Source organism: Tamandua tetradactyla, chromosome 18 (assembly GCF_023851605.1).
Source record: "Tamandua tetradactyla isolate mTamTet1 chromosome 18, mTamTet1.pri, whole genome shotgun sequence".
Classification (NCBI taxonomy): domain Eukaryota; kingdom Metazoa; phylum Chordata; class Mammalia; order Pilosa; family Myrmecophagidae; genus Tamandua; species Tamandua tetradactyla.
In genome coordinates this window covers 11256313-11400491 of record NC_135344.1, presented here as the reverse complement: position 1 = coordinate 11400491, position 144179 = coordinate 11256313, and the positions used below count along the sequence as shown (strand labels likewise).

The 144179-nt window shown below is 37.4% G+C and overlaps 1 long non-coding RNA gene and 1 other non-coding gene across 2 annotated transcripts; both read left to right on the top strand.

The window, feature by feature from the left end:
- Positions 1–31975: 31975 nt before the first annotated feature.
- On the top strand, positions 31976–118054 carry LOC143662720 (uncharacterized). Its single transcript, XR_013165567.1, has 3 exons — positions 31976–32071; positions 108951–109046; positions 117997–118054. It is a non-coding gene; the product is annotated as an uncharacterized LOC143662720 (long non-coding RNA).
- TRNAR-UCU (transfer RNA arginine (anticodon UCU)) lies at positions 76331–76401 on the top strand. Its single transcript has one exon. It is a non-coding gene; the product is annotated as a tRNA-Arg (tRNA).
- Positions 118055–144179: the final 26125 nt, after the last annotated feature.

Sequence of the window (144179 nt, the reverse complement as noted above, 5' to 3'; positions counted from 1 at the left end):
ATTTAAATAAATTTTTCCTGGGCTAAATGCAGTTAGGAGTTAATTGCTAAAATCTAAATAAAATCATAATTATAATCAGATACAATTTTTATTTTCTAAGAATAGTTGAACATTAAGCTGAGGCAAACAGCCCTTTTTTTGTGGAGGTAAGTGTTACTCATTAATTTTCTTTGGACATTTAGAGTAGATTACACATAATATACTGTGACCTGAAAAAGTGAATACATTTATCCGAATTCAGTTCTTATCTTTGTATAGCAAATGGCTCCAGGGATCTTCTGAGAGTTCATAACACTGAGAACACTCCTCCACAAGCAAATGCACACATGGGACTCTGTAGAAATGAACTAATGTGGAAAACTCTGCCACTTGAAATTTTAACTACAGCTTATTCAGTGCATTTAATCTTAAAGACTGCCAGCTTAACACAGCGCTGTAACTAGGCAGCATGCACAGCGCTCCAGAATGACCCTTGCTGCCAAGAGCTGCCCTACTGTGTCTCCCAGTGCACATGAGCTGAGCCCCACTTCTTAAGCCTCTTACATACTGTCCCATTTTGTGTGCTTGTGCTTTGCATGTCCAATTACCTATGAGGAGAGCAACCAAATAAAGTAGAGGGCTGTGAAAAGATATACAGGGATATGTACTTATGCCATACTGGGTTTGAATGAGGTTTTTGTCTCAAAAGACAAAAAAAAGGGGGGGGGGGAAATACTTCCCTTTAAGTATTTCTCTAATTATGGGTGTCGGTTTCTCACCTCTCAGCCAAATCCAAGCAAATGGGTAAGTTTTCTTTGGTAACTTTCTATGTCTTAACTTTTTTTTTACAATTTTGACGTATTATTACTTAATCAAGATGCAGAACTTTCATGATGATATTATTTTCCGCTCTGTTTATGCTTATTCTTACAAAGTAGGGTACAGGATTGATGACTAAAAAAGAGATAATTGATTTTCTTAAGCAAAAACAGTGATACTTAAGAATGGGATAGAATGTGCCATGAATTTTGAGAAAAGTTCTGAGAGTCCGTCAGAGAGAGAACATCCTCTGCCTCCAGGAAGGCAGGAAAATGAGGTTGTGAAACGTGAGATCACATGTACAAACAACTTGAAACTGTTTGATATATAGTAGACCTTTCATGCATACTAGTTTTGTTTTTCTCCCTTGACATATGGGCAAAATTGCTCTCCCTCTAAAACAAAAGTAGCAGTAACATCTAGACACTTTTTTGCAAGTTATAAATTGGATTCTATGCCCTTATTCACCACTATACACGTATAATCTACTACTGATGACAGCAGTAACCTCAATCGAAACAGGGAAGTTTACGCAGAATTTCAGTCCTTCAAAAACTGGTCTTTAAACTTTCCATCCTGCTTTTTTCCACTTTTCATATAGTTTCTGAATTCCAATACTCGCAGACAATTCCATGTTCAAATATACATATAAAATTTATTGCAAAGCTAAATATTTTGCGTAAGATAGTCTACAGATAAATTCAGTTCTTTTTAATTTTTTTTGCCTAATGCCACCTCTATTATTGCCAAGTGGTGAATGCTTTAATTTTTTATGAAACAGAGAAATCCTTAATAAATGACCCAAACAAGGTCATTTTTTTTATTTGTGTGTTTCTATTTCACATTGACTAATACAAAGTTTTGAATTATAGAATCTTGAGGTATACTGCTAGTGAAAAAAAAAAAGAATAAGCAAAACATTGTTACTCAAATGTTACTAACTTCAGAATGTTTGATATCCAAGTCACAAAGTCACAGGTGATATGACTAAACTTGGCTTTTCCTATAGATTCTGCTTTTCAAACTCTCTCAAGAGAGAATAAGCTATAATTTTAATAAAGAGGAAATTTCAAACTCTTTCAACAGAGAGGCAGCTATCCAAAAAGTGCTGAAGTCAAAGCTGCATAGGACAGTGTTATTTTTGTCTTGATAAAGTTGGCTCTGAATATTTAACTGAAAATTGTCTCACATGATTTTGACAATTTTAATTTCTGGAAGCTTTCTGCCCTCATGAAACCAGGAGAAAGTTTTTGGTGAAATGATATTTGACATTTTAGAAATGTGAAAGAACCAGTTATTACAGATGGTTGGAAGGAATAAAGCAGAAAAATACTATGTTCAGAATTCTTTAGGCTTTACGTAAGACTATTTGAAAAGATAAAATTGCCTCTGGCTGCGTTCCCTGGGAAGGATGTAGAGTAACTGAAAAGGACTTTGGAATCGTGAATTAATCGGTGCTCACTTTTCTGAATTATTCTGTGTGAGGTTATTTTCTCATTTCGCAGATGAAACATAGTCTGAGAGAGAGAAGGATGCCTGTCTTGTTCAGATAATGGGTCAGTGGGAGAATCACAGTGAGGTTCACCGGTGGCAGAACCTTTCCAACTGAAAATCACTGGAGGGCATCTGCAAACATGATGTTTCTTGATTGAGGTTAATTTAGAGTTTGGATGATTTTAAAAGTCATGTCTGGACAACAAAGATACGGCATCTGCGGCCATATCTTTTGTTTGTCTTGATAACAAAACCTCCACGATTGTGTTAGCTTTCTCTAAACATTGAATAATGTGTTCAGTTTTTGTAAAGGAAACCATTTGTTTATGTCATTTTAAAAATCTCAACATGCTGCTTTGGGGTCAAAAATGCAGTCTGAAAAAACTATTTCTTTTTCATTTCACACTTTTTTTCAATGATTTCTTTTTAAATATTTTCTCACTTTTTCCTACACAGTGTCAATATAGCATACTTTTAAGAGCTTATTCAATGAACTGGAATTGTTAATATTTTGCAAAAGGAACTTGTGTGTGGAGATGCAGACAAAAAGGTTCACACTGAATATAAATGGGTAAAATCTATTGAAAAATGTTACTGCATTTGCTTTCAGTCAAACAAAATATGAAGAATGATTATTCTCAGAAATAGATATTACTGTGGTATTATTTTATCCATCTGTAAAATATTGGACATATAGTCCTGTGGCCAGTTATCTGTTTCCAAGAATATGTTTAAAAGTACATAGAAAGAACTAGGAGAACAATCCTAGACTGATTAATATATTACTCCAAGTTTCATTTATTAACATTAATTTAGTGTTAGTAGTTTGTCAGCAACTTTATTACAAGTAATAAACTGATTCCCATTTTAACTTATTAGAAAGATATATTTGCATCTTGGCATTTTGGTGGAAGTATAATATACTCTAGCCTTATTCATTTTATTTATATTGTCATTAACAGCTCAATGAAATAGAGCCTTTTAGCATCATGCATTGAAATTCATACTTATTTGTATGTTTTATGTTCTTACATTTTAACAGATATTAATGTTCAATAAATCGAAACCAAGAGAAGCATTGTTTGAAATCCATGAATATGCATAGGTTGTCCTGATTTATTCTTTGGGATATAATGTAATATTTGAGGAAATCAAATTTCATTCTTCTAAATATTTATATTTGAATTATAGTGAAATATGGAAGATTGCTTATATTGAGAGTATGTGAGCTTATAAAAAATGAAAGGCAAGCTCTTGAACTGAGGGTGTCATATTATGACTATATATGTGGATTTCCATAATTACCTCCAAGGCCTTTCTGCTATAAAATGAGAGTGGCACATGGTTTGGGCCAGGTTCTGCAATATTGCTGTTGATTGAGGGCTGGACCAAAATGAACTCAAGCAGAAACTTTTGCCTTGATTCGATGATCCGAGAATTGATTGCCGATTCCTAAGGAATGTGTTCATGTCTGCTGTCTATAGGGCACGTGTTAGAATGCAAAAATAGCCTCTTTTTATTTTTTTGCAAGATCTTAATTAATAATAATGTAGAAACAAGGAGCTAGGTCATGTTTAATATATAATTTCCAACAGAAGCCAGAAACTTAATAGAGGTATATTATTAATCAGACTCTGTAAATGTAATGCAGTAGGATCCATAACTCACTGTTAACTTGAATTCCAATGTAGGAAAGGTTTATGGATGCCTTTCTCCATCTCCTCTAAATATGTCAGCATACACTATAAAATCCCACGGTGCATAATTAGCTATAAGGTGATGGCATTCAAGAAAATAATTTAAAAGTGGATGAAATCATTTTTCTGTGAAGAGAAAATCAGCTTATTTCCTTAAAGCGACATTTTTAAAGTCATGAATTTTTCTTTTTTTTTTTTTCCTAGCAATTGTAACCAGGGTTTTTATTCCAGGTAATTTTTTAAAAATTATTATTATTTTTTTAACATGGAAAGGCACCAGGAATCGAACCCGGGTCCTCTGGCATGGCAGGCAAGCATTCTTGCCTGCTGAGCCACCGTGGCCCACCCCCAGGTTGTTTTATGTGTCTGAAGGAGATAATGTAATGAATAAACACAAATAGTCCTACAAAGTTAAAAGAAAAAGAAAATGACTTCTGAAATTTAATTGTGAAGGGGCAAATAGAAATCAGCTTTCGTGAATTCTGAATTTGACAGGTTCTCATCATAGATACAGAAGAAACTTTAAATGTCATCTCCACAGTCTAGTGTCACAAGGGAGGAGAGTGAGCCCAGAAAGCTCCTGTGGTTACACGGGGCGGGGGGAGGTGTAGCTGTGGACTAGATTCGGATGCATTACACCCGATTCTCCATTCTTCACACCAGCACTGGTGCATTCACATCATGCAGTTCCATTTCCAGCTAAAGCATTGTTCCACTTGATTGTTTCCAATAATAGATCATATAGCTAAAGACCAGGCGTTAATTGAGAAATTAATTTTAGGTCTACGTTTTCTTCCTAGAGTACAATGAAGTGGATATTGCATGTACCTTTAACCAATCTCCTTACTGGACAGAAGGCAGAACCTAATTTTTAGGTCATCCTTAATAATTGTTGTAATATATTTTAGTAATTTAATATGATGGGGAGGAAATTAAATACAAAGCCCTTTTTAAGATGCAACTCTGGTAATTTAAATAACAGAGACTGTATAAATTATTACCCTGTAGACACTGGCATTTCAGCTCTGTTGTTATTTTAAATTCTCCTAGGAATTGGAAAATGTGGGTATTTGTTTGCATGTAAATATTACAGTGAAAGGTTGTGCAGGGCTTCATTTGGTTCTGTGTTAGCTAGGAATTAAACTAAATACAGAAATGTGAAGAGCCTCTTTGGAAATTTCCAGAGTTAAAGATCAACACCAAATAACCTATTAAATTACATGTCATCGATTAATTCAAGTTAGATTAATCTTTTTATAGGATGCCTCTTTTACTTTTTCAAATTGAAAATTCAAATGTATTCTGCCAGCATAAAAAGATTTGTTAGAAGATAAACCACTCTGGAATTCATTCAACCTGTCTCTGTGGAATGTAAAGTCTAATAAGTGAGGGACACATATACTGAGAGAGCCAGATAAATGTGCTTTACCTTTAAAGCTTGAAATCCTTCAACTTTCTCAGCTGTTTTCTAGGCATCTTCATTGAATTGACTCAGCTTCAAGCTATTGTATTTCCTTGTTACCACTAGGTGTCATTATATGGTTTTGACTTTTTCAGTCTGCAGGTGGCTTTTACAGATCGTGCAATTTTTGAAGATTTTATCAATGGTATTAAGAGTTCAGAATAGAAGACAACAATGGGGAAGGAAGGGGCTCTGATAATAAGAAAGGGCAAATAATATCCTGGAAAAAAAAAGAGAGAGACAACGCCATTAATATAAGATGGTAAAATAAATGTCGGGACGATTTGCACCTTTCCTTTAGTAAGGTATAAATGCCTTAGTTCGTATTATGTAATAATATGAAAAATATCATTATATAGTGACTTTAAACTATGTTAAATTGTTTAGATAAAAATAAAAATACTATACGTTTTGCTTGAAAAGTAAAGATCTTTTTAATGTCATTGGAATTATTTACATTTTTAGCATTTTTAAATACTTCCTGCTAGAAGAGGCAAACATTGGATACTGCACTGATATGATATAAAATTGAAAGGAAAAAGTTATAGCCTTTTCCCTCGATGGAGTTGACAATTCATTTGGAGGGAGAGTATTTAAAGAAAAATACTTAATAGAAAAATATAGTGTATATAAAATTTATATAGGATATAAATATATTATATATAGAAATGAATGTATACACTATATGTATATTATACCAAATAAGGACATAGTAAACTGGAGTAATGGTGGCTGGCCTTTCGCTTTGGAGTGAGGATCATTCTGAAGCTAAGGAGGAGATGACAAATGGTTCTGAAACAAGACAAGATGTGTGAAAAGTCACATCAGACTTCCTACACACCCACATGGTACCCCGGGACAGCGTCGTGGGTATGTATGAAATATTGGGGACTGATCTTTCGGACACTGCCCCTGTAGGGCCATGCAGCCACCCCTGGTCCTTCATGAGCTCGAGCCAGTGCAGCTGGGGAAGGGACAGGAGCAGGCTGTCCGGACAGTCAGGGCTCTTCAGTCTTGGTTCTGCCACCGACTTGCACTGTGACCTTAGCAAATCATATACATCCTTTACATTCACATTTCCTCCCCTGGGAACCATGGGAATATTGACATGACTGTGTTATGAGAATAGAGATGCTATCAGTGAGGATTGTGGCAGAAAACCAAGTGGTCCATTCACCTTGGGCAGTTACAGGAGTGTTTACTTAGGTTACCATTTAAACAGGTGCAGGCAGGCTGTGAGGAAATCTCAGGGAGAATGCAGTATCCCAGCACGACTGATGGGGTGTGTGGCGGGTAGAGGAGCCGCCTGCAGGGCCCCAGCTGTGGTTGAGGGATGCACCTAGCCAGACACAATCTGGCAAGAAGACAGAAGGACCAATTCATTGACCTGTCTTTCCTCCCTGTTCCCTTCTTTTGTTGGGGTTCCCCATTGGTGAAATGCACCAGGTAGTCAGATTCTGTGCTGGTTTAAAAGGATGTGTGCCCCCTAGAAAAGCCATGTTTTAATCAAAATCCCATTTCATAAAGGTAGAATAATCCCTATTCAATACTGTATGTTTGAAACTGTAATCAGATCATCTCCCTGGATGATGTGATTTAATCAAAAGTGGTTGTTAAACTGGATTAGGTGACGACATGTCTCCACCCTTTTGGGTGGGTCTTGTTTGGTTTATTGGAGTCCTATAAAAGAGGAAACGTTTTGGAGAATAGGAGATTCAGAAAGAGCAGCACTACAAAGCGGAGAGTCCACGAGCCAGCGACCTTTGGAGATGAAGAAGGAAAACACCTCTCGGGGAGCTTCATGAAACCAGAAGCCAGGAGCGAAAGCTAGCAGATGATTCCGTGTCCGCCATGTGCCCTTCCAGCTGAGAGAGAAACTCTGACTGTGTTCACCATGTGCCCTTCCACTTGAGAAAGAAACTGTGAACTTCATTGGCCTCCTTGAACCAAGGTATCTTTCCTTGGATGCCTTTGATTAGACATTTCTATAGACTTGTTTTCAATGGGACATTTTCTTGGCCTTAGAACTGTAAACTAGCAATTTATTAAATTCCCCATTTTAAAAGCCATTCTGATTCTGGTATATTGCATTCCAGCAGCTAACAAACTAGAACAGATTCCCTGGGACCCTTTGGAATAGTCCATACAGATGAGCCCTCAGGGACTCAGCATAGGCTGGAGAGGGCCACACACAGCACCTGGTGGGGCAAGTGACTCACCCTCCCCACTGGCGCCAGAGACATCCTAGCATAAATTGGATGATGCCAGCATCCTGCTTCCAATCTTTCAGTGACTCCCAGTAGCTCTCAGGATAAATCTCATAATTCTTAATTTAGAACAACCTGTAAGGTACTGCCTCCCTGAAGTTCTCTTATGTCTAGCTGCTATCCTTGACTGCCCACTATGCCAAGCCAAGTCAGTCCTTTTCCTCAAATGAGCTTCATCTGCTCTTTCCTCTTTCTAGTATGCCCTTTTCCTGTTTCCTTGTTTAGTGAACTCCTTGTCTTTCGTAACTCAACTCCCCCAGAAGGAATCCCCTCATTCAGAGTTTGGTATTCATTTTCTAATGTGTGCCTAGAACATACCCCATTTCCCTTTATCACAACATTAATTATTTTGTAGGTTACTTCTAAGTCTCCTCAATAAATCTTAGTGGAGGAAAGATAGGGTGTGTTCTGTTATTGTTTCCTTAGCAACATGTATGAAATGTTCCCATAAGGATTCCATGGATGTTTGTTGAATGCATAAGTAAATAGGTACACAGTCAAGCTCAGTGCCATGCAATAACTGGTACACTGTACACACTATGTTTTTGGTCGTGCATTTGGTTCCTTTCTGATCAAAGAGGCTCGTGTGATACAAGCTGGCATGCAGTGGAAAGGTGTCTAGTTTGCTATTGCCTGAATGCATCACCCCAGAGATGGATTGGCTTTTAATAAAAGGGGATTTATTTCATTAGTTCTTCAGAGGAAAGGCAGCTAACTTTCATCTGAGGTTCTTTCTTACGTGGGAAGGCATAGGGTGATCTCTGCTGGCCTTCTCTCCAGGCCTCTGGGTTTTGAAAACTTTTCCCGGGGTGATTCCTTTCTGCATCTCCAAAGGCCTGGGCTGAGCTGAAGTGCTGAGATGAGGTATGCTGAGCTGCTTGGGCTGTGCTACGTTGAGCTCTCTCATTTAAGCACCAGCCAATTAAATCAAACATCATTCATAGCAGCAGGCATGCCTCCTAGCCGACTGTGGATGTAATCAGCAACAGATGAGGTTCATGTACCATTGGCTCATGTCCACAGCAATAGAACTAGGCATGTTCACCTGGCCAAGTTGACACCTGAACCTGACTACCACAAAAGAATAAAAAGGAAGTGCCTCAAGGGTCCGTCTTTCAAACTGAGACACCTGCTAAAAATGAGACACCATGTTGGAATTTGCTCTGTTCTCTCTTCCCAATCTACCTTAAAATCACAAAAAGTAATTGAAAATTATTTCAGAATATCTGTCTCAAGATGTGAAGATGGCTTGAAACTCCCAAAGTTTATAATTCTCTGTAGACAGATGGCAATCATGGTTTATGAAGGAATCTGAGAAAGCCATCAATTACAACTTTACAGTGTTTCATTAATTTACACTATCAAGAGAATTACATTACTCAACCTCAATAATAAAGGAATTAGGAATCTGCAAACAAAAGTAAACTTATAACCCCGGATCTCATCAGTACAGTAATTATGAATTCCTGCAAGCTACTTAAATACTAAACATTTCAACCCAAGTACATATATTTCATTACACCAGCTTTCTTTTTCCTTAGACACACACATACACACACACTCACACACACACACACACACACACAGGAATTTGGAGCTCAGATAATCTACATTGCAGTTCCAAGCCAAAATGAATAAGGAAGCATGAGAATCGGCTCAACTATTTATTTAATTTGAAATGCCAATATGGACCTTTTAAATGCAAACTCTTATTCTTCTCAATAGTACAGTAATTTTCTGTTATCCAAATTCCTCTTACTCTACACTAAGATGAAATATTTTACAGTGTTTTCCATTACCTGTGTTATTTTTAGTATCACTTCACAGAAATTTTGGATCCATATCTAAGTAGCATAATTCTCCACAATACAAAAATATGTACAAGACTGGCATATGAAAAGGGTGTCAGTGAAATTCCAAAAGAGTATTAAAAGGCTGCACAAATTTTGATATATGCTTGAATTTGTCCATTGTATCTGTGGTAGGCTAAATAATGCCCCCCAACCCCCCCCCCCCCAAAGAGATCTACATCCTAATCCGTGAAATCTGTGAATGTATTCTGTGGAAAAAGGAGCTTGGCAGGTGTGAATAATTAAGGCTCTTGAGCTGGAGAGATCATCTTGATGATATGGGTGGAATCCTTATGAAAGGGAGGCAGGGATTTCAGAATCTGAGAGAGATGTAAGGATGAAAGTGAAGTCAGAGCAGAGAGAAGATGCTATGCTGCTGGTTTTGAAGATGAAGGAGGGGACCATGAGCCAAGGAATGTGGGTCACTTCTAGAAGCTCGAGAAGACCAGGATACAGATTTTCCTCTAGAATCTCCAGAAAGGGATCAGCCCTTCTAGCCCCCTGACTTCAACCCAGCAAAGCTGAATTCAGACATCTGAGCCCCAGAGTATAAGAGAGTACACTTGTGGTAATTTGTTACAGTAGCAATTGGAAATTGAAAGGAGGATTGACAGCCCAATTAGCTACTGGAGTGTACTTCTATGTATCATAGCTTTGGCATGCTTTCTTTCTATGTCTCTCTCTTCCAATGAGATTGTAACAATCTTGAGGCCAGGCACTCCCTCTTACTCATTTGCCTTTAGTGTTTCTGTCACCCAGGAGCACTCAAGATATCTTTATTGAATTAATGGCTGGCCTCATTGAAGAGCTGAGTAAGTGGGTTGCTTCTCTATGCTTTACATTTGCTTGAGAAATGCAAGTAACATATATGTGATAGGGCTTCTAATGGATTGTTTCCAAACTTAATATTTATCCAGGGACTAAAAGAAAAATTATTCAAGAAAAATAAATATTCAGCAGGTATATGAGCAGATTCATGGTTTTGCTTTTCTATGTTTCATTTCCTCCCCTGCTTTTAACCAGAATTTGGAATTCAACAAAATTCTTGAAAATATTTTGAAAGGGCAGATTTTAATCTGAGAACTAGATATGATTATTGTCTATAATTATTGCCATATTGTAATCCTGTATTTGGAAGCAATGTTTTGATGTCAGGTCAGCTCCCCATGTATAATATATATGTATAATAATCTCTTTAACATCGCCTCTGGCAGGTAATGTTATTGCAAAATGTTTGGAAACCCAGATATCTGGGTTTTTGGTAGTGTCCCCTCAGACAAAGTAATTCAGCATATGTTCCTTATCTTTTCTTTCCAATTCTATAAAATTACGGGGGATGGTATGAGCTGTAATATCGTTTCCATTTCCTAAATCCCAAAGTTTACGCAAAGCCATTCTTATATAGGGGAAGTTTAAAAAGTAATGTGGCGTTACTTCCTTCAAATGACCCATGTACTTTAGGTCACATTGTTATGGTACAATATTTCAGAGATGTTTTTAAATGGAGAGGAAAATAGCTGAGATAAAATTTCGTAATAATAATAACATTGATCATGTTATCATTTGAGACTTTAATGCACAATGTAATCATTAGGTGGTATTTTTTTTTTTTTATTGTTGTTGCTGTTTTAAGGGGTATAAATCTTTTGTACTCCAGGTGTGAAAAACTCAGAAGGTGACATTTCACTAATGACTCCTCTAAGAAATTGACAAAGATCGATTCAGTGCCTTCAATGATGGCCCCTGAGAAAATGGCACTTTCCAAATGGCATTATAACTATGAAAAGAAGCTGTGTTTGCTTTTATTTAGAGAAGAATGTTACATCTCATGCTTACGTAATGTGTGCTTTATCTTAGTCTATAAGTTCTCATTTGTCTCCTGTTTAAACATAGATGGTTAATTATGCTATTTGCTAAGATCTAATAACTTCAACATTATGACTTAATATAATGCAACACCTTACCTGAGAGAACCTTAATAAAACTTACACATATTTTACTAATGAAATCTCACCATTCCCTTGCAGATGGAGTTCATGTGCAAGGCTTTGTGTTTAAATAATATGCAAAGAAATTCGGCTAAAATCTGAACTTCAGTCATGACCTTGAGGAATCTTAAATTTCAAATGCAATTTGATGACCATTGCTAATATACTGGCATTTTCATAATGTAAAATGTTTTTTTTTAATGGGAAACAGTTCATAATCTCAGGACTTCACGATTCCCATAGAGAGGCTGGATTGTTAAATGCCTGAAATTTAACCAGTATTTGTCCCTGTGGTTGCTTGGGGCAGATCCAGTTCCCTGTTTCTAGATACATCTCCTCACTTTATCTTTTCTAATATTCATTCTGAAAACAATGGTGACTCCAGGGCTATTGAGCCTTTGCAGATTTTCATTTTGGGCTCAGTTCCCTGGGAAAGAGGAAAAATAAATTCCTCTGCTTAATCTCCTCCCAGTTGGGATTCTAAGACATTGGGGACTGATAAAAAAGTCCATTCCACCAATGAAGTTCTGAGGCTTCCAGCTTTGAACTCCTATGAGAAAAGTACCCTGGTAAAGAAAACCTAATAGGTATTAGATTTAAACAGCTGCCTTCTCATTAAGGGTTGGGTTTATCATCCTTGTGGTTCACAAAATATTAGGAAATGTTTACCAAAGAAGCTAACATCATTTTAAGAAAGAATGTGGTGTTATCTGTGTATTTCCAAAATCAAAATTATATGGCTTGTGTACCTTATCACACATAGGCATGTCAACCCCCAGATTTGATTTCCTTTCTGAACTAAAAGATGGCATAGGAATAAACTCCTGGTTTTTCAACTGTTAATAGAGGAATATATAAGTGTGTGTGTATTATTTATGTAAAAGTATTTTAGTACCCTATATATTAAAATAGATCATTGCTAAATTTTCTACAGCAAATAAAGGGGAAAACAGTGTACATAAAAATTAATAATTAGTTAAAAATTATATTTTATATGGAGCTTTTCATTCTCACTAAATCATATCAGAAGGTTTCTTTGCACAGCTAGTTAGGTTCAAGTGTCTCTTCTAGGGTATTGACATTGCTTTGTGGTGGATAGAAATCAATTCTTATATGGTGTTACTTAATTTTCACTCTGGAAAACTGATTCTTATATTAGGTTTTGATACCATTTGACTGGAAATCTGTATAACTTTAGACTCAACAATGCATGTTGTATTAAATAGGATATTAGCTTTAAGGGCTGGTAGATAGAAGATTTGGTATTCAGCAGCACAAAAGAATTAAGTCTAAAAAATCCATCATTACTTCAGAAGAAATTCACTTCAGAATAAATTCACTTCAAATACTGAAATAATGAAAAAGGAGGCATTTTGTTCTTGCATGATTTAATGGCTTTTAAGACTGTTTATCTAGTCTGCTTATGTCTTGCCTCATTTTTTTATTGAGGAAAACTGAAGCAGTTTACTGAAATAGATAGACAATTATAACTTAATAATAGACCCCTGTATTCTTTACCTTGAACTTGAAGAAATTAAAGCCTAAAACAGCAGTAAGTCAACGGGAGAGTTCTACCTGTTTGCATCTAGAGTTATACAGGTTGTACACATTAACTGTTCATACAACTCATTTTATTTTAACTTAAATCTGTGAAAGAGACCTGGCTAATGGAGAGGATAGGCAGTTAATCACCTCAGCTGCCCACAAGCTTTTACATTAAGGTCTTATCAAATAGGATACGGATGAAAAATAAAACAAAACAAAATGCGATATCCTCCTCTCTGTGGAGTATCAATGCAGTAATCTCATCTGGATGAGAAGCATTGGTTGGATCAATATGATATTTTCCCACATTTCCCTGCTGGCCTCAAAGCTGCCAAATTGCCACTTTAGCCATTAATTGATTCAAATTATATTGGATTCTACTGTATTGTAAGAAAGTCAACCCATTACTTTTGCTGTTTCTTTCCATCACTTTACTGCTTTAGGTACTTTCTATTCTTTAGAACAAATTTCAGATCTATGCTTATGTCATCCTTCTCTTTTGTTTCTCCATCATAAAAGCACCAAGACACTCCATGATTATTCAGGAGGCTTGTTATTGTTTTACTTGAAAATTGTTTTTTAATCTTATAATAGATGTTGTATTCAAGATAAAACACATTTTTTCTCATCTTTTTATATAAATAGTAAGTACCATCTAGCCTACTGTTGTTACCTAGACCCCTGGTAGACTACGTCTCAATAAGCAAGCAATTAGTTGAAGTGAGTTCTGTTCTTTACCTACAGCCTTCAGTATCTTCTTTCCTTACTTCTTAGAAGGACTCTTAGCAGGTCCTTTGGAGTGGATCTTCTGGGTAGAAAATATAAGATGCCAACGCTGAGTTTTGAAAATGTGAATCTGAGAGTTTCATATTTAAGCCACATCCAGCCAATCCATTCTGTCATTTCCTAGTGTAATTCATGTACAAGTCCATACTTGTCTACTGACTTGTGGGAAACTCTGAGGGCTCTGAGCCTTTAGCCAGTTCCTAGCTCATTCCTTTGGTGATTGTAGATGTGAAATTAATGTTATTTAATTGAATTTAAATGGCTATGTATGGGTATGTTTTTTTTTCCATCTTCAACAATTATGGGTTATATGAAATCATAGTTTATTGCTGTTTTGAGACATATATTTTGAACTGTGAACTGGAAAATTGTACACTTTGATGATTTATTTTGCAATTCTAAGTTACATAGTGAGGTTAGAAAGAAAGTCACCCCCTCACACACACACACACATCTAGTATAATATTTGTTGAGGCAATACCATTATTAAAAATTGACCTTCTATGAAGATAGGGTGATAATAGTTTCTTAGCTTTTTAATGCATTTGTGAGTCTGAGAGAGTTGCTTTCCATACTTTCCTTTTTCTGCTTGTGGAAATTGAATCATTTCCCCTGCAAAGGACATGTTCAAATCCCAATCCCCAGTCCTGTGGGTGAACATGCATTTGCAATCAGGATTTTTGAAAATATTTTTTTAGTTAGGGTTAGTCAAGATATGGATGTGAACTCAATTGTAAATAGGATCTTTGAATATGTTATTAGTTAAGGTGAGGCCAAATTAAATCAAGGTAGACCTTAATCTGATGTGGCTAATGTCCTTAGAAACAGAGGGAATTCAGACAAGTTAGTTGGTAGAGGTAGAAGCTGGAAGAGGTGAGAGATTACCATGCATCAGAGGCAGAGATGGAGCTATCACCAGAGCACAGTAGCCTTCAAGAAAACATGACCTGCCAGTCAGTACCTTGATTTTAGATTCTTTTTCTCTTTTGCAGGGTGGGGGTGTGAGTAGCAGTGGTGCATGGTTTGGGAATTTAACCCAGGTTTCTTGCACGGAAGGTGAGTATTCTACCACTGCACTACACATGCACCCTTGATTTTGGATTTCCAGCCTCCAAAATTGTGAGACAATAAATTCCTATAGTTAACTCAACCAGGGTTTGGTATTAGTCATAGCAGCTCTGGCAAACTAAGACACTGTCTAAATCTGAATTTCTTTAGACTTTCTTGGATCTCGCGTAAGAGATTGGACTGAACGGTTGGCGATGGTGAGTAATCACCTTAATCCTATCAGTATTTGACATCCGTACGGCTCTGTGACAGTATGGCTGGCTATCATTTTTACATTTAGTGCTCATTTCTCCTTGTCATTTAGATTTTATGATGACATATCCACAATCTCTAGCTGTCATGCCTCATTGCTTTCACTTGGAGCCCTTTGGGTTTTCTCCTTGAACATACTTTCAGATCTTTTAGAACTGTAAATTGTCTTTGACCTCCAAATAAGCCACTCTCGTTATATCTTTATTTTTGCTAGGATTACTTAAGACAAATACTCTATTTCTTTAGTACTAAAAGATTTGATAAGTAGTTTAGATAAATGTGATTGTTTTTAAGTTTGTGGAATGTCCTTTCATGAGGTCACACATAATTTGAACTGCAGAAGATCTAATTTCCAACTGGAGGAAATGCTGATTGAAAAAATAAAGGCAAAGCCTCCTTACTTTATGACAAAATCTACCGGGTAATGGTAATCATGATACTACTCATCAGCTCCACTAAATAAATATGTTTTAGGTGGATTATAATGCTGGTTTTATTTTTTTTTTAATTTGGTGTCTTGGAAAGTTTATTAAGTAGCACAAAACCTTACACTGTGCCTGATACCTATGTGAGTGCCATGAACAATTTTCATTTTACTACATTTCTTCCTTTAATTAGATGATTGCCTTTCACTATGAAAAAACTTATTTTTTTACAGTTGCCCTTTGGTCCTATGTTATTCCAAATAAGCAAGTTGATGAATGTTTTAAGTTGTAAGATTTTAAAGGAACATTTTATTTTACAAGGGATTTTAGATACAAAGTAATGGAACCAGGTAGATTATACATACAACTGCAAGGGTAATTATATTGTTTGAGTAAGAATTTATAGAAGCATCTGAGTAATTTCAACTTTTCTTACTTATTCTTTAGAAACCTCTTATCATGGCAATGGAACAGGGTAGGGCAATTATCATTTTAGCAAAAAACCTGCTATTCTCCTTTGCTTCTTATTCTTTTTTATTCTTGAGAAATGCGGTAGAGTATCTGGCTGACAATAGTATTTGGAGGTTCTTATTGGATATGGTATTTGCAAACTTGGATATCTTCAACATTGTGTGTCCAAGGAATACCTTTGAGAGAAATTGTATCAGGAGTTTGGGAGTTCTCAAGTGTTTAAGTAGTAAGCAGTTGTCTATGAAATGTGATTTCGTTGGTACCTAAAGTTTTATATTTTTTAAACAAAATATCTCTTCCAAGACCTTTCATAGGACTGAATTTTGCTACTGTTCAGTTATAATGTGCCATTGCCATCTCATTTAAGAATCCTCAATTGTACTGTAAATAAAGAGAAAATACATGGGATGGATGAAACAACAAAGAGACTATTATTTATATTCAACATTTAACTGGAAACTCACTCTATATCCAACACTGTAAAGCTGGGTTGGATATAGATAATGAATATGTAAGCAGGCTGTAAGATAATAACAATTCATAAGATGCCTTAACTAGCTTAGTAAGTTAGTTATCCATGTGACATGTTAAATAATAGATCCAGAGTATAGTTGCTGAGCAAAGAGGAAGGAGATGGAAGAGCCATGAGACACCTAATGTTGATCACATCTGAGTATATATGATGCCCCTAAAGCACTCAATAGTCATGAGATTTTAAATTGACCACCCATTGGTAACAGTCATTCTGATCCCATCCTGCCTCCATCTGTCTTATGTCCAAGCGACTCATATAAGATCCATGGCTGTTTTTTTCAGGCTACATATGGAACTTGACTTCTTTCCTCTGCATTGTCCAATAGAGAAAGCATATATTGGCTCCAGGCCCTTCCATACTTGTTCAAAACTCCTTGTTCAAATCTCGACCCTGATCCTCATAACCACACCATCATAGGGAAAGCTGAGGTGTCAGAGCAGTGCCACAGCATGTGAAAATATTGGGGTATCCCAGGTGTGCTGGTGTGAATCTATTTTGTACCCCAGACAAGCCAAGTCCTCTAATCCTCATTCAGTATTGCTGGATGGTATCTCTTTTCTTGTTTCCGTGAAGATGTGACCTACCCAATTGTGGATGGTAACTCTGTTTAGGTGGTTTCCATGGAAATGTGTCTCTGCCCATTCAAGGTGGGGTTGCTTACTGGACCCTTTAAGGGTGAACCATTTTGGAAAAAGCTTTAGAGCCACGAGAGCCACCAGAACCAATAGAGCCAACAGAATGGACAGAGCCCTGGGGAAGCTAGCAGACGTTGCCATGTGCCTTTCCAGTTGAGAGAGAAACCCTCAACATCATCAGCCTTCTTGAACCAAGGTGTCTTTCCTTGGATGCCTTACTTGGACATTTTTATAGCCTTGCCTTAATTTGGGCATTTCACAGCCTTAGAACTTTAAACTTGCAACTTAATAAATTCTCCCTTTTAAAAGCAGCTCAGTTTCTGGTATATTGCATTCCAGAATCTTGCAAACTAGAACACCAGGATTCAGGTGGTTTTGTTTTTTTTCTTTCCTGCTTTCCCTCATTCTTCGTGTGTTAAGCTGTCCCAACTCATTTCCCTTCTTTTCACTGCCTGTGTTATAATCATATTAATTGTATCAGTGAGGCTATCCATTCCATGACCTTTGGAATGCCTTGCTAGGTAGAGCACTTGCAGACTAACATAATGTGATGGTAATTTTCCACAGAATATCAGTCATTTCTTTCAGCCAAGGGGTGGAAAGTCCTGTTAAAATGTAGAACATATATGGATTTAAACCATTATCATCCAATGATATTTTAAGTTGAGTTAATCAGAGTAGATAGCCAATTAATCAGAAGGGTTATGTAGAAAGAACATGATTGCGATGTTGGAAGCCTGGAGAAAATGTGGCCCAGAGCAAAATGGAAAGGGGGATGATAAAACGAAGTTTCAGGAAAGCTCTCTTCTGCTGTAAGTGGATACAGGCTTAGAGACGAGCATGTTAATGTTGAAGCTCATCAAAGTGATATGAATATGCTGATGTGGAGATATGATGATGATGTCAAGATTGTATAAATCATATCTTTCTCCTTTCTCCCTCTTACTCTGCAAGTTCCAATAATACTGAAAGGCTTGTAGTTCTTAAACATCATGTGAAAGCTTTATTCATCTATTAATGCTGTTCCCTCAGCTACAACCCTATTAACCCTCTTCCTTCTTCCCCATCTGCCTGGCAAATTCTATTGGCTTGAAGTCCTCTCTAAAGCTTTCATGTGTGCTCTGACAATTAATCATCTCCCATCGATGTTGCCTGCACGTTTATCGTTTTAACTTCTCACCTTGCATTGTACTCATTTCTTTTGCATTTATGGTGTTTCAGTGATCTGTTCCCTTATTGATTGTGAGGCCCTGAAGGTAAGGACTGTGCTACCTTCATCTTCGAGTGCTGAGCAGTAAGCACAATATAGAATCTCAGCATGTGCTTTAAACATTTGAACTGACGATGGTATTTGATGTTTTGTGTGACATATAAAATGCCAACTAATAGCATTTGGGCAGTTTTGGAGTATAAGTGAAATTGGTTGAAGTTTCACAAATGTAATGAACAAAATAACAGACAAAAGATGTCAGTGGAAGCTCTATAGACCCTTTGTAGGTCCACAGATATTCTTGTGCACAGCAAATATAAAAGACAATTCAGTGAGGAAATCTTCATGGTAGAAGAATCATCAGCAGATGTGATTAGCCTAGTCTGGGGGTCACCAAGCACTTTTATTTATTTATTTTTTGTATTTCTGGAATGCTCTTAAAGGAAATTTTGATACCGTTCAGATAAAATCTTATAAAGATTCTAAAAATATATATATCTACTTATGATATATATGTTCAAATGTTTAAAGCACATGCTGAGATTCTTTATTTTGCTTATTGCTCAGTATATCTCAGGCCTTACCGGGGCACTATGATCTTTTAGACACATTTGGGAAGTGCTGCCTAAAACTGAAGTTGATCAGATGATACAACTCTAAGCTCAGCTTCTCTCACCGTTCTAATGTCCAGCTCACTGTAGCATTTATATTACGCTGATGACATCATGACTTGGCTTTTAATGTTTTCAAAAAAAATGTGTATAGTGGTGAGTAAAACTGGAAGAAGGGCACTTAAAGGGAAACTTGAGTTGTTGACATCCCTGGCACTCAAGGACCAGGCAGGAGCTGGAGGCTCCTTAGGATGCGAAGAATAGAGGGAGATTCCAACTCCAATATATAATAATTCTTCTAGTCCTGTCAAGATGGTAGGTGGTATTTATAACGGAAACTGTTTTCACTCTGGTATCTAAAATGTAATCCTATTTTCTTAGCTGAATTAACCAACTTCCCTACCATACATTCCAGGTAAGTGCTTCCCTGATCTATTTTCCTCTTATGTGTTTTTTACTGACACTGCTAAACCAGTGCTTTCTGCACAGCCTGTTTTTTGTCTCCTGGTTCAGGCCCATCTTATGTCTTTTGTTGTAGGTGCCTTCTCAAATTTAGGATTGCATTAGCTCCTGCTATGCATTTTTCTGTGTTTTCTGCAGAGAAAGCATACCTGACATTACTGTGCTTGGCTCCTGTTGTCTGTTTACTTGCCTAAGGATCCCTATGTATAGTCATCAGTGCCTGGTCAGGAGACACAGATCCCTCTGTGTAGTCCAGGGGTTAAGGGCTTAATTAAGTAGAAGGGGCTTACATACATGTAAGGTACCCTGGAAGAGCAGAGGTCAAGGAGCTGCCAGTGAAGTTCAGGAAAGCCACTGTAGGGCTCTCAAGCTGGAGACCCTGAAGCAAGTACTTCTGCACTTCCTGAGAAATGGTGCTGATTCCAAGAAATCTTGGTGAAACTATCACCCGTGATCTCAGTGCACACAGGCAAAATTCATGTTTTTCAACAGCTTTGCAGGACCATTCTGGGGCATCATGTCTGCCCACCCAGCTGGCTGCAAGGGACCCCATCTTCTTGGCATCCCAAACCTCCTGCCTGTGCTTCTCATTGACAAACTGTAAGCAAGACCCATATTATAAATAGATTCTGGGAAATGTATTTGCAATTCCTTGTGATGAGAGGAGAACTTCAAAGGGTCTAGTGGTGGTACTCTTTAGTCAGTAGACAGTGTAGCCCATCACTCCTCGTCAGCTCTCTCATACTCTTCTAGATTTCCTAGCTAAGACAACACATGCTTTTGTCTATATCACAAGGGTTGAGTTCAAATCTATATGGGGGAAAAAAACAAGGAAGGAAAAGAGGAAAAGTTGAAAGCAAAAGGCTTTACTATTTTGCCCCTTCTGGGTGGCCCTCCAAAATGTGGGCACCAGAGTAACCGAGGGGGCCTTCCTGGAACTAGGTCTTTGGGACAGGGTCACAAACAGAGTGAAGAGCGCTGAAAGTTTTATTGAGAGTGCTGAAGGCATATTTACACTGCTTTAAATTTTTACATCAATCTTACCTTAAAATAGCCCCATCCAACTCTTCATCCAACCTCTCTGATATTCACCATGTGCACCCCACTGTGTGGGTTCATACTGTGTGTGTGCATGTGTGTGTGTGTGTGTGCTCATATGTGTATTTGGTAAAGCTTCTCGAGGTTGGATCTTGTTTCGTCCTTCGCTCAGTACTAGTCTCACCTAGCACAGTAACATGCCCCTAGTAGGCACTCAGTAAGTGCTTGCTGCTTGATGGATCATGCTTATTTCCTTAGTTTGGACTTCCCCACTGAATGTGTGGGTAGTAGGACACACTGAAGTGTCAGACCAAGAAAAATGGACATCATAAAGTAATCCCAAATAGCAGTGTACTGAATTGACAGTGAATGCCTTGAAAAATGTGCCATAAATTTATACTCAAAAAACATGCATCAAGTATGGCAAGTGTTTTGTGAAACTTAAAAAAGGTAAGAAGCAGTCTTCTTAAAATGCTCTTGGATTTCTGTACCTCCAAGAATGTACAGGTAATAGTGTCTAAAACTGAGAGGAAGCAAAGATAATGAGATTGCTTTTTTAAATCTCTGCCTCTAACTACAGCAACGATAACATCAAATAGGACAACAACAATCAGAGAAATACATACTAGAAATTCAGGGCTCTGGATTCTTGGTGAATCAGGGAGAGAGAAAATCTACATCGCTATAACATAGCAAAAAATCAAAAAAAAACAAAAGCAAAAAACATGATGGCTTAATTCAGGTAACAGTGGGGAGCCCACATAGGAAGTGGTGTTTCTGCTCCATGACATTATGCAAGGAGCCAGGTTCTTACCCTTTTGTTGTTCTGCCATCTCTAGATGCATGGTTGAAGCTGAGTTGCTGCTATACATGGCCTGAAGGAACTGGCAAGCAGAGTGAGCAATATTTATTATTAAGCAAATGATGCAGAAGCTGCACACCTCATGTCCAGCCACATTCCGCTGGTGAGTACTTATATATGTTTTATTGATGTAGCCAATTTATATTTAAGGCTGTGGAGACAATACAAAGTTCTAGAAGACGTTACATTCCTTCCTTCTTTTGTCTTTATTTGCTTGAATTTATTAAGCATTATTTTTAAATTCAGTGCCCAATAAACACATTATCTGGATTTCATAGGTTATTCCGTGTGATATTATACTCTGAACTTCTCAGATTTGCTGTATCTATAGAAGGAAGCCCACAAAAATGCTTTTCACCATATGCTACTTCTTATTTATCCTTCCCTTAAAGCAAATGGGAAGCAAAATTATTTTGATAATTTTGTTGCCTATTCTATTATGTCCCTTCTACCCATCTCTAAAATATTTTTGGTTATTGATTATGAATTTTACATTGAAAAATAATTTTTTATTGATTTAACATATGTACAAACTTAGTAGATTTAATATCACTAATGCTTAGTACTTGTCAAGAAATACTGATTATTTTCCTGTATTTTATTGATAATTAATGTAATTGTTTACGTGCAAAAGGGAGTAACAATAATATTTAATAGTTTAATTGTCATCTCTGTAGACATTCCCTTAATTTTGGTACCTCATATATTTTAAATAATTGAATATGGACTTTTCTTATTAATTAATTTTTATATTTGTAGCTAGAAATGAATTATATGTGTACATATACATATAAACACACAATTTGTTTTGCATCTAAAAAAATATTTAGTGAGGTAAGTCATCACACCACATCTTGAATACCATAAAAAAATACGAGCATTTATTTTAAAGTGGGGGTTTTAGTGGCACCTAAAAGGGTTCATAATGAGTCTAGAGGAATTTGTCTATTGGCTAATGTTGTAGCAGATTATTGGAAGGACTAAAAAAGGAAAGATAAGCAAAAGACTTGGCCTTCCACTTTATAAGGGGCTCATAATTGTATTTATTCTTCTTTGCTTCAGGATAAATATAAGTGCTAATGGGAAAGGTTTAAGGAACATAAACTTTGACTCACAGTAAGAAAAGTTTACTACAACTCAAAGACTGTCTTATGAGGAGGTGAGGAGTAAAGCAGACATCCAGTGATGTTTGTCCAGAAATATGGCAGAGAAGATACTTGCTTGGGAAATAACATCAGATAACCTTGGGTATCCCTTCTACCTATAGGATTCTCAGCGCACCAAGCCTAACTGGCCATCTTTAGAGAGTTTCTCTGTTGTCTTTAGTGAGGACAGATGGCCAAGAGACAAAAGCAACCTGTTTGTGAATAATAATAAAGTTAACTTGGGCAATGATGTGCCATCCCAGTTGGTGATCTCATCCTACTGCTGTTTTTGACAAGGCAGAGGCTGAAGGATGGCAAATGGGCAGGAGTGCAGATGTGAGAAAAGTTCCGCAGTATCTGAAGGAGAAATTGGAGAGAGCCTGAGTGCACCTGACGGTTTGATCAATGTCTAAACTGAGGGAGACTCCTTCATGCATGAAACTACAGGTCTATTTCGCAAAATATACCCAGAAACAGACTCTTATGTGCTAGGAAGAATACGGGCACCCTTAAGCAGAATTGTGTCTTCATGGTTAGAGGTAGTCCAGTCTCCAAGGTCTACCTCTGTTGAAGTTGCCACTGAGGTCTGGCATGGCCTTTGGCATCAGACCTAATTATAAACTTGAATCATGAGCTTGCAAGGACTATTGATTTTTTACTTTCTTTGCCATGGAAGACATAGAGTAAATGGGCTGTAAGGCTACTTATTTCTTTAAGGAGATTTTGTCTTAGACTGTCTGAATTATACAAAAAGCCTAGATAACAGAAGACAAAAAGTTTTATTAAAAAATATGGATGTCTGCAAATGAATTGCCTTATCTTTAGCACGTTTTTTTCTTGATCCATGCTTCATTGAGCTCATGTCTTCATGTATATGCCAAAGTTGATAAGTTTTAAAAGAAGTATGAACTTTCATTAGCATTTGCTGAAATGAACCTATGACCCCATGAGAGGTAGTGCAAATTATTTTGTGACCTAGAAGTGAATTGGTGAATTTAGTATTTCAGTTAAGTTTAATTCCATACAACATTAGATATGGCCTGTATTTATTAAAGCCAATTTATCTTCAGACATTAAATCTGAATATTCTCCTTTAATTGTGCCTTTTGGCATCCTGTTTCTCAGGACCTATTTCAAATTATTTCTCTTTCATTCCATGACAACCGAAATTGAATGCCAGCTCTATGCAATATTTTCAGTTCTGCTGATAATTCCAAAAAGGGATAAACACCATGATTTCTGCTCTTGTAGAAGATACTCGCTGTGCTTTGTGTGTATGAGAATGGGCCCTTCTATTTACGTGCATGGGAACCTCTTTCCTACTGCCAAGGGTTTCCTCTCCCTCCTAGGCTGTGACCCCACATGCTAGAGGCAGCAGAGATATCCTTACGTCCCAGTAACACTTTGAAAACAATGACTAGGGGAGTTGGTGGCCTGTAAATTCCTCAGGGGATAACTGGGAGAGTTTTTATATATTTTACATGACATCCCTGGGTTCCCAGAGCAATTAACCTCTATTTGCCCATAGTGGTATGTAGTTTGATAATTCAACCTTTATTGGCCTATTTATGTTCCTTTTTTACTTCCCCACTTCCCTACTGGCATTTGATGGCATCAGTTCCCCAAATTACTTCCACTTGAATTTTATTCGCTGGATCTTTCCTGGAGGAACACAAACTAAACTGGCCCAGAAGGTAGAGTGAAAAAGAGAGTGTCTCATGTTGCAGATGATTCTCCATGGGGCTTCAAATTTTAGCAAGTAGAAACACCGAGTGCCTTTGCTCGAGGCTATGATTTCAAGTATATTTGTAGAGTAGACAGCCACAGAGAGAGGGACAGTGTCTCACTCCACAGCTGAGGGCAGGTTTGCTTACTGTCAGTTGCAATACTGCCTGTTGCAAAAGATTCAGGTTCCCTAAATTCAGGGCTCCTTTCCTATAATGCAACCTACTGCATTTGTAGCATCCCCTGGCCCTCTTCATATTGCCCTGTGGAAATAGAGACTTGAGTGCTTAACACAAATGTGATACTCTGGCTTTTACTATGGCTTCAGGTAATAAAGTCCTTTTTCCTTGAGCAGGCACTCTCGTGTCTTCTGCCAGCATTCCTGAAACCATGGCAGTCTAACTTGTGAGGTTGTAAGTAGGTAAACCTCAGACCCTTCCCAGTCTTGACACACTTATTTAAATAACAGTATCACCACTCTATAAGGCAGTGAAGAAAGTGCTTTACACCTTGAAATAGAGAGAGAAACATTTTGCTAGGCATGGAAGAAGTCAAGGTTAATAAGGCTGCATGATAAGATTTGAAGTAGGCTTTGAAGAATTGTTAGATCGGTTGAGTGCAAGATTGCTATTCCTTGGGGAAACGACATGAGAAAATATAACTGCATAAGACATTTATGCAACATGGTGGAAACTAGAAATTAAATCTGAAAATCATCTGAGGCCAGATTATTACATAGGGGTTCATATGCCTCACTGAAAAAATTGGACTCCATAAATCTTTTCCTGGTCCCACAAACTTAATTTAGTATCATGTTTCTCTTGAACCCTGAAAACATATTATTCTTAACTCTATTATGTATTCTGTGTGTTATCAAAGTGCCAGATGGTCTTTCTATCATTGGAATTGCGATGTGATAAAATTGCTCACATATTTACCATACCACGGGTAGAGCTGGGTGACTATTTAATAAAGTGAAATTAATACCCCAACGTGAATTTAAAAATCTTAGGCTTTTGCCATATAAATAAAGGTAACTAAATTGTAAATTTCATTTGAAAGCAATTTTATATTAAGTCAAGCCAAATTTTATTTGTAATTCATTATTGGTAATATATATCTTATATTTAAATCCAGAAGGATTTCTTTTAATATCTTAATAGTTTTAAAAATCTTCTCTTGGGTGGGCCACGGTGGCTCAGCAGGTAAGAATGCTTGCCTGCCATGCCTGAGGGCCCGGGTTCGATTCCCGTTGCCTGCCCATGTAAAAAAAAAAAAAAATCTTCTCTTTTTATTTTTGTACTCTTCTGTCATTTAATTTTCTCTGAGAAAGAGCACAGAAAAATATTCAAATAAAGCATTCATTTCTAAGGACCTGGTGGTAAAGAATTAGCTTTGATGTAGTTCTGTGTCCTTTCCTTTCCTTAAAAATGCAAAGTTATTTATAAGAGATTGTTTTAGGAAGGCCATTGTGGTGTTTTCTCACTTTATAAGTGTCCTAGCTTCTTGGCTGCGAAGCTGACACATGAACCTAACCGTGACACCTGGCTTTTCTGCCACAGGGCCGTGTCCTTTCCTTTCCCTTCTGTGTTTCATTGACTTGTGGCTTCGGCCTCTGCCCTGTGGCCTTTTTCTCTAAGGCTCCCAGTATTTGGATCAAGGCACATCTTGATCTGGCTGGACATTCCTTAGCTCAAAATTACATCTTCAAAAGGTTCTACCTACAGTGAGTTCACCCACAGGAATGGGATTCAGCTTAAGTGCTTTTTTTTATTCCCGAAGCACATAATTCATTTTACCACCATAAGGAAAAAAACAAAGTCTTCATAAAGCTGTTGATATTCTGATAAGACTTTGTGGGGCTTTATTAGTACTCATCATAATTTTAAATAAAGAATTTGTGTTTTAAAAGTCATTCATTTAATCAGTCTATATATGACAAAAACGGAGTACACCTGTGTACTGAGTCACATGGCAGATGGTGAATGGCAAAATAAATGCTGTACAGAAGATGGGTTGGCAAACTGTGGTACCCAGGTCCTGGGTTTGCAATGAAATTTTATTGGAACATGAATAAATGGAACAATAAATTTTATTTGAACTCATTCATTAACTTATCACTGGCCACTTTAATATTACAATGACAGAATTGAGTAGTTGTGACAGATACTTCATGGCCAGAAAGCTCTAAAATTATTTTTGTCCTTTACAGGAAAAGCTCACCAAGCCCTGAAAGAGAATGTTATTTAAGTGCAGCAAAACAAATATGTGTGTGTATGTGTGTGCACACGCGTGCAAGCACATGCAAAGTAGTAACATCATCCATATGATATTTGATGAGATTAGCAGAGCTGGAAAGAGTACTTTTAAATTATCTGGATTTTAAAAAACATAAAGCTTTATTTTTACCAGTAGATGTCCAAAAGGGGGTTAAAAAAAAGCAGCAGGTAATGTAAGACTAAACTTTTACTGTTCTGAGAAATGTTCAAGTCATTCCTTTTTAATCCATGCACTCACTGCTTCCAATTAATTCAGTGGCAACAACCCAAACAGGCGCTTTTCTGTTGCATTGTCTCTAACATCTGGTGAATTCCCAGGAGGGTGATAATAAAGCAATCAGCTATGCTTGGTCCATCATCCAGGAGCAGCAGGTAATAGAAAGCGTCTGCTTTCCCTTAAAATTTCATCACTGCATTGGATTGTTATGAAAATTAAAATAAACCCCTCCTTTATGTTGCTATTTTTACTTATAAGTTTACATTTCAATTACTTTTGCCTGGCCCTTTCCCAGCATGAAGAAGGCTACGACTCATTGATGATTCCCAGGAAGACATTGAAACACCTGTGGGTTTATGTATCACTCTCTGCTGAATTGTGAGTTGAAGACACAAGCCAGGCAATAAAGTGCTGTCAGTTTCAGGATTCCATCTCAATCAGGTGCATCTCTTAGAGGAAGACATTGTAGGTCGGTGCTCTTCATAAACCTACACAGAGCAGACAGCCACAAATTCAGCATGACTTGAATGGAAACGAGAGTCCCACCTGCTTCCCCAGTTGTTTTTCCCTCTGGTTTTCCTCCTGCAGTTTCTGGAAGCCTCAGCCTGCTCATTGGTTGGGGGAGACCAGTGGACAAGTACATGATAACTGGCAGTGATAACAGAGCAAGCCTAAATAAACCATGCACACTTTGGCTCAATCAAATAATCAGATGAACTGGCAGAGTCCTGAAGTGAAAGATAAATTTCGATGATGGGAGAGATGATACACTGTCTGGATCATGAGAGTCTGGGAAGATTCAGCCTGTATGGGGTGTTTCTTTGGGGAAACTGTGAAAGTGGAATGTCCCTGCAGGTATCAGAGGCTTGGGCAGGAGTCAGGAGGCTTAGCGATGGGAGGAGAGCAGGTATGGGAGAATCAAGAGGCCTGTTTCACTGTGCTACTCAGTTTATTCATAACTGATACTGAAGAGCAACTTTAGTGGCAGGCCAAATGCTTTGGTTTGGGATATTAACAATGGGCTTTGGGAACCAAAATGATCTGCTATTATATAATGCTCTTAAATCTCCAGCATGTGCACCTATGCTTCTATGGGTTCTGGTTTCTTCTGGCATCTACTCTTTCCACTTTGCATAGTGAACTAAATCCATGTTTAATAAAGGATGGTCTAGTCTTTTATATTCAATTTATATAAAAGTATTCATTCTGAGGTGGCAGCAATCAAGGATTTATGGTAGCTAATCTCCTGGGTGAAAGACTGGGACGCTGATTTACAGCCAGACCTTGGAGCAATCACCTCTTTCTGAATCTTTCTAATACACTAACCCAGTGAACTGTGTAATTATGTGAAAGAGGGATTACTGATGGCTGGGATTAGTCACATTGTGTTCATGACCATCTTGAACAAGTCTAGGGTAGACTGAGGCACATCTTCCTGATGCAAAGTGTGAAAATCCATTTGGAGCATCAGCTCAATTAATTTCTAATAAAAATAATTTGCAGTTCTCTAAGTAAATATTATTTACCACTATTGCTATAAATATGCTTTCCTCCTTTTGTTCTTTTCTGTATGAAATTTTTCATATATTTTCTCTTCAAATATGAAACTAAATTTTCTTATTTGCTCATTTAAATAATTTCAAACTTAACATTGATTTTTTCCTTTATATTTCTATTTGAAATATGAATTCCTTTAAATTCAATTCCTTCAAATATGCTGGTTTGAAATTATTATGTACCCCAGAAAAGCCATATTTTCTTTCCTGATCCAAACTTGTAGGGGCAGGTCTATTGTTTAGGGTGGAAACTTTGGATTGTTTCCGTGGAGCTGCAACATACCCAACCAATTGTGGGAATGACTTTTCGATTAGAAGGAGATGGGGACTCCACCTATTCAAGGTGGGTCTTAATAAGTTTACTGGAGTCCTTTAATAGGGGAAACATTTTGGAGGAAGCTCAGACACTTGGAGAAAAGTTGCTTCAGAGCCGACCGAGTCGCAGACATTGGAGATGTTTGGAGTAACTACAGAGAGAACAAACACCTGGATATGACTGTTTGGGGATTCAAAGCCCAGCAGATTTCTCCATATGTTTTTCCATGAGATGCTGAGAAAGCCAGAACCCAGAGATGTGTCCTGGAGAAGGTACATGAAGGCCCGCAGATGCTTGGAGAGAAAATCAGTAGCATCAGAAGTGGGGAGAATGGAACTGGGAACTGAGCAACAGATGCTAGCCACATGCCTTCCCATGTGACAGATATCAGTCTTTCTTGAGGCAAGGTATTTTTCCCTGAATGCCTCAGTTAGGACATTTTTATGGGCTTAGAACTGTGAACTTGTAACTTCATAAATTACCTTTACAAAAGCTAACCCATTTCTGGTATATTGCTTTTCCGGCAGCATTGACAAACTAAAACACTTTCTATATGAAGATCTTTGGATCTTCTGCATTCTTGTAATTTTGGCTCCAACATGGCAGTGTAGGAGATAAAAGGGAAATCTTTTCCATTCATAGTCCTATGTACTTTAGTCATCATTTTCCTTTAAATTGTACAGGTCCTGCTCTAGCTTTGAGGATGCAATTAGAAGTTTCACAACTGCAAAAAAAAGATACTATGCTTATGAATGACAAATTAAGGAAAAATTTTGAGTTCCATTTTAGATTTACTTGCAATGTAGTATAACCAGGTTAATTTAGACCTACCTATCCTTTGTTGATTAAATGACCTTAAGGATATTTTGAAACTAAATTATCATTTGTCTGATGCCTTGGCTCTATCCTAATATTTATTCCATGAAATAAGGAGTAATATCAGTGTTATGTAAAAGTGAAAATTATTATTGCAAAGTTACATAATGTCATATAACATCCAGCATCTTTTGCTGCATAGATATCTAGAGCCAACTAGCTTCATTGAACATCTTTTAAAGTCACTTAAGGAATGATACTACTATCTTTTTAGAGTTTTTAAGCTAGGTTGGGCATTTCTTCCAACCCTCCATGTCCTCCTTTCCTTCCCTGACACATCAGAAAATCTTTCTTTGTGTGAATGAAAAAGAAATATATAGTATTGGACCACCTTCACCTTTTTATATTTCTTAATTTAAAGAACTGCATCACAAAGCATTCTTATGCTCACTAGTGCATGCCTGCTGTATGTCCACATGATGTAATTGGTATAATTGGTTCTCTCCTCTTGGGGTTTCAGCAAAGACCACAGGTTAAGGTCATATCCCTGTGAATAGAGAATTGATTCTCCCTGACCAAAATCCTGGAGCTGGTGTCTGAAAGAGGTAGGACGTCAGGCAGGCAAGCATGATTTTGAGGCTGATGGGAGGAAAAGTTGCTGCCATGCTCCAAGGCTGTCTTTCCGGAGTTTAGACACTGGGCAGCACAGATGTTGAAATTCACAGGCTTCTACCTACCTACAGTGTAGGTAGAAGCCTGAAGGGGTACTCAGATCATGGATAGGTGCCTACAGTTTAGAGAGCAAGCCAAATTTGGTTTTAAATTATTCTTGACATTTATTTCCATAGCAAAGCCTTGTTTAATGTTTTGGGTTATTTCATCTAAGATGAAATGGACTCTCAAGGAACAGCTCTTGGGTTATATATTTTTTCACCTTTTTTAAAACTATTTTTTTATTGTATAATATCACATATATAAAAAGAAAAGAAAGAAAAAAACAGTAATTTTCAAAGCACTCTCCAACAAGTAATTACAGGATGGATCCCAGAGTTTGTCTTAGGCTACCACACAATCCTCTCAGATTTTTCCTTCTAGCTCCTCCAGACCTTGGAGGCTGGAAGGAATAAATATGTTTTATCATCATAATTGACTTTTTTCTCTTTTTTGTGAAAAATAACGTATATATATAGAAAGACAATAAATTTAAAGCACAGCACCACAATTAGCTGTAGAACAGATTTCAGAGTTTGGTCTGGGTTACAATTCCACAATTTTAGGTTTTTACTTTTATCTGCTCTAAGATACCAGAGACTAAAAGAAATATCAGTATAATGATTCAGCAAGCATACTTGTTTGTTAAACCCTACCTGTTCTGTATAACTCCACCAACACCTTTGATCTTTCTATCCCTCTCTTTAGGGGTATTTGGGCTATGGCCATTCTAATTTTTTCATGTTTGAAGGGGCTATCAGTAATATAGGGTAGGGAGATGACATTATCTGATGTTCTGGAGAGGCTGGTCCTTCAGCATTTCAGGACTCATCTGGATCAGGGACCCATCTGGAGGTTGTAGGTAACTTTCTGGAAAGTTATCCTAGTGCATGGAACCATGGTAGAATCTTATATATTGCCTCAGGTATTCTTTAGAACTGGTTGGGGTTTGGCAAGCTATGATAGGTTGCAATTTCTAACTGAAATAAGAATGAACTCCAGAGCAGTCTCTTGACTTTATTTGAATCTCTCTGCAACTGATACCTTAATTGTTACACTTCTTTTCCCCACTTTTGGTGAAGATAGCATGGTTGATCCCACAGTGGCAGGGCCATAATCATCTGCATTATAGTTTTAAAGGAAGCACGTACATGAAGTTGGCAGCAGTAAAAAGTGAGCTTTCTCAGGGGGAAGGTAAATTTGTAGAGAAAAGTCATGGCTATGAGAGAGGGCATCTATTCCCTCTATCGAGATTCAGTGTTTGCTGTTGATCTTAGGAAATCTGGTTCTATTTTAGTACAGAAGGTTTTTTTCCTAACTCAGAAATTCAGATGTTTGCAAGAGAGGTAAACCTACAAAACCATGCCTTGTTCAATATAAATTAAAAAAAAATAGTATATGAGGAATTGGAAATACAAAATTAAAAACTAAGAAGTGCCTCCTGCCTTAGAGAGATTAACCTGCTAAGTTTAATGACCAAGGATGCTGCAACTTCTCCCATTGAGAGGTAAAGTCTACTTCCCTACCCTGTAAATCTGGGCCAACCTTGTGGTTGCTTTCACCTGCAGACTGCCGCAGAGCTGACGTGTGTTCTGAGCCCAGGTTGGCCTGCAGCTTCTGTCCGCACTCTTTTGGAAGCAGAAACTGCCCTGTGAAGAAGCCAGAAGTAGCCTTTTGGAGATGTGCAGCCCACACACAACCAGCCTCAGCCACCACCAATGTCAGGACATCCTTGTTCTTCCAGGCCCAGCGGAGCTGCTGGATTTCTGAAGCCACATGAGCTGTCCCAGGAGAGACCAGTGGAAGAACGGCTTTGCGGAGCCCAGGCCAGATTGTGACCCACGTTCACGGTAAGCAGATAAATGTGTTTTTTGTTTATTTGTTTGTCTTAAGTCATTACGTTTCAGGATGGTTCGTTATGATCAATACAACTAAAATAGATTATCACGTTTTTTTTTAATACTGGGCAGAATTGTGAGACAAACTGATGAATTAGAATATTGGATGAGTTGTAATGAATGCCAGGTTGCTGGTTCCAACAACGTTGGGCGTCTTTCCTATCTTTGTAGCAGCCTTGAAGATGTGGGATAACTACTCCTTAACTACAGTCTAGAGTCTGTCTTAGCATGCCCAAATTCTGTAGCCTCTTCCCAGCCTCTTCCTAAAACAACTTCAAACTTTTTGTGGACTCCCCTCACATGTTGCCTTTCTCCAAAATGGCAATGTTCAAAAACTTGAACAGGTTTTATTCTAGAAATTTCTGGAATTGTCTGTGGGTTTACTCTGTCTACTTTATGAGGAAAATTTAACCCTCTCTGCAGCTAATCCAGAATTTATCCAGTAATAGACGTTTCAATTTGATGGTCAGAGTCATGATACATTCCAGGTCCCTATAAAAATAATAGCAGCTAATGCTCATTTAGTGCTCCCTCTGTGCCCATGCAGTTTAATTAGTTTACATATCTTAATTCATTTAATCCTCATGAAATCCCTGTGAAACAGATACTGTTATTATCTCACTTCAGGGGTGCATTTCAGAGTTGCTTCACTGCTGGGTGGTGGAGCATCCTTTGGAGCCTCTGCCTCATGGATCGCCCTCATTTATGCACTTCCAAGTCAGAAAACTGGGGCTCATCCACACATCCTCACTCTTCTTAATCTACCACCACATTAGTCCGCTTCCTAAGAACCTCTTATACTTTTTCCCACTCCCATTCTCTTCCCTCATCACCCAATCTCAGGGGCTCATCTCTAGTATTCTAGATTTTCTCCATAGTCTTTGTTGTCTCTGCCTTTAGTTCCACCCTTCTGCCTTACCTTTCCAGCTACAAGAAGAGGAACCTTACAAGTTCCCATGTGATCATGCCCCTTTCCTGCAGCTCTCTCTCACCTGTGGGTCATGATTTGAATTTCTTCTTTGGCATTTGTGTCAAGGTCTTCATGAGTTTATCAGTGCCTTAGGGGAGCAGCCATCTATTTTGATTCATTAGCTATCTGGGAGTCTATTCATCTTCTCTCACTCCTCTTCTTGCCCTCTTCTGACCACACAGAACTAAATCTGTTTCTGAACACACCACTCCCTGGCTCTGTGCATTTGTACATAATTGAAACTCCTCTCCTCAGTCATTGTCACTCCTCACACGGTCACCACCACACAGTCGTAAACACTTCTGCTTAACACTTGCAAATACAAAATTTATAAAAGTGTCTCATGTGACCATGGGAACACAGAGTCCAAAATCCACAGGGCAGGCTGTGAAGCCGACAATTCCGATGCAGGGTCTGGATGAACTCCACAAGAGAGGCTCGCCGGCTGAAGCAGGAAGAGAGCCTGTCTCTTTTGAATTCTCCTTAAAAGATTTCCAGTGATTAGATTAAGCATCACTCATTGCAGAAGACACTCCCTTTGGCTGATTAAAAATGGAATCAGCTGTGGATGCAGCTGATGTGATCATGATTTAATTATATGAAATGTCCTCATCGCAACAGACAGGCCAGCACTTGCCCAACCAGACAAACAGGTACCACCACTTGGCCAAGTTGACACATGAACCTGACCATGACAGTTGTATTACTTAAGAGTTCTCTAGAGAAACAGAATCAACAGGGAACATTCGCAACCTTCTGCTTGTCCTTCACATTTCCTCTTCCCTGGAGTCTCATCTTGTCCCCAAGCGGATGGAGATGGTCCTTCTGTGTTACCACTAAGTGTGTGCTTCCACCGCTAGAAAATGCAGAGGCTGGAGCCAAACTCTCTTCTGGCCGTTGGGTTGATTTGTGTGCCGATTAAAGTATTCATTGTCTGCTCTTATGTGCTCTATATTTCTGAAGTCAGGGGCACCTCACAGTTAGCATATTGGTAGCCACAATCCAAATTACAGTGCGTGGAGCAGAGTAGGTGCTTGTTAAATAGATACAGAACGAATGCATGAGGGGGAAGTGGACAGAACCTGCTACAACCCTTAGTTGATAAAGAGCACCGAGGTCCTTTTCTGGCCCAGCTGGTCCCCGACTGAGATGGTAATTTCATTTCAAATAATTTCTGTGACGTGAGTAGGAAATGAGTGTGTGGGCATGTGCATGCGATGCTGCCAAGTGCTGTGTTTTACTGAGGAAATAACCGTAACATATATTGAAACCTAAGTGGAGCACTTCCATGGAGGACGAAAGGCACACTAGCAGCTTTCAGTGCTCCATTTCTAATAACAGGCACTGTGATCACTTCTACAGGATGATGAGGCTTCCTTCTGAGGCCTTTTTCCTTTGACCTGAGGGTTCACCACAACCAATAACAGCCAATAAAAGGGCAAACCTTGAAATAATCCCAGCTAAGGGATGTGAGGAGATGAATGGGGGGTCGTGTCCTGAACACCAGGTTAATTGCAAACATGTGTAACACCCTGCAGGAAAATACTACCCCCAGGGCCTGCCTTCCCAGGGGGTCCAAGTCGCTCTCCCTTCAGATATTCTAATTACATGCTCTGTCCAAAAATTTCTTCATCAGCAAGAATTTGCAGTCCTCTAATTAGCCTGGATTTTAAAAGCAAACAGAAAATTGAAATGTTAAAGTTCAATACAAATAAAAACAGAAAGTGCACTGAGCCTGAAATGAAGAGGAAAGAAGAATCAGACAGGATGGGGCATTCAAAAGGGCTAATTAACCAAGTCCAGTCCTTTGGATAATCACGGCAGCAATTATAAATAATAATAATGAACCTTGCCTCAGGATTGTGATGGGTTAAGAAAGCATGACTGTAATTTAGTAAGTAGTTTCACACACTTGACATTCTTACATGATAAAGAAGCTATAAAGCTTAATTATTAAATTTTTACCCATTAAAACAATTTTTGTACTTAAAAATTTGATTTAAAAATATCCCTTACTATTTATTGTTGTTTTTTTAACTATTTCACTTAGACTTATGAGAATAAGTTCTATGATGATTCTAAATCATTTTGTGATATAGTTCTAAATCATTATTTCCATTTACCAATTCCTTAATTTTCTTGGCAAGATTTATGTTTCATTTTTTCCCATTTCAATTCCTCTTCTCCGTCTGAACAGATAGGTCTGTATGGTCTCTATTATGAATGTAAATTAATCTCATCTTACTTTAGAAAGTTGTTTAATAAGGAACAAATATAAAAGGTTCAAACTGATTAGCATAAATGCCAATAATATGAACATACCATCCTCACTAAACATTCTGGTCCAGTCACATGACCCATTGTCTGCAGTATTTCATTTGGTTTCTAACTGGTCTCCCAGCTTCTGCATCTGTTGAAACATTGGAGCTCTACACAGCAGCTGGGGTCATTCTCTGCTCAGAGCCCTCTGTTGGTTTCCATCTCATGAAGATGACCGTGACCTCGTTTCTGACCTTCTGCCTTTCTTAGGCTACTAGGGCCAACTTACCCCTGAAAATGCCCAGCCCCTTGGGCCTCAGGGCTTGCACTGGCAATTCCTCAACCTTGGAAGAGCTTTTCCCAAACATCCTCATAACTTGTTCCTTTACTTTCTTCATTTTTCTGCTAGAATATTATCCTGTGAGGAAGAGCTTCCCCTGCCTCCTACATGTAACAGCAAACACCTCTCTCTTCCCAACCTGGAACTACCTCCCACCCTACTTGCTTTATTTTTTCTCTAGTGCGCTTATCACCACCTAATGTCTGTCTGTCTCTCTCTCTCTCTCTCTCTCTCTCTCTCTCTCTCTCTTTTTCCCTACCTATCTGTTGATCAGTCATACACATACACAGAAACATAGCTTTTTCCTCTCCTTCTCTAAGAGAAGGAACAATTTTTTTCTCGGTAAAGTTAGTGTTCAATAAGTGGTTGAATTCTTTGAATGAAAGAAGACACTCTTCCTTCTACACTCAACATTTTGTTACTTTCCAACCACTAGTTTCAAGTTTTCTCAGTACTATGAAAATGCATAGTTCAGAGAATGATATAATCCTGCAGATTTTAAGTCCCATGCAGGCATGGGCCATAGATGCCCCATCCCACATTGATTCTCCAGTGGTTAGCACAAGGCCTAGCAGTTTGTAGACCCTCAGTAGTTCTTGGGTAAATAACTGAATTTTGCTGAAAATATTTACGATGTACACATGACATAATGTTATGTAAAATAAGTAAGTTACAGAAGAGTATGCATGATATATGATGTACTACTTGTGCCAATTTGAGTTTGTAGACCCCAGAAAAGCCATGTCTTTTAATCCTCATTCAGTGTTGCTAGGTGGGAACTTTTTGTTTGTTCCCATGGAGATGTGACCTACCCAATTGCAGTTGGTAACTTTTGATTAGATAGGCTCCATGGAGTTGTGTCTCCACCCATTCAAGGTGGGGTTGCTTATTGGAGCCCTTTAGGAGGGAACCATTTTGGAAAGAGCTTAAGAGCCCAGGCAGCCAGAGACCTGTGGAGATAAAGAAGAAAACACCCCTGGAGGAGCTTCATGAAACAAGAAGCCTGGAGAGAAAGCTAGTAGACTTTCCTATGTTCACCATGTGCCTTTCCAGTTGAGAGAGAAACTGAACATCATCGGGCTTCTTGAACCGAGGTATCTTTCCTTGGATGCCTTAGATTGGACATTTCTATAGTCTTGCTTTTTTTTAGATGTGTGGTCCGGGAATCCATCCTGGTCTTCCTTGTGGAAGGCAAGCATTCTACCACTGAACTACTCATGCACACGATAGCCTTGCTTTAATTTGGACTTTTTCACAGCCTTAGAACATGTACACTTGCAACTTAATGAATTCCCCTTTTTAAAAGCCATTGCATTTCAGATATATTGCATTTCAGTAACTTGCAACCTAGAATACCACTTGTAGAATAAAGTTAGACATCAGAAATTACCGTATGTATTCATATTTGTTTAATATGGTTTTATGCAGAAAGTAAGGAAATATGGAAGGGGAAGTTGCTACTAGCTATCAATGGTTAACAAATGATAGTAAACTGGAGAGAGTGATGGGGAGACCATTAATTATATTTTAGACTGCTGAATTTTTATTCACTTTAACAGGTAGATATTACAGCTGAAAGGTAAATAGCTGGAAAACAATCTTGGAGTTACACCAGCAAATACAGAGCTTGAAATAACTTATAAAACCTTTTTATTTTTAACTCATTTCTTTCCATAGATATCCTAAAACAAAAAACACAAACAACACAATCCAGTGTATCCATAATAAAGGAAAATCAGTAAAGAGAAATGGCACATACAAATAAATATTTACATCTATAGAAAATCAATAAAGTGGCAAATATAAATATATCTGCTGGGCTTGAATATTGAATAAGTTTTTTCTCCTGCCGGCATAAAATGAGCAACTTGCTCAGCTACATAGAACCCACGATGCGTCTATACCTTGGTCTTGTGGCAGACTTCTGTTGTTGCTTTCAAGTCTCGGTACAAGTGATTTCCCTCTGGGAAGCTATCCCTAGCTCTGGCAGGGACAATTAAGAGTTCATTCTTATGTATTCCCTCTAGTCTCTAATATAGCACCATTATATTAAGTCTGCTGTTTCAATGTACCTCGATTATAACTGTGCCCTTTTATTGGAATTGTGTCCATCCTATTTCCGCTAGTCATTTAGCTCCTTGAGGTGCAGACCATTGCCATTTCATTTCTGTTTCCCAAAGTCTAATATGGGACCTAGCAGCAGTACGTGTTTTTTGTTTGTTTGGCTGTTTTATTTTTTAATGTTTACTTTATCTTATTATTAGAGCAATTGTAAGTTTGCAGAAAAATCATTCAGATAATACAGAGTTTCCATATACCTCTCTCTCCTATGTGGTTTTCTCTAGTGTTAACATTTTGCAGTCATGTGATTCATTTGATCCAATTAATGAACCAATATCATTATAATTATACTATTGACTATATGCCATAGTTTATATTAGGATTCATTCTGTACTCTGTGTTGTACAGTTCTGTTTCTTTTTAAATTTATTCTGGTAATATATATAAAACCTAAAATTTCCCATTTTATCCATTTTCAGTTATACAATTCAGTTGTGTTAATTGCATTCACAATGTTGTACCATCAGCAGTACCATCCATTACAAAAACTTTTCAATTACTGCAAATTGAAACTCCATACCGATTACGCATTTAGTCCCCATTCCCCACCTCTACCGGTCCCCTGGTAACCTGTATTCCAGTTTCTGAGTTTATGAATTTTCATATGCTAATATATGCTAAACTATAGGATGCTGAGTATGGTCTGTGTTAGAGTAAAGTTGAGTAATTGAATGACGTTGAGCATATTTAGTTTTTACTGCAGTGACTAGAGGAAACTTGAAATCCTCTACATATTCTAATTACAGCAGGAAATTCAGACTATGGAACAAGCGTACAGGTTGTTACCCTGCATCCTGAAACCCATGACCTTGTGTTCATATTAGAAATCAGTTCTAGGTCCTCATCTTTGGTGCTGTGGCTTTCACGGTCCCCATTCATCCTCTTCCAGCCGCTTCCCTGCCAGCATCTGCTCTCACAGAGACATGAAAACCATCAGCAGGGATTTCACAATGTCTTCGCTCACACACGTTAATTTTCTTTGTAAGAATTCCTGCACGTTACAAAAAGAAGGTGTTCTTCCCTGTTTAGTAAATTCTGAGCACAGAGAAGGAAGTGATTTTCTGGACTTTTGGGATAAATTCTACATAATCTTTAGTCCAGGTGATGGATTTCTTAGGTGTCCAAACCTAATCCTACCCTTTTAAATCCCCTGTAGAATAGCAAATAACATAATAGAATTAAATATGGAAAATGTCTTTGTCTTCTTAGGACATAAAAAGCAAAAACATTTTGCATAAACATCTCAAAACAGGGTAGAGCATTCATGATTCATTCATGCATTCAGTCAATGAATTTTTAATTAGCTGTTATTATATGCCAGGCTCTAATCTAGACCCAGATGCAACAATAAATAGAACAGATAAATTCCCTGCTCTCAGAGATTTTATATTTAAAGGGGGAGACATAAAATTAAAGAAACAGTTATAGCTCATGTGGGATAGATAGATACAGAATAAGGCAGGGTAAGGGGGTAGAGTGTGAGCAGGTGGGAGATGGGTAAGATGTTATTGTACATAATGTAGCAGCCACAGACAGTGTTCCCATGGGGCAGGGGATGGGGTTAGTTAGAAAAGCCTGGAGTACCCTCTTTTGGTTGCAGAGTCCCTGAAGTTAATGCATGCATGAATCATTTATACTAATGCTATGTTCACCTTGCAAAAGCAGGAGGGACATTCTTCCCCCCCCCCCCCCCAAAGCTGTTTGGCTGTTGAGGCCAATGACATCACATACACACACATACCAAGAGGATATGGACAAGACTTACATAACTGAGGTCCCTGGGGAGTGCAGGGCAGGTCTGAAATGTCTTGAGAGAGAAAGGAAAAGTGACTACCTGAATTTTAATGTGGTAAGTGGACTGAGCTGGATGAGAGTTCCTTCATATAGGAAGGGGTTTTTGTGCTTTGGCTTTTTTAACAGCACAAAATGAGGGAGAATCTAGGATTTCCTATGAGCTTGTCCAGTCTTGGGGCACAAAGAGAAGAGGGAGATGTGAGGATGAAGAGCTGTGAGCAAACATCACAACAATAGCTCCAAGTCTCCTCATTACAACCACCAACACTGGAAATGTATTTGTAGTATACTTTTAGGTATTAATGTATTATGCCAATTCTGTGATTTGGTTATTAGGAAATATGAGCAAGCCTTTATTTTAGGTCATGAAGAGCCAAACTCACGCTTTAAGTTGTACCATTTGTCACCTTATGTATTTTGACATTCTATTGTTAGTTGCATATATATTTAGGATTATGTCTTTTTGGAGAATTTGTTGTTATATAATGTCCTCTTTATTCTTGATTACTTTCCTTGTTCTGAAGATTGCTTTGTCTAAAATTAATATAGATATTGCATCTTTCTTTTGATCAGTGTTAGCATGGCATATCTTTCTCCATCCCTTTACTTTTTTTTTGTATACTGTATGGCAGGGATCATATTTCATTCTTTTTTCATGTGAATATTTCAGCACCATTTGTTGAATTTTTGTTCATTTGTTTTTTCTTTCTTTTATTTGCTTGTTTGTTTGTTTTTTGGGAAGTGCATGGAAATCGAACCCAGTCTCCCACATGGCAGGTGAGAATTCTACCACTGAATTACCTTTGCAACCCCTCCATTTAGTTTTTTTATTTTTTTGCATGGACAGGCACTGGGAATCAAACCGGGTCTCCGGCATGGCAGGTGATAACTCTGCCTGCTGAGCCAGCGTGGCCTGCCCCCCTCCATTTACTTTTACCTTATCCAAATTTCTATATATGAAATGGGTTATTTGTAGACAACACATAGCTGGGTCTTTTTTTTTTTAAAGTCTACTTTGACAATTTTTGTCTTTTACTTGGGGTATTTGGACCAGTCACATTTAAAGTGATTATCGACATAGTTGGTTTAATATATATACCATGCTTGTTACTGTTTTCTGTGAGCTCATTTGTTCTTTGTTTCTCTTCACCTTTATCTATTTCTCTGGCTTTCATTGAGGATTTTTTATAGTTCTATTTTATCTTCTCTTAACTTATAAATTAAATTTACTTTAGAAAAAATTTTGTGGTTGTCCTAGGGTTTATGATGTGTTAAACTAATCCATATCCACAAAAATTTAGTGATTATCCTAGAGTTTACTCTGTGCATATAAAACTAATCCATATTCACCTTCAAATATACTGCTTCATGTGTAGTGCAAGAATCTTACATCAGAGTATGCTCAATTCCTTTTCCCCATTCCTTATAACATATTATTTACTTCACTTATCCATATGCTATAATCACCCCGTACATTATCACTATTATTGCCTTAAGCAAAGAGTTATCTGTTATATCACTTACAAATAAGAAAAAAAGAAGGATTTTATTTTATTCATTTATTTCATCTCTGATGCTCTTCCTTTCTTTATGTAGAAAGGGTTTGCCTTAGAAAAAACGCAGACAATTCTTTCACTTTTACAAGAAGGAGGGGGAGTTGTACAGATGCAGGTTGGAAAGTATCTGTATTGGGATTTTATACATTGTCTTCAGAATGATTCCTTTCTCTTCTGAGTGAAAATTAAACCTAATGTCAGTTGAAGAAAGTAGAAAACAGAAAAACTTAACAAAGGGAAATTTATTTCTTTGAAAACATTAATGAAATTAATAAACTCATACAGTGCTCATTAAGAAAAGACAGTTTTCCAAGTCCTAGGGAAAATAAGGCAATATTGCTGCAGAGCCTTAAAAAAATGACAAGGGAATTTTGCAAGTTGTTTCTCATATATATATAATTTATCAAAACTGACTCGACAGGAAATAGAACACCTGAGAGTTTGCTTGTATATTTATATCATATAAAATAAATTATACAATTTTGAAAAACAACAACCATGGAACAAAATTTAGCCTACCAGATAGTGATTTCCTACCTAGTAACAGTGATTAAGGAAGCGTGGTATTAAAGCAGAGATTGACAAAAGAGTGCATGAGAAAAAAGAGCCCAGCCAGTGTATATGGACACTTATGTGACCAAAGTGGCAATAAAAATCAGTGGTGAAAGAATAAACTATTCATAAATATTCTAGGGACAGCTCATGATTTCATATTGAAAAATAAATTTAGACACAATGTTGTATTACATAAAAATTAACTCCAGGTATGTTAAAATTTTTTATTGTGATAAGCAAAAATTAAAAAAACATATATGTAAGAAAAAATAGAGAATGACATGAAGGGAAAAGATAGTTTTGGCTACATTAAAATCATTTTTATCTTTGAAATCTTACCATAAACAAAGTGGAAATTAAAGTTAGACTGGTAGAAGACATCTAATATCTATATATCATGCTACAAGGGAAAAGTAAAACTGCAATCCAGTGGAAATTGGGCCAAAGCTAAAAGCAAATAAATACTTACTAGAAGAGGAACTTCCAATAGTATATACGTGTGTGCATGTGTGTATAAAAAGGTGCTTAATGTTTCTAGTAATTAGGTGAATGCACATGAAGCTATTAAAAGTATTGTTTGACACACTATCACATGCTGGGGTTGATAGGGGGCCATGAGAATTCCTGAGCACTGAAGGTGAAGAAATGAAGCCCATCCTCTGAAGGAACAATTGGGAGATGAAAGGGACCACGGAGTCCATCTGTTCTAACCACCTCATTTGGCAGATAGGAGATATGTGCATGAATTTTCTTGAGGTTATGTACGTAGCTAGTCAGTATGACATTTAGGACCAGCTGCATCGCTTCTGTATTGCTTTTTCATTTTAATTCCCGAAAAACATTGGTTCATTGATACACTATGATAAAGTATTCAGAATATATCCCAAATGCAAATATAGACACAAATATTATTATACTGTGAATACTTTTATTATTTTATTAAGCTTGACAAATTAACCTCTTTCTAGCTTGTCTTTGTGAGTAAAGGGGCACGTGTAATGAAGTGCTAGATGAGAGCCAGAGGGTAAGTGTGCCCTCACGGAAGGAACGGTGAATAGGGATTCAAGTTGTATTTCTAACTCAAATATTTCCCATGTGCCTTAGCCTTGTCAGGCAAAATTTGACCACAAGGTCAATAAAGCGTGTTCACCCTTTTCTGGATTCTTCTACTTCCCTTTTTTGGGGTTATTGTCAGACTAACTCTTTTACTTCCTGGCTTCAACTCTCAGCTCCATTGCTTACTAACTATTCAACATTTATCAAGTAACATTACTAAACCTCAGTTTCTCATAGGCAAGGACTCTGAAGCCAGACAACTTGAGCTCAAATTCTAGGTCTGCCATTTAATAATTGCAGGATCTTGGGCACAATACTTAACCTCTTAGAGCCCCACTTTCTTCTGTTGCAAAATGGAAATAAAAATATAATCTACCTCATAGAATTCTTATGGAAATTAAAAATGTTACCTAAGTGCAGTGCTGGGTCCATGGTGAGTAATTAAAATTGTTACTGTTGTTAGTCATTTTAAAATCTATTATTACTTAAATGCCAGGCACATTGCAAATGTCATCTCATTTAATTTTCAAGTTAACTGTGAGATGTTAGGCGTGATTATTCCCGTTTTATACAAGGGGAGTTGGGGCTTATGGTCTGATGAGACACGGCTCTGGTGACAGCTCCCCCATCCTATGTCAGTCCCAGCTGTTGTTACTCGTTGTTGCCTTACACTGCCACTCCCCCCAAGGAAATGTGCCCTCCGTTAGCATCACTTAAAATTTCCCACTGTAAGTGCCCTTCTTTCCTACAGGGAATGGGATTGATGTAGTAGTGGGTGCTGGAAGAAACCAGGAAACTGACCCTCAGAATGGCATCCTGGGATTGGGTTGCTCACATATTTGAAAGGCTCATGGATAAGCCCTCACTGGAGGAGAGATGGTCAGAGTAATTGACGCCCACTTCACTGTGGCATCTCTATTCAAATTCTCACAGGTGCTGGCTCAGGCTGCCGTGCACTTGCAGCTGGGGGTCCAGGGGTTGAGGGATCCTGTAGCAGTGGTCCTTGGTCACCAAGGTGACACTATTGATAAAGTTCACAGAGTTACCTGATTTAATAGGACAGAGAGCACAGTCAGGGACAAAGAGGGAATGGAAGCTCTAATTGTCTAAAAGCCAGTAGACAGCCAGTTGGCCTTGAGGAAGCCTTGCAGAAGTTCCTTGCCTCTTGCATTCACAGGGTAAAACTACCTGAGGCTCCAACTGAAGGCATGACTGTAAGGGTGGCAGAGTTGCAGTGCCAATTCCATGATCAAATTCACAATGGTGGGGAGAGGCGGGGCACTAAGATATGCTAAGAGCAGTAGGCAGAGGCTGAGAGCTCTGGGCCTCCAAACCCTCAGACCTCCTTAATGGCAGAGCAGGTGGCCCCACCCTGCCTGTGGGAACCAGCATTTCCCTGCATAAAACCCATGCAGTGCCTGCCCCCTGGGGTAGATTTCTCCACTAACTTTTGTAGCCTGTGGGTCCATAAACAGAAATGTGTCCCAGTAGGTGGGTTTTGGACAGATGACTACAAGCCCTGCTCTGAGAAGGGATAATGTGCACAAAAAGAGAGGACATTGCCAATATGCCCTGGCATGAGTGACTCTGCACTAAGATCCTTAGTTATTGACAGAGGATATCCTCACTGGCTCTCTAACCCCTGGAGTAAGGGTTGTGAAGGCAGAAAAGGCAGGAAGTCCTTGGATATATGTCCATACTCCATCTAGAAAGTAAGAACAAAGCAATTCCATGTCCCTTAGGGAAAGGATATGATTAGTGAAATTTTCAAAGACTTGAAAGACGCAGGGGTTTTGCTTCTTACCATATCGCTGATATTTTAAGCTGCTTCCTGGGTCACAGAAAGAACCAGCAGGATAAGGGAGAATGACAGGGAATAGTTGTGAGCTTAATGAGATGGTGATATCAATTGTGGCTGTGATTTTAGATGTGCTCTCTGTGTTGTAGTCAGCACAGCCTCTGGCACCTGGAATTCAGCTCTTGTTCCAGCAAATACTTTTTCCTCCATTGTTTTCAGTAAAGAAAACAAAAACCATTTTCTTCTAAAAGAGAGAAGAGTTGTAACTTAGCTGAGCTACCACAGAGCTGTGTCAGCCCTTCTGCTCTCACCGTGATAAAGTCCAGAGGTGTCTTGGTCATTCTGAGATCTCAACATAAATTGCACTTTTTAAAATGACAGCATAAGGTAAATGGACCCGGTGAGCAGGAAATATAAGCACCTTGGATGTCTTAGAAAGACATATGCATGCCCAAAAGTGGAAGATAAATCCTGAGAAGTCTCATGGGCCTGCCATGCTGGTGAAGTTTCTAGGGGTCATTGGTTTTGGTCACATCAGTATTTCCCTCTAAGACAGGAGACAAACTATTGTCCATTCACATTCAGCATGACCATTTTCTGGGTAACCAAGGAGGCTGAGAATGAAATGGCTCTGTCGCCTGAGATGTAAACTGTTCTGACATATGCCCATACAACACCACATGCTCAAAGATGCTGGAAATGACTATGACAGAAGCAATATGGAACATGTGGCAAATCCCAGTTCTCCCAATAGAAGGACAAATGCAGAACCTTAAGGTTTTGAAGTAAGATCACACTCCCTTCTCTATTTGAAAAGTGTCCCTTGGCTACTGAGCATGGGTAGGGCTACATCCTAGGGTACTAAGTAAATCTGCCACTTACGCCAGTTCAGTTTCTCTGAGACAAAGATACCAACACAAATTAGAAATGTGAAAGATTTATTAGTGCAAACTCTGGTAAAGGCTCAGAGAAGAGAAGGAGCATAGTAGCCAGGGAGAGCTTTAAGACCGCAATGAAGGCATCATAACTCTGGAAGGAGAGAGGGAAGGTAGGAGGATTGGACAGGAAGAGCCTGGGACTGTAATGCACCTCTGAGAAGTCTTTATTCACACCTACAGGGAGGTCCAGGGCAAAGATTGTCCATTAGAGGAATCCAGCATTGAGCAGAAGTGGCTCAGCTCCAGTTTGCCTGCCCTGCTTAGTCACTTGAGTGTGAACACTGTAGCAGATTCCAAAGTATGACAGTACCTCTCAAAGCATGTGCATCCTGCTATAAACTGGAACCAGTTACTATGAGACTGACTCCCAGCCTTTGGAAGGTGCAAGTAAACTTTAACAGAAGGTGGCTCACATCATGGTACTTGTTCATCCTGTTATATTAGTCTCCCTCATTCCACCCAGGTGAACCCTGGAGGACATTCCTATAACTTGATAATGTCCAACTAAGGATTTCGAAGATTACATTGTAATGGTAAGAACTGTACAGTTGGAGATTTATAACCTTACTCAGGTTGACCCTGTAGGACATTGATGGAGGGAGTCCCTACAGGCAGAACATTGAGTAGGCTAGCTGATGGTCTACTTTGTGTGGAAAGAAAAACAGGCTGAGGCATGCATCCACATTGATTCCTGAGAAATATTAATTGTTGACTGGCTAGAGAAAGACTTGGAGAGAAGGCTAGAAGGTTGGTGACCAAGAGCTCCAACAGAAAGGCATTGCTTAGATTCCCAGGGCTGCTGTAATAATGTACCACAGACTAGTTGGCTTAATCAATAGGAATTTATCATCTCTCAGTTCTGGAGGCTAGAAGTCTGAATCAGAGAATTGCCCTGACCATACTTCCTCTGAAGGCTTTAGGGTTCTGGCAATGCCTTGCTAGCAATCCATGTTTTTTTTTTTTTTTTTTTTTTGTCTTTTTTTGACTTAGGGCATAATTCAATCTCTGCTCCATCAGATGCTGTTTCTTGCTCTCTGTGTTCTTAATGCCTGCACAAATCTCCTTCCCTATAATGACACCAGTCATACTGGATTAGAGTCCACCCTAATTGAGTTTGACTTCATCTTAACTGACATCTTCAATGAACCTATTTAAAAAACAAGCTCACATTCACAGGGCATGGGTTAGGGTTTGAACATGTCTTTTGGGAGGACATAATTCAATACATAACAGGAGTGTGTCCTGAAATGGAAACAAAGTGTAAACATATTTGCATCCCACAAACATTCCTATCAGAGAATATTGACAGCAAAAAAAAGACACACAAATAAATAAATTCCTTTCAGTTATTAGGTGGATGAGATACCTCATTAGTGCTTGCACTCAACTTCATCCCCTAACCTTCTCCTGGAAGCACTCCATGCTTCTCAGTGAGTCCTTGCACAAAGTAGCCATGTTTCAAGGGTGGTGATTTTTTTATGGGTTCATAATGTCAAATGTCTCTGGCCAATTCTGATCTGACAACTGCTGCTGCTGTTTCCAACCTGCCAAAGAAGAACCCTACACAAAATCCCTCAGGACTGACACATGATATAGAAGTCAGATTCCTATCTTCAGTGATAGGCTGTCTTTAAAATGGCTCCTAATGTTCCTTGCCTCTTGGAATCCACACCTTGGGTAATGTCCTCTTCTTGACTGTGGCTGGACCTAGTGAATTGCTCTTTGCTAATGGATTTTCACGGGAAAACTGATAGGATTAGGTTACAGAAAGACTTCAGATTCTATCTTCCTTGTCCTGCCTGTGCAAGCCCTCTGTCTGGAGGAAGTGGTCCGCAGCAGATGACATCCAGATGGAGAGCTCATGTGACATGGAACTGAAGTTTCCCACCAAAAACACCTGCTTGTGCTTGGTAGTCGGTCCTCCCTCAGTTGAGCCTTAAGAGGAGGGCAGCACCCATGGACATTTTTGCTGTACCCTTGTAAGAGACCCCGAGTGAATCCAGCCAATATACACCTGGATTCTTGCCCCATAAACTATAAGATAAGTATTTATAATTTAAGCTTCTAAGATGTAATGTAATTGGGTACAGAGAAGTAGATAAACTAGTGCATATTTTGGCACTGGACCTGGGGTGTTGCTGTGATCAATACCTAATTTTATGGGGGTGGCTTTGGAACTGGGCAGTGGACAGAGGCTGGAAGGATTTTGAGGAGAGTGCATGAAAAACCCTTAGTTACTTTAAGCTTGCTATGGATCTTCGGAGGTCAGTCATCATCCATGTTGGGATCTTAGAAGTAGCTGCTCCCTTATTTAAGCCTGACTGCAGCCTCGTCAAAAATCATCAGGCAGAGGTACCCAGATAAGGGACACCTGGATGTTTGGCACATTGAAACTGTAAAATAATGAATGTTTGTTGGTTAAGCTGTTAAATGTTGGCCCACTTTTTATGCAAGAGTGAATACTTCTTCCTCCCTCAGTGGGTGGGAGACTTCTCTGCCGTTCTCAAGACAGACACTTATCAGCCTGGGCGCTTGACTTTTCTTCCTTCAGGCTGTGCTAGTATCACCATGTGTGGGCACAAGGCTTTAGCCATCCCCATGATAACCTATAGTCTTTGTTCCCAACAGAATCACCTTTTATGTTAATGGACTTACCTCCACTTGCTTTATTGGATTCATTATGTTGCTGGTTACCCAGAAACAGCTGCCTTGATAGAAAGCTGGTTCATTTATAACATGAGCTTGGAGACAAACTGTATGATGTTGGGTACCAGCTGTATTGAGCACCTTATATATTTGAAACCACCACTGATATTTGGTGCTGTCTTTCCCGTAATCAGAATTCACAGATCTGAAGGGAAAGAAGTAGATACAAAGTAAAAGTGACCTCTCTTGCTGTTAAATAAGGAGGAAATTTTGCTCCTTGCCCTCAAAACTTTCAGGTCAGTAGCTTGAAGGTCATATTGCTCTTATGATGAGTGATTTTACTGGGGAACCTGGCCATGGTATTGCTAAATTGAAAGTCGAAACTGTCCCTTGGCCATTTGGGGCTCCTTCTTGGCTGATCCAATAGGCAGAGAAGAAGGTCACCTTACTGCCTGGGATGATTGATTCTAATTACCAGGGAGAAATTGGGCTACTGCTGTATAGTAGGGGGAAAATGAATATGTCCAGATCCCAGATGGGATTCACTATGGCATTTCTTAACATTCACTTGGCCAAAGGCCAGCTCAAGTAATAGGGTTATAAATTTAATTAGAACATATTGCTTTATAATTTAAATTTGTAAAAATGATCAGTTAAAAGTAACTCAAAGAATAATTCAGGCACTCCATGCTGGATTAGAGGGAGCCCCAAATGTCCCCCCCTACCCCCCAGGAATGCATTGATGTTGTTAGTCTTATTTATGTACATCCTATGTGTTCCCTTCAAGCCAGTGAAATTCGAGTTCTGTTAAACTCTCGAGATTGGAAGCATCTATCAGAGTAGCTAAAACCCTTTGCTTCAGAATTAGCTATGCTCTGCTGTGGTTTCACTGAAATTTAACAATGCTGGAAAAATCGTTTTCTCTTGGCATGTCTCAGCAGTGTTATGGATGGGCTTTAGTCTCCTGCTTGGTCTGGGGACTACCAAAGATGCATGGTTGTCACAGGTAAAGGAAGATGGCCATTCTATCGGCTCCTCCAAAACCCCACCCTGCTTGAGGACAATGTACAGCGCAGGGGCAGTACAAACCTGACAGCCTGGGACTGATCAAAACAGTCTCAGTGTCTGCTACTTCATATTCCCCAAACAGACTTCTCCTGCTCCTCCCCTACACAAGCCAGCCTGTTGGATCTATCACTTCTTTCTTTATGGTGACTTTTTAACGCCATTTTTTTCTTAGCCTTGGATCCTTGGCTTGTGAAACCAGGTCCATTCTTGACAGTCACTGACTTTGAACCTTAAAAATAAGAGTTCCCAAACATTTCTTCCCAGAGATCCTGGGGACCCTTACTCAAATATGCCTGTTCACCTCTCAGTGAGCTTCCATTTTTTGTCGATGTTTTCTCCTTAGAACAGACAAATTGTTTAAAAGTCACAGGACACCTCTCCAGATACTTTGTCTGACTAGTATTGATTTTTTTTTTTGCATGGACAGGCACTGGGAATCAAACCCGGGTCTCTGGCATGGCAGGCAAGAATTCTGCCACTGAACCACTGTGGCCTGCCCTGACTAGTATTGATTTTTAAGGGCTAAAATGCAGGCACTTTTTTTTTTATATATGGTGGGTCACATTTCATTTTTTTCCCATGTGAGTGTCCCATTATTGCAGCACCATTAAAATACAGGCAATTTTAAACTACCAACTTTTAAATAAAAATTGCAGTTTTCTTCTCTGTTAAGTAAGATTCTTTGATGCAATTTTTGTAAAAGACAGCTGGGGAACTTAGCAAATTTCATTACGTTCCATGAAGCAGTGGAACTAGAGCAGTTAAAACTTTAAAATAGTGCCCATTATTACTAGTGAAAATAGGGTACCATCCCCTGCTTTAATATTGATCAAACATATTTAATATACCATTAGCATTTGCAGAATGATGCATTAATGTATTAAAATGGCATTGATCGAGGGTGTTAATTAGGTGTTGAAAAATTTAAGTAGATTGTTTTGTCAAAACCAAACAGTGATTTCAGGGATGTTATAAGCTTTTAATTGTTCTGTCAGTGTTCTCTTTATGGATTCCTTATTAGGAAGATAATTTGCTGATAACACGGCCTCCTGCACGTATCACCCAGACATATTATTATTTTATATGGCTAGACCTTTACAGACAAAGAGCCAAGAATAAATCTACCCTAAGCCAAAAAACGCTTTCAGTATCAACCACTTTTAGAGCCAGATGTATATTCATGGGGTGGGGGAGGAGCACACAACTGGACTTATTTGAATCCCTGCTTTGAAAATTGATGGTGAAAGGGAAAAGAACAGGGAGCTAGAGGTGGTTTCTATTTATAGATCTTCCAGTGGGATGTTTTCAAGTGTTGCTGTTAGCTAAATGACAAACAAGTAGTAATAAATGCAAATATGCTTTAGTTTAGAATCTGCTTAGTGGAAACTGCAGTTTAGAATCTGCAAATATGTTTGAATTTAGAATCTGCTACATTTTCTCTGAACCTGATGGAAGGAGAATTCTTTAGGAAAAAACTGAAAAAAAAAGCAAAATAATGCTTGTCAGAAAATTAGGCTAAGTCTAGTTGATATGAGAGAGTGGAGTGAAAAGAATAAGTAGAGAGAATGCTAAAAATGAGTAGCTTGCTAGTTAAATTATTAACTGACTAAACCTTTAAATATGCTTAACTGGTTTGATTGGGCTTGTCACATAGCAGTCTTCCCATTTCCAGTAGCAGCTTTCCTCGTATTAGCCTATTCTAATTTTGATAAATGTCAGCCCTGGCTTATCTTATATTAGTTCAACCACCACAACAGCTATCAATTAATTACCTTTGTCTTTATGAGTATTTCCCAACCTTACTGAGAGATTATAACTTCTGGTTGTATGCAGTGTTAATTTTATACACCATAAAACTATATGTGTATGTTTAAAACATCTTTACAATATTTTTATTTTAAATGTCTTGATTTTATTATTTAAAAATAGTGTCTAATCATTATTTGACATTTCATAAAATATTCTCCATGTGAAGCATTTGACAAGTATAGATAGGTAAAGATACAGATACAGATATATAGATAGAGATAGTAGGTAAGGTCGGTCATTGTTTTCATTCTTAAAGGGGAAAAAAAGAAATGAGGAGAGTGAGATTTATCCATATGTCGTTTTGTAAAACTAAATCTCAAGTCTTTGGTATTCAATGAAGGTACTTATCTGGAGTTCCAAGTCACCTGTTTTTTTTTTTTTTTTTTTTTTTTTGCACGTGCAGGTTCTGGGAATTGAACCTGGCTCTCCGTCATGGCAGGTGAGAATTCTGCCACCGAGCCACTGTTGCACCGCCTCAAATCATCTGTTTTTATAAAGTATATATTTTTGCCTTTTGTAAGTAACAACTATGAGAAAGTTTATCAGTATTACCATTATAATTTGAAAAAAAAATTAGGGGCAGATAATACTTTCCTAAGGAGTGATTTGTAATAGAGGGAGAAGCAGAGTAAATCTTCAATGTGGTTAGAACAGTTAACTTTTTTTGCACTCCAGTTGGTTCAACTGTATGAATATCACAAATCAATTTGTAACAGATAATTCAAAGCTATTCTTTCCCCTAGGCTATGCAGTTTCCTAGCTTTCTTTGTGAGTTGCCAAATGCATGCCTTGCTATATACCTCTAACTCTTTATCTCTTTACTTTCTCTCTCTCTGCCTATCATATGTATCTATTTATCTATCTATCGATCTCTATCTGTATTTCTACGTATCTACCTATGTGTCTATCTGTCATCTCTCTATCTCTATCTTTCTATCTCTGTCTATCTATCCATCTATCTATCTAATCATCTTTCTATATTCATCTGTCATCCATCTATGTATATCATCTATCTATGCAACCAACATCTACAGCATCTGCCATCTATCAATAATCTACCCAATCATCTATCTTTTTATCTATATCCTATAACAACCACCTGAGAAAAAAAATTAGCAGTGATCCAATCAAATATAAATCAACATAATCAATTGCTACTTTCTTTTGCATTTGAAAAGGGAGTTTAGGACCAAAAGTGCAGATAGTGAAAATAGGGTTCAGGAAGTGATGCATGACTCCTATTCTTTCATTTCAATGGATTAATAAAAGAAATATTATGCTTTGAATTTATATTGATATTTCTTTAATATTTTATATATATGAATCCTTATGTTTAAGAGAAACACCAGTTTCATTTTTCAAGATCTATGGGTTTTTTTAACTATTAACATGATGCCAAAGTTTTAAGCAAACTTTTAAAATTTGGGAAAAATATACACATCCTTAACTTATTATAAACACAATGTTTAAATGGCTTGCTGTTTCTTTATCTTATTAGCTGGAGACACTGGTATCAAATAGCAACACCAAATTATATGTACGTGAGAATGTGGAAAATTAGTGGCCATGGAATAAACCATTCACACTTGATATATTTGAGTAAATTGCAGTAACTTATTAAAGACAAAAGTATTGGAGATATCTAAATCATTCAAATTTTAATTACCTTGTTCATGATTCGTCATATCTCTTTTGAAATGGAAGTAGTGGCTAAAATTCTTCCCTTTACCCTGCATACTCATTTAGACATAAGGATCTATAGTTCAACTAACATGAAATCATTTTATTTAAAGGAAAATTGGAATGAATTATTTTGGAAAATAAAGAACTTTATTTCAAATATGAAAAAATCAGAACTAAATTTATTAAAAACCTTAGAAATTTAAGATAATAGATTTCATACGTGATTATTTTGTATTTTTTAATTGCTTACCTCAAATAAGGTTTTTATGGATGATAATCCTAAGAAATATTGCAAATTAGTTATTAACTATACCCTAGCATGATCCTGTAGTTCAGAAGGTGTTGAGTGGAAGATAATTTTTTGATAGGATGTTATTTTGCTGTAATGTAGCACAGGAGGTATATATATCTCAGAAGACCCTACCCATTCTGTTAGTAATGACAATTTGGACTTGCACAGCATCTTTCCAATGGGACATTGCTAGCCAAACTTATTGTATTTTCAAGATGTGTCTGTACAGATCCTATTCCCATGATACCTATAGGACAAAATATAAAGCAAAATATAAATCTAGCTGTCTTTCTATACAATGTATATTTTATCTTATGGGCCCTAAGATTCTTTCACTGAAATGTGGATATTATGGAAAAACTGCACATTTCTAAGAGATAGGAAGTTATCATTGTTTTTCCCTTTATACAGCTGTTGAAATTATATGGTCACATCTAAGTGTAAAGGTTATGCTTATTCCAGGGTACTCACATTCAGAAAACTCATAAAGTTTTAAGAGAGCAAGATATTGGCAGGATCATGTTGCCATAGCAACCCATATCCATAAAAAAGAGCAATATAAAAACAAGCACATATTTGGAATGAACATGTACCTGGCTTATTTGGAATGAACATGCACCTGGCTTATTGGGTGAAGGTAATGGAGTAGGTGGGAACAGGAGATGAAGTTAGAACCATAGAACTACTGAATGACACTGGGTGGGACAAGTTATTAGATACTATGCTAAAATCTTTTAAGCTTTTGGCACTGAGCATTTGGTATTAGAAAGATATACTTCAAAATTTTGGAAAATATTCAACAATTTAAGAAGAAGCAATTGGTTACAAATAGGAAGACAGGCTGATAAAAAGGTGAAATTGGTCAAGTTTACTTGAGGATAGGAAAAAATGAAAAGGAAAGGGCTTTTAGAATTTACATGTAGATGAATAAAGGATAGGGAATTAAATTTGATGCTGATATCAGTAGTAGAATTCTCGCCTGCCATGCTGGAGACCCAGGTTCAATTCCCAGAGCCTGCCCATGCCAAAAAAAAGGATACTGACAAATTCACCCATCTTGTTTGGCCACTGCATATTTTGTACTGTGCAAACAATATCTATTTTGAAGACAGACGATGTCAATTATTTTAAAGTGGAACAATTTAAAATTGATATATTTGTGAAATACCGCATTTTGGTAGGCACGAGAAATCTCCATCTGGAGAAAGAGGAGATATGCTTGCTAAGGTGGAAGTGAGAGGAGATGAGACGAGTCTAGAACCACGTGGCCAAGGCCACCAGCAGCTCAGGGCAGAATGGAGAACAGTCTGCTGATGGAACGGTGTGGGAAATGGCTCAAAATCTAGAATATTGGTTTCCTTAAGTCCTAAGAAAGAGTTTTTTCGTATGCCTTTACGTTTGTTATCTGTTTGGCATAGTGATTGATAAGATTTACAATATTAATTGTACTAACAAATTATGCTATATAGATGTTGGTCAAGAAATATCTTGAATTTAAAAATTAATTAGTTAATTAAAGTACTGTGCTGGTTTAAAAGGATGTATACCCCCTAGAAAAGCCATGTTTTAATCAAAATCCCATTTCATAAAGGTAGAGTAATTCCCATTCAATACTGTATGTTTGAAACTATAATCAGATCATCTCCCTGGATGATATGATTTAGTCAAGAGTGGTTGTTAAACTGGATTAAGTGACGACATGTCTCCACCCATTTGGGTGGGTCTTGATTGGTTTATTGGAGTCCTATGAAAGAGGAAACATTTCAGAGAGAGATTCAGAGAGAGCAGAGCAGAACGACATAGCCACGAGAAGTCGAAGTCCACCAGTCAGTGACCTTTGAAGATGAAGAAGGGAAATGCCTCCTGGGGAGCTTCATGAAGCAGGAAGCCAGGAGAAGAAGCTGGCAGATGATGCTGTTTTCACCATGTGCCCTTCCAGATGAGAGAGGAACCCTGACCATGTTCACCATGTACCTTTCCAGATGAGAGAGAAACTCTGATTGTGTTCACCATGTGCCTTCTCACTTGAGAGAGAAACCTGAACTTCATCAGTCTTCTTAAACCAAGATATCTTTTACTGGATGCCTTTGATTGGACATTTCTATAGACTTGTTTTAATTGGGACATTTTTTCGGCCTTAGAATTGTAAACTAGCAACTTATTAAATTCCCCTTTTTAAAAGTCATTCTTTTTCTGGTATATTGCATTCCGGCAGCTAGCAAACTAGAACAGGTACTGTCCAGGATTTTCTAAGTTATTGAATATATATAGAAATTGTATTTTTATGTTTATCTTCTAAGCAAGTGATGGTAGTATTAAATTTTTAGGTAAAAAATGGAAATGTAAAGCATTTTGGTATTTGCTTGCCAGATGACTGTTTTGAGTTTTCCAGATGCTTAAATATGCAAACATTATAAATACACAAACTCTACCTTCACATATAATAACAGTTGGCATGCCTGATGTTCACTTTTTGAGTGACTAATTGTTATACTTTATTGAGTGTATGTATTAGTGTCACATATACTCAATTTGTTCAGCTTTAATGCAATAGACTAATATTTACAGGCCCCTTTTATGTTAATAATGCTGCCTTTATGTTTAATGACTTTTGTCAGTCTTTGGTTCTAGAAGGATAATGCCATCTTGACTTGCGAAATAACATATCACTCTGTTTGCACATACATATGTGCTGAGGAAATCTGGCATATATCATACTAGTCTTAGGAGGGATATGTAGCTTTACTTGACCAAATATTGGACTTGTGAAACAGAAACTTTCCAAGTAAGAACATTTTGTTTAGCACAGCTGGTGTTAAAAAATTAGTCTTAGATGGTTTTGCTAAATAGGCATGTTTGTTATTACAATGGATGGATGAAACAACTGAGGGTGGGTACAGAAAGGAAGAGGTGCCAGATGGACATACCATCTCCCTGGCTTCCTTGAGTTCTGCACAGGGATGTCCAGTCATAATATATTCAGTATATTCCATTTCTGGGGAGTAAGGGTCCCTCAGTTATGAGAAGCTCTTTTTTTTGCATTCTCAGCAAGCGTGTGCACATTTTCTTTGCACTTAGCCCATTTTGGTGAGTCTGCACACACACTAAATACAAGTAACTGAAGCAAAATAATCCTAATGCACTTCTGGGTATCTGATGCAAGATTAGGTGAGAATAATTTAGATCCCAAGGAACGTCTCTCAGCAGGCCCGGAGTTCATACTTGCAATCCACTCCTGCAAAATCACACACACTCCCATGCACACACATATAAGCACACGCATACCCTCACACATACATATGCACATACATACACTCAAACTTGTACACACACAACATGATGTGCACACGTCCAACATGCAAAACACATACACACATGCATGCATATATACACACAAATAAACTAAGAAACTTGTCCACACTGATTTTTTTTCAAGAAATTATTCATAAGTCATACATTGTTGATGCGTTAAGAAAGACAATTTGGGGGCGGGCCGCGGTGGCTCAGCGGGCCAAGTGCTTGCCTGCCATGCCGGAGGACCTCGGTTCGATTCCCGGCCCCAGCCCATGTAAAAAACAAGCAAACAAACAAAATACAATAAAACAAGAAAATGTTTAAAGATGTTTCCCTTTCTTCCTTCCTTCCATCCTTCCTTCCTTCTCTCTGTCTTTCCTTCCCTTCCTCCCTCTCTCTTTAAAAAAAAAAAATAAAAAAAAAAAAAAAAAAAAAAAGAAAGACAATTTGTTGGTTGTCAAGGCAGTGAAGAAAGTTTTTTAGCTTAGGGATTCAGACGTTAGAGGAGCTCCAAGGTCTGCTGTGTGACAAAACAGCTGCCAAACTGCTCTGTGGTGAATAGATTCATTTCATGCCTGAATACAGTATCCTGAATCCCACGGAAGGAAATGTGATTAGAATGCTAAGAAACTGGAAAGGATAAAAAATCCTGAAAATAGTTTTTAAAATGTGATGTTTAGATCCCTAGCTCTAGGAAGTCTACCTGAATTTCTGCCTTGGTCTTTACACTCTATGCATTGTTGGTCACAGAGCTCAAGAGAAGGTATACATGTCTGAGTATGGTAGCTGGTAGTATATACCCCAGCTAACTTCCTGAACCACTAACTTCCTGGTAAAGATCAACACAGAATAGTCTTTATAAAACTGATTAGAGATTCACTCTCTAATCACGGGGGCAATTAAGATCAGGTTGTTTGGTTTTTTTTCTTTAAATGAATCAGTCTTATATAGAGAATGCAGATACATGAGGAAAGGGTAAAATAAAAGTAAGCATTAATACTGCTTTCTGTCTCTCGTAGCCCTGTGGCGAAGACAGGGCAATATAACTGGCCAATAAGGGCAGGCACGGGCTCCATTTCCCCTCAGGCCTGTTGGCCATAGGCTGACTGTGCACGCAGCAGCTGGGAGCAGCACTGCCCTGACCTCCAGGGGTGTGGGAGCAGAGCACTCCTGCCAGTTGCTCTCAGGGGGTCAGTAGCAGGGCTGCTGGGTGTTTGCCCAGGTTCCCTCAAGCTCCCGAGCAGGGTGATGTCCTGGCCCTGTCTTCAGGACCAGCTTGGTATTGTCCCCCAGACAGGCCAGGCATTCGGGAACTGGGCTTCACAGACACCAGCAACTTCCCTGTCCTTGAAACTATTATTACATAACCCAATCTAACATTTTCAATCGAGAGTTGGCCTTTAATTTCTAACTGATGTAGTGTAATCAAGTTGTATAGCCAGCTTGATGTAAAAAGCCTGCAGACTCCAACCAATTTAAGAATCTGTCTTGAGACCAAGGAAAATATCTCATTGCAATGAAGCATTTATCAACGAGCCGGGTCTCAGAAGGAGATCTCAGGAACCTCTACTGAGAACCCATGAGGACGTGGAGAAAACTCCTCCCATGTATTGTCCTCAGATGGACTTTTAGAAAGATGAAGGTGTTCTTTAAAATTACCAGTTATTATCTTACGTTACCCAAGATTGTGATAAATCTTAAGAGAACCGTACATTTTAGTGTTTCTAAAAATTATTTCTAAATGTTTTTGAAAATACCAACTGCTAGAAAATTAATTATCATTTTATATGAGCAGGAAATAAAACTGTATTTTTTTTCTTCTAAAAAATATACTCTCTCTTCCGGAGAAGATGGCGGCTTAGTAAGACGCGCGGGTCTTAGTTCCTCCTTCAGAAAAGCAACTAAAGAAACAGAAACAATACGAAACAGCTCCCGGAGTCAGGACACAGACCAAAAAGACAGCGTACCCCATTCTGGAACGGCTGAACGGGCAGGGAGAATCCGCTGTGGTGAGATACCCGAGGAGTGCGTGTTTTCCCAGCTGGGGCGGCTGGCGACTGGGGTCCCCTCCACGCACGTGGCTCCCCGGTCTGACTGGGAACGTTGGATAGCGGGGCCCTCCCGTCACGCTTGGCGTCTGGGGCCAGCTGGGCAATTTGGACAGACACTCTCCCAAGCCTCGGCTGCCAGCGATCCCCGCCTCCACGCGCGGTTTCCTGGGCCGACTGCCCCGCAGACAGACGAGCGCCACGAGCGCCACCTACTGGGCAGGAAAAGAAAAACAGAGCCCAGAGATTTCACAGAAAAACCTTTCAACCAGCTGGGTCCCACACCCAGGGAAATCTGATGAAATGCCCAGACACCAGCAGAAAATAATGGATGACGCTCGGAAAATTGAAGATATGGCCCAGTCAAAGGAACAAACCAATCGTTCAAATGAGATACAGGAGCTGAGACAACTAATGCTGAATATACGAACAGAAATGGAAAACCTCTTCAAAAACCAAATCAATAAATTGAGGGAGGACATGAAGAAGACATGGGCTGAACAAAAAGAAGAAATAGAAAATCTGAAAAAACAAATCACAGAACTTATGGGAGTGAAGGACAAAGAAGAAAACATGGAAAAAGCAATGGATACCTACAATGGTAGATCAAAAGAGACAGAAGCTACAATTAGTGAACTGGAGGATGGAACATCTGAATTCCAAAAAGAAACAGAAACTATAGGGAAAAGAATGGAAAAACTTGAGCAGGGGATCAGGGAACTGAATGACAATATGAAGCGCACAAATATACGTGTTGTGGGTGTCCCAGAAGGAGAAGAGAAGGGAAAAGGAGGAGAAAAACTAATGGAAGAAATTATCACTGAAAATTTCCCAACTCTTATGAAAGACGTAAATTTACAGATCCAAGAAGTGCAGCGCACCCCAAAGAGAATAGACGTTCTCCAAGACATTTACTAGTTAGAATGTCAGAGGTCAAAGAGAAAGAGAGGATCTTGAAAGCAGCAAGAGAAAAACAATCTGTCACATACAAGGGAAACCCAATAAGACTATGTGTAGATTTCTCAGCAGAAACCATGGAAGCTAGAAGACAGTGGGATGATATATTTAAATTACTAAAAGAGAAAAACTGCCAACCAAGACTCCTATATCCAGCAAAATTGTCCTTCAAAAATGAAGGAGAAATTAAAACATTTATAGGCAAAAAGTCACTGAGAGAATTTGTGACCAAGAGACCAGCTCTGCAAGAAATACTAAAAGGAGCACTAGAGTCAGATACGAAAAGACAGAAGAGAGAGGTATGGAGTAAAGCGTAGAAAGAAGGAAAATCAGATATGATATATATAATACAAAAGCCAAAATGGTAGAGGAAAATATTATCCAAACAGTAATAACACTAAAAGTTAATGGACTGAATTTCCCAATCAAAAGACATAGAATGGCAGAATGGATTAAGACCCAGCAATACCACTGCTAGGTATCTACTCAAAGGACTTAAGGGCAAAGACACAGACGGACATTTGCACACCAGTGTTTATAGCAGCATTATCTACAATTGCAAAGAGATGGAAACAGCCAAAATGTCCATCAACAGACGAGTGGCTAAACAAACTGTGGCGTATACCTATGATGGAATATTATGCAGCTTTAAGACAGACTAAACTTATGAAGCACGTAATAACATGGATGGACCTAGAGAACATTATGCTTAGTGAGTCTAGCCCAAAACTAAAGGACAAATACTGTATGGTCCCACTGATGTGAACCGACATTCGAGAATCAGCTTGGAATATATCATTGGTAACAGAGACCAGCAGGAGTTAGAAACAGGGTAAGATAATGGGTAATTGGAGCTGAAGGGATACAGACTGTGCAACAGGACTAGATACAAAAACTCAAAAATGGACAGCACAATAATACCTAAGTGTAATGTAACTAGGTTGGAACACTGAATGAAGCTGCACCTGAAATATGGTTTTTTGTTTGTTTGTTTGTGTGTTTGTATCTTTTGTTTTTGTTTTTTTTCTTTTTCCTTTTTATATATATATATTTTTATTAGTATTATTATTTTAATTCTCTTCTCTATATTAACATTCTATATCTTTTTCTGCTGTTTTGCTAGTTCTTTTCACAAATCGATGCAAATGTACTAAGAAATGATGATCATACATCTATGTGATGATACTAAGAATTACTGAGTGCATGTGTAGAATGGAATGATTTCTAAATGCTGTGTTAATTTCTTTTCTTTTTTTTGATTAATAAAAAAAATTTAAAAAAAAAATATATATATACTTTAAGTGACCACAGTATGCAGTTAAATAGAATGGATGGCATATGTAAAGATTGATTTCACAGACAATTCCACTCAGACATTATCCGAGGTTTTTTCATGAACTTTTCATAATGTTATGACTACTCATTGCAAATATGAGACACATAGAAGGTGAAAGGAAAGTAAGTGGTTTATCCTGGATTTTTAACCAATATAATTTTTGCTATATGGAGTGAGAAAGCTCCTTACCACCGGATGTACAGGAATGCCAAAAATCCCTGTGCACTCTAGATGCTGTGTTTTAGATGACTGATTCCAAATTGGGTGATTTAGGGTGAAGTCTGGAAGAGAACTCACAGTATTTTTTAAAGCTTGCTTTAGTCTCTTGAAATCTGTCCTTCATTAACCAAGGTTTAACATATCCTTGGGAAGTATTGCAAATTCTTACCTATAGGCAGTCAGGAGCGTAGGATAATTGAAGTATAAAGCAAGCATGAGACTGCTCTCATCTTAATTTTATCCAAATGGAAAATGATGAGTTAGCATTGCTAATATCTTCAGTGTTTTTTTTCATGTTAACTCAGGAGAGAGAAATATGCTGTAAATTAGAAGCTGACGTGGACTGTCAGACTTTCCTTCTGAATCACAGTCTATAAATCACCATTCACAGCTATCAAAAAGGGCTCTGAATGTTAATGTAGAGATCATGTCTTAAATTCTGGAAAGAACAATGTAAACATAAATTTAAAATGTGCAGTTATAATTTCAAAGTGGTCAAAATTAGCTGCCATGGAGAAGAAAATTGCCTATCAAAATGGTAGCTATAGATATTATTGACATATCTGTCTCCATCAGCACTTATTTGGAGAACAGAAAAATTTTTAAACAGTTTTAGCTAAGAAGTTGTGTGAACTAACATTAAAGTGTAGGAAGGAACAAAACAAACACTTGGATACCCAAGTGGGTAGTCAGTATATTGTTTCAGAATGGCTAAAGTGATATGGCTCATTGGTACGTAGGGTTTTAACTTGTGACTTTGCCAACTCAAAGTAGTTCAGAGGCTAATGGTTTCCGGGTGTAATTACCAATCATTGCTACTGTTTTTTGTTCTTCTTCTTCCTTTTGGTCCATTCTTTTCTCATTTCCTCCAATTGCTCAGTGGGGATGGAGAAAGGCAAAGAAAGCAAATTCCAGCATCTAGCAGAGCATCTCCTACACAATAGCACATAGAAAAGTTTGTTGTAACTCTCACTGGTTGTTCAGTGGCACGACTTCATGAAAAATAATGGCAAGAAGTTTTAAGCTACTGGCAAAATTGAGAGTTTAAATTATATATTAAAATGATCATTTTTCTTATCATTTTATAAACCTATATTAGCAAATGCACGAGCTGGGACCATATGTGGCTATTTAAATCTGAATTTATGTTTAATTGTAATAAATGTAGTTAATCTGACTCCCTAGTCATATTTCAAGTGCTGGATAGTCATGTTATTATGGAACATTTTCATCATCACAAAATGTTCTGTTGGACAGCACTGTATAGGTAAAAATATTGAGAATGTCTAATCCAAAAGCCTTGCAAATTATTCTGTTGTAAATCTGTATATAAAATTTTATGTATTCAGGTGACTAAAAACAGAAAACAAAACAAAACAAAAAAACAAACAAAAAACAAGCACCCACAAATATGGAGAGGAGAAGTAGGAACCCTCATCCATTGCCAGTGGCATCGTAGAATATTGCATGCATAGAGAAAATCAGTTTGATGCCGCCTCAGAAAGTTGAAAGCAGAATTATCATATGACCTGGCAACTCTACATCCTCGTCCACACCTGAAAGAATTAAAACAGGGATTCAAACAGATATTTGTACACCAATGTTTACAGCAGCATTATTCACAGTAACCCAAACTGGAAGCACTGCATATGTCCATCAATGCATGGACGAATAAACAAAATTTGGAATATCACTGTGAGAGTGAGGTGGTGAAGAGGTTGGGGTGATGAATGTTGCTGATGGCGCCCCAATATTGGGAATGTAATTGCTATGACTGGACTGTATACTTGGAAGTGGTTAAAATGGAAAATCCCAACTTGAGGTTTGTTATTACAATTTAAAAAATTCTTTAAAAAAGCATGGAGAATTTAGCTTCACCTTTTGTTAAAAACTTCTTGTACAGGTTTGCTTTTTGATCCCGTTTGGAGTCAACCTAGATTGGTAGACTCTTCTGGTCCTGTATCCGTTGGGTGATGATGAGGCACCCACAAACCAAAGTTACTGAAACCAGCGGGGCAGTGAAGGTCTGCGCCACTCCCTGAGAGAGTGAAGGACGCACTTGTTTGGGAAGTGGGGTTGAAATTCCCACACTAATGTTCTTCCAGCCCCACATCGTTACCTTAGACAATGATACAATGCACTTCTTTCCCTTGCCGCAGAGGTCCCCAGGCTCCTCCCACCAGGATTCAGCAGCCCCGTCCCTGGTGGTTGCATGAAGTTGCTCTCGGGTAGGTGGAACTGCTCTTATTTCTGTTAGTGCCGTGGCTCCTGATGGAGCTGAAAACCCACGATGTTTGTGATAACGGGAATTGTAAAGCGATGGCTGAGTCTCCACTCGGGAGGACTATGGCCCTGCCTTGGCAAAGTCAGCAGGAATCATCATTGCACATCAGGGGAGGCTGCCGAGCCGTTGCAGCAAGGTTTCTGGGGCCCTGGGTGTGGCAGCTGTTAGTGAACAAGAGCTTTCTTTCCCAAGCATTTTCACTTTCTCCCCTTGGAAGCCGCCTTGTCTGGGGTGGCCTGGCAGGGGTGAGTGCCCTCCCACCACTGGGCCTGACCCAGAGCTCCTTCCCCCGCTGGCCCTCCTGCTGGGTCTCCTTTTCTGGGCTAGACCCTGTCCCTTACCTTAAATTGTCGCTCAGCCTTCCCACGAGCACCCTGAAATCCGGATTCTCTTTACCCTTCCGCACCAAGTACAGCTGTTTGCATCTGAGTCCAATTCACACACAGGGTTCAAGTTCCTGCTTCCCACTCTCTAAATACAGAAGGCGCCTCAGCTCTGTGGTGATAGATTCAGTAAACCTCTGTGCTGGATGGGACTTTGCCCAAATTCACTTGATTGCAGCCTGTGTCCAAGTATCTGTTCCCACTATGACAGCCAAGACAATTAAAAAAAAAAGTCATGTCTGACTCTTACAGTGAAAGGGGCAGGAATTTACTCAATCCCTGCTGAATCCTCTCTCCTAGGTCATGTGATTTTTTTTCCTTGATTTCCACTTATGGAAACACTATTTATGTGTAAATAGCACCCTTTCTATTATCAGTCTTCCACAATTAATCATCTTTTGTTGGATGTTCCAATAGACAAATGACCAATCTGAAAACTAATGATTAAATTACATTTTGCTCTCCAGCTTTGAAGAAAGCATTGCACATACTTCAAAATTAGAGAATTTCTTTTACTTTAGAAAGTAAATATAATTGAACCTTCCCAACACACTTTAAATTCTTAGGAAAAGCAGTAGGAAAGCTAAAGGATAGACTATATGAATCTGAGACCTTTCAAAAACTATTTGCCACTAGTAGAATATTAAAGGCTTCACAGAAACATATTGTACAATTCTAAGTGTCTTGCATGTCTCTTGGAAATATATGTCAGTGTAAGCCACAAAGCAGATATATATATTTCTTCTTTTTACCTTCTTTTCACCTAAATGTGCAACTGATGTTGAAAAACTAAACATTTTACACATTTATTTTTATCTCATATTATTTAAATTACCCATATATTTTTTAACAGGTCAAAATACATTTCAGTGTTTTTCTGTTACCATAATCATCTTAATTATAAACTTGTTTTTGGAAAGCTGTCTTTTCTGCCCTTAGAGGCAGTTTTATCGCATCATTAGAAATAGAAAAGTTCCATTTAAATTATTCATTCAAACTTTCTCTAAAAGTAGATACAAAGTTGGAGAAATGTTACAGTCTCAAAAAAATAGATCTGGGGAAATTATAAAAATGAGAACCAAGAGATTATGACAAAACCTTTAAATCAACTCATAAGTATCTCTTAGCATTATGGTATCTCATTGGGAACCATTTTCATTCTTTTCATTTATATTGCAAAAAATATGGAAGCAATTCCATCATTCAAATATATCTCCTTGTTTTACTATATATTTTCTTTATTTTTATCAATAAGATCATTATGTCTACATGTTTTTAGTAGTTTTCCTTTTAGGGCAGTTTTAGATTTTGTAGAACAGTTGAGGCAATACTAGAGTTTCCATATACCTCTCAGTTTCTCCTATTTTTAATGTTTTACCTCAGTGTGGTAGTACTCTGTTGCTCCAATTGTTCCAGCTTTGGTCATTCAGAATTCTTTCAGTTGATTACAGTGTCCCTTTGACATACCTCATCAGTGTGTGTGTGTCCTTTTGAGCACTTACTTTTCTGGCACTACAAGATGCTCCAGGCCTATCTTGTGGTTTCCTTGCTCCAATCACAGAACCATCCATTTCTCTAAGAAGCCTTGGTTCCTTTTATTGGACAATTGTATTAGAAACCAAGATCCGGGTTGTATATTCAGAAACATACGGGGACAAAGGGGGGTGAGCGTAGAGAAACTGGGGTGTTATGTGACAGATTGGCTGGGATCTGAGTGAACTGGGCAGCCCGCAACCCAGAAATCATGCTGCTCCTTGTGTAACTCTGAGGGAAGAATGGTCCAACCAGCCCAGAGAAGATCTCAACAGATACCAGCTTAGGGCTCAGGCAGGACTGCTGTAGCTTTGTGTATATAAAGCCTGGAGGTGAGAGTAAGTCTTCTAGAAGTTCTGGTGTGACAGTCTCAGTCTAGACGGTATCATCCATATCTGTAAGCCCACTCTTGAGGCTTTGGAATTCAGGAAGTTTGCATCCCACTAAAAGAATATTGCTGATTTCTCTGCTGGGTAACTTGGCAGGATCAGCCTTTTCCTATATCATTTAGATGAGTAAACGCTTTTCAGTTGACACAAATGTCTGTTCTTGGTCTTTCTGTCCTATTGAAAAATGTCAACACTGGTGTCTGGGTATAAACATGTTTATATCGCTATATGATGGTTATTGTGCAATAAAAGATGAAGGCACAATATTCTCTTATATGTATGCATCATAATTCACTCAGCATTTTTGTCTAGTTCTGGCCACTTAGAAATTTCCAGTTTTCAAAAAGCTAAGGCTTAAAAAATGGAACCTCCTGTTGCCCATCTTCTCAATATGATCTTCTCACAAGCAGCATCATTGGGCCAAAGTTTTAAGGAGAGTGATACTACAACTAAAATCTTAGGGAACTGGAGACTAAGCATATTAAACATCATGCCCCCTTCCTCCTTTGTTCATTCCCTATTTTTGGTGTGTGGTCTGGGAATCGAACCCGGGTCTCCCACATGAAAGGTGAGCCTACTACACTGAACCACCCATGCATTTTTATAATTGTATACACAGTTGTTCCTACTCCCAGGAGATTTTACTATCCTCTGAGGTCAGGAATGATGTTTTATTCAGTTTTATGAATCCTTGCTCTCCCTTGACTTCTGCTTGGTAGGTACCCAATGAATATTTGTTAAATTGAATGCTGATGGTAATCACAGCAATGCAGTCTCTAGATAGGTCCAGATCAAATCCTTTCTCCTCTAAGAAGCTTTACCTGGATCTCTCCCTGTCCTACACTCTAGTTGTTTGTCAGTTTTACACAATTCTGGACTTAAATGTTGTGTAATATTTTCATGAATATAGATTTCAAGCTTATCTAGGGTATAGTCTCTGCAGTATTGTATGGGTTTTTTTTCTTTCTTTTGGAGTGTTTAAAATTCTCTGGCCCAGTGCTCTATTTAAAGCAGCAAGTCAATAGAACTTAAGAATTGACTATAACATGGAATTCAGCACATTTTTCTTGAGTCAAAATACCCATGAAAATTTTTATGTTGAACAAAAGAAAAAAGTGTTGAATAAGTGAGAAAAACTCAAAGAAAATATACTCAAGTTGAGTTTTGCTCATTATCCTGACCATCTACTCTTTTTTTTCTTTGTTGGAGAAGTTGTGTGTTTATAAAACAATTATGCATGAAATACAGTGTTCCCATAGGCCATCCTGTTAATAATACAGGTGTAGAATATTTGTTACACTTGATGAACACACATTTTTATAATTGTCCACTTAACTATAGCCCATGGTTTAACTTGAGGTTCACTGTTTCTATAGTGCAGTTTCAGGAATTTTTTCTTCAATTTTTATTTTGTTTCCAAATATACAACCTAATATTTCCCTTTTTAACCACTTTCAAATATATATGTCAGTGCTGTTAACTAACATTTGCAATGTTGTGCTATCAACACCACACTCCATTACCAAAACATTTTAAGCCTTAACTTTCCATTCCCTGCCCTTACCCTATCTCCTGGTGAATTATATCCTAGATTCTGTTTTCATAAGTTTGTTTATTCTAATTATTTCGTATTAGTGAGATTATACAATATTTGTCCCTTGATATCTGGCTAATTTCACTTAACATGATGTCTTCAAGGTTTGCTCCTATTGTCACTTGTATCAGAACTTCATTCCTTTTAATGCTTAATAATACTCCATTGTGTTTGTGTGTATATATATATATTCACCTTTTAGCCTGCTTTACCTTAGTCTTACCCAAATCAGCTTCATTCATATCTCTAACCAAAGTCTGATCATATTTTGTGTTTTCAACAATTGCTGCATGGTGTAATGCTGACTTTCATAGCTGTACAACTCTACCTCTGAGTCTCAGGTGTCAACATAAATATCTGAAGTTCTAGGGAACCACCAGATTATGCACAAAAAAGCTCAGAGCATCTCAGATTTAGAAATAATAGTTACAATCGGGAAGAAATGTGACTGCTGCAGGAGCTTACAGTCTAGGAAACTTATACCTTTATTACTTGTTAACCTATGCTCAGAAATTCAATTCTCAGATTTTGCACATTATACTTGTCCATTGTAGTGTGGCATTATAATATTTGTCTTTTTGTTTCTGGCTTACTTCATTCAACACTCAACATACCATCGTCCTCAAGTGTCATTCAACTGGTTGCATGTCTCAAGACTTCGTTCCTTCTTGTAGTCACTCAATACTCCATTGTATATATATGCCACAGGTCCCTGTTCCATTACTCAGTTAATGTAACTTTGGGCCACCTCTATCCATTCCATATCAATGAACATTGTTGCCATAAACACCAGTGTGCAAATATCCATTCATGTCCAGCTCTCAGTTCCTCCAAGTATACACCTAACTACGGGTTGCTGATCATATGGTGAACCTCCTGTGAAGCCACCACATGCCCTCCAGGTGGGGATTCACCATTCTGCTTTACTACCAACAGTGAATAGGCATATCTGTCTTTCCATATTTTCTCCAGCACTTTTATCTCTCTGTTAATTTTAAAATAGTTTTATTCATATAGCATACAATCCAATCTAGGTAGTAAATCAGTGTTCCCAGTATAATCACATAGTCATGCCTTCACCACTACAGTCTATATGAGGGCACTTCCATTTCTTCAGCAAAGAATACCATATCCCTCCCTGATATCCCCTGTTCATTGATATTTAGCTTCAGCATGTTTCCTTTGTTACATTCAATGGAAGCAAATTACATTACTGTTAACTATAGACCCTAGTTCCCATTGAATGTATTTTTCTCCATATACCATCCTATTTTCAGCACCTTGCAATGTTGACATTCATTTGTTCTTACTCATGTAAAAACATTCCTATTTTTGTACATTTAATGAATATCACTCTTCACTGTAGGAATTGCTAACTTATACCATCCCAGTCTTTATCTCTATCTTCTGGTGTCATACATTCCCCCAGCCCTCCTCCTTCAACCATACTCACACACAACTTCATTTAGTGTACTTACAATATTGTGCTACCATCAGATAGTGTTGTGCTATCTCTTTTTGGATATTTACAATCAGGCCTGTTGAACATTCTGTACTCATTCAGCATCAAATGCTCAATATCAACCCTCTTTCTATTTCCTGACAACCTGTGTTCTCAACTTTAATTCTCAAAGTTCATTCACTAATGTTAGTTCATACTAGTGAGACCATACAGCATAATGACCTCAAGGTTCATCCATTACATCCTTCATAAATTTATTCTGTCTTGCAGCTGCATAATATTCCATCATATGTATATCACAATTTATTTAGCCACTGTTCATTGACAGACATTTGGGCTGTTTCTGTCTCTTGGCAATCGTGAATAATGCCACTATAAACATCGATGTGCAAATCTCTGTGTGCTTGCCTTCAGCTCCTCTGAATACATACCTAGTAATGGGATTGCTGGATCATATAATGATTCTATACTTAGTTTCCTGAGGAACCATCAAATTGCCTTCCAGGATGGTTGCACCATTCCACATTCCACCAACAGAGAATGTGTGCCTCTTGTTCCTCTCCAGTATTTGCAGTTATTTTTTTGTTCTCTTGAAAATGGCCATTCTAGTACATGTAAGAGGATATCTTATTGTGGTTTTGATTTGCATTTCCCTAATAGCAAGTGAGGTTGAGCATCTTTTCCTATGTTTTTGAGCTATTTGTATTTCCTCTTCTGAGGTGTGTCTTTCCATGTCTTTGCCCATTTTTTAATTTGGTTGTTTGTCTTTTTGTCGTTGAATGATAGAATCTCTTTATATATTCTAGATATTAAACCCTTATCTTATATGTGGTTTCTAAATATTGTCTCTCACTATTTAGCTTGCCTTTTAACTTTCCTGAAAAGACTTTGATGCACAAAAGTATTCATTTTAAGGAGATCCCATTTATCTATTTATTTTTTTCATTGCTCACATTTTGGATGTAAGGTCTAGGAAACCATCTCCCATGACAAGATCTATAATATATTTCCCTACATTTTCTTCTAAAAATTTTATGGTCTGAATTAGAATAGTTTTATGGTCTCTTTTCATCTATTTTGAGTTAATCTTTGTATAAATTGTGAGATATGGATCTTCTTTCATTCTTTTGCATATGGATATTCTGTTCTCCAAGCACCATTTATTGAAGAGGCTGCTCTGTCCCAACTGAGTTGGCTTGTTGTCTTATCAAATTTCTGAACACTCACTTTGATTCCATTGGTCAGTATAACTATCTTTATGCCAGTACCATGCTGTTTTGACCACTATAACTTTGTAATATGCTTTAAAGTCAGGTAATTTGAGACATCCCACTTCATTTCTCTTTCTCAAGATATTTTAAAACTATTTTGGGCACTCTGGCCTTCCAAATAAATTTGGTTATTGTTTTGTTTTATTTCTGCAGAGTAAGTTGTTGGGATTTTAATTTGTATAGCATGGAATCTACAAATCAATTTGGGTGGAATTGACATCTTAACTGTATTTAGTCTTCCAATCCATAAACATGGTATGTGCTTTCATTTATTTATGTGTTCTTTGATTTCTTTTAGTAATTTTGTTTCATTTTCTGTGTCTAGGTCTTTTATGGCTTTGGTTAAATTTATTCCTAAATATTTTTATTTACAATAAAAGCTGTTGTTACCAAAAGCTGTTGTAAATTGAATATTTTTCTTGATTTGCGCACTAGTGTATTAAAATACTACTGATTTTTGGGCATTGCTCTTGTACTCTACCACTTTGCTGTACTTTTTTATTAGCTCTCATAGCTTTGCTGAAAATTTTTCAGGATTTTTGCTATGTAGTGTCATGTCATCTGCAAATGCTGAAATCTTCCTTTCTAGTTTGGATGCCTTTTATTTCTTTTCTTGTCTAATTTCTCCACCTAGAACTTCCAGCACAATGTTGAATAACAGTGGTAACAGTGGGCATCCTTGTCTTTTTCCTGAACTTAGAGGGAAAGCTGTCAGTTTTTCCCCATTGAGTATGATTTTAGCTGTGGGTTTTTCATGTATTTCCTTTATCATGTTGAGGAAGTTCCCTTTTATTCCTATTCTTTGAAGCATTTTCATCAAGAATCTATGTTGAATTTTGTCAGATGACTTTTCTGCGTCAATTGAAATGATCGTGTGTTTTTTATGTTTTGATTTATTGATGTTGTGTATTACATTAATTGATTTTCTTGTGTTGAACTAGCCTCGCATACCTGGAATAAATCCCACTTGGTCTTGGTGTATAATTTCAGTGTGCTGCTGGATTCAATTTGTGAGTATTTTGTTGATGATGTTTTGTATCTATATTCATTAAAAAGATTGGTCTCTAATTTTCTTTTCTTGTAGTATCTTTGTATGGCTTTGTTACTAGAGTTAATTTGGTCTCATATAATGAGCTAGGTAGCTTTCCCTCCTCTTCAATTTTTTTGAAGAGTTTGAGTAGGATTGGTAGTAATTCTGTCTTCAATGCTCTAGAATTCACATGTGAAGCCTTTTGCTCCTGAACTTTTCTTTTGGGGGAGCTTCTTGATGACTGATTCAATCTCTTGTGATCGGTTTGTTGAAGTTATCTATTTCTTCTTGAGTCAATATTTGTTGTTCATGCTTTTCTAGGAAATTTTCCATTTCACCTATGTTGTTTAGTTTTTTTTAGCATATAGTTGCTCATAGTATCCTCTCATTTTCATCTTTATTCCTGCAAAATCAATAGTTATGTACCCTCCCATTTCTGATTTTATTTATTTGCATCTTTTTTTCTCTATGTTTTTTTTTTTTTAGTCAGCCTTGCTAAGGGTCCATCATTTTTATTGATTTTCTCAGAGAACCAATTTCTTGTTTTAATTCTCTCTATTGTTTTCCTGTTCTCAATTTCATTTATTTCTGCTCTAATCTTCATTATATCTTTCCTTCTCTTTGCTTTGGGATAAGTTTGCTGTTACGTCTCTAGTTCCTCCAGGTTACAGTTACTTCCTCAATTTTTGCTCTTTTTCTTTCTTTCTTTCTTTCCTTTTTTTATCATAGGCATTTAGGGTTTTAAATTTTCCTCTCAGCATTGCCTTTGCTTCATCCCATAAATTTTGATGTGTTGTGTTTTCATTTTCATTTTCCTCAAGGTATTTACTGATTTCTCTAGTAATTTCTTCTTTCTCTAGTAATTTCTTCTTTGACCCACTGGTTGTTTAAGAGTGTATTGTTTAGTCTCCAGATATTTGTTCATTTTCCAGCCTTCCACCTGTTATTGATGTCCACCTTCATTCCATCATGATCCAAGAAAGTGTTTTGTATAATTTCAATCTTTTAAAATTTATTGACCCACGCTGTGGTTTATCCTGGAGAAGGATCCATGAGCACTTGAGAAAAATGTATATACTGCTGTTTTGGGGTATAATGTTTTATAAATGTCTGTTCATTACTGTATTATTCAAAAATCTCGACTTCCTTATTGTTCCTCTGCTTAGATGTTCTATCCATTGATGAGAGTGGTGTATTGAAGTCTCTGACTATATACAGGTGTCTACTTTTCCCTTCGGTGTTGTCAGTGCCTCATTGTTTTTGGGGGCATTCAGGTTCAGTGCTTAAATATTTATGATTGTTATGCCTTGATGAATTGTTCCTTTTATTAATACATAGTGTTCTTCTTTGTCTCTTTTAATTTTTTTACATTTGAAGTCTTCTTGTCAGATATTACTAGCCAATCCTGACTCTTTTCTGGTTGTTTGCATGAAATATCTTTTACAAACCATTAATTTTCAATCTATTTTTGTTTGGGTCTGAAAAAGAGTCTTGAGTCTCCTGGAGATAGCCTTTAGATGGATCATTCTGCCAATTTTTGTCTTTTGATTGGGAAGTTTATCCATTAACATTTAATGTAGTTCCTATAAAAGCAATACTTTCTTCTACCATTTTTTGGATTTTATATGTCACATCTTATTTTTTTTTCTCTTTTTACTCTTACGGATAGTCTTCACTTCACACTCTTCTCCAGACCTCTCTATCCTGTCATTTCCTATGTGCCTTGCTCCCTTTAGTATTTTTTGTAGAGCCTGTCTCTTTTTCACAAATGCTCTGAGTGACTGTTTGAAAATATTTTAAACTCTTCCTCATTTTTGAAGGACAATTTGTCCAGATACAGAATCCTTGGTTGTCTGTTTTTCTCTTTCAGTATCTTAACTATATCATACCAGTACCTTCTCACCTCCATGATTTCTGCTGAGAAATTCGTACATAGTCTTATCAAGCTTCCCTTGTATGTGATGGATTGCTTTTCTCGTGCTGTTTTTTTCTTTTTTTTTTGACATTTGACAATCTGTTTTGTAAGCATCTTGGAATAGGTCTATGGGGATGTATTCTGTTGGGTACAGTGTGTTCCTTGGATCTATAATTTTATGTCTTTCATAAGAGATGGGAAATTTTCAGTGATAATTATCCTTTCTGCCCTTTTCCCCTTTTCTTCTCCTTCTGAGATACCTATAACATATATATTCCTGTGCTTTTGGTAATCATTTAATTCCTTCATACACTGCTCATATTTTTCCATTCTTTTCCCTATGTGATATTTTGTGTGTCAGATTTCAGATATTCTGAAATTGTGCCTTTCATCCTGCCATTCGTTTTTTCAAGCTTTCAAGTTCTTCTTTATGACCACCCAATGTATCCTTTATATTCTTCATCTCTTTTAACATATATTCCCTCAACTCATTGATTTGATTTTTTGCCTTGATTTAGCAGGCTTGATTGAACATTTATTAGTTGTTTCGACTTCTGTTTCTCATTTGAAGTGTTAGTTTGTTTCTCTGACTGGGCCATATCTTTTTTTTCTTCCCCCTAATATGACTCGTCATTTTTTGTTGGTGTCTCAGCATCTGATTTCCTTGATTAGCTTATGCTGGAGGTTGTTTTCACTCTTTTACCTAGGGTTTTCTTTTTGGTTGGCTTTGTTCTCTATCTGCTCTTTGGCATTCAGTTCAACTTATTCTAGACCTCTAACATAGCCTCTGTTTAACTGATCAGAATTTTTCAGCTCTTGTTTTTCTGATTATTACCCTGTCTATATGGAACCTTTTATTGAAGAGGGTCTCCCCCAGTATAGTTGAACCCAATCAGATTTTCCCAGATAAGGCTGACTCAGGTCTCAGGAGCAGGGTGTAATCAGTATCAAATTACCCTGAATATGAGACCCAGCAAGTTGTCTGTCTTTCTTGTGGAGCCTCTAGATGTTGTGCTTTTCCTCTTCTGCCCAGCAGGTGGTGCTTGTCAGCCCATAGCTCCCCACTGGTGTAAAGTGCTGTGGTGCCTTTAATTCTCAGCCTGGCAGGGGCATGGTTGAGACAGATGTTGAGGTGGAAGGTAGGCTTAAGCTGTTTCTGAAGGAGGGCTGTCACCTTAGCTTTTCTTTTCGTGGGGAAAATAGCTTTAAGGAATATCTCCTTCACTTGATACTTTGTCTCTCAGTCCTATCTCAATTCTGCCCTTGCCTGGGTCAGTGCTGACAATTGAAAGTGCCTGAGGTTTTCTCTAATGAGCTACTTATACTTTAAAAAAAGAAAAAGAAAGAGAATGGAAAGAAATAAAAAAAAATCCCTTTTCATAGCCATTCTTCAACCTGAATCTTCGCCAGTCAAGAGCCAGAGTTGATATCTGACTCTACAAAGGGGCACAGCCCTTTTCCAGTATTCTGAGCTGAGCCAACTTCAAAAGGCTGTTTTTTTTTTCTCTTTGTCAGTGACGTCTTCTCACTGCTGGAGAGACTGCAGGCAGAGAGGTCTTTCCTGACTTATCTGGGTTTATCTGTACTTCGAACTTGTATTCAGCCATCCCCATTTGCTAATTACAGCCACAATTGGAGCATGGTTGAACTAACTTCTCTTACTTCTACTAGAGAACTTCTTTTTCCCACTGGGAAGTGTCTCCAGCAGCCTGTCTCCCAGTGGGGGAGGGGCACTTTACTTACAGTTCTGTGCTGAGATCTGAGCCCTTCCACCCTCTCCAGACTGGTGTATGGCATGTGTCCGGCCACTAGTGTTCCCAAAACAGATTTTCCAGACAGTTCCTGGCTCTTTACTACCTGCTCTTGAGGGCTAACTAAATTTCACACCTTCCTATACCGCCCTTCATTGAGTTTTAACAAAATGAGTATTGTTTTGTTCATTTAAAAAATAAACAAAGCTGAACTAAGACTTTTTCAAAAGTAAAAAATATGGATGGGCAGAGAAAGTTCTTTGATTCTACAAAGTATTAGAAAAATATATTGGAAGGCTTCAGTTATAGCATGCAACAATTTCTAGGTGTCAATTCTTTCATCTATTTGACAGAGTGTCTCAAGAGACATAGTTCTTCAGCAGCCAGTAGAGAAAGTTGTTAAGATGTGGCAGACATCATATCCTTGCTTGCTTTACATTTATTTTTATTTACAATGAAAGCAAATATTATTATATAGTTCACCACTTAAGGAAATAATTTATTTGTAATGAATGATTTATTGTCATCTCTGCCTTAATTATTTTTTAAGAATGTTAAAATTAAATTATTCCAAACCCAGTTTTAGGGTCCTAGCAAAATGACAAAACTTTTATTCCAGTGGTACCTAAGGGATACAAATGTGACCAAAATATACAGTATTGTGTTTGATGCCAAGTTTATTATTAATATTCGTTCACCAAAGCTGTTTGCTTAGAGAGTTAATGAAAGGAGAGAGCCAAAACATAGCTGGACACCCTGGGGTACAGAATTTGGAATAAGGAAGACATAAGGGATTTTTATCTACTTGGAGTAATATTTTATCTTTTAGTTCAAACTTGTTTGGTTGCAAGGAACAGAAATCTCTTGAAGGTAGTGAAAACAGCAGGACTTCTTTTCCATTTTCTTAATCTATACACACTCCCTAGATTATTTCTTTCAGTCTCATGATTTTAAATACCTCTGGTAATGTCTTCTAATTTGGGTCATAATTCCAGACCCCTTCCCTGGAATCCATGTTCATATATCCAGCTACCTTCTCCACTTCTCCACTTGATATCTGTTATGGACTGAGTTGTATATTCCAGTTTGGACATATTTTTGGTCTTGGTCTGCATATGAGTGAATGTGAATCCATTATAAATACAATCTCTTTAGGATGTTATTCCAGTTAAGGTGTTGCCAAACCATCAGGATGGGTTTTAATCCAGACTACCAGAGTCCTTTATAAGCAGACTGAATTTCAGAGAAAATTGTTGATTCTAGAGAATCAAGAAGCTGGAAGTCAAGAGAACCCAGAAGAAAAAGGGGAAGATGCTGCTATGTGCATTACTATGTGATAGAAAAGCCTCGGTCCTCCAAAGATTTCCAGCCAACCAGGATATACCAACCCCAAAAGAAAGGAGACCTCATCTCTGACCCCATGAGTCAATAAATTTCTGCTATGAAGCCCACCCATTGTATGGTGCTTGTTTTAGCAGCTGGGGAACCAAAACAGTGTCTAACAACCATATCAAAACTAGCATATCAAACCGAACCTCTATTTCCCCTAGCAAACCTGCTCCCACTGTGTTCTTTCTTAATTCAATGAATGCTCCCTCCATTATTCCATTTGACCAGGCTAAAAGCCCTGGGGAATATATCCTTCAAATGGTTTCCCATCTGAATAAAAAGTCAGTCTTAAGAATTGTCTTGAAAATTGTGTAATATCTGATCTTATTTATTCCTTATTTTATTGGTTTTTCTCTGATCACCTTTTATAAAATTATAATCAAATCCAATTACCAGGCCTTCCTATCCCTATTACCTGTCTTTATTTACTGCTATATTTATAGGTATATATATAAAGACAAATGAGGAGGTGCACGGGTGGTTCAGTGGTAGAATGCTTGCCTTCTAAACAGGAGACCTGGGTTCGATTCCCAGACCATGCACCATCTTCCCCCCAAAAATGAACAAGTAAGTATAGACATATATATTTATGGAAACAAATGGACAGGGATGCAAGGGTAGTTCAGTGGTAGAATCCTCAACTGCCTTGTGGGAGACCTGGGTTTGATTCCTGGCCCAAGCACTTCCTAAACAAACAAACAAGGAGACAATCAAACAAACCAACCAAATAAAAATCCAACAAATGCTGCTGCAATAACGGGATACTCACATGGAAAAAGAATGAAATGTGACCCCGCCATATAGCATACAAAAAACAAAAGCTAAAAAACCAAAAGGACAAGCATGTATGTTTATAAAAACATTAAAATGTAACTACATATTTATAAAACAAGTTAAATGTAAAGATATATTTATAAAAAACAAATTAAAATATAAATATAAATACTTATTAAGAACAAATGAACAAATATTTGTATATATTCATTTATTTATCGTCTGTCTTCCCTTTCCTACCCATTAGGATGTAAGCTCTGAGGGCAAGGACTTTATTTTGTTAATTTCTCTGTTTCCAGCTGATAGAACAGTACATGGCATAAAGTAGGAACTCAGTATTTATTTGTAAAATGAATAAATGATTTGAAGCATAGAAAGTTGTATCAAAACAGCAAAGCACAGAGAGTTCAGCTGGGTAGAACTAGAAGTGGTGAGTCATAAGGAAACAGGCTTGGCATCACTTTTTCTCTTGGTCACCTTTCCCCTCTGTGCCATGGGACTCCTTCCTACTCATGTCGCACGCCCAGTTCCCCTGCCAAAGCATCGGGTGCTCATAGCAGCTCCAGCTCTCAATCTAAATGACTCTCCGTCAAGTCTATGTAGAAACAGATCTGGGAAATCACTATCAGAGAATGGTTTGGCTTCTTTCTGACTGGGAGTCCAAACCTTAGCTGATTGGTTTTATCCAGGAACACTGGCTACACACTTGATGACACCAGTTCATTCCTTGAGCAAATGCAATAGGTCGGAAGGTAGCCAGAGAAGGGGGCTTGGACTGAGCTGCTTTTCTCCGTAACTACTTCAGAACTCTTTAAAATTATAGGCATTATCTGCTTCTTTTACTTCACAAGGAAGTCCATGTTCCATTAATTGATTTTTCTTTTTTTTTGAGGGGAAAGTGCATGGGCCGGGAACTCCATTAATTCATTTAACAATGTTTAGGCATCTGTTATGTACAGATACTGCTCTAGGCGCTGGTGATCCAGCAGAAAGAAAGACCAACCCTGTTTCCTTTATCCCTCCTTTCCAAGGAGTGCCGTAGCATTCTATTCTTGTCCCTCTCAACCATTTTCACACCAATTACTTGTTTTATTTTGTGCTTTTTCGACAAATGGCGTAAAATTGCAGTCATCTGATCAGTTTCTGGTATGATACAAATCTCCCTGATTTGCTTAATGTGCATGGACAAAGACTGATCCATATATGCAAATCTGCCATAAAATATCTTAATGACCTGAATTGCCGACCACACCACATATTTTTACAAAGGACACACAATGCTATTCTAATTCAAATCACTGTCTGAATCGCCTGTAGACATTTGTTTTCACTTACTTGCTCTATTTTTGTGCTTCTTTAGACCACAGGTATGTGATGATTGTTTGTTATTCTAAAATCACTTTTATTTTACTTTTTAAAATTCTGTATTTATCTCTAGTTAGTCTTAGCTAATGCCAGAGTACTGTTGACTGTAGCTGTTGCTGAAATTTCCTTTGGTATTACTTATTTATAGTTTTCTTAATAAAAACCTATTATTGTAAATAGGAATTTAAAATGCTTGGTGCATATGTGAACGTTTGTATGTTTTTTTATGGTATGCACAGCTTTAGAATGAGATGCTTAAATGAAATTGTGATGACCCATTGGATTATTGAATTAAAGGGTAGAGCTAAATTCATGGAAAATTTCTCCAGATTAAGAATTTCTAGGGATTTAATATATCTTGAATTTATTTTGTTTTTATGCTTGTTTTTTTAAATTTAAAATATTTCAAACATATAGAAAACTACCATAGAGCAACATAATCACATGCAACAAATGCTAAGATTTTATTATATGGTCATCAGACTCATAGTTTTGGTATATTTAACGTCCCCTATCAAGTGAATGATACATTTTCCGTTTTGTTTTCAATTTTTGCGTGAATATGTGTTTACTCTGATATTAATACTTTTAAACCAATTTTTCTCTTGTTATTTGTATGATACATAATTTCCATCCTTTTATCTCAATGTTTCTGTGCCATTATCTTTAAGATAAATTTATTGTAAGAGTATATAGCTCAATTAGTAATTTAATATTCAGGCATATCTTGAGATATCGCGGGTGCAGTTCCAGAACATTGCAATAAAGCAAATATTGCAATAAAGTGAATCAACCCAATTTTTTGGTTCCTCAGTGCATTTAAAAGTTATGCTTACACTATACTATTGTCTATGATGTATGTGATAACATAGTCTAAAAATCAATGTTCATACCTTCATTAAAATATGATGCAGAGATGCAAAGTGCGCATATGATGTGGGAAAAATGGCACCAATAGGCTTGCTTCATGCAGGGTTTCCACAAGCCTTCAATTCATAAAAAATGCAGCATCTGAGATGCACAATAAAGTAACATGCAATAAAACAAAATATGCCTGCAATCTGAGAATCTTTGTCTTTTAAAAGGCAAAGTTGGATGTACATTTCTTGAGGTAAGTTGTATTTTTGAACATCTTAATTTGTGATTTCTATCAACCCACTCTTTTTTGCTCTTATTTAATTAATACTGATGTGTAATTCACATAAAATGTACCCATTTTGGTGCACAGTTGTCTTAGTTTCCCAGCCACTAAAATGAATATGAATTTGGCTTAACAACAGGAATTTATTGGCTTAGGGTTTCAGAACCTAGAAGACTTGCTTCCTGCTAGTAACCTCTTGCTGGCCAGCAATCTTTGGCACTTCTTGGCTTTTCCGTCACGTGCCAGTGCAGGTGGTGGAATTTATTCTTTCTCTTCTGGGCTCCGTTGACTTCCGGCCTCTAGCTGCTCCCATGTCTTTTCTCTGTGTCCGATTTCCTTTGCTTGAAAGGACTTCAACCATATTGGGCTCGACATACCCTCTTTCAGTTTGGGCACACCTTAAACTAATAACTTTTCAGAAAAAGGTCCTAATTTCAAATGGGTTCCCACCCATAGGAGCAGGGTTTGGGACCTAACCATAGCTTTTATGGGGGACATGAAACAATCCCCAGCGTGTACTGTGAGTCTTGACAAATGCATAAGGACTTGAAACCACCAATACAGTAAAATACAGAGCAGCTCCTTCACACTTTCCTTGCTTTGTCATTACCCCTTACACTATGTACCTGCCAACCCCTGGCAATTTTTTTTTCCGTCCATACAGTTTTATCTTTCCTCAAGGGTTGTATAAATGGAATCATACAGTATGTAGTCTTATGAATCTGATTTTCAGTTAGCATAATATATCTGAGATTATTCATGTTGTATAAATCACTAGTTAATTCCCTTTATTTTTGAGTAGCATTTCACTGTTGCACTGTGTCACAGTGTATTTATCCATTTACCAATTAGAGAATATTTAGGCTGTTTCCAGGTTTGTGATTATGAATAAAGATACTGTAAACATTCATGTGCATATGTTTATATAAATAAATGTTTTCAATTGACTCGAGGAAATACCTAGGAGTGGGATTGCTTTGTTTCATGGTAAGTGAAAATCATTCCGAATTTTCTAAGCATTCCTTTTAATTTACATTTTATTTAAAATAATTATATGTACAATTTATTAAAAATAATTATATCTTCTGAGGATAAAAAGATAATACAGAGATATAAAAAGATATAATATGTCAAAAAGATAATACAGAGAGGTCCTGTGTATCCTTTGCCCAGTTTTTCCTATTGGCTACATCTAAGTAACCATACAATATTAAAGCCGGGGCATTGGTGTCTGGGGAGAGCTATCTTCATACAATGAATTGGGAAATATTTTTTTCTTTTCTGTTTTCTGGAAAGATTGTGCAGAACTGGTATCAATTCTTCTTTTAATGTTTGGTAGAAACATTCTGTGAAACCATCCAGAGATTTCTTTCTCAGGAAATTTTAATTAGGAATTCATTTCCTTAAAAATATAGGCCTATTCAAATTATCCATCTTACCTTGGGTGAGTTGTGGTATTTTCTCTTTTTTTTATAAGGAAGTGGTTGATTTAATCTAATTTGTTGAATTTATGTGTTTAGACTTGTTTACAATATTCCTTTATTATAATTTTAATATTTGAAGCATCTGTAGTGCTATCCTGTATTCTGAATTGGTGTAATATGTGCATTGTTTTTTTCTTTTTGGCCACTCTTGATAGAGGCTTGCCAATTTTATCAAAATTATCAAACGTGCAGAATTTGTTGTAGTGGTTTTGTCTTGTTTTGCTCCTTGTGATTTCATTGGTATTTGCTCTTCTCTTTATTATTTTCTTCTTTCCACTTGCTTTTTTTTTTTTTTTTTTTCTTTTTTCCAGTGTCATGAGGTAGGAACTTAGATTATTGATTCATACTTTTCCTCTTTTGCTAATCGAAACGTTTAGTGCTATAAATATCTCTCTTGGCACTGCTTTAGCTATATCCCATACAGTTTTCTTATGTTATATTTTCATTTTCAGTTCAATGCATGTTTTTATTTCCCTTGAGACTGCCTCTTAGACCCATGGATTATCTAGAAATGTGTTTTTTAGTTTTCAAGTGTTTGGAGATATTCTTGCTATTTTTCTGTTATTGATTTCTAGTTTTATTCCCTCATGGTTAGAGGGTATACTGTATGGTTTCAATTATTTTTAACATGCAAAGATGGGTTTTATGATACAGTGTACAGTCTATCTTGATGACTGTTCCATAGGCACCTAGAAATATGTGCAATCTGCTGTTCAGTAAAGTGTTATATAAGTATCAATTGTTGATGGTATGGTTTCGTTGTATATTCTTGGTAATTTTCTATCTAGGTATTTTATCAATTGTTGAATTAGAGCACTTAATTATGTAATTATCGATTTCTCCTTTGTTTTACAAAGGTTTTGAGGCATGTATTTTACAATTCTGTTGTTTTATGCATACACATTTAAATTTGCTATGTTTTCTTTTTGGTGTAACCGTTTTATTGTTATGTAATGTCTCTTGTTTCAATTAACATCTAATTTCTTAATACTGAAGATTTTTACATCTTGGCTTTTGAGGGATACAGCCTGTAAATGAATTGTGTTAGTTTTTTTATTTTAGTATCAGGCTAATACTCGCCTCATGAAATGATCTTACCTGCTGCATTTTGTTAAAGAATTTTATTAGAGTTTGTCTTATTTATTTGTATTTATTTATTTATTTGATCTGATTCACCACCGATGCTTTCTAGGCCTGGCTTTTTCTTCTCCTTGTTGGAAAGTTTAATTACAAATGCAATTTATTTAGTAGACTTTGGGCTATTTGGTATATTTCTTACTGACTGAGCTTTGGAAATTTCTGTCTTTCAGTGAATTTGTCCGTTTCATACAAATTGTGTAATTTATAGATGTAATCTTTTTCATAATGCTCTCATATTTTATTGTCTATAGGAATGCTGCTTTTATTCCCAATGTTGATAATTTAGGTCTTATTTTTTTACTTGGTCTGTTTGATTAGAGGTTTATCTGTGTTATAAATCATTTCAAATAAGCTCCTTTTGGTTTTATTGATAATTTTAATTGCTTTCCTTATTTCTATAATATTTGATTCCCATCTTAGTTTTGCAATTTCTATCCTTTTTCTTGCTGTGAGTCTAATTTTCTTTTTTTATAATATCTTGTGATCAAAGGTTAGTTATTGTCTTGAGACCTTTCTTCTTTAATCCTATAAGAATTTAATGCTATAAATTTCCCCCTAAGTAACAGCTTATTTGCAACACAAATTTTGATATGTTGTATTTTCATTTTCATTCAACTCAAACAATTCTCTAGTTTCACTTTTGGTTGATATGCTATTGAAAAGCTTGTGTATAAGTTCAAAATCTGTCCCTAACTTTAGCTTGAGTGGTCAATGACATCACTTCAGCCTTGAAAGCCATTTTAGGTCGGCCTCATCTAACTGTTCAGTGATGTTATAATGACAGGATTTCCCTAGATTTCCTCCTTAAAGACAGAATTAAAGTCTGTGATCACTGATACAGTCTGCTGTACTTTTGATTATTGCCCTTTCTCAAGTGGAAAGGTCAATGCAAAAACTTAAAATGAAATCCACTTGGTTTTCTAAGCTCTACTGTGCTGGTTTATGGTATTTGTGGAGACTTTTCCAGTGGTTCAGGTAAAAAGTGATGGTGTCTTGGAGTATGATATTGACAGTAAATATGAAATTCTTTTACAGAAAAAGTATTTTAGAATTAAAAATTTTAGGAATTGTTCATGGGCTTGATATACACACGAAGGGGTTGTACTGTCATGTATGACCCAAACTGATTATGGCTCAGGTCAAAAACATATTGATCTATGGTTGGAGGTGCCATTATCAGATTAGGTAAGCAAAATTAATTTGGATAATTTCAAGAGATTCTGATTTTAACTTTCAACAGGCTGAGTTTGAGTTGCCTTTAGACTTGAGAACCACGAAGCCAAAAGTAAGTCTTGTGGTAAATCTACTATCAAAGGGGCAGGGGATTATACTCTTCAAATGGAATGACATGTAAATATAATTAATCAATGATTTAATCTACTAGGATCCAACAAAAATATTTTCTAAGTAATCATATGTAGACATCAGAGAAATGGTATGTATATTTGTGATTTGCTATGAATCATTAAGAGTGAATGATATGTCCTAAATTGAACATAATAAATTTGGAAGAAAACAAGTGTTGGGAATTCCAGCATCTAATGGTCAAAGAAACTGGGCCGACAAATGAATATAGCAATTGTAGGCAAAGATGTGGGACAAAAAGCAGGAAGATTTATCACCAAAACCAAGGACAGGGACTGAATATTTCAATAATGGCATGAGAATAAATACAAAAGGCAATAGTTTTGAGCCCTGCCCTGATACAGCTGCAGAATGAGGTACTGCAGATCTCTGTGCTCCACAGAAGTTTTGACAAAAAACAAGAACTAGCAGAAACATCTTTCCCAACACTCCAGAAAACAGTTAAAAAACTGCAGTAATTGGGTAAATGTTAAAGAAAGAAAGAAAAAAAAAAAACAACTTAAAATCAATAGGATCTTGTGGTGCAATGGCTGGCCCCTCCCTCACCCCTCACCAGCTCGGAAAGGAACTAGCCTGTGCTCTCAGTGCAGTCCTTGTCCTAGCTATGACTAATAACCCTTGTGCATTATGATGTTAGATTCTGATGTCAAATTGGTCAAGTGATGATACCCATTTGTCTCATCAGGCAAGCATTGGCCTGACAATTGCTGCAAGGATATTCATAGCTGATTAATAAATCAGAGACGGATTTATCAATAGTCAGTTGGTTGTGTTATGGCTGATTACATCTGCTGTTAACTAAGGTGTCTCCCACCAATGAGATAACCCAGTCAGATCAAGAATTTTAAAGGAAAAAGAGAAACTCTTTCACTGCTTCTTCAGCTAGCGAGACTCTCCTGTGGAGTTTGTCCAGACCCTTCATCAAAGCTGCCAGCTTTATAGCCTGCCCTGTGGATTTTGGACTCTTCCATTCTTCCCACAGTTGCATGAGCCACTTTTATAAATATCATAATTACAAATATCTGCTGTTGATTCTGTTTCTCTAGAGAACCCTGGCTACTACAGCTTGGTACTAGGAGTGGTTCTTGAGAAACAGAAACTTAAAAATGGGTTTTTACAATTGGTTTTCTACTCTGATTAGACTCAGAGACCCTATTGACTCTGTTACCAATAATAAGGCACTGTCCATGGGGTAAGTTGGCAAGAGGGATATACAAAATATTACCATTAGATTCTGCTAATTGAACACTTATATGAGGCAAGGCTCTGGTGAGAGTATTTTTGACACCTTTATGGAGTTTTGTGGAATTAAAAGGCATAATGATGTCAGCTGGTTGTTATTAGCTACACTGGATACAGTGATGAGGGAAAAAGATGAGCTGAAGGCATAAAATTTGCAACTTAAACACCGTATGAATGATGTAAAAGTTACCATGTTTGCCCTAAAAGACAATCTTGTTTCCTGTCATCACGGTCTTGAGCTATCTGAAAACCAGACACAGAGTTTCACTTTGTGAGTAGCAGATTTAGAAGTAAACTAAAATCTCAACCTTGCAGTATGTCTGCAGTTAAAGTAAGGGCTTTGAATGGAAACTAATGGTATCCTGAAACATGGGATGGGGATATATGGCTTGAGAATGATGGAGATGAGGGGATAGAATCCCTGGAATCTGCTGAGTCTTTACTATGTGTACCTGTAATGGACTTCCCTGAGAAAAGAGCCTCCTGATCTCTAACCTGCCTTGAGAAAAAAGCTCCCCAGACTCCAGGCTGGCCAAGAGAGTCTGCCATCCAACCTCCACGTAATGAAATAAACCTTTCATTGCCTGCTAACCCTGAAACCACCTCCTCCAGAAAAACAGCCCTCACTCCTCTGTCTGGAGTGACTAATTCTATTTCACCAGATGAAACTGCAATGGAATGCCCTAAGGTAGCTAGTGGAAAAGATACTTCTATTTCTTTTCATGACCTTCCCCCACCACTCATCTTTTCTTCAAAACCTATAACTAGACTAAAGTCCCAACAGGCCCAAAAGGTGATGTAAAAAGTGTGACCCATGAGGATGTACACTATACTCCGAAAAACCTGCATGAATTTTTCAATCTGTATAGACAGAAATCAGGGGAATATATATGGGAATGGATATTAAGGGTGTGGGATAATGGTGGAAAGAATATAAAGTTGGATCAAGCTGAATTTATTGATATGGGCCCACTAAGCAGAGATTCTGCATTCAATGTTGTAGCTCAAGAGGTTAGAAAGGGCATTAACAGTTTGTTTCAAGTGGATAAGATGAACTGTACTATTTGATACAAGTCATCCTTTTTCCTCGGCCATTCCTGCCATTGCTCAAAGGGCTCATGAATAAAGTGGTCATGGTGGTTTGGATGGAGGTTACACATAGGCTCGGCAACATGGACTTCCACTCACCAAAGCCGACCTGGCTGTGACCACTGCTGAGTGCCCAATCTGTCAGCAGAGACCCATAGTAAGTCCCCAATATGGTGCCATTCCCTGAGGTGATCAGCTAACCACCTGGTGGCAGATTGATTACACTGGACCACTTCTATCATGGAAGGGTGATGATTTGTTCTAACTGGAATAGACACATACTCTGGATATGAGTTTTCCTTCCTTGCATGCAATGGCTCCACAAAAAATTACCATTTGGGGGCTTATAGAATACCATATCCACTGTCATAGTATTCTACACAGCATTGCTTCTGATCCAGGAACCCACTTCACAGCAAATGAAGTGTGGGAATGGGCACATGCCCATGGAATTCTCGGGCCTTTCCATGTTCCCCATCATCCAAAGGCAGCTGGATTGATAGAATAGTGGAATGGCCTTTAGAAGACCCAATTACAATGCCAACTAGGTGCCAATACCTTGCAGGGCTGGGTTATTGTTCTCCAGGAGGTTGTGTGTACTCTGAGCCAGTATCCATTCAGTGCTCTTGTTTCTCCCATAGCCAGGATTCACGGGTCCAGGAATTAAGCGGTGGAAATTGGAGTGGCACTACTCACTATCACCTGTAATGATCCACTAGGAAACTTTTTGCTTCCTGTCCCTGAAACCTTAAGCTCTAGTGGTCTACAGTTCTTGGCTCCAAAAGGAGGAATGTTACTACCAGGAGACCAACAGTGATTCCATTGAAACTACGACAGCCACCTGACTATTTTGTACTTCTCATGCCACTGCATCAACAGCCATGAAAAGGGATTACTGTTCTGTCTGGAGTGATTGATCCTGACTATCAAGGGGAAATAGGACTACATCTACACAATGGAGGTAAAGAAGAGTTTTCCTGGAATACAAAAGATCCCCAAAATCATCTCTTAGTACTGCCATACCCTGTGATTAAAGTCAATGGAAAACTGCAAAAACCCAATACATGTGGGACTATCAATGACCCTGAAACTTCAGGAATGAAGGTTAGGGTCACTGCACCTGGCAAAGACCCATAGCCAGCTGAAGTGCTTGCTGAGAGTAAAGGGAACATGGAATGAGCCATAGACGGAGGTGGTGATAAATATGAACTACAACCACATGGTCAGTTACATAAATGAGGACTGTGATTGTATGAATACTTCTCCCTGTTTTGTTATGAATATTGTTAGGTGAAACATATATCTGTTTTTGTGTTCTCTTTAGAAATTAAGCATTTTTCAGGGTGATGTTGGTCTGACCACTGCTGCAAAGATATTTCATGGCTGTTTGATAAATTCGAAGGCTGGTGTATTAAGTCATCAGTCAGTTGATTGCATCTGTGGCTGATTACATCTGCCATCAACTAAGACTTGTCTCCCACCAACAAGGTAAGCCAATCAGCAGTAGACATTTAAGGGTGATTATCCTTGTTCATTGCAAATACACATGGAGGAATTATATATTCAATGAGTATTACATGGGCAGTCTGCTTTCAGGAGCTAAGAAGGTGGATGGATAGATAGATAGAAAGTTGGATGAGTGGATGATGTATTTGTCAGGGTTTTCTAGAGTAACAGAACCAACAGGAAATATCTGTAAATGTGAGATTTATAAAGATGTCTCATGCAACCATGGGAATGGAAGAGTCCAAAATCCATAGGGCAGGCTGTGAAGATGGCAGCTCAGATGAAGCATCTGGATGAACTGCACAAGAGGCTTGATGGCTGAAGAGGCAGTAAAAAAGTCCCTTCTTCATCAAAAGTCTTCAGGTGACTGTATTATCTCCTTTGTGGGAGACATACCCTAGGTGATGGCAGATGTAAGCAGCCATAGCTGTAGTCAACTGACTGATGATTTGATGTGCCAACTGCTGCAGCAACAGTTAGGCATTGCTTGTCTGACCAGACAACTGGGCATCATTATTTGGCCAAATTGGCACAAGAACCTAACCATCACAGATGAATGTGTAGATGGGTAGATGATGGTTGGATAGATGGAATGGTGTGGAAGGGATGGCAAAATATTGAAGTTGATGGATCTGGGTTTCTGGGCAGGCAGGCTATGTTAAAATTCTACTGTATGATGATTTTATTATTTTTGTAAGTTTCCTGTAAGTTTGAAATTATTTCAAAAGATTAAGAAAAAAAAAGAACCAATATTCCTGAATGTGTTTGAGCATAAAAATATGATAAAGTCTAAAATAGGATTATCAGATTATGTGACTGATATATCATAATTACTCCCCACTATCCAGCATTTACTTATCTGTGGATAAAGCATTTGTACTCAGAGTGTTTTACTGCCACCTTTGGTATTTTAAAAAGATGATTCTATATATCTTACATAACTGCTATGTTGGATTTATGTAATTTAGGTGTTTTTACCTGGTTGATAGATATTGGAAAGTAGAAATTTCAATTGTCCTCAAAGTGAAAGTGTTCAGGTAATTCAGGGATATTTATAATGCTTACTGGTCCCAAGAACCCCCTAGAAGAGGATAAAAGGGATTAGAAATTCTTTCTACCATAATAAAAAGAAGCTAAAATTTAAGAGGATTAAAAAAGATATTAGAGTAATATAGAGAAAATATCATCTTTTCATAGTGATTAATGAGATCCTTCATAACTTCTTGGATTGGAACACCATCATGGGTTTACATGAAATCCTCATCTTTTCCCTTGGATTGAAATTTCAGGAGCCTTTGATCTGGGAGACTAGACTCTATTATGATAGCATTCATTCCAGGGCAACCTTCGGTGTTTTTGCATGTTTAAAAACACAAAGCTTGGACTAATCTCCATTGTTCCCAGTCACTTTTCCACTGTGTATAAGCCAGAAGTTGACTTTGTCTGAAATGAGACAGATTTACTGATCCTTGGGTTCGCCTCTGATATTCCAGTAATTAAAAACTATGTGCACTTTAAGACTGAACTCTACCAATGAACAACTTGTTCCTATACCATTCACACCATTTCCTCTACGACCATTGTAGGATCAGGTTTTTACAAGAGATCATATGTCCAAGAAGCCCCTGAGGAAATGATTTCCAAGATATCCATGCAGAGTCCTACAGTTATGCATTGCACACGCACCCAATTTAAGTGTGAATCATTCACATTGTAGACATAGATATTCATTATGACATTTTTTCTGGCTGATGGCCATAAAGTATCATTTTAACAAAATCTATACATTATGAAAATTTTCCTAGAGATAGAAGTAAATTATCTCGAGGTAGGAAGGCTTTTTGGTAATTTTTACAAATGTGCCCTAAGAGCCACTGATGACTCTGATGATATCCAGATGACTCAGGGGCCCATGATGGTGAAATAGTGCCCCCATCCACCTGGCCAACAGATTTTTTTTTTTCCCAAGAAATCATTTTGGCTTTAAAGCCTACCTAGCAATCACATTTCTATCTAAAATTTTCTCTTATGCACATCCTGAAAATACCACCCAACACTTAGTGGACTGATGACAAGAAAAATTCGAGGAAAAAATACCTCAATTGTCATAACCTTAGGCATATCTCACTATACTTTGCTTCCTTGCTCATCATTAGAAGAAAAATTTTTCCCTTGGAGTGGAAAATGAATAATGGAGGCCCATTTGAATGACAGGCTTCCAGCTCTGCAAAACTAAAATTTACTGACCTAAACCAAATGACTTGTACCAGTGGCTGGGGAAGGGGTGATGAAACAAAAAGTTACTTCATCCATTTCGCTTTCTCCTTCTTGACTACACTTTAAAAGTCTGATACTGGACCGATATTAGACATTCAATAGTGTGAAAAGATGTGTAGTTTGGATGACTGCTATACTAAAGAATCCATAACTAACATCTTACTGTCACTTATATTTTATCATTTTGGTTGACAGTAATATAGATGAGGTTTAATTAGAAATATTAGGGATTATTACATACAAAATATTATAAAAATTATATCATGAAAATATCTCAGGTCTATGAGTTCAGAGCAAGTAATTGCAAATATGATACATATTTGAAATCCAGAGAGCTTTAACAGATATCTTTGTCTCCTGCAGTTGTAGGGAAGACTGTGCTTGTAAAGTAAGCCAGATCATACTGTGTTAGTGACTCAGTTACATAAAAGGCTCCTTTTGAGGCTTTCCATGTTTCCTTTGTTAAACTCAAGCTTCTCATAAGGAAAATGGGACCCTGAAACTTAGGGCTGGAATACTTATGGAAGTAAATTCAAACAATAGTAATCTCAAAGTTTCTTTTAGGTCTCTGGATGGCAGATGTAGCTCCCTACCCTTGCCTGGAGATTGTGTCATGATCTTATTTAAATTAGTGTCTAGCAAGATGATGCTTGTTTTCCTTGAGACCCATTCTCATTTCTCCTCCTGCCTCTAGGTCTCATTACAGCCCAAGCAGAAAAGATCAAACCTGGGTCTTCAAATTCAATAGGAGCTGGGGAAATACATGTGGGAGTGGATCTTGAAGGAGAGATACTGAAGGCAGGGAAAAGGAAGTTTCTTATACAAACTTGGTTGCTTAAAATAACACAAATGTTTTATCTTACAGTTCTGTAGTTCAGAAGTCTATAATGTGTCATCAGGGCTGTGTCCCTTCTAGGGGAAAATCCATTTCCTTCTCTGGCTTCTAGAGGCCACTCACATTCCTTGGTTTGTGATCCCTTCCTCACATCACTCCAACCTCTTCTTTCATCATCACATCTCCTACTTTTACTTTGATCATTTTGCCTCATTCTTAAAACAACACTTGTGATTATATCAAGCTCAACCAGATAATCCAAGATAACCTCTCCATCTCAATCTCCTTAACTTAATTATGTCTGCAAAGTCCCTTTTACCACATGAAGTGGCATATCACATGTTTGAAGGACTAGGGCATGGGCATCTTGAGGAGTCCTTATTCTGTCTAGCACATTAGAATAGAATTATCAACATGGGGACATGCATCATAACCTAGGATTCAATGTTTTTGTAAGTACACTTGTAACTCACCCTAATTGAGCATACCATAAGCAGCAGTCAAGTTCACTTCTAGGAACACTGTGATCTATTAGCTAGCACTTACTATGTCCTACATGAAGAACCAGAGAAGATTCCCTTCACTAATGCATTGAGAAAGTCACCAGTGACATGGGTACTGACATTTTTTGAGAATCTCAGTAGGAACTCTTCTCTATAGGTCAATGATGAGACTGAAGGATGCTCTTTGTGCAAATGAGTTTATAAAATCAGTGGGAATCAGTGGATCCCAGAATGACACTGACCAAATACAAGCATGTGTGCATCAGAGGCAGTGTGATTATAATGACCACAGTAGGAATCAAGGCTGGAGTGACAGTTGATGTGCTCTAACCTGCATGGATCATTGGATTTAACTAAGAGGTCACATTGTTCCTGGAAGTGAGATAGCTGGACACCTAATTAGGCTATTTCTCAGTTTATATAATCATAAAAAAATTAAGAATTGAGTAATAGAAAATTTACAGAAGATTCCAGAGTAGAAAAATCAGGATTCTCCACTTAAATTCCAGATATACTCCATGTGCTGGTTTGAAAGGATTTATGTACCCTAGAAAAGTCATGTTTTAATCCTAATCAATCTTGTGGGAGTGACCATTTCTTCTAATCCCTATTCAGTACTATAGGTTGGAAACTTGATCAGGTTATCTCCACGGATATGTGACTCAATCAGTTTTAAACTTGATTAGATTAAACTTGATTAGATGGAGATGTGTCTCCACCCATTCTATGTAGGTCTTGATTAGTTTCCTGGAATCCTATAAAAGAAGAGACATTTTGGAGAGAGTCTCTTTTGAGAACTAGGAGAGAGCCACAGAACCATGATAGAAGAATGAGGGAACCATAGAGTTCACCAGCCAGTGACCTTTGGAGATTTAAAAGGAAAATGCCTCCTGGGGAGCTTTGTGAAGCAAGAGGCTTAGAGAGCTAGCACATGCTGCCATTTTCACATGGGCCCTTCCAGTTGAGAGAGAAATGCTGAACATCATTGGCCTTCTTGAACCAAGGTATCTTTGCCTGGATGCCTTAGATTGGACATTTTCATTGACTTGTTTTAGTTTGGGCAATTTCACAGCCTTAGAACTGTTAATTAGCACCATACTAAATTCCCTCTTTTAAAAGCCGTTCTGTTTCTTGTATAGTGCATTCTGGCAGCTAGCAAACTAGAACACTCCAGGTCACAAATCCAGAGATTACCAGTTGAATAAGTACCTTGGACTATTTGAAGAAGTACTCTGCAGCTCTTCCACAATCAAAAACTGTAAAATTGTTCTACTACCTTTTCAAGGGTAGCTAACCCTTGTAGCTAACCACAGATTACCAGTACAATAAAGAAAGATAAATGTCTGGAATTTTCAAGGACTATTAGACACAAGGCCTGATATGACACTGATACAGGGGGGCAGGGACACAAAATGTCATTGCAGTATTAAAGAGAGGACATTAGCGACTAGGCAATACATGGAGTTTTGGCTTGAATCAGTATCAAAGCCTGTCAACTTGATCCAGACACTTTTAGCAATTTGCATAACATTTGCATTGGTTCCTTGAATTACTGGGTAAAGTTCATTATACTAGTCATAGCCAGAGGGAATCTTTAAATATGGTATCTATCTCTGCCATCAAGATTGTATACCATAGATAATTATTTATTTGGGGAAGAATTAAAGAGACTAAAATCAACATCAACAATTCAAAGGCAGCATTATTCCTTATTTATCTGGCAAAAACAGATGGTTCTTGGTGGATAAGGGTGCCCTACCATAAATTTAAATGATGTGTCAGTGTCTGGGATTTTAACCTGTTTACGAGCTAGTTAATGAGTCTGTTAATATTAAATGGATGTTAGCAGAAAACTTGAGACTCCTGGGTCAGAGACAAATGACTTTTTTAAATTAATGACACAGAAAGCAGCATGTGCATCATGTAGTGCAGGCTCCCCTCGGGGTGGAGCCCAGGTGTCGCGTGCAGCAAACTGACCTCATACCCATGGAACACAGAACTTAGGGTCAGCAACATCAGAGGGAAATAAAGCTTCACCATTCTTTATGGTTGCTCACTGCAAACCATTCTTGAGAAATGGTTAGGTAAAGGGTGATCAGGGGTTTGTATTCTTGGCATACCCAGAAGAAAACCTTCAGGATGCTCAGGCTTAATGGCTGATTACCTCTGCCAACAAAGTGGTTGCCCCATATCAGATGGAATATTTTAACTGAACATATCAGCACAGCCTCTGGCACTTTGTATGTGGCCTTTTATCCGGCAACTGCTTTCCTCTCTATGATCATCATCAGGGAGGACTGAAAGCAGTTTACCTTTAAATGGCAAGAAGCACAGTGCACATTCACTGTCTTGCCCCAGCGCTATGTTCCTTCTCTGTCTGCGTTCTGTAAGGACCTGTATCTTCTTAATATTTCAAAGAACATCATGCTGGTCCATTCTATTGATGACATTGTGATCTGGTGAGCAGAAAATGACAAATATCCTAAATATTCCATCAAGACCTACGTGTGCTTGAAAGTGGAAGATAAACTCCATCAACATTCAGTGGAATGCCATATCACTGAAATTTATAGGAATATGATTGCTTAGTCTTGCTTTGGGACATCTCTTCTAAGATAAGGGAAAGTTGCTACGCCTTGCAACTACTACCACTAAGACAGATATAATCACTTGGATTTTGGAGGCCACATATATCACCTTTTAGAATACTGCTAATACTTTTATTGGATTAGCAAATGCTTTCTAGATAAGAGAGTGTGCTATGAGATTTGAGTTGTGGTATAAGGTATTGTAAAAATAGATTATGCGATCCAAGACATCTGATGGTATTGAAGACATCTGTGGTACATAAGGATACTTCCTAGGATCTGTGACAAACCCCAATACATGAGTGACAGCATAGAGCCTTAGGATTCCAAAGCAAAGTCATCCCTTCCATGGTACTAATTAACTTTTATTTGAAAAGCATCTCTTAGTGTGCTACTGATAACAAGAAGAGTCTGTGGGGCTCTAAGAAACTATGTAATGGAGTTTCTCAATTATAACCTGGGTACTATTAGATCCACTAAATCATAAGGGCATTTAAAAGTTGAGCAATACATTATATAAAGGAAGTAGTTATTGAGAACCAGTTTGAGCCGTGTCAGGCAGGATGAGGAAAATTCACAGGCAAGTTTAGACCTCCACATCACCATCATTGCTGCTCCCTGTCTTTCACTTGCCTTGGGGGACTTCTTTATGACCACTTGACAGAGAAGGAGGCATGGTTTACAAATGAACCTATATGAGGTGTTGCAGCTAGCCAGAAAAGAGCTCTTATCATATCACGTCCCCAAGTTAAGGCTGAAAGGTTAGTGGTGAACAGGAAGCCTCTCTGTGGGTCGGCTCGGTCTACTTCATAAAGAGGGAAAAGTGGATTGGCCCGTTGGTCTGGGGCCTAGAAGAAGCAAGCCTGGAAACGTCAGTAGCAGAAACTGATGCTGACGCCTCCATGTATGGCCATTCCTCAGTCTGGAGGTGGGTCAGTAGTTATGTACTGAGACTGGATTCTTAGGTTTACAAAGGTACTGTGCTAATACAACATGATGGGTGAGGTTGTTCAGTTTCCTGGCTGTAAAAACAAAAACCCACAGTGGGTATTTATTGGCTCAGGGTTTTGAGGCTGGGAGATCCCAAAGCACAATGGCGGCCAGGCAGTGCTTTCTTCCTCAAGGCTGTGGTGGTCTGGGGCTGGCTGCCGGCCATCCTTAGTCCTTGTCTTTTCTCCCACATGGCGCTGCATGTGGTGGCATCTATTCCTTTCTTTTCCAGATTTCATTGACTTCTGGCCTCGGGCTGTTGCTGCGGCTTTTCTCTCTATGACCTTAGAAGGCCGCCAGTAATGGAATTAAGACCCATAGTGACTCAATTGGGCCACATCTTAACTAAAAAGTAAGAGTCACTGTAGGAGTATATGGAAATTCACTGTACTACTTTCACAATTTTCCTATAAATCTAAAATCATTCCAAAATAATTGCACACAATGATTAAAATGTATACCACATCAAAGTAGCATGAGGGAGAGATTAACTATGTCTGAAATAAAAGGAAAGAACACACACACACACACATATACACACACAGTCATTTTGTCAGGGACCTGAACTGTGGTTGAACGATATAATGAATAAGAATAAGCCTCATTTAGGGAAAATATTTATTCTTTTGAATACAAAATAAGCATGGGCCAAGTATTAAGAAAGCCTTTTGGGAATCTTCCTTGTCTTTCTCCTCCTCTTCAAAGTTCCACTGGATTGTCCGTGGGCTTTCTGAGCATGAGTCATGGTGATTTAAATTTGCCAGCCCACACATTCAGGTTCCCCAACTTTTTTTAGAGTCATTTCAAACCTGATGTTAGGTGCTTTTCTAAGACAATGTTTGAATCAAAAAGATAAATCAGAACAAGCTTGTTAAAAAGGTATGTATGTTTCTGAGGTAAGACTAAAATAAACCCTGAATATAGTATAGATTTTCAGCATATTATCCTCAAATTTATATTTATGCTATGTAGCAATGAAATTCAATGGAAACAAAACCAAAGAAAATACTCATTGTTGCTGGCACACATCCCTCCTCTACTGCTTTCCTCTTGACTGTCAAAATGCAGCAAAGAAGAACTGAGTAAGCCTGCTTCAGTGCTCTCTGATTTTTTGTTTTAGGTGGCCAAGGGGACAGATCCTCAAGCTAGGAAAGCTGGCTTTGGGACTTGGATAAATCACCAACCTTGCTCAGTATTTGTTTCTTCTTTTGAAATATAGAATCTAGCTCATAGGCTTTTGGGAGGCAAGGGCCAAAAGAGTTCGTGTAATTTAATATTTTGGAAATTCCTCATGGCCAAATCCTCAATTACATATTATCTGTGAATGCTATCCAGATAAAGATCGCAAAGTATACATCATAGTTGAATGAGTTCGGTTTACTTCTCATTGCAGAGTGGGAGAACACACACCCTAGCAAACAGTTTTCTAGTCTAGTGCTGTCTTCAATATCTCATGCTGACAAGCCTGTATTTGGAAACAAACTTCAGATGCATCTTGTTTCTTAAGGAATTCACCAACCTGCAGCTTAGAACTGTCCTTGGCATCAGGGGTAGAGCTGAGACTTAAGTTATAAACCTGAGTTGGGATGAGTGTGGAAAATTGGTGGCTGTGGGATAAAATGATCCCCCTCAACTGGCACAGTTATTTCCTACTTTTGGAAGAGTTTCAGTGAGGGAATTTCATATATATTAGCAATGCCAGGCACCACAGCAACAACCTATTAATTCTGCCCTGTCCCAAGAGTTGCTTCCAGGGATACTCTGTAATGTTTCCTTCCCTGCTTTAGCAGTAAAGGGCTATATGTGTTTACTGGAGATTTCATTGACAGTCAGAAACGTTCTATTTTTCTTAAATGCGACTTTATTGAGATATATTATATGTTTACCTACCGTAGAATCATCCAAAGTGTACAATCAGTGATTCACAGTATCATCATACTGCTATACATTCACCATCACAATAAATTTTTGAACAATTTCATTACTCAAAAAAATAAAAATATGAATAAAAGTACAAATAAAAGTGAATAAGAACACCCAAAACATCCTATACTTTCTTTCCCCCTATTATTTATTTTTTTGTGTCTTTTTTTCTTACTTATCTGTCCATGTATTGGATAAAGAGAGTGTCAGTCACAAGGTTTTCGCAATCACACAGTCACACCTTAAAAGTGCTATACTTATTTCATCATCTTCAAGAATCAAGGCTATTGGATTACAGTTCAACAGTTTCAGGGATTTTCCTCTACTTACTCCAATACACCCAAAACAGAAAGAGGATATCTATATAGGGTGCAAGAATAACCTCCAGAATGACCTCTCGGCTCTATTTGAGATCACTCAGCCACTGAAACTCTACTTTGGTTCATTTCTCTTCCACCTTTTGGTCAAGATGGCTTTCTCAACCCCATGATGCCAAGGGCCAAGCTTGTGCCTTTCACTCATATACCACATTTCCAGGGAGGTTTATACCCCTGGGAGACATGTCCCACATAGCTGGGGAGGACGGTGAGCTCACCTGCAGAGATGACTTAGAGAGGCCACATCTGAACAACAAAAGAGATTCCTTAGGGGTGACTCTAAGGCATAATAGCTTACCCTTTATAGGAATAAGTTTCATAGGGGCAAACCCCATGATAGAGGGCCTGTCCCATCAAATAAGCAGTCCCCAATGACTGCAAGTATATCAGGTCTTCCCCAGGTGGGGAAGTTTAATATTTCCACCTTTTCCCCCAGTCCCTCCAGGGGACTTTGCAAATACTTTTTTAATCTTCTGCTCAGCTTACTCTGAGATGTAGTGGGTGATCCCACCAACCTGTACAAACCAAGATCTCACTCCATATTCAAGCCTCCGTGTAATTATGGTGTTTGAATAAGCTGACCATACAAGTTAGATTAGACAGTGCTACCAAAAATATAGATGTTGCACCAAATAAACATCCCTTCCTTTGGTCTCACACAGAAGTTGAAGTTTTAAAATACAGTCAATGTCATCCTTTACCCTTTAGTCAGCTTTACCTTAGTCCTACCCAGATCAGCTTCATTCATATCTCTAATTGAAGTCTGATAACATTTTCAGTGTTTTTGACTCTTGCTGTATGGGGGTAATACTGACTTTCACAACTGCAGAACTCTAACTCCGTGTCTTAGGTATTACACAAATATCCAGAGTTCCAAGGAGTGACCAGGTTATACAAAAATCTCAGAATTTAGAAATAGCAGTTACAACTGCAGAATAGATGCACCTGCTGTAAAAGCTCACAATCTAGGAACCTTAACAATAGGCCTTCACCTGATAACCTGCGCTCTGGAATTCAGTTCTCAGAGTTTGCACATTATAGTTCAGCCATATTAGTAAGACGTTATACTATTTTCTTCTCATTTCTGACTTACATCATTCAACACATGGTCCTCAAGTTTCATTCGCCTAGTTGCTTGCCTCAGGACTTCATTCCTTCTTGCAGCTGCTCAATAGTCCATTGCATGTGTACACCACAGTTCTCCATTCCAGTCTTCAGTGGATGTCTCCTTAGGTCACCTCCATCTATTGCAAGCCTTGAACACTGCCTAAACACCAGAGTGCAAATGTCCATTCGTGTCCCTGCTCTCAGTTCCTCCAAGTATACACCTAACTGTGGTGATGCAGGACCATATGGCAACCCTACCCCTAGCCTTCTGTGGAGACACTATACTGCCTTCCAGAGGGGCTGCACCTCTCAGCTTCCCTACCAACAGTGAATAGGTACATCTCTCTCTCCATATTCTCCAGCAGTTGTATCTCTCCATTCTTTTTTTTTTTTTTTTTTGGCATGGTCAGGCACTGGGAACTGAACCCGGGTCTCCTGCATGGCAGGCGAGAACTCTACCTGCTGAGTCACTGTGGCCTGCCCCTTTCCATTCATTTTTAAACAGTTTTATTCACACATCATGCAACCATCTTTTTAATCATTTGATTCTGATGTGGAGAATTCATCCCTACTTATGCTTTTTATTTTGCATGTTCCTCCTCCTCATTTTCCCTTTTGTACTGACTTTTTCTTAAATGCCTTCAGGTGGCTACTGATTTTCCAGATTTCTCTAGGCGCTGTCTTTCTCTAGTTATGTCAGTGTATAATGAATGCTGCTTGACTGCTCCTTAAGAACCTTTTACTTAAGAACTGAATTAGAATTCACTATAGTAGGCCAATATCAATCAGAGGATAGTTGCTTTGGAGAACTACTAGACTGAAGTAGAATTTGCATGAATGAGAAAAAAAATCTTATTTGTATTTTGGTTTTGTTTATCATTGGATCATAACACTGTGTAAAATGACTACTACATATATTTAGATAAAGTACACTTTAAATAAAATAGTATTCAATTGAATGCAACAGCTTAAAAAAGAATGTTATGATCAACAAAACTTTACTTTGAGAATGTAAATATGGTTCAACATTAGAAAGTTTATCAATGTGATTCATCCCATGAATAAAGGGGAAAACCATATCATTAATTACATGATGCAGAAGAAGATTTGCCAAGAGCAAGAAGTAGGTGAGGATGCATTTTATCACTGCTGTAGTCTAACAGAGTACTTAAGATCTTGCTAAGGCTGTGAGGAAAGACAATATATAGGGTAGGCATCAAAGGGGAAGAGATGGCATTGTTTTGGGGTGACATCATCATCACTCTAGAAAAAGCAAGAAAATAAAAAGACCGATTGAGAAATAATGAGATAATTTATAAGTTTGCCAGTAACAAAATCAACTTTAAAAATTAATTTAATTTGCCTTCAAGAAAAAAAACTAGGAACTATAATAAAATAATATATCCATTTATAGCACCATTATAGAATGTAAAATATGTGACATTAGCCAAGAATGTTTTAAAAACATTTCTATTGACTGAACTTTAAAATTCAAATAGAGTACATACAGGAACATCTGAGCTAATGAAGAGAGCTTTTAAACTTCTAGATTGACAGATTAAATATTATAAAAATATTGATTTTCTCCAAATTTATACATAAAGTTATATATCAATTCAAATACAAACATCAAATGGATTGTTTAAAACTAACTTGATGGATTTACTTTGCATTTCATATTGAAGAACAAATCATCACACTTAGCCCAGTAAAATTTTTAAAAGATGACAAATTTGTTTTGTTGATGAATTGTTCACTCAAGCCTTTAAATAGTGGGTTTTGTCTGACCATATGGAACTAAAGAGAGAATATACATTGAACTTAATAACTGATCAAAAGATGACACTTCAAGTCAATAGAGCAAACATGGATTGATTAGAATTTATTGTGAAAAGTGGCTCACTATTTTAGAGACAAATATGATTATCTAACACCCAAACACAGTTAAACTCTAGATGGATTAAAGGCATAATTATGATATCGCATTATATAAAATTAATAGAAAGATACACAAGCTAAAAAAAATTAGATTCACATGAATTGGCTCAAACATGGAATCTGGAGACCTAGAGAGCTCTGGGACCTTCTATGGATCTCCTTAGTTCCCTCCATATCAGACCTCCTCTCACCCAGAATAATATTTGATTTCTCCAAATGGGACTTCATGGGTTACTACCTTATGCAATGGACTGTATTTAAGCTATTTCCATTTCATATTCCAAAGGCTTGCATAACTGATATGACACTTCCATGGTGCCATGCTTCAAAAATCCATAGATTCTGGGTTTTTTTTACAAAAAACAATCCTTAGTTAGGATATCTACCAAAAATATTCAAAAGATGAAATATCTTCCTCCAAGCAAATATCAGATGTCTACTGTTCAAGGAGACTAGCAAAGTGACCTGCTTTCTTTTCATTCTCCTGTACAGCTTGCATCCTATAAAGGACATTGACATGATAAATACACCAAAAGTAAAAAATTTAATAACATAATGTACCTATTTACTGTTGGTAGGGATACCTATGAAGATATCACAGAGCACCTGCTTTAAATACTCCCTATATCCTTCCCTGGGGTTGGAGAAAGATAATTAATAAAACTTCAAAAAACACAAACAAAAGGCAAAAGAAAATAAAAAATTGGAGGACATAAAAGGTCAGGTTTTCTGTTCAATAAATGACACATGGGCTAAGTCAATGGGGAGATGACAGATGAGCAAAATATTTGCAATGCCTAAACATAAAAGGGCATAATATGGAGTAAATACAAGAAATAATCTACAAGTAAACCATAAAAAATCTAGCAACAATAACAGGAAAAGGGACACACAATACTGTATCCATTGAGATATATCTAAATTCTTGAACAGTGCCAAGCAACTCCTAAATCTTGATGGCTTGAAATAACAGATTTATTTCTGGCTAACACTACATGCCAATCAGAGACTATGCGGGGTCCATGCTCCCCCCTTGTCAGGAGAGGGTGGTATACAACCACTATCTGGAAAACTGCCACTAAAAGAGAGGGAAAAAAGAACTGGGAAGGATGTGCACCAACTCTTAAAATTCCTATCTGTGAGTGAAACATATTATTTTTGTTCATATTTCATTGGTCAAAGTAAAACAAACAATCACAAATAAACATAATAGAGAATGAAATTGAAAGCCTACCCGATGCTTGGGTGGTAAAAAGGTGAAACAAAATCCCAAGTTATTAAGCATATAGGAAAATGTGGCCAAACTCATTCGTGATTAAAGAAATGCAAATGAAAGCAGAAAGTGAGATACATTGCATTGCATCTATTCAGTGAGAAAATATCAGATAATTAGACAATGCCAAGTATTGGCAATCCTGTGGAAATATAAGAACTCTCAGGCATAGCTGATGGCTGGGTTCCTTGGTACAACTCCTGAGAAAGGCCAAGGCAGTTATTCTAACTAAAATACCTGAACTCCATCTGTTCCCTCAAGCCTGTTCCTTGGAAACGTCTTCAACGGTCCACAGTTGTGTTTATGAGCACATTTATTGTCATGTTTGCTTGTGGTACTGGAATTGGCAGGAAGCAATGTCTGACACTGGGCCTGTGGACGAGTGAAATATGTGAATCACCCTGTTGAGTCTGATATAGCAGCTAAGATCAGAGATCTTGGGAACGTATTGCTTACTGTAAAAGAGTCACACAGTAAAATAGGGCTATTCTGAATTTAAAATGCATACACCCAAAAAACAATACAACTTTTTGACAGAACCTGCTCAAATGAAAAACAGTAAAAACAGAAAGGAAAGTGCATTTTTGTTGTGGTCCAAGTGTGTCTGCTATGTATTTGCTTAAGAAAATTATAGGCCAGGAATATTTTATTCTGCTGGCCCAATTAGAATGAGCATAAATATACCAAGGATAATAAAACAGATGCAGTCAGATGTGTGTAATGATAAACAGGACTAGTAAGTACCTCCTAAACAAATGGGGGATTTTTCATCCAGAAAATGAAATGCCTAGAGTCAGGCAGTTGCTGTCCTTCTTTCAGAAGTCCAAAGATTCCATGCTCTACACTTCAAGATCTCTCTGACTGTAGAGGCTCATGGTACCTAAATGGGTGCAGCACTTGGGCACAGGAAGTCTTCTCAGTTCATTCAAAGTCAGGAAGCAGATGGCTATATGTGATGGGTGTTTCACTCTGGTTGACTGTCTTTATCCGAACAAGATATATCTTTCCTTCCTGGAGGCTCCTAGAACATGTTCCTTTATATATAATTTCCAGGGATCAACTCAGATGGTCAACCCTATCTTCAATAGAGTAAAAAAGAAAAAGAATACTTGGCAAAAAAATGAAAATAGACACATTTAGTACATTTAAATAGGTAGCCTGAGATGAACAGTGCAATGCAAGTGGAATATAAGACTAAGAGAAATAAAAATAAACCACCAAACTAAACCAACCACAAAATAAGATAGGGACTTATGAGGATTATAACTGAAATTATAATGTACCATAAACCATCTGCATTAGAAGTAAAAATAAAATAATAATAATCATAATATGTCTATTTCACTAAATTTTGAGATTTACTTATTTTTTTTTTTTTACATACCTTTGCTGTGGAAACTTCTAAAAGAATGAAGAATGAAACATAATATTCTCATGTGACACTCCATCCAACTCCCTCCCCCTGCTTCAACGGGGATCAGCATTTTGCCAATCTTGTTATCTCTAGTACCCTTTTAATTCCTGGACTTTTCTAAATCAAATCCCAAATAGATGATTTCAATGCAGACAGTGTTTTTTAGATGACTTTCTAGGGCTTCAGTGATATGAACGTTAGATCTTTTGTTTTGTCTCACATGTTCTGGAAGCTCTTTTCATTTTCTTTTTCTTCTCTTTTCTCTGTGTTGCTCAGATCAGTTCATTTCTATTGATCTGTCTTTGAGTTCATTTTTTTCCTTTGTCCTTTTCAATCCACTATGGAAAGCTTCTAATGAGATTTTAGTTTGTTATTTATTTTTCAGTCTCACAATTTTCCCCTCATTTATTTTCATAATTTCTATCTCTGTGGTGATATTTTCTCTTTCTTCATTTGTTTTAAAAGTTTCATAACCACACATTGAAGCATTGTGAGTATTGCTGCTTGAAAACCCTTGCCAAATAATATGAGCCCTGTTAGTGATGGCATGCTAATTGTCTTTTCTCACTCAATTTATAATTGTCTTGGTTACTGGTATAATGATTACTGGTTTGAAGAGTGATTTCTTTATCATATTCTGGATCTGTTTGACGTCACACTGTGACACTCTGGATCCCATTTAATATCCTTTACCAAGCATTCATTGTCTTTGGGCGTAATGCACAGATACCGGAGGAGGCCGGATGTTCAGTTCAATCCTGGAACAAACAGTGGTGCGCTGACCCATCCACTGTTGTGGGTGGATGGTGTGTAAGCTCAGCTCCTCTCTGGATCCTGTGGACATGGGGTGGTAGGGAAACAGAGGGCATAGTCGCACCATCTCACACAACTTCCATCTGGGACATTTGGGAGGAAATCACCGCTGTGCTATTCCTTAAGTCTCAAGGTCATTTGTCAGTCCGTCTCCTCATTTCCACCTTTTAGAGTCTTCCTATGATGGTTGCGTTACGTTCAGAGATTTTTAGTTGTAAGAAAGACAACCTGGGGAGAATAGTGTAGTCAATCTTGGCTGGAAACATAAGTTCAGCTAAGGTTTTTTTGCCTCCCTCAATTTTTTTTGTCAATTTCTTAGAAACATGCTTCATTTTTAGTATCCTGTCTGTCACATCCTACTACTGTTGCTCAGTTTATTTCATAATTAGGTCATCTGCAGTTACATAATTTCAATTGTTGGCTTAATTATACCATAATTCTTATCACAGAATTGTTATAGCTTTGTATTATGATAATCAGTCTTATTTAGATGCAGAGAAACTCATTTGGGGACCATGAAGAGGAAGAAGTCATATTCTCCTGGGGGTAAGGGGTGCAGCAAAGGAATTCAGAATGCTACATGTAAGAAGTGGTATTAAAGAATTAAAGATAGCGCATGATGGATGGTCAGGGTATTAGAAGAAGCAGGTTCTCGGTGGCAAAATCAGCCTGAAAAAACGTACGTAGAGAATGTGAAGACCTCTTCAAATAATAGCAAGCAATTCACTTTGCTTGAGGAAAAATATCCATGTAGATGAATAGTGAGAGATGATTAAAGGTTGGATTATATGGTAGAAATTCTTTCATGTTTGCATGAAATGTTGGACCTTAATTCAGCAGGCAGTGGGGAGTCATCAAACATTTTCAGCACTGGAGGATGATTAGACTTCTATTTTAGGAAGATGAATCTGACACTTGTATGTTAATTGGATTGACTATAAAAATAAATATCAACCCCTCAAGTCTCTCATCAAGATGGCTTAAATTAAAGTACATATAGATTTTAGAAAAAAAATTGTCTTCACTATTCAAAATATTTGCTTCAAAATAAGAGAGTAGTCCTTCCCACAAACTCAACTGCTTAATTATTCCGCTGTTTCAGTTAGCATGGGTATTTGTTTTATAGAATAAAATATATGGCTTTATAAAAATAATCTGTAATATAGACGTAATCTAGACATATAGCAGGAATGACACAATCCTAAAAATATCTCTTATTTAAATTCATTATTATCAGAGAAGCAAAATTCTAGCTAATTTTAATTTTCAGTCTTTTCTCTCTTAGTTCAGCATTCTCTTATTGATTTCACTGCCTTTTTCTAGGGAGATGCTTGAGAACATTGTACAATAGACTGAAATATGACCCACATTTTCCCCTTACATTGAGACTGACTTCTTAATGAAACCGAGGAAAAACAAGATGGAAGTTACAGTGTCTCCTTTTTATTAGCTCTCTTTCACTCAATATATCTGATAGAGAGAACATTACAGAGTTGAGGCTCTTTCTCATCTGAGTAGGTCAAAGACTGATCCAGACAATAGAAAAATAATTATTTCCTTATGCCTAGAAGTTGAGAGTCATAAGTAATGCAGCATTTTTGTAACGTGTCTTTCATTAGTAGACTCTAAAATGGGCTCATGTTAACTATGGAGTCTGGAAAATGTAGCCTCCAGTTGTTGCCCTCCATGAGAGTATTAGCAAATGGAACTGAATTTGAGCATAAAGAAGCACTCTCTGGCCGTAGAAAATAAGATGATTGAAATTTCACTTTCAAAGGAATTATTATTATTATTATGTTTGGGCATGGGCAGGCACCGGGAATCGAACACTCGTCTCTGGCATGGCAGGTGAGAATTCTGCCACTGAGCCACCGTCGCACTGCCCTAGAATTATTTTTAGTTATAAACAATTCTAATTTCCCACAGAACAAAACCAAATTAATACAGCATGTATTTTTCTCCATGTCTTATGTTTAATGTTTGAATGAAATTTAAAGGCCATAAAATAGGCATAATGGGTTTTAATGCATGTAGCTTGTCGTGGTAGACAGAGTGGCATTTGTGAGGACAGACAGTGACTCATCCCATCTCTATTTATTCCTAGTTCTGTGACCTTGGGCAGGTTTCTTTAAGATTATCAGTATCCCCATCTAAAGATGAAGTGAGTATATCAGTCAGAGTCCTCCAGAGAAACAAAACCGACAAGTTATATGTGCATTTGTAAATATATAAAGAGATTTATTGTAGGAATTGGTTCATATGACCAACTATGGAGATGGGCAAGTTCAAATTCTAGAGGACAGGCCACAAGTTGGGAACTCATCAGTGAGGGAGAATTCCCTGGAGAAGCTGGCTAGCTGCAATAGAAATAGCAATCCTTATTTCGGTCTGCTGAAATCCTCAGTTCTCCCTTTAAGACTTCCACCTGCTGAAGGCAGTGCCCTTTGTTGACTGTAAGTGTAACTGGCCATAGATGCACCTGGCTAATGATCTAAATCCACATAATAACCTCACAGTAACAATCGGGCCAGTGCTTGCTTAACCAAACAGCTGTACCCCAAAACCAGTGGAATTAACCATCACAATAAGGAACGAACATATATCCTATAGAACAAACTAAGAATAATACCTGACACATATTTGGTAGTGTTTGCTAACAAATACTAAATTCTTCCTATAAAAGAAATCTATTACATTTTCCTGTGATGAGGATTAGTCAGAAATAAAGGCAGGCTAATTCATCCTTTAAACTATTTCAAGAACAGAAGGAAAAATCTGTAACTAGCTTCTTGGGCAATCAAAGGCTGACTGTTTTTTAGCATATCAAACTTCAAAAAATCTTCAAGTTTTCCATTAAAGTAGAAATTATATCCAAAATTTATTTAAATAATGTTTGATTCCAGTTGGATTTCTTGGTAACGCTACTGCTAAACCCATGTATTTACATTTCTATTAAAGTTTCTCTAAGATCCATGTATCTTTTACCACAACATTTATTTTAGAGTGCAACTAAATAACTCATATTGAGTTAAGAAATGCCATTTTAACAGAAGACATGTACCTATTCTCATCGGAGTCAGTTAAAAGGCAAGTTGGAGCAGGGCATCAGTCTACCCAACATCCTGCAAAGGCTTCATACCTCACTTAAAGCAAAACCCCAAGAGCCTACAATACCTTATAGGTAGAGAAGGCCATTCAACCAGTATGCCCAGAGCATTCCCAGTAAGGCCGGCTCCCCCAGTCTGGTTAGTAATCCTCTGTTCTGTTTAATCACTGTGTAGTGGCCAATATTTGCACAGTGAAGTCTTCCTCGGCCAATGTAATCATTCAGAAGAGAAGACACACACCAGGTTTTTTAAGAGAGAATTTGATAGAAAACTTGTTAACTAGGTATAATGATTTGTTAACTAGGTTATTGTTAGGGCACAAAGAGAATATTAAGGTGTTATAGGTGGAGCAGTTGCAGAAAACAGCCTTCCTAGTTGGGGGATCAAAAGAAAGAGACGAGGGTTATTGAAATTCAGAAACTTGGAGGAGACTTGGAAAGCTTAATCCCAGACCACTGGGAAGCAAGTGCTGTTTAACTGGTGTTGGTGCCTCTGAGCATGGAAGGAGGACCCCATGGGCTTAGCGAGGGGGCATCTTTGAGGGGGAGCCACCAGCCAGCTGCTGCAAGAGCTACCCTGGGAAAGATTAAAACTCATTCTGCATGTATTGGGGCAGGGAACTGGATTCAACTGTTTCAATTGGAATGTGTTACCTCTACTGGGGTAGAAAGAAGTTGGGATGACACTAATAAACAGGAAGCAAACAGCAAGTATAAAGTCCCTCTATCCCTCTCTAATTTGGTTTGCAGAGTTCTAGCCCCAGCATCATTAAGTATCATGCAGAATGGTGACTTTGAGGCTGGAAGATAACTTTTGAATACATGGCATTGCCATCCTACCTAAAATTTCATTATCTTTTAACATTTCCTATCCTGCTTTATTTTTCCTCCTTAGCACTTCTTATTTAAGCATTATACACGTATTCTTTACTTTTCAGTGTTTGTTGTCTACCTGCCCTATTAAAATGTATTCCCCTTAATGACAGGACTTTCTGCAAATTTTGTTTAATGCTTCACCCAATCTGGAACAATTCCTGACACATATCCTCAAAAGTATTTCTGAAAATTTATACTAATGATAATTTTGTAGTAGTTGTTGTTGCAAAGTTCTATTCCAGGTACTTAACATAAACTTAGCCCCAAAGGATAATTATGTGGAAATCTAATATTATCCTTATCTCACAGATAAGGAATGAAGGCATGAAGGCATTATATTAATGAGACTTGTCCAGGGTCACATAGCTAATAAATTTGAGAGACAGCAAGCTTTGAATCAAGGCACCTGATTCTAGAAACTGTGATCTTACCTCCCATGTTAGATGGAAGGGAAAAATGAAAATAGTAAGTGCACTTTTAAGTTTCTAACACTCCACAAAGTCTAACTATAATATCTAAAAGAATTACCTTGTATCAACTCTCTGAACAAGCCTCATTATTAAGAAGAAATATTGTTATGGGACTTACCTTCAAACTGCTAGCCTTAAAATGAAGGGTAAATATAATTGGTGCTAGCATGCCCTTTTGAAAGATGTGGCTAACTGTAATGGAAGCACATTTCTCTGGGCTTAAGTAGGCTTGCCAGAGTCAGAATTTCTAACTCTCACTTAGTTCAACAGAAATTCAACTGGCAACAATAGGGCCTTCACTTCTGTGGTGTCAAGTTAACATTATCAGCCCAAACTGCCCAGTATGGCGCACCAAAAACCTCTTCTAACCCAAACCTCTATTTGTCTTGTGATTAATATTTTATTAGGCATTAATAAATACAAAAAAAGAGTACCTAAAGGGAATATAATAGCATTCATCCCCGCAGTCACAGAGGGAGGCAATCTTTCTTGATATCCACGCTATATACCCTATTGTAATATTTATCTTGGAGTTTTTCCCTCAAAATTTAAAATTGTCTTAGAACAAAGAATTTATTTAAAAAGGCAGTACATCTTATTAAAGTAATAGAGAAAGTCATTCAGTTTCCAATGAAATGAAATGCTTTTTCAAATCTTTAAAGAGGTTTCTCCACTCTGAAGTGAGTGCAGCGGCATCGGTGGCTGCGTCTACACTCTGCCGTTACCCGTCGTCAGGGTGCAGATGGTGAAAGGGTTTAGGAGCAGAGGGACCACCCTAGCTCCTGGTACTTTCCTTGGAACACAAAACTGCTGCATTCTATCATCATCCTTATTTGCATCTCACACTGTTGTGGAATTTTTCCGGACCAGAGAAGTTTGTGTAATTTGTCAAGGTTAGGAATTACGGAACCACAGGATGCTTTGGCCATTTTAGTAATTATAGCTCCTATTTATTGAGAAAAGAGCACTTTGCTAGGCACGCATATTTTACATTTCAACTTCTCTACAAATCTGGGCACAGCCAAGCATGGCTCAGTTTTCCCGAATCCCCTGCCAGTGTTCCAGAAGTGCCGGGTGAGCCCAAGAACCCACTTTTCAAAAGAAGCCAGCCCCAATAAATTCTCACCATGTGGTCTGATAAACAGGACTTCTAAGGACTGATGTAATTTGTAGCAATGTACCTATGTGGAAGCAATATCCAGGTTGAGATAAAGATTCCATGCAGGAATCCCTTCTTGGCTTTGTTCAATCTAAGCAACAAAACCTAGACTGAAATAAATCCTATTTATAATGGATACACCAGTTGGGGGTGAAGGAGGGCGGGAGAGGGGAAGGGAGGAACAGGTATTTTTTTTTTTTTAACTCAAATTGGGAAGTTGAAACACTTTATAGGATATTAAACTCACTGACATGAGTACTCATTTGAATATTTAGTTTATAGTTAACAAGACTTCAGTGTCAGTATCACTTATCAGTCTTCTGTATTCATTTCTAGTTCTACCTTTCTGAGCACCTGGAGCTAATCCTTCACCATGAGAAGACTTTCTGTTTGGATTGAATCAGAAGGTTTCAACTTTTAGAATCATCACAGGTATGTTGATCTTTTTTTCTGTGTGTGGTGATGGTCAATGCTGGGATTGAATGCTTTTCCCCTTGAGTCCAGTTATTATTGAGTGTACAGTCTTTGAATTTGAAGCTCATTTTATGTACATTGAACATTGCATCTCTCCAAAATGCCAAAAACAGGCTGGTTAATTGATTTACTTCTTAAATACATGAATGATGGTCCAGTTGTTTTATCTTCAGATCTCTCTCTAACCCAGATTTTCTGTTGTGGGTGTGCATATGCTATGAGAGTGTATGCATATGTGTGTGTGTGTGTGTGCGCCTTTGTGCACGCTCTACCCATCAGGGAGATCTTGAGAAAATGGTTTATTCCCTCTACTGCCCCACCCCATAAGGTTCATGAGTATTGAACTAAAATTAAAATAAGTTCCCCATTGTACAAAAGTATGCCATGTTCTAAACAAATTCATTACAATTCTTTGAAATCAGTGCTCTGGGATCAGCTCTGTGCTCACTCATGAAGACATTAAACTTTGAAATTTATTTTTTTCTTAAAATTCTGTATTTTAGGAAGTCCCTAAGGTAGAATTCTCAAAATTCCTAAATAGTGAATGTAAAAGAACAATTGCCTTATAGTACTGGAATATTATAGGAAAACCAACAGACATAATCAATTATTCATTTTAAATATTCAATTATTACATTTTATTCATATTCTATTATTGTGGAGTAATTCTTAGAACATATACCCTAGAAATCATTATAAATGGCTCAAACTTATTTTTCTTTACTGTGGAAGGAAAGTTTTACACTCAGGAGTTGTGGCTTCTAAAGTGGCTTCTAGATCGATGATGACCTGTGGACATCTGTGTGCTGTCAGTGTTAGGTTTCTCTGCTGTGTGGTGAGGTGGTCAGACAGGTGATGGTTACGATTTATTTCAGGTCTAATATTCTTTCTCTTTAAAGGGAGGAATCTGTTAAGACCCTAGACTTGATAATGGCTTGACTTTAATCAAAGTGAATTTTCTTTGAAGTATTTGCGGTGAATCTTGCTATGTTAGCTTTGAAAACTTAAGTGTCAGATATGGTTTCTGGTCGTGTTATAATGGCTAGTTTATGGACTGCTTTCCATTGGCTGTCTCAAGTCTAAAAGCAAACCTCATTATAAATAAATAGCACATGTTGTAACCTTCCTAAAAGTTGGAGGGTTTACCATTCCCATCAAATATTGGCGACATTCCCATCACCAGGATGTATATTTAGGTTATGAGAACGCCAAGTATTCTGAAAAACTGATATGTCCAAATTTCTATAGAAAGGGCGATTTTAACTCTCCTGAAACTATATTTACAAATCTGATTAGCACTGTCTAATAGCAATGTGGTAAAATTTAGAACAGCCCACCAGAACGCATGGATTTCTGATAATTTTCATTGAAGTTTCTAACATAAGGTATTATACTGGAGGCTTATGCAATCTGTTACCAAAATAAACTTGGCAGTCTATGTGGTAGATTTATTGACGGCCTCTTACGTACATTAGGGACAGATTTCAGTCCTATGTTAGGAATGTAGAACCGCATAGTATATTCATCTGCTTTTTTTTTTTTAACATTTTTGAAATTTGATGAGCTTGAACATTTTTAATTAATATTTGAGTGACATTCATTTCCATTCTTTTAAATTATGTTGTGTGCCTTTCATATTATTTGACTAACATGCAGACAATTTGAAAAAAATTATCACTGTTGCAATTACCCTTAAAATATTTCTTCATGAATTTGGTAGTTTGTTAGGTAAAGTGCCTTATTTTCAAATAGCATGAAATATATTATTTTACTTCCTTATAATTGGAATAATTGATATGTATGAATACATATTTGGATAACTCTATAGGAGAGAAACATAACCGTCTGTCGAAGAAGGTAATATTGTGTCACCCTCACAAACATTTCAGTAAGTCTTTTAGCTATTGTGGGGATAATTGTGCTGATGTAAGTTTATGTTCAAGGGTTTTAGTAAAAATATCTGTCATGATGAAACACAGTCTATTCTTCAATATATTATTGGCTGTTTTATGTTGCCGTGGTTGATTCTCTCCCTTCTCCCCCAGTGCTATTTGGATGCATAGTTTCTCCAATGAGCTAGGAAGTATAACTGGAAATATATTGAGCACGTTGTTCAAGGTGTCTTCTTCCAAAGAAAGAATAATTCCTCTGTTAATATTTTATAGCTGCATACTAATAAGGAAATTCTTCAGCTAGCAAGAGAGCAATTTAGGCCATAAAAGTAGAAGTAACTTTGTAACTAGGCGAAGAAATGAGCACTGAAATCTTTGCTGGATTGTTTGGGCTTTTCAGTGTTTCCAGCATTTGCTAATAAGGCATCCTGCTTAGTTATCAGTCTGCTTGGGCCTTGGTAGCTCAAGGCTTCATTTCAAACCTGAGAATCATCCTTAGTTCATGGAAGAGATGGAATGAGGCGGAGGAACTTTAAAGGAAATGGTACAAATGAGCTCTGTTAGCGATGATCAAAAGCAAAAAGTAGAGAAAAATATTAGCAGGAAGAGGAGGTTTATCCTTTCCTAACTCAGGCTAATGATTTTTTTCCCCTTAGATTCGACTAAGGACATTGCCTCAAAGCCCAGGAGTGGGAAGTTTTTAGACTTGTTTTGGTTTTAAAGTTTCTCTTCAAAGTGAAGTTTTGAAAATATAAAAACAAAGAGGAAAGAACAGTGAATTACAAGTCAGGCTGATATCCTTTCTCTGGCTGTGTCCCTAACTGGTGGTGTGACTTAGGCAGTGACCAAGTATCAGCAGCATAAAATGTCTTCTTTGTCTATAGAACGAGGAAGTTCTCTAGGAAGACTGCTAAGTTTTCTTGACCTAAACATAATTTTATAATTCTTTGGATTTATATTATGCAACTAACTTGTTACAGCACTGCCTTTTCTGCCTGGAATGGTTTATTTCTTATGCTTCCCTGGTTCAGTAGTGCAATGGGATCACTGTATATTCCATTTCAGTAAATATTTCCTTTTTTATGAAAAGGATGGTAACTCATCTGCAATTTCTGCTAGTCTTATGGACCATGTAAGGAAAGTACCTGCCGTTGTTCACACTTCACATGAAATGCAAATGCTGCGGTTTTCCACTGACTTTTACTTTCTAATCATGACCTTGAAGAGAGCCAGTGCAATATCATTTTCACCTGCTAGACTGTCACTGAAAGGACATTCAAAGGATTTAAGATACATTTCTCCAGGCTGACTTGAGTATTTTTCTCTAAATCATCTTGGGAGATCTGTTAGTAATTATGTTACACAAGAATTCGTAAAAAATTAATTGAACTTTTAGGTAAGACATGCCAATCTTAACCGTGTACTGAAAATAAAGCTATAGGGGCTGCTAGGATAGTGGCATATATGGAACAGAATATTGATATTCTATTAAGTCACTCAACTGAACTTGTATATTCTTGGAAATTCTTTATATATTTGATATTGTTATTTTAAAATACTGACCAAGTTTATAACAGTGGTTTTTCAAACTGGGGCACATTACCTCTGGGAATAGGATGAGACATTACAAAGGGTATATGAACAAGGAATGCATTTGTGAACTGCCTTCTTGCAAATTATCAATTTGATATTTGATGTTAAATGCACACAGAATTTCATATGAATGGTATGCCTTTTGTTCTTTCTGTGGTTCCAAGGCAAGGAACTACTGAGAGTTTTTAATTCTGTTATCACTCTCTAAGGTGTCCTTAAGGGCCATACATTAAAGTAGAAGCAAAGGTATACGAAGGCCTGTGAGTACATTCATGCACTATTATTAATTTACTATGTAACACATTTGGCACATATTGTGAAAGATATTTTATAAAGCATCCAGCTATTTCTTGGAGGCTGGTATCATTTTAATGGCAATGTATGAGATTGGAAAAGAAAATCATCTTCAAGAGACATGCTCAGGTAATTGTGTGAATAGAACCAACTTTGACCAAATTTTTGTAAAACCTACTGTATTAGTTAGGGTTCTCTAGAGAAACAGAATCAACAGGGAACACTTGCAAATATAAAATTTATGAAAGTGTCTCACGTGACCGTAGGAACGCAGAGTCCAAAATCCACAGGGCAGGCTCCGAAGCCGATGACTCCAATGGATGGCCTGGATGAACTCCACAGGAGAGGCTCACCAGCCAAAGCAGGAATGGAACCTGTCTCCTCTGAGTCCTCCTTAAAAGGCTTCCCATGGTTGGATTTAGCATCACTAATTGCAGAAGACACTCCCCTTTGGCTGATTACAAATGGAATCAGCTGTGGATGTAGCTGACGTGCTCATGACCTAATCCTATGAAATGTTCTCATTGCAACAGACAGGCCAGCGCTTGCCCAATCAGATGAACAGGTACCACAACTTGGCCAAGTTGACACCTGTCCCTAACCATGACACCTACTATATACAGCTTTCCTTTCTCCCTATGGATTTTATGCTGAATAAAATACATTTACTTGGCGGAACAGAAGCTAATGAGAGTGCCTCAGTTTGCTGCTTCATGGCAGAGATTAATCTTAGGAAAGATCATTATCCAGTCCCTTCCATGGCAGGGGAGACGTGGCATTTATGATCAGTGGATCAGGACAAATGGCAGGGTGGCCACACTGGTGCATGGAGCCAGTGTCAGGAATGTGGGCACCTGGCGAGAGAAGCAGACTCTCTGGCTAGACCTGGAAGCCGAGACTGAAGTTATTAAAGTCTGAAAGATTGGCAGCAAGCCCAAGGGAAAGCTACTGATAATGGGAGCCCTATGTGGCAGGAGCCCTGACAACAGGAGCTGGGAATAAGAGTTGGCTACATGAGGAAGGAGGGCACCTGAACACACACCCCATGCCTCTCCCTTCTTCTGCAGGTGCAGAGCGACCTGTGAAATTGGTGACCCCTGTCCATTGAATGGACCTATTATGGGGTGGAATCTATCCCCAGGAACTTTCCAGAAAATATCTAAGAGACAAATATTTGTTTGGCTGTTTCTTTATATTTATATAGTCATTATTTGTCAACAAGGATCCTGTATCTTGGTGGTACTGTGATCTTTGGGACTTTATTAGGGAAAATTGAAATTATTTAGATTCATGGTAGTTACATTCTGTAGGAAGTTATGGTATGAAATTTCAATAATTTTTGTTTTGGTCAGAATTGAACGAGAGCTAATTTGTTACCTGGAACCCATTCTCTTTGAATTTCAGTCAAGTGGTCACTGCAAGTAATCAGTAGCAATACATTGCCACTGGCCCAGCAGGAAGTTGTAGTGAGCCAGGATTTGGCTGGGCTGTGTGAAAAGAAAGGCGCAGGATGAAGAAAAGAAAGGATTGCTGCATACAGTTGAATCTCAGTGGGTGTCTCTCTCTTACTGAGCAGGGAGCAGGGTGTGTAAGGAAACCATCCTTCTCTGTGTAGATGGTTAATCTTTGTTATTGTTCATATGAAGTACTGATCTCTAATTAATTGTAAGTGAAAGGACTTGGGGAGGTCACCTGGGGAGCAAAGGTAGTGAGATCATCTTCTGGGCACCTCACCAGGAAAAACGATTTGTGCATGCTGGTGGGAAGCAGGCTTTGTAGGTCCCTGGCCTCAGATTTCCTTCCTTCTTTCTTTACCTTACCTTACTTTACCTTACCTTACCTCCCTCCATTCCTACCTAACATTTGCTGAACATCTGGGAGGCTAAATGTTGGAGATACAGAAGTGAATGGGGTACCACCCCTGCTTATTAGGGTGCAGGGTCCAGTGGAGAGGCCAGTGCCCGGCTGTATTGGCTGTTGTTTTTCTCCCAGCTCCCTCTTGCCCAGTGCTGGCAGCAGGCTGCACAGTGTTCTGAGCCCGTGACTCGTATTAAGACCTTGCACCTTACCAGAGACCTGTGAAAAAATTTCTGTTGCCACAACACCATGAAAAAACAAGGTCCCGAGAAGTTGTTCCAAGAACTGCAGCTAGTATAACAAAGATTGGCAGGCTGCCTACAAAATACCGATCCTTATTTGCTTTATAAGAAAAAGTCTAAAAGGTAGAGAAAGATGAAAGTAAATAGATGGAAGAAATATATCATGCAAATCTTAAGTGAATGAAACTTTGAACTATTTTAACATAAAGCCAAGTCAACTTTTACACAAAAGCATGAGAGGAGAGAGGGTGCTCAATAAAGATTAGAGAGGATTAGTCTATCAGGAACATATGGCAGTTCTAATTTTGGATGTGCCTAATGAGGTGGACTCAAAATTTATAAAGCAAAATTTGGCAAATGCAAAGAAGTGAAAAAATCCACAATCAGAATGGAACATTTTAAGGTACCTCTTTTTGTAAACTATTTTACAAACATTTTAAGGTACCTCTTTTTGTAACTATCAAAACATTCCATAAAGATTTTAAAATATTTACATAGAATCAATAAGCATGACTTAATTAGTATATACATATACTCTAATTAAAATGCAAAACAGACATTATTTTTTTCTAGTACAAATACAACATTTGGGGAAATTGGCCATGTCCTGAGCCATGAAGAAAATCACCTGATTTAAAGAACTGAAATTTCAGAACAACTTGTCTGAATTTAAAACAACAACAAAACCTGTTTGGAAATTAAGATAGTCACATGGATGTAACATCTTGAACAACTAAGAAATTTCAGTGGTACTTAGAAAATATTTTAACACAGGTATTAGGAAAAATACTTCAGATGACAATTGTGGGGTTAGTTAAAGCACTGATTAAAGGAAAATTTAGTCTTTTTTCATGTGTTAGAAAAGAAGAAAGGATAAAACTAAACAAGTTAAGCCATGTAATCAACAGGTCCCACCCACAATTGGGTGGGTCACATCTCCATGGAAACAACTTAAGTATAAAAGATCCCACCCAACAATATTGAATCAGGATTAAAGAAAATGGATTTTCTGGGGTACACAACAGTCTCATGCGGGCATATTTCCCTTGGGTTAATGATAGGATCATGGAATTACGACAGTTAAGTGACCTCATTATCAAGGTTCATTTAGTGCTTGCTTAAGGTTCATTTAGCACTTGCTAATAATTAGAATCAAGTTTTTGATTGTTTTTAATATGTGGCTTATTGTGTTTTTCTGCTCTTCATCATTCTATCATTTCTTTTCTATCCCTTTAGCTATAGCTGCCTTTTGGAGCAGCACTGTTGTTAAACAGTATTCTTTAGCTTTGGATATTTTGTTTGTTTGACATATATTTTTGGCATACTTTCCTTTGAAATTCTCAGAGAATTTTATTACCTTATTTCTACATACACATTAGATCATGATTCTTTTCTTCATGTGTTCATTTAAGCGCCATGGATGTCAATAACATTTGTTCAGTATCTGTAACAAATCTAATTTTCCTTTTAAAGACTGCTAGGTGAGTATTACACTTATTGTGATCTGTAACTAAATTGGTTAGAAGAGAACAGAAGATGCTCTCTGTCTGTTCAAAAACAATTTTAAAAAGGAAATTAATATATGATCCTATAAAAATAACTGAACAGAGTTTTAAGAAATATTTCTTCTCATCCTTATGTATTCAGTTATGTTTCAGAGTAGAAAGATTTGATAAGGCTACTATGGAACAACTTACTTTATAAAACTTATAAAAGTGATGGCTGACATAAAATAAACATTATTTTAAAGATATAACTGAACTAGCAAGGATGTAAGTGAAATCCCTTGGGGCCAAAAATAAAAATGAAATGGAAAGCCCAGAGCGGTCAGTGGCATCTTATGACTCCAGCTGTTCTGGGGAATTGCCAGTCTCAGGAGGAAAGGGACTTTCTTTAATTGCTTTGTTAGGAGACAGGAGACTAGGCTTTGAACTTGTGTGAAGCAGGAAAGTATGACTGAACTTCTCGCAAATAGGCAGACCTATTGGAGGGCTACACCCTTAGTGAAAAAATGACATTGAGATGTTTCTCTGGTTACTGTTAAAGAGAGACAATATGCAATCTTGTCTGTCTTCACCTGACCTCTGAATTGGATAAAAAACATACCTAATAGTTTGTAACAACAAGGCTGCTTTCAATTTAATGTTCAGATACACAGTTTCTATGTATTGCGGGGAACTTTAAGCTTAAAAATGAATATAAGTGGTACTGGGTTTATAAAATAACCCTAGGGAACCTGGAAAAACAGAATAAAGACATGGTAAGGAGGAAAAAGAAGTTAAAAGATGAGGGAAAAATGAACACAAACCCAGTGGGTTTTAATTCAAAGAGGTAAAAGATGATGTTTTTCTAGAATTGATGAAATACATGAATACTCAATTTCCAAATGACTCCATATGTGGAAACTTTCACATATAGGCACAAAAGTCATGTAGAAGATGCCAAGATGCTCATGACTATTGTAGCATATATACACGCATATATGTAAATAGAAATATGTGTATATGTACATGTGTATATAAGCAGGTGTTTTAAATGCAATTCAAAGAAGAATAAGTTGCATCTCATATTCATAAAATGACAATACTATAAAAAAATAGATTTATACTAAATTCACAGGAACTTCATGACCTAATGTATCCACCTGGATGACTCTCAAAACTCAATATTGAAGAAAAAAAAAAATTGCAGAGTGATTTGTTCAATAAAATGTTATTTGTTAAGAGTTCCAAAAATGTTAGATAATTTACTCTTGTTTTAGGATAATGCACATAGGACAGCTGTACAAATACATGCAGGAGAATGGAAAATGCTCGATTCAGCACAATTTTTAATTCTGAGTGAGAAGTGAGTGTGAGTGTGTGTGTGTGTGTGTGTGTGTGTGTGTGCATATGATGATATGACAAAAGGGGAAAATGGGCTTACATAGTATTTTTATTGGTTCATTTCTTTTGCCAGTGAATGGATGGATATATACATATGCGTTATTCTTTATGTCATTTAGCACTGAAATTGTTCATCCCTTTGTAGCACAGACGATGCTAGTACTGGAGATAGTGATTTTAGCCAACACTTACAGAAGTCGTGCACTAGTGAGTGGAAACAGAAAAATGAGATAGTAAGTAAAAGAGGAAGCAGATGAAGAAATGTGTTTTTCAGATGGAGAGTATTAAGCATGTTTGTGTACATAAAGAATGACCCATTTCAAAAGTGAATTCATATGTGGGAAGGAATGGGCTTCTGAACATAGGGAGATCTGTTCCTTTAGAGAGGATCATGTCCCTTTTCCCTGCCATTTCAACCATCCATCCTACCCAAGAAAGCTTCCATTGTGCATGCCCAGGGTCTCTCTTCCTTCTTCTGATGACTTCACCTCAATTTCACGCCACCATTTCACTCCACCAATCCTTCCACCATTTTGTGGTTGGAGCAGTGTTGGTGGGCCAGCCAACACAGATGATTTTTCTTTTGCTGTTCCCAGCTGTGAGCATATAAATCAAGCCAGATGGAGTCATTAGGGCAAAGTTTGACTATTGTGAGAGACACCTACAATAAATAGTGGTTTAGAGAAGATAAAAATGCATTTCTTTCCCATATAAGAGCCCAGATTGGCTCATTCAGAAACCAAGGGTCCTTTCATCTTGACTGAGATCCTGTCCTTGTTTGTTTGAAAAAATCTGGGTTCCAACAACTGAAGACAGGACAGTAGGGGCAGGCACATGGTACCAAGCCGAGGCCTAGAGTTGGCTCATGATACTCACCTCCAGAGAGAGCTTGGTCACATGGATACACGGTAGTGGGAAGGAGAAGTGAGAAATGTGGTCTAGTTAAGACATAAGGATGCAGGAAAGAAGGATTTTGGCTGACAACTTGTGTTATTCATCTCATTAAGTCAATTTGATTTCCTTCCTGGATTTTAAATCTTAGGCTAAATGACACAGGGACAATAGCAATTTGAGTGCCATACATAAAACTGAACTTTATTTCTGCTTCACAGATTATCGCAGTACTTTAGTTTCTGTCCTTTCTGATATGAGGCTCTTCAATTTTTCTCTGAATTCATATAGTCTCTCCACATAAACTCAATACATTCTCTCTATTGCTCAAGTTAGGCAGGTTTGGTTTGTGTGGCTTGCATACAAAGAATTGTAACAATTGCAAAAGAAAATTTTAAAAAGAAAAACCATACTTTCTATTGCATGCTGTATTTGGGCCCTATCCTGTATCTATAGGCAAAAGATTTAAATTTATACTGTCATAGAGGTTCCAACTTCCAAAACTGTCTACTCAATCAAATATTGAATTCTTTATTGCAAATAATAATGTTTTACATCCTTAGACTAATATTCTTTTAGTCCTTACTGTTTAACTTATCAATTCTTACTCTGTTCTTCCTCATTTAAAACTTAATTTAATCTTCTCTTTTAAATGAAAAGGTATATATATATGAAAAATGTATGCATATTTTTCAAATACAACTATCTTAAATTCCACTTCACTTTGAGTTGGATTAAATGTTGTTGAGTTTTGGCTGTCTATATTTCAGGTTGATTGGAAGAGAATCTTTCTAAGAAAACTCATTTATGTATTTATGCTCTTAGCAGTGGGCATATTAATTGCTTGCTGTAATGAAATTGATGTCTACCTAATTACTCAAAGCATATAATTAAAACCCCACATGTAAAATAGGTCCCTTGGGACTGTTATGTAATATATATTTTCAAAATATATATGTGTATTAATATTCCACTTGTCTCTAAAAATAGACACTTTGGATTATTAGGGGATTACGTATTTCTGACATGTCTATAATTTCAATTTTTATTATAGATGTCAAGAGATGCTGCTTCATGTTATTGATCTAAGTTGATATAGATTTGGATATAATTAAGTGATATGTTTACAATTTGCCAATAATCCATACCATAAAGTTGTGATAAGGATTTATGGAGTTCTACAATTAGTTTTACTGTTTTTGCTGGGGATAGGCCTTGCTGTTGATGAACTGAATGCCAACGACTAGATAAAAATCATAAAAATGAGGATTTATACATCTAATAACTCAGGTTCACATTTTTGTTTCTCTAAAAGAATTTTCAGTCATGGAAAGTAAGTTTTATTGAGAAAAAGAAAACAAGATACATTTATTTTTCTGTCCAATTCTTTGCTACCCTAGGAAAAAAGAAATAATTTCTGAATTCTGAGCTACAGAGGTTGTAAATAAAGGCACCAATCGAAGTAGCTTTAAAGTTAATTAGTAATCATTTTTCTCCTCTCCTCAAATTGCTGTAGTGAACTAAATTATGGAACTATCAAAGATCTCTTCAAAGTAAGCCCCTAATTAAAACCAAAAAGTCATTTCAAGCAATCATACACAAAAGATTACAAATACAGATTCCTTTGTAATATTAAATATGAATTGTTATCATTTGATTGGATAGCCCTATAGTTTCAGAATATGAAAACACTTTAAATGCAAATTTAAATAATGAGCATCTATGATTATTTGTATGTATTCATTGCAATTCAGTGCATATATATATATATGGAAACTTAGAAATAGATATTAAGAAATCTTGTTATATTTAGTATACTCTTACTTTTTGATATTTAAAATATGACATCAATTTAACTGCTATGAACCATGGTTTGAAACAAACAAAGATGATCATTTTGATTCTGCTGAAGTTAAAATTGCATTTAAAGAAAACTCTAATCAATGTTTGTAAGAGCATACTTTGAATGAAAATGATAGCTATTCAAAAACCATTTTGCTGAGCAGATGATAAAGTAACAAACTTGATAGGTATACCACCAAAAATAACTTTGACATTCACTTGAATAGAGAGCCCTTCCAGGAGTTTTCTGAGAACTAAAATGCCTTTTGAGTGAATGGGTTCATCTCTAATTTTTAATTTTATTTTCATTATTGGAATTTTAATGTGAAAAGCTTTTAGACGATGAACCATAATCATCCAATTTGATAATATCTTATCAAATTTTAGCTTATATTTAATGTGAATAACTGATATTTTCAATTTCTTATTCTTAATATATCAGTAAATTACATAATGTGAACATATAGCATGTTAAAGGCATTAACTTTAGTAAAGCCACATTTTTATATGCCTACCTTCCCTCTTCCGGGAAGCACACATGAAAGAATGTAAAAAATATGAGAAACTTGTAAAAGTTCAATGACGTTTTAAACTCACTGTACCAAAACTTATTGATAGAGAAAAATGTATTGCTGCAGCTAAAATCATGAATCTGACATAAAATTCAACTACTATTAATAATGAAAACAATATCTTCATTGGGCCAAATGCCATTTTATAGAATGTCATTTACATGCCTGGAGTTTAGAGAATCCTTTAGGGAATACAGTATATATCATGATAGATGAGAACAGCCTTTGATGGCTTTGCAATACTTCCATCACTGTTCTGAGATGATACAAAAACAGTTATTCTAAATTCTTATTCAGAAACTTCTCAAGGGAGTTGAATCCAGACCTCTTAAATAAGAGCCCTGAACCAGTGAAATCCAGGAAGGGTACTTGGTCACTGACAGATAAAGGAAAGCCCTTGCATTATCTCCAGGGATAACAAGACACATCATTGAGTCCTCATTAAGGCGAGAGAGCAGGAGCTTCATTCACCGAACATGTTTTCAGTGCTTCTCTTGTATCAAGTACTAGGCATATTGAAAACCTTTCATTTAACTAAAACATGCATCTTTATGGTCCCATAGTGTGTCCCTATCAATAGTCCTGATGATTACCAACAGTTTGCCCCTTCTTTGAAATTAATAATAAGTGATACTGAAAAGTTGAGATGGGACAGAACAGAGTAGATTGACACATTAGATTGAAACATAATCTCTTGTAATTTTGAAATTCTAGGTGGAAAGCAAAAGACTTAGATATAGATGCTCCTTTGTGCTATCATTAGAGGATGGTTAAATATTCAGTAAAGAAAAGGAAGCAAAAAGGACAAAAAGAATTGGGTTTATAAATAGCATTAAGTAATGGAATTTGGTTTTCTGGGGCAAGCTTATATTTATTTTAAACCATGAGATAGAAAAGTACCCATAGGATCAGATACTATGAAGCGCAAAGGCTGATATTTGAACAGAAGAACTCATGAGCTGGGAAATTCTTACAAGTCTGTAATAGGAAAAACAGGGAACATTGTGCTGAGATAACTACAGACCAGTGCCTATAGAAAGGAAACAACTTTATCAAAAAGTGATGCATAAATATTGCTAATCTTATGTTAAACAAAAGATAAAACTCATTCAAAGGCAGAGAATGTAATGAAAGAGTAAGTCAACAAAGCCCCATAAATGCACACGGGTATCCTCAACTGAGCATATGTGCTGATGTCCTGCCGGAGTCAGTCATATGGGACAATCCTCAGCTGAGGCCATGGGTAAAATGTGGTACCTGTGAACCTGATGGCTTGGTAGAGATAACCAAGGGGTGGCCCTAGACACCAGATAACCACCCTCCAATAGTTTTGCCATCTTAGGAATACTCAGATGTGAATGTTAAGCAGTTAATTAGAAACAAGGAACCGTGGTTCAGGAGTGATTCGGAAATAGAGATGGGCTTTGGAGACTCAGGTCAATTGGTCGTGGTTGAAATAATCAAACAGCAGTAAAAAGAGAACACGTGTAATTAGAATTGGGGAGGTAGAGCATGCAGAAAGGGAAATGTGAGAGAAGAGGAGGGAGAACCAGGAGCAATCAATGCCATGGGAGGTGGAGGTGAGCTTCAGAATAGATGAGAAAAAATGTGGGCCTGAGGATCAAAGTGCTGAGGAGAAATATCGTTAAAAATCATGGGGACAAAGATGAAAGTAGAGCTTTCATGCACCAAAAACAGGAGTCTGTACACAGAACACAATGGAGCTACACAGGGAGTTTTCCGAGAAGCTGCTACTTTTAAAAAACAGCATGTGAAAATATGAGCGATAAATAAGAATACGTATTTTAAAAAGAACCTAAATATGTAATCGGAAAGGCTATAAGATCCTGGATTATTTGGAAATTTTTAAAATGACTCTTTTAAAGCTTATTAAAGGTACCAATATTGTAAAGTTATATCCAGTATATACAAAAACTTTCTGTAAAAGATGTAAGTCCAATGATTGCGACACATACTATAGTGTTAATAGATTACAGAGAGGAAACAGAACTCCTTAACTCCTCCTTTATTTTAATTAATTTAGCAAGCTATTATTAAGTCCTCATTATTATTACTAGTATTATTATTACTAGTATTATTATTACTAATTATGTGCCAGCTGCTTTAACTACATGCTAAGTATATAAGGCTTAAATACCTGCCATGGAGGATTTATGGACTAGAGATCTAAATAAAAGAAAAAAATGTGCTCAAAAATTGTCATCACCAATAACTTGCCTGCTGTGACATAACTAATATAAGTAGATGTCTGGCTTCTATCATACCGTTGCATCTAAATGTTTTAAGTGGGTTGGGCAAATATTGTGAATTAAGGAAATTCCAAAAAAGGATGAATAATGTAAATAGGAAATGGTTCCAGTTTATAGAAAGGCAAGAAATTTTAGCCTTAGACTACGACTGGCAGTCGTAATGCTGATATTTAGGAACATTCTGGAATAATTATTATACAGGAGATAGTGAATACTTTGAAAAGTAGTATGAGTCAGCATGTTTTCCTAAGAATAGTAATTGTCCAGCTAATCTCATAAATTGATAAGGACCTGCACTAGATCTTGCATATCTTGACTTTTGGCATTACATTTGACAAAAAAAAAGCAGCATGTTCCTTTGTTCAATGGGGAAATTCAGTGAGTTCACGGTTAGGTGTATTCTTAGGAGAATGAAAAATCTCAACTAAGAATACTAATGAATGAATCAATTTAAACCTGAGCTTTATACCTAGTAAAATCCTGCAAAATCCCTTCATTAATTTTCCCCTCCCTATTTTTATTTTTATAATTTGTCTATTATCACATTTAATTTCTTCTCTTTATAGATCTTATTTTTTTACTGTAGTTGAGGCAGTAGATATTCCGATTACTCCAATGATAGTTCATTCAGTTAGTGTGATAGTAGAAAAATAGCCCCCCAAACATGTTCAGACCCAGTGACTGAAATCTGTAAATATATTAGGTTATATGGCAAAGGAGAATTAAATATGCAGATGAAATTAATGCTGGTCAACTGACCTTGATTTCGGGGATTATCCAAATAGACTCAATGCAATTACAAGAGTCTCTATAAGTGGGAGGAATTGGAGGAGGGGGCAGAAGAGAGAGAACTAGAGAGAGGGCAGGATGAGAAAGACTTGACCACATTGCTGGATTTGAAGATGGAGGATGATAAACTGCCAAGGAGTGTGGGCATACTCTAGGAGACGCATCATTCCCTAGAGTCTCCAGGAAAAAATGCACCTACTGACACTGTACTTTAGCCCAGTGAGAATCACTTTGGACGCCTGACCTCTAGAACCGTAAAATGATAAAGCTGTGTTGTTTTAAGTGACCATGTTTGTGCTAATTCGTCAGATAGCTTTCATGATAGAGCTGGATTCAATCTCAGCTTTCTATACTTGAAGACCAGGGACCTTTCTGCTCCCTGGAACATTATCTCTTCTTTTCAGCTATTTAGAATACATGTGCTGAAATTGCAGATGAAAATGCAGTCAAGAAAACGTAGTCATCTGGAATATAGGATCAAGCTTTATTACGTGTACTTAGGTCAAAATTTGGAAGAAGAAAATAACATTTACTACCAAATGTGAATATTTATTTTAAAAAAAGAAAAGTCAATTATATTGTATCAAAGAAACACCTTGCATTTTGTCTTACTTCTTAAGTAACTATATTTTTGTGCGTGTGATCTTATTTGTATAACCAGGAGATGCTATGAAAATTGGAGTTTAAGGGTTTTAACAGTAACTGCATATGTCTTTTGTTTGTTGTTGGCGTGAGGGACTTGTTGAGCACGATCAAATGAGAAAATTTCATTATTTACAGTTTTTTTTTTGTAATTTAAATGAACATAATAATGTCTCTGTGAATTCTTTAATTAAAGATTACATTCTAACAAATTTCATATTTAACATTTAATGACTATAGGGGAAAATTATATTGAATAGTTAGGAAGAATCTGTGAATTCCTCTGGAAGCTCTTGTTTCCTTATAGGGAACATAATAAAAGATGGACCCCTCCTCCCCACCATGTGAATTAAAATTTTCCTATCTGTAATGTCTGGTCCTTGTGCTCCTGAAGTCATCAAATATAAAAGTTCCCGAGGGTGCACAGGTGTTTCAGTGGTTAGGGCTACCTTTTGCGTGGTAGTTCTGGACCATGCACCTCCGCCAAAAAAAAAAAAAAAAATATATATATATATATATATATATATATATATATATATATATATATAAGTTTCCTGAGTGCCCTCCTTTATCTCACTGATGAGGCAATGACTTCTCTAATACTTCATATAATAGCATTAATTTCTCTCCAGACCTACATTTGGGGCCTATTTGTCCTTTTGTTTTTTAATTTTAAAAATTTGTCAAACATTTTATTTGAACCTTAATTTAGGTTCAAGAAAAATTGGTTTATATTGTATTTCCACAAATACCCACTCATGCATATAGTTGTACTGAGAGGAAAGTTCTTAAACACCTCTTTTGGTTCGGACTTTCTGTGACTCATTACACTGTGAAGGGGTCCTTTGATGTGCTCATGAGACTACCTACTAAATGGGGTGAAATTCAGAATCCTAATGCAAATGGTTTTATGTTGATGTAAGTATGATTTTCAGTTCAAATGGCTTAATGTGATACCTAAATATATAACCAGTGCCCTTTATCATAAAGAGTTCTGAGAAAGATGACCTTCAGCTCAGCTCTGTCTTTGGGTTAGCAGAAAATGCTAGAATTGCAAAGCAGATAAAGAGGGCCATTTCCATTAGGAGAAAAGACTCAGAGCTGTGTATGATTGAAATATTTTGAATAACCTTTCATATTCTTCTTTTTAGTATGTGAGTATATTGTGATTTTTCTCTGTCTTAAATTGATGATCAACACCACAATGAAACAGAAAGAACTTTAAATATATAGTAGGCCTGTGGTCTAATATCTGCTTCTTACTAGAGTATTGTAAGTCAGCCGGTTAAATGTTCTGAGCCCCAGGGACTTGATCTGAAAACGAAAGATATTTATACCTGTTTAAAGTAGAATATGCCAGCGCTAAATGAGATAATATATATATAAAGCATACAGTGCCTGCCATACAGCAGGTTGCACGTCATAAAATAATTAACTCAGAATCAGTCAGGTGAAAAACACATTCGCATCTTTACTCAGAAAAGTAGAAAGTGTTTGCTCAACCAGAACCCCTAATGAACAGTGCTCCAAGGTCTACTTCTCTACAACAGTAGTCTCTAAACTAGGGTACAACCTTCCAGATTCTCAACTTCCATTTTCCTTCTTTCCTAAGAGATGTCAAGCTGAGAACAGGCTCCAGGTCAGCTTCATTCCAGATTCCCATCCTTCTCCGCCACCTCCCCTTTCACAGACACCCTCTGGCCCTGTAGAAAAGGCAGGCCTCATAAGCATCCTGGCCTCTATGGATAACACCACCACCTCCTCTCCCCATGCAGGGGCACATCCCTCAGAGTTGAGATGCAAACCAAGGTATTATATGTTCAAAAAGGGAATGTTTGAATGACCTGATCACAACATTCTCCACAAAATAGGCGATTCTAATTTGCTTTCAATGAAACTGAAGGAATACTAATTAAACTTTAACTGCTAATCATGATCAATCACTATGAGATTATGATAGCACTGTAAATGTATTTTAGAGAATTAAGCACCAGAGAATCAACAAAACTCTTTCCATTCACATCAGTGTATTTAGGTGAAAAAGCTTTCCCTTCTATAAAAACAAAAACAACATATAGGAATGGATTGATGCTGAATCCTAGATCTGGCCAAAAATATGTTTATCTATGGATAGGTGAATTAATTAAAAGCAGCTCCATCCATATCACAGGGAGATGCATTTTCAAGGAAACTATACTTACATTTCATAGTTATGTCTCAAAACATATGTTTATGTTATGATGAGTTTTAAACTAATCAAATTATAATAACTGATTAAAACCATGTTTTAACACAGTCACCCTATGTATCCAAACAGGAATTTAAGTATCATATGTATTTTTGCTGCAGATATCGACTTCTAGGCACCAATTATAGGGCAGACAGGAGTATAAGGAAATGTTGAGCTCATGGTTTGATTGCTCTGGAGATGCTCAGTAATTGGTTTCCTCCTGGTCACATTTGCTGTGTTTTCCTTCTGTCTTTCCTCTTTGATCCTTAGGTCCTGACTGCACCTGGGAGTAATGGAGTAATAATCTCTTGTCTTGGAGTCCAATAGCCAAACAGAGATGAAGAAACTGAGTGAGAAATTTGAGAGTACAGGGAGCACTTAGAAAAGTGCTGTTGAAATTAAGTCAAAACCAGTTGAATTGTTCCCCAAGTTGAAGCAATTGTTTTTAATATTATTGTGTTACCTCAGGGAATAACTTTATATATCCTCCTCATTATTGCTGTAGTAGTAATTGTTCTTGAATGGGCAAGAGAAGCCAATAACGACAATATCCTTTTCATGCCACATTGGACCATAACTCATCACCCAGGATGGGCAAATAGCAAGGTGCAGCCATTGCCCCCTTCCGCTTGTCCCTTTTTTTGAATGTCAATGAGACCATATCAGACCATTTTTTCTGGTATTGGAAGAAAACAGATAAGGTGGAAAATATAAATTCCTTTTTGAATCTTTACTACTCAAATACCTGTAACTTAATGGTTGTACATAAATTTGAAAAATATTCAGGAAACGATGATGCATCACTATCATTATGGTGTATGTCTTACATTTTTAGTTATACAGTCATTTGTCTTACCATGTTTCTAACCAGATTTTAAAAAAATATTTGGATTTGACTTTTATATTAGACAAGTGTGTTTTAATTTCATTTGGCATTTTGTCTTTACTTTTATTGCCAGACGCAGTTCTTTTATTCACTTTCCATTGCTAAAGTGCTTTCCTGCATTCAAAATTACAGAGATTTAGACTAAATTTATGATGACATGTTTTGCCCAATTATTTCTTGCATTTCAGATTATAGTTTTATGATACATACCCAACAAAGAATTATTTATTCTTTAGAATATAACTTCTATGACCTTTTCTTCTGTGGCACAAACAACTAATTATTGCTTCTACACAGATTGATTCTCTTAAGCAAATAAGGATGGTCTTCTGGCCTGGTACATATAATTCCTCACATGGATTAGAAAACTATAATCCTACAAATAGTGTTTTCACTCTTCCTTAAAGGATATAATGGGTTTCGTATTTACTACCACTTAGGGATGTCAAGAGTAGACAAGCTGGGGCAACCTCCGCAGGGTCAGGGGGATCATCCTGCATTTGAGCTGCTGAAGATTTGTCCCAGATGCATTAAAAGCAACAGTAACAAAACAATATAAGAGCATCTCAGTAGCAGCTAGTTAAAAGACCCTGTTCTTCTTTCTAATGGGAAAGTATTCCACAGTATCCTAAAAAGCACAGTCTAGTTGATGCCTGGCTGCATCCTTCCTTTCTATTAGATACTTTCTCTCTGATCAATAATGCCCCACACTGAATGTGTTGGTCATACCCTAGGGTCAACCCCCCAAAATCCCAACTCTTTAATGCTCATGCCTGGTCTAGTTCTCTCCCCTTAAGTGTGGTGAGACCTGTGACTTGTGTCTCGTCAACAGAACAGAGCAAAAGTGATGGGATATTATTCCCGTGGCTAGGGCAAAAGACTTTTGCAAGTGTAGTTAAGATCCTGAATCTTTGAGTTAATCAAAAAGAGACTATCCTGAGTTGGACTGGCTCAATCAGGTAGCATCCTTAGAACAAGGGCTGGGTCTTCCCTGAGTTGAGAGTTTCGAAGCTGCAAAAACTTTCTCTATTGGCTTGATGAAGTAAGCATCCATGTGTCAAGGAACTGCAGGTGGCCTCTAAAAACTGGAGGGGGCCCTAGCTGCTGAAAGAAGCCCCCGGCTGGCAGCAGGAATCCTCTGCTTTTGATCTTATGGCTCCAAAGAAATTAGTTCTTCCAACAACTTTTTGGGTGTGGACATAGAATTTTCCCCTGTTGAGCCTCCACGTGAGAATGCAGCCCAGCCCACCTCCTTGAATGAAGGCTTGTGAGACCTTCAGCACAGCATTGGTGAGTTTTGATTGGACTCTTGAACCACAGACTCTGTGAGCTAATAAGTGGTTATTGTTTTCAGCTATTAAATTTGTGGTTATTTATTGTGCAGTAGAAGAAAACTAATATATGCATGTTTCAGGAAAGAGAAAGGTTCACTTCAAAGATATTCCTGTTAACCAAGAGTGAATTCTAGGCAATACTGAAAGTGGTTGACATCAGAATATCACTGTTCATTAACTCTGCCTCTTTGTTCAGTTTGCCTATTTTCATAATGTTCCTTTTGCATTGTGTCTTTTAAGCGTGGTTTTAATATATAAATTCACTTTCAAATATACTTCTTAATATTCATTTGAAGTCAGTTTATTTTTGTGCTGGTTGGCAAAATATTTGAGTTACCTCTTAATGCATTATTCATTTGTAAATGATGGCCACACATTTAGTTAAGCAGTACTATATTCTAACTTCCAGACTTAGGTATGTCAGTCTTTGTCATGCTCAAATCTATAGGCCCCAACTGTCTATATGCTGCCTTAGAGACACTCCAATATTGGGGTAAACGACTAGAGAAGGATGGTTAAATTCAAGTTGGTGGGTCTGGTGATACTGAGGTTCATTTGATACATTAGAACTCAATTTGCTTCCATTTCCCCTTCTCACCCAGAGCATTATTCTTTGTAATGTATATGAAAGTGCTTCAGGCAGCACAAAATTCTAAGTAAACATAGAGTATTACCTAAACATCAATCTGCTGATATATCTGATACTAAATGGGTTATGCAAATAATACATTTAAGAAACTAAGTATAAAGTTGTCAGTCTTTGTCCGGTGTGGCAGGACTGCTGCTCCTTTCAGGACTGTAAAGGATTAGATATAAGGCTCCAGTTCAGTGCGTCAAAGTCCTGCTGCTGCCTCCCCCTTGTCAGATGCAACTTGTTTTACACTCTTTCACGGGCACGTTGTTTTGCACATTTATGCCTAGTACCATCTGGATTGTCTGGGTCACCCAAGATTCTCACATGTTTTGTTTTAATATCTCACTTCTTATAGGCCCATTACTCACTGTTTGGATTCTACATCCCTGGCACCATTTTTCAGTGGGAAAACTAGCAGGGAAACTTTATCCTTTTTGCTTGGCACAGGGTAACTGCACATTTCCTATAAGCTAACTCCATACAGCCAATGTTTGCTACAACACTCAGCCAATATCTCTCTGGCAATTAAAGTGCAGCTTCCCCACAGCAGTCACAATTTGCTCTTTTTGAATAAACATTTCTGCTCCACTTATTAACTGTGATGTGTTGCCTATTTAGAAAATTCAAAACATAAATCAGATCCTTAGTTTCCTAATAAAAGAGGTTGGGTATTCATTCATTGACTTATTTTTTATTTATTACTGTAAGAAATATGCATATCGAGAGCATACCAACAGCCAAGCACTGTCCTTAAGTGCCAAAGACATAAAAGGAAAAGTATATGTCCCTGGCTTCAAAGATTTTACAGTATATTCAGAGTGGAGCTCAAATAAGTGGGGCACAAATAAGCAAACCAATATATTTTTGCTAGCAACAAGTTTAGTCTAACATGAAAGTGGTATGAAGAAGGTACAAACTTGTTCAGTGGGACCCCAGGAGAGGTCTGAAGGCTGACTGTTTTTGTGAAGACCTACCTGAGAGTTCCTTGGCCTGTTTGTAGCACTAGGTAAAATCCATGACAGAAAGAAAGATTAGCTTTGTCCAGGAGGGGAAATTCTCACCTTGAAATGAGAGTGAAAAAGAACAGATGCAGCCACTGCTTTAAAAACATATGAGTACACAAACACATTTTACGCTCACTTTGAGATGACACCAGCAGATCTCCTGGGAGCCTGTGGTCACTTCTTGGCTTTTTTGAGTTTCTAAGAGGAAAGTTTTTTCAGGTGTCTTGGTCTCCGATTAGGAAATCTAGTACTGGTTCTGACCGTTAGCATCTGAATCTCTGGCTCTGTCCTCTCCTGATTCCATGTTTTCAAGTGATTGAAGTCCTGTTCTTTCATTCCCCCCCATTTCTGTGAAATACCGGAGTCTTAGATTATCATGCTACCTTCTTCCGGCCTGGGTTGACATGTGCTCACGCAGCAGCTGTTTCAGTTTTCCCAAAATTTTTACTGATACAAAGACAAATACAGATTTTATTGAATATTTGATGAGAGGAGGAGAGTAAAAGAACAGCATGAAAGTCAAGTCTATCTTTTCTCTTCTCTCTGCCATTTCCTTTTCAGTTGCCCTATCATTGGAAACCTGTTCCTTGCAATTTCCCTGCAAGAAATCCAGACTCCGACTCCTCTCTCCTTTCAGGATTTTCCTCTGGCAACGTGTTTGCAGAATATCACTTCCTCTCTTCTGGAGCCTGTGTGCCAGGCCTTCAAGAGTGCTCCTCTCACTTTAAGCTCGTATTGAGATAATATTTCAAATGAAATTAGCTCCCTATAATAAATTGTAGTAAATAAGCCCAGTTCAGAGGCACCTTTGAGCTTTAATATTTAATTGAATTCCGTTTTTCTCCAAAGTTTGACTCATGAACTTACTTGTCTTTAAAAGGTTATGAGATCAACTTTGAGCAAGTATCTCATGTCCTATTATCCATATATGAAGATGATGTCACAATTTCAATAACTGTACAACTTAGCTTTGGACTGTCTATGTCGTGGCTGAAATGTATTATGATGAGATAAAAAGCATTAAGAAGGATCAAATTTACATTATTTAATAGTATCATATTCATGTAAATCATATTAAAGACCAAATAATTTTAAAGGACCATTGCATTTATGACCATTAAATGGTCACATTTACTGCATGGCAGTTTATACATGCTCTGGAATAAAGAGTTTGGGCTCAAATTCTGGGTCCAGGATTACCTTTAAAAAAGCAACTTCTCTGTTCCTTAGTTTCCTCATATATAAAAGATATATATGAATTCATGTTTCCCAAAACATCTCAGATGTATTTATAACTCAGTCTATCTCAAATCCTTGATCCATCAAGGGGGATATAACATTCAACTTCACTGGGTTATTGATAGGATTAAATAAAATGGAAAATATTTAGTGTTTGGTTAAGCACCTCGAGTATGATGAATGCTTCAAAACTTTTATGAACATATCCCATCCCTCAACTTCTCCCGCTCCCACTCTGGACCCATTCTAGAGTAAGCATCCCATTTATGAAGAAAGCTGGAAGTAGATAGAAAATAGATGCACTGTGTTATGAAGCAGTACACATAAGCTCTTCAAATGTAATTAGCATGGCTTTGGGGTGGGCTTGCTGGGTCACTTCTAATGCACAATTGCTTACTGGCTTCATTAAGTGATTTTTTTTTTCTTTTTTTCTCTTCATTTTAAATAAATCCTTTCAAGATGCACAGGAAAGGTTTTGTGGCCTTCCATGTTGATCCCGACAGAGTCAGAGGATCAAATATAAAATAAAATTGCTATTTTCCCCTTTTCACACAAGAGCCATCCATTCAACCAAGAGAGAGGAAGCTAACTCTCCCAGAGCACCTCGGCGTGCAGTGAAATATTGGTATTCGAATTAGAGTCTAATCAGGAAGAGCAGACAAAGTGATGTGTTTCAGCCTTGTCTTTTTTGTAGCCAATTACCCCAGACTCCTAGTGTTCATGTCTTCCATGTACTTTCTTTAATTAGCACTTTAATAGCTCTGCTTCAGAGAGTTGGTTCAGGGGAGAACTTTCCCAAAGCTGCCAAATGGTCACAAGCAGGAGGTGATTAAATTTAGTCTCAAGCACTAGGCATCTGCATGCATTCTTTGTATCACAGTGTGCTTTTCAAGATGTGTTCCCAATAATTCGTGTCCAGAGGGATGTGATGCTGTCAGTAAATGCATTTGAAAAAGCAGCCTAGCATCATTAACCGTTGTCTGTATACTATTGATTTAGATCAATTTTTATAATATGGTTCTCAACTCTCCATTAAGCACTGTTATATGTTGGATGTAGAAGAAAAAATATTTGTGCAGAGATTATTGTTTTATTAAGATTGAACGAGAAGAAAACCCACTGTACTTCACCTTTTTATTAGCCTTTCTTATGTTTATTATAGATGGAGCTATTGGGATCTTCTTTGCTTAGAGGTTTAACCCTTTTCATTATAAAACACTGATTCTATTTGATGCAAATTATGTTTATAGTCCAGAATTAAAATAAGAATTAAACCTCACTTTAATGCAATCATAGGATTTGAGGCAATAAATTTCATAATACAATGTTAAAAATTCAACCCCAATGGTTATAAGGTGATTCATTCTTCTAAGCTTGTTTTTTTTCCCCCTTCAAATTTCAACATCTCTGATATTAGGATGCACTGCACAATAGATGAACTAGGAAGTCATTTTATTTTAATTTTTTGGAGGACCTAAAATAATGGTGCCTTTTCCTATCAGTGGCATCTTAAAAGAGTGTATATACTTTTCGGCTTTTTAAAAACCTATCTGTCCATAAAACACAATGACCTGCATTACAAAATGCAGTACTTTAATGCTTTAACAAATTATTATACAAAATGTCTTTGTTTTATTCAAAATTGTTTCCCATCTAATATCTACAAACATAGCACATATTTAATAAAAAACAAATGCCCTTAAGTGCAAGTATTCTCAATATGCTGAAAGCGTCTCTTGCAAAATTCAAATAATTGTGAGTGTAGCTTTTTTTATTAATTAAAGAAAAAAGAAATTAACATAAAGTAATCATGTTAAAACACTGAATGAAGCTGCATCTGAGCTATAGGTTTTTTGTTTTTTTTTTGTCTGTCTGTTTTTTTTGTCTGTGAGTGTAGCTTTTTAAAAAATAATTTTAAATTCAAGGACTGCATAAAGCAAATTGTTTACTTGGCCAGAATGAGGCACCCTGCTTGCTGGTGACTGAAGGGTCCTTTTTTGAAGTGCAGTGCCCTCCCTCCTGGCTCATGTAGAGGTGGGCAGTGACTTTCCTGGTCCTGTGGGCAATGGACAGTGAAAATGATATTAAGCTGAAGGAAAGTGATAAGCACTGAGGGTAAAACTTATTTTTTTGTAATGAAAATGACACTTTTTCCTCAATTGTGAAATGACTGCATGTTCTCTCTAAAAGATAAAGGTAGACTTAAAGGAAAACATGAATACTGTGCATCAGTGTTCAGGCTGTTTCCTAGTAGGTATGTTATATGGCCAGACAGGACCATGCCATATTGCTATATGAAACCTCCTTGTTCACTTAAAAGTACCAGGTAAATATTATGTATAAATTAGTTTAGATAGTGTCTAGAGTAACACACGGAATGGAGGAACTACAGAGGCTTCCATTATGTGCATATATGTCAATGACAATACAAAACAATGGCTACATTTTATTTTGTACCTAATATATGCCAGTTATTGGGCTGAATGCTTAGTGCTTAGTCTTGTTTAAATGTCACAAAAACCTGATGAATGATGTTATCTTATCTCTTTTAACTTTCAAAATAATCCTATGCTTCTCCACATCTTCACACCTACTGGGTATTAGGGTATAGAATTTCTAAGGGTTTGATCACTTAGTGATAATAATCTGGTCAGGAATATAGGGTGACTGAGTTTGGCTCTACAGATCTTCAGGCACTTTTCAAGGATATTCTAAGATCCTTTCTCTACTGTTTTACCCTCTCCCCCTTTCACCCTCCTCTGCTCGCTGTCTCTCTCTCTCTGTCTCATTCTCCCTCTGTCTCATTCTCTCTCTCTCATTCTCTCTGTCTCATTCTCTCTCTGTCTTATTCTCTTTCTATCTCATTCTTTCTCCCTCTAATTCTCTCTCTCTTTTACTTTCTCTGACTATCATGATCATTTTTTTTTTAAATCAGCTATGTAAATACTGATAAATCCAAATGCAAAACTTTCTGGAAGCAATTGAATGGGCACAAAAAGCTCCTCAAAGGATGGTTTAAAAATAATGACTAAATAAAAGTAGAAAGAGATAAAAAAAAAAAAAACTACTACAGCAATCCACAAGTTCTTTATTATTATAATGTTGTTTTAAAAATCTCTAAGAGATTCTGTATAGTAGGTGGAATTATTTTCTTTTAAATTTTTATTTGGATAGAATATTTCAGGCTTAGAGAACAGTTGAAGATTTTCTCTACAACCTTCAATCAGATTCTTCAAATGTAGTGACACTCACCTCTCTCCCTCCATGTCTCTCATTTTTGGAGGAGACCATTATAGAATCTGTTGCAGAATTGTTGCCATTTTTCATTTCATACTTCAGTCTTCAAAACACAAGGGCGTTTTCTTTATATAACCAAGGTATGCTTGGAAAATAACATTGAGATGATCTTATTAGCTAATCTACAGGCCTTATCCAGAATTTTTTCCAATACAATCTTCACAGCAAAGAAAATTCCATATCATTTCTTACATTGTTTTCATGTCCCATTCATCTTCTTTAATCAGAAACACTTCCTCCATCTCTCTCTTTTTTGCGGGGCGGGGGCAGGCACCGGGAATGTCTCTGGCATGGCAGGCAAGAACTCTGCCTGCTGAGCCACTGTGGCCCACCCTCCATCATTTTTAGTGGTATAAATAATGGCCAGTTATCTGTAGAAAAATCTTTTCATTGTATTGCCCTTTTGACAAGAGTACACAGAAAGGATATTGCACTAGTTGGAACACATATGTGTGAGATGTCGGATGGTCAAAATAGAAGATTTAGAGTTATAATTCATTTTTTCACCCATTCATTTCACTTTTTAGCAGCTCCAAATATCCATCCCACAGACTGCTGTTTATATAGGTCTTACCTCTAAGTTTACGTTTGGTTTGAGCTACAGCTCAATTATCTACATATAAGATGGAAACATTTGATTTTTTTCTCTCTAATGTGTTAATACTATATACCTGCCAAAATTCATAAGCAGATTAATATGATTTGTAATAACAGTTGAATTGTTGATTGTTTTTGTGTGTACATATGTGTTGACATGCAAATCACACAGAAAATAATGCACTGCATGATTTTGAAGAAGAGTATATTAAAAGTAGTTGATCAATACTCATTATGAAAGTTTTGTGAGGTTCTTCATTTTAACAATTGAGTGTCAAAGTAGAACCACAAATCAATATTTTATGGCTCATTTAAAGGTGACTCTAGTTTTTGATTAATAATTCTCAACTTGTATTGGTTAGCAAGATCAAATTATGCATAAAGCTAATAAAATTTGTGTTAACTTCCTAATTGAAGAATGTTCATAAATCAGGTGCCCAGATTAGTTCCTAAGAAACCACTGAAATCTGTGTGGTCTCTACAAAGATTGCTGATATGATGAAGAAAACAGGGAGGTAATGAGATGGTGCTGATTCCTTCGCTGAAATGTCCTGTGACAGGGAGAATTAGAAATTGTTACCCCTGTACTTCAGCCTCCTCTGATGCAAAATCATTCTCTGATGGTAGTAACAGTTCAGAGGCATAAGTAAAGGCTCAGGGTTTGTGAGACTGTAATACTGGTGCACGGTGTTAGATTATGCTGGTTTGTGATTTCTATATTATCCTATAGGATCTGAGCAACCTATATCTACATTTAAATATACATGTATTTATATGAGCAACTTCATTTCTGGAATTTTACCTAATTATGTATTAGGACAGGTATATAAGGATGTATTACAGAGATGCTCATTGAATCATTTTAAAATATAATGACACTGAAAAAAAATGTGCAGTAAATAAATTCACCTGGAGAAGATATATGCAAGAGGTAAATGCAGCCTTTGAAGCAGGCTAGCTTTTTGTAGGTTTAAGGCAATGAGATCAATAGATGATCTCATAGCACGTTGCTGAGAATGCAGTTTATAATGGGATATGATAATTCAATATATGTGAAATCACACTTACGCATTTGATGCACATGACCATCTGCCTGACAGCACGGATCTTCAATCTCTGCCATCCCTCTCCCCCAGGAATCTGGATGAATGCATTTGTCACATTCTCTGTGTACTTTATTTGGAAAAATCAAACAAACTCCACACCAGGCTGGACAACTTGACCATCCGTGCTCTCTGGAAATCCTGTTTCTCCAGACCGCCTGCTTTCCCATTTCATACCTTCCATCCTTGTGGTCAGCTGATGAGGCTCCTTCTCTGAGAAAGCTGGAGTGCTCAAGGATGCAAGTCTTCCATTCTGCCCCACCTGAACTCACCATCTGCCCACAGACTCCGGTGCCTCCCTCTTCCTCCGAGCGAGCAGGCTCTGCCTCTTGAGAAGAGTGATTGCTGCGCGGGGCACCAGATCCCACTTGAGGACGTCAGTCTAAGAGCTGTCTTCTCCTTCTTAAGTGTTATATATATATATGCGTGTGTATTTATGTATGTATGTATGTTTTTAAATTTCTGCTAACTCATCGCATACAAATGGGCTGTAATATCTTCTGACATTAACAGAAAATATTATTCTTGCCCCCAATATCTACCTTTGGTTATCCCCACTCCCACTTTTTGTTTTTCACTTTGCTTTACAGCAAAATTCCTTTAGAGTTTTGTTTATATTTTGTGTCCATCCATGCCCCCTCTAATTTGAATTCCCCTCAAATAGGCATTTTTAAATTTTCTTGCCAAACTTCTCTTGCCAAAGGCCTCATTAATAAATTCAATATTTTAATTCCCAGTGCTCATTTTGCTTGACCTATTAGCATTGGTCAATCCCTCTTCCTTTGAGATGCTTTCTGTATTTGTTTTTCAGCAGACTAAGTGCTCTGATTTTCTCATACCCCATTGATCATACCACTTTTACTAGTTTATCTTTATCTCCCTTGCTTGCCTTTTACTCACTCCCTTAATAATCAGATTTAGCCTCTGGCCTTTAAACATCATCTGCATAGTTTTTATTTCAAAATAGGTACCATTAAAGCAACCTCCCTCATGAACTAGACTCAACTGCACATTTGGCATCTCCTCTGGGATGTCTAGTAATGGTTCATATTGAATGTGTGCACAAATTGAATCTTGACATCCCCTTAGCAAAATGCACCCTTCCTGAACTTTCTCCGCCAGAGAGGGCACTCTAATCTTTTTGTTTGTTTGTTTGTTTGCATTTTCAGTGTTCAGGTAAAAAAATATATATACTTTTTAAAATTTTCTATTATGTCTTACATCCCACTGTAGAAGCCAAGAGTTTAAAGCAAGACCTACAGAATTTATTGCAAGCTGCTGGCCTCGGGATGGCAGCGGTAAACTGTGGCGATTGTTATGTAGAGCAGTCTGGGAGGAAGAGAATGTTTACCCCAAACAGTTATGTTAAGTATGAAGAACACTGTGAGATAAGAATCTTGCTCCCTCAGGAAATGCCTGCATATCTATTGACATCCTGTGGTATATAACTAGGATCTGGTTGAGAATAAAATTGTCTGAAGTCTGTCTGAAGTAAACTCAAGCCTCAGACCCCCTGAGCCCGTCTGTGTCTTTCTTTTTCTTCCTTTCTTTTTTTCTCATCATTCCTTAATATCCTTCGAGCTCTGTTTCTACAGAAAGCAACATCCCACTAACAGCCACTCCTATTGGCTCTACTTTAAATATAAACCTAGAATCTGACCATTTCCCCTGCCTCTTCAACTTTCATTTCTTACCTGATTTCCTACAACCTCCTAAATGGCTTCTTGGCTTCCACCCTTGTTCCGCTTTTAGCCCATTCTCAATGCAGCAACCTGAATAACCCTTTAAAATGTAAATCAAATTGTGCCCCTCAAATCATGCACTTCTATAAAAGAAAAAACTCAGCCCTGCAAAGCTGCCTTGAGTTTGTTGTTCCTATTTTATCCATTGCCCATTCCCTCTCCATCTTTAACCATCTCCTTGTTATTCCTCAGATAAGATGTATTTCCATCTCAAGTTTGTCATTGATATTTGATTGTCTTGGAATATATTTCCTTTATCTTCAAGACACTTGTTTCTTATCTTCACATAAATGTCATGTTCTCAATAAAGTCTTCATTGGCTACCTTATTTAAACTCACAAGGACTCTTCCTCAATTGTCACTGGCTGTCCCCCATCTCTGCTTTATTTTTCCACATAAAAGATAAAAGTCATCACTCTGCTCTGGGTTGAACAATGCCCCCCCCCCCCAAATTCATGTCTACCCAGAACCTCAGAATGTGGACATTTTGGAAATAGGGCTTTTCAGGAATAATTAGGTAAGATGAAGTCATACTGGATTAAGGTAGGCCCCAAACTCAGTGGATTGGCACCCCCATCCGAAGGCCGTGTGAAGGCCAAGACTCGCGGGGAGGAGAACTCCATGGGCAGGGGGAGGCCCATTGGAGTGGCTCATGCAGGCCCAGAAGCACCACGCCTTGGTGGCCACCCCAGGAGCTAGGAGAGACAGGTAGGGCAGACCCTCCCTCACATCCTACAGCAGGAAGCAAGGCTGCCAAAGCACTGACTTCAGATTTCTGGCCTCGAGAACCGTGAGAGAACAAGTTTCTGTTGTTTTCAGCCACCCAGTTTGTGGTGATTTGTTACAGAAGCCCTGGGATACTAATACACCACATGACATAGGACAGCTTTTACTTACTCCTTATTTCACTTGTCAGGCTCCCACTGCTAGAATATAAGTTCCCTGAGCAGATGGCTGACACCCGGGCCATAGCCAGTGATTAAAGGGACAGTAGGGATGAGAAAGTTCTAGGTCAGAAAACTATCAAGTTGTCAGAGTTGGTTATGTGTTTTTTTTATATACATTATTTTTGGAACAAATATATGTCTATGACAAAAGGATCCTTCACAGGAATAGAGAGAGGAGACACCAACAGCCCCTGGGCAGGGACTCACAGCTTTTTTCATATAACATTGGGAGCAAGTCAAGTCAGAAGGTCCCACACCTGGTGGAGAAACCATCCCCCCTCCCATACACATCTGTTATCATCAGTGGCCCCTGGTTAATCGCATCCCGAGGGGACCTGCATAGCAGCCCTAACCAAGGCTGATGCTGATCTTTCTTTCAGTCACCTCCTCCCTCAACCACACATGGATTCTGTATGAAATGAGGAAAGACATATCTGACTATATCTCTGTCCTTCTACTTCTATAACGAAGGGCAATTGAGCTCTCTTAGTGTCCAGGCACTAAGTTCAGCTTTCTAGCTTAGCCCCTCTCCCACTCAGTTCTCATCACCAAATGTAGCTTTTATCTCTTACTTTCTCTTTGGAGGGCCCCTCCTAGCTTCACTTCCTTGCCTGTTAAAATGATCTCATCATTCTTACCCACTGCCTTTTCTCTCACCCTTGTGACTCAACTCCACCAGTCTACTTGGATCTCCTGAAGAAAACCAATCCTGTGAATATTGGCTGCTATAAATTAATGCTATCCAAACTTACTATAAATTTTATTAATTCAACATTAATAATTGTTATGGTTAGGGACAGGTGTCAACTTGGCCAAGTTATGGTACCTGTTCATCTGATTGGGCAAGCGCTGGCCTGTCTGTTGCAATGAGGACATTTCATAGGATTAGGTCATGATCATGTCAGCTACATCCACAGCTGATTCCATTTGTAATCAGCCAAAGGGGAGTGTCTTCTGCAATTAGTGATGCTAAATCCAATCATGGGAAGCCTTTTAAGGAGGACTCAGAGGAGACAGGTTGCATTCCTGCTTTGGCTGGTGAGCCTCTCCTGTGGAGTTCATCCAGGCCATCCATTGGAGTCATTGGCTTTGGAGCCTGCCCTGTGGATTTTGGACTCTGCGTTTCTATGGTCATGTGAGAAACTTTCATAAATTTTATATTTGCAAGTGTTCCCTGTTGATTCTGTTTCTCTAGAGAACCCTAACTAATACAATAATTATATTACTAAAACCGGCTATGTTTTTATTTTCATCTATGTGATATGTAAAATATCTGAGAAGATTTAAAATATTTTACAAAACTGTTTTTCACTTGTGTTACTTTTGCTTTGCTTATGCCATAAAATAAATCATATATATATATTTGTATATTGTGTATTTATGTATGTACCGTGTTTTGTACTTTTATCAATGTAAAAGAAGCCTGCATGGAATATTTCTTGACACTCTGTATCTTGCCATTTTGGGAGGTAAATTAAAGGAGAACATGAACAAGTGCTAAAGGACATGTTTAAGAAACAAGCAAGAACATATTTTGCAACTATTTCCAAATACTAACATTTGACATTTTATGTACTAAGAAAAATAGGAGCTTACAAAGAGGTAAGCTCCCACTTCTGGTTTTGTAGCCTTGGGAGGGAATCAACCAATATAAGATACAATGCCACTTCTTCTCATGTAGTAGAATTAAAGGTCATACCCCATGGTAAAAACACTACGGCCAAAGAATAGTAGATGAGTGACCCCAGGCTAAAGGCAGGGCCAGTAGCTCTGTATAGCTTACAGGTTTGGAGGGGATTGAGATCTGATTTAGCTCTTCAGTTCCTTAACAAAGACATAGTTAAAGTTGGAGCTGCATCAAGCCAACCCATTTCCATAAAGCAACTGGCTTACTGCCAGCCATGGCCACCCACACAGCGGGGGGATGCCCCGGGGAAGAGCAAGTTCTCTGTGGTGCTCAAAATTTGTAGGTGGGGTGGTGTGCCATCAATGTGACCACTTCTTTCTTTGTTTACTTTTTCTAAAATAAATTGGATCCAGACTCATGGATGTGTATTGATTGTGTAATTTCATTGGCTCTGATCATCTGATTAACCCCATTCTCCATTCACCCTGTTTTTATGACTTTTGGTTATACATCTATAATAGGTGCCTCTTAACCCTTTTCTTGCATTTTACCATAAAATTCCTTTTCTAAGATACTATTGTCAAACATGATGTACTGGTTTGAAAAGATGTATGTCCCCTAGAAAAGCCATGTTTTAATCTAAATCTCATTTTGTAAAGGCAGAATAATCCCTATTCAGTATTGTATATTTGAAACTGTAATCAGATCATCTCCCTGGAGATGTGATTTAATCAAGAGTGGTTGTTAAGCTGGATTAGGTGACTACATATCTCTACCCATTTGGGTGGTTTTTATAAATTTCTTAAATCCTATAAAAGAGGGAATATTTTGGAGAATGAGGAGATTCAGAGAGAGCAGAGCAGAACGACATAGCCATGAGAAGCAGAGTCCACCAGCCAGTGACCTTTGGAGATGAAGAAGGAAAATGCCTCCCAGGGAACTTCATGAAACAGGAAGCCAGGAGAAGAAGCTGATGGATGATGCCATGTTCGCCATGTGCCCTTCCAGATGGGAGAGGAACTCTGACTGTGTTCGCCATGTACCCTTCCACTTGAGAGAGAAACCCTGAACTTCATCGGCCTTCTTGAACCAAGGTATCTTTTCCTGCATGCCTTTTATTGGATGTTTCTATAGACTTGTAAGTGGGACATTTTCTCGGCCTTAGAACTGTAAACTAGCAACTTATTAAATTCCTCTTTTTAAAAGCCATTCTGTTTCTGGTATATTGCATTCCGGCAGCTAGCAAACTAAAACAGATTTTGGTACCGGAGAGTGGGGTGCTGCTGCAGTTTGCAAATACCAAACATGTTGGAATGGCTTTTTAAATGGATAAAGGGAAGATTCTGGAAGCTTGATAGAGAAGGCCTTTCATCCTCATATTTTCAATCTTTCTGCATCATTTTTTCCCCATGCTTGAAAGATTTAAGCAATTTGTTGTTAAATTTTTTTGTCTTAATAATCTAATCTGGAAATCTTTACTAATTAATTCATTTATTTATTTTGAGCTAAACCATTGATTCTTTTTTAAAGGATAAAACTTGCTGATGGACTAAAACTTGCTAAAGTAAAACTTGCTAATGTCTGGATGCTTAGAACATTTATTTATGAACTCATTTAATTCTCACAGACCATACATAGTAAGTATATTGGCCTTCTTTCTTGAGATGGAACATTGTGGAGAAGAGAGAAAATTGGCAAAGAGACATCATGACAGAGCTCTGCTTATCACTTTTGGACCCAGACTGAAGAAATTCGAATCCACCTGTATTACTCCTTTTACTTTACTTCTATGTTCTTGTTTAGCGTGTGTGCTTATTTTTTAATATTCTTGCTTTATTTTTACTTTCACTTGATTGCTTTTGAACCACATTTTATCTTCATTTATTTGCCTAGACCATTCTATTTTCTGTAATTTTTAAAAAATATTCTTTAATCTAAATGAAATTATGAAAACCAATAGCACAATGGTATCATATGCCACTAATTTATTTGCCTTACTCATTTCACCTAGGTTCCATATATAGCAGAAACTAAGAATGTTTCTTTATCACTTAGCAATTATTAACAGTCAATTTATATTTCTGGCAAGACAATATGATGCCAAGTCAATAAATTGGGATTGTAAAATTGAAGAAAATTAAAGTCAAGTGTTAATTATGCATTAAAATAGCAATGCAACTTAGAACAGTTAATTTTCATTCTATGAATACACCAAATTTCTGGAAGTAGTTCTTTATTGGTGAGTGTTTAGTTTTTTGAAATCTTTTGCTGTAACAAGCAATGTAAAATGGAATTTACTTGAAATATTCCTTATTTGGAATATGTGTCATTATAGCTTTGAGATAAATCCCTAGATATAGAATTTCTGGGGGAAAGGGGAAAAAGTATTTTAAATTTATTTAATAGCTATTTCCCATTATGAAATTCAAATGATACTAATTTATACAACTGATGGTAATATATGAGGGTCCCTGTTTGGTCATATCCCCACCGACATAGTACGTTAAAAACTGACATTTTGAATTGTATGAATTGAGAAAGGCTATCTAATCACATCTACAACACTCGTGTGCACAGGTTGTACGTGCGTGTCTTTGTATGTAAACAAGATTTTCGTAAGTTTAAGAATTCTCGCCTGCCATGCGGGCACCCTGGTTCGATTCTCGGCCCATGCACTTCCCA